The following is a 144179-nucleotide window of genomic DNA, read 5'->3' on the forward strand; positions in this document are numbered from 1 at the left end:
AGAGCTCTGTGAACACATATTGTTCAGAAAAAGGTAAAAAAAAAGAAAAAAAATCACACACACACTCACTCACTCACTCACACACACACACACACACACACACACACCAGTTGACAAACACACCACATTCACTTCAAACTCTGCTTCCATGCATTTACTTCAGTGAATAGAGAGCTTGCCCGTTGTACAAAAGACACATAAGAGGACATAAAAGGTCAGCTTAGCATGTGCCCAAATGTACACATAGATGATTCTTTTAAAGACAGAACATGATGGTACAGTCAATACCATATTGGATCATGAGACAAAACACCTTTTTCTGTTGTGCTCCGATTGAATGCTTGTCCATTAGCCTGCTGGATGGATGACAATGTACAAGGCATTTCAACTTGCTGTACCTTAATTATCCAATTTGTAGAATGGAGCCTGCTGCTGTAAAGCACTGGCAGATCAACTGATAAATAGTCAATGAAAAATGGATGTCACGTAAAAAATATACAGTGTTTCCACACTAAGATTCTCTCAAATGTAGACCTTTTGTTACTATTATAATTCCTTAGCTTTCCTACTCCTGTAGCTACTTAATTGGAACTTACTCAAGATACACGTAAAACATGTTAGGACATATATTATGTTTCTAATGATAGAGAAAGATTCAACAAAGTGCTTTAAGGAATATTTAAAATGCGCCCAAAAGTGCATCTTCAAACTTGGTTTTCATTCTCTTCGTGATTACTGGAATCCTTACACTGATAGAATTAGGTATATAGTAAACACAGTAGTTTTTTGCACTAGCGCTAACTTTTATGCCACTTAAGAAGACATTTGCTGCCATCTTTAGGAGTGTTTGTTTGCCTTATCCTACAATACACTGTTCTTTTCAGTATGGATGGAGTCATTACTGCAGATGGGAAGAATCAAATATATTCCACCACAGGTATAATAAAACAAAGCTAACTATGCCTTTTTCTCCTTGATAATTAGACCTGAGTGAAGCAATTCTGGTACTACAAAAAAGCTGAAATTTCATGTAATTACAGCAATTGGTTTGAAGAAGTCAGAATATTTGTTTTATTCCACATTTTAAAGCCATTTATACAGATTCTATTATTTCCAATACAGTCAAAACGTAAGAGAACATGGACTCCAGGACAGTATTTTCAGTATTGCTTAACCCACCCTGACTTGCAGTTTGTGAACATTTGCAATTATTCTGTAAATGACAGTAGAATTTGACTGTACAAGCTACACAAAGTTTTCTGGACAATTTACTTTGAACATGGGTAAATTCTGACACCTTATGGCTGTTCTCGTAAATGACTTCGTGAATAAACATTCACTAAACATTCATTAGCAGAAGAAAAATGAGCAGTTTAAATACTATTCAGATTCCTCTAAGTTAACTTACACACTCTCACACGCATTACTGACACTCAAACAAAATATCTTAGTGTCCTTCTGGTGAAGACTGAAGTCTTATTATACTCTTTTGTCCCCCTCCCGGATTCACCGGTAGTTTTCACATGCTATTTCTACCAAAACCATTGGCAGTAACGACAAACAGTGCCTTGTATTAGCACCAATCTTATCACAGCCATTGCAGATCAAGTCAGACAGCACGTATGGCAAGTATTTACGCAGTACATGAGAACTGACTACATCTCTTTCTGGGATGTTACATCATACTTCTCCTCATTCTTCCCCTTTAGTGGGGACAAAGAGCTAAAAGTAGGTTTGGTTATAAAGGCAATTACCTGCTCTTTGGATTTTAAGAAAGTAGAGACCTGGAAAAAAAGGCATTAAGAAAGCAGAATATATTCTAAGGAAAAGTTAGGTTAGTATCTAAAAAAAAAACAAGAACAAAAACAAAAAACACTTTTAACACTTTTCACAAGGCACAGTTACTTTAAGCAGGTGTTTTGCGCTCTAAGACTTAATAAAAGGCACAAGCTAATGGGACAGGAAAGTGGGCACCCCAGTAGATGTAACCGTGGAAAAAGAACTGCTGTAGGGATGGGGGAAATACTGCAAAAGTGTTTAACTGGAAGGCCTCATGAATTTATAAAAACACAAATGGAGAAACAGACTGTACAGAGTCAGTTTTGTCATACTGTCTGCAGAAGCACGTTAGTGTAATCAGACACCGTTGCAGAGATGAAGACAATTATTCCAGCCTTTTGGCTTGTCTTTTCAAGAGGTGTATCGAATTGCTGGTGCCAGTTTTTTAGCTAAGCACTGAAAAAGCAGTTGAACAAGTAGAATAGTTTGTGTTACAGATTTGTGGATGCAGATTTGTGGACTTTAAGTCTTGTGAGAACTGCTTTCTTGGTGAAACTGCCTGTTTTCTTGCTTCTGGTCCATGATATCAATTTCCATTTTTTAAATATGCTTTGGTATTAGAATATTTTTGTCCTTAGGTTGTATTAAACTACTAAACTTGGTGAGGAATACAGTAATATTTGCTGTGCAAAGCATGAAACTAGTAAGGCCTAAGCACCTTGCTCAAAATGAGAACGGAAATCTGTGTTATGGTTCCTAGAATAACCTGATCTAATAATCTTATATCAGTAACTAGTATTTTGCTACTGCTGGCTGGATTTTTGAGAAATCAAAAGTTGCCGGCTCTGGATAGCCTATGTCTGACTTCTGAAGACCTCCCTCTACACAACACCTTTTTTCAAAGCATTTTTTCTAATCATTCTAGATAAGGCAAGTCAGACAGCTTGCTAGTTCCAAAGTTAGCTTGCAGACAGCAAAGTTTTCCTGGTGCAGAAACTCCTCCGTATGTGGGGAGGAAAGAGAAAGTGCATGTCCATCTTGTGAAATCTAAGGAAAAGGGACACTAGCAGCATGATCACAGGCAACATGCATGCAAGCCATAGCACAAAGCAGAAGAAACTGTGCATGTCAAGGCTAAGAAACTCCACAGGAGGTAGCTGTACACAATTGGAGTCATTTGTGATTATTTGTGCCATTATTGGTGGAATACAATCCCAGCCTTTGAAAGAAACCCCCTTTTCAAAGAAGATGAAGCGGATAAACTGAAAGCTTCTCTTCCCTGTGGCAGGCTGTCGCTGTTTCACACTAAAACCCTGACCCACTGTCTACCGCATAAAGTATAGCATGCCTTCTGCACATAGAAAGACTGCTCATTTCTTTTAGCATGCCTTCACACATGGAAAGACTGCTCATTTACAAAAGATGGTCTATTTAGCAAAGCTCCTCTGAACATTTGGCAGCTAATGTTTAAAGGTTTAAGCTCTTCCTAGTACCAAACTCTCTTCCTTTAAGCTCTAATGAACATGCGCCAATTTTCATAGAATCACAGAATCATTTGGGTTGAAAAGAGCCTTAGGAGGTCTCCAGACCAAACTCCTGCTCAAAGAAGAGTCACCTGTGAGGCAAAACCAGGTTACTCATAGCTCTATGCAGTCTTGAAAACCTCCCAGAATGGAGACTGTGCAACCTCTCTACACAATCTGCTCCACTGACTGCGAAAAAGTCTCTCCCAATATATCCAGTTGGAACCTCTCATTTCCGTTCATGCCCATCCTTTCTTGTCCTCCCGTCACGCATCACTGTGAAGTGCCTGGCTCCCTCTCCTGACAGCCTCCCCACGAAGGCTGCTATTATGTCTCCTCTAAGCTTTCTCTTCCTCAGCCTAAAGAAGCCTAAAGAAGCCCAGCTCTTCTCCCTCAGGCTCTTCTCAAAGGGCATGCGCTCCAGGCCTCTGCAGCACTTACTCATTTTCTTGGCCTGTCCTTAGAGGAAGATCTATTTTTCAGCTGGCAGTGAGGGGAAAGATGATGACCACGCAGGTGACTAACTTCAAGTGTATCTGTCACTCAACTAGTTGAAGTAGACAGGGAGAGTAGGCTTTTCTCCTTGACTTTCGGTCGTCTAGCTTGTAGATTCTCTAGCATGTTGTTTTAGAACTGATTCGATGGAAATCATTGCTGTTAATATGCAGCAAAGCGTCCTGTGACCTCTTACAGCAGTTGGCTTCCGCCTTCACAGAACGGGGTGACAGCAAAAACACAACTACGTACACGCAGGCATACGCTACTACCCTACCCACCTCTACACTCTCCCTCACGTACATACCCTGTGGGGGCAAACAGCGGCTCAGCAAGGAAGCGCTCTCTGAAGTCAAGCGGCACTATGGCGGGAGCTAGTCGTTATCTTACATCCAGCTGCTCAAAACTCCGCCGGCAGCCTGTTCGCCTCCTGCCGCTTCTCCGAAAGCTTCCCCTTTGCCCTTACCAAGGCCGTGCAGCGCGCAGCGAGCCGCGGCGCTCGCAGGCAAGGCTGAGCCTTGTCCTGAACCTTCCCTGGCACTCTGCCGCGGCACGAACGCGTGCTCAGCTGTCACTCTGCACCTGCCTGGGCAGTGATTAAACTTCTCACTGCTTTCTTGAACCCATGGACCCATTCACTGGCAGGGATCAGGGCAGGCTGCCTCACAGGGCTACTGGCATTTCACTGAGTTCAGGCTCTCGGCGGCAGCGACCTCAAACATCCCTGCTTGCCGCTTTTCCAGCAGCCTTTCCTATCCGATGGCGGCGATGACAAGCACGTCTCCACCCGGCTCCGGCCGCAGGCGCGCTTCGCCAGCGCTTCCAGGACCACCACGAGGCGATCGCTTCGGGGACAGACCGGCATCCAGCCCGCGCGCCACCCCGCCTCGCTCAACCACCTCCCGCGCCGCCGCGATGGCGGCTCCACGACCGTTACTGCCCACGGCCGCCTGCGCGCCCGCCGCGGACACCCGCGAGGCGCCTCTCCACGCTCCACACAGAGAGGCCGCGGCGCGCGCGCCGCCAGCAGCCCGCCCCACCCCGCCCTGCCCTCGCCTTCGCGGCGGAGAGCTGCAGCGCCGCGCCGCCGCCCCGCCCGCGGGAGCGCGCGCGTAGGGGCGCGGCCACCGCCCCGCCCCGCCCCGCCCCGCCCCGCCGGGGGGCGGTGCCGCCACCGCCCGCCCCGCTCTGTGACGTTTGTGCGCGCGCCCCGCCCCCGCCGCGGCGGCTCCGGGCGCTCTGCCTGCCGGGAGATAATTGGGCCCTCGCGCCCAGCCCGCCTACGCGTGCGCGTAGCGCCCTGCCCGGCCCGGCCCGGCCTTGCCTTGCCTTGCCTTCCCAGCGTGCCTCGCGGCCCCGCCGTTGGCGGCGACGCAGACAGGTTTCCGTCGCTCCTCCCCCGGTGGCGGCGGCGGCGGCGGCGCTGTCGCTTCCTCCGCCGCGCGCCTCCTCCGCGCGCGCGCGCTCCGGCCGCGGCCCTGAGAGAGCCCGAGCGGGAGCCGAGGCGGCCCCGCCCTCCCCGAGATGCCCCCCAAGAAGCAGCAGCAGCCGGCGGGGGGCAGCAAGAAGGCGGACCAGAAGAAGAAGGAGAAGATCATCGAGGTGAGGAGAGCAGGGCCGCGCCGCGCCGCGGCCTGCCGCTGCGCCCTGCCCCGGCCGGCCGTGCCGCCATGGTGCGCGGCGGCCCGGCTGCCCGCGGCGGCGGCGGCGGCTCCGCGGGCGCGCACCTGGCGCCGTGCTGCGGCCCCGCCCGGCGCCGCCGCTTCTCGGCCCCAGCGCTGCGCGGCTCTGGCAGATCACTGACAGCCGTGTTGTGCTGGTGCCTGCCGCGCTTCTTGGGCCGGGGAGTAGTTTGCAGCCTGCAGAGTTCGTGGCCAGAGCTGCCTTTGGGCTGCTTCTCGCTTTTTTTTCTGCTCCTTGCTCCTCTCCACTGCCTGCAGTGTTGGTACGTTTTCAGAGTTCAGCTCTCGGGCTCGGCTTGTGTTTCCCACTAGGCTTAACACATACCCGTGCTTTTCAGATACAGTCTGGCCTGTGTGGTTACGCAAACGTTTTGTAGAAGTTTACGGATTAATCTTCAAGTTATTTGTATTAGTGTTTTGTGTTCCATTTAATCATCCGAAGCTAGAGTCCATGGTGAAAATAGAATAAAAAAAAAAGTGAGAAATAAAGGTAACTTCACTTACTTATTTTGGTTAGAGATATGTTATTAGGACATCTTAGTCCTGTAAATCTTCCAGTAAACAGAAAAAATTACATTGGGACTATCAGAGAAGAACAGCTCTAGAAAATTAGTGTTTGCCTGTATCTATTGCCAAGAAAGATAGTTGTTAATGCATATATATATATAATATGCAGAAGATGTGTATAATGCGAATGTTCCTTTAAATCTAGCACTGAGGGATATTGTTTCTGTATTCCTTCAGTTGGAAGCTTTACCTTGCACATGCTGTCTTTCCTCTCTGCTTTTAGTGTTGGCTTCAGTGTTTGCGATGTTCTTGCTGAACCCAGCAATGCAGGAAGTTTTGCTTTTTATTACAAAAAGTCATTTTGCAGCTGAAAGGAGAAAAACTTGCTTTGATTTTTGACTAAAAAAGCCTTGTTACATGATTCAAATAAGTTAATAGAGATTATATATTCTATGTGACACCTAGCACAAATCAAATATACGAATCATTACTTTATACTATTTGAGAAGTTTATAATTTTTCAAAATAATAAAAAAAAAAGACTAGCTGCTCATTTTATTACACGTGGGTAATAAAATGGAAATAAAAATGGGCTGATTCTGAGCAGGACAGGATCTCTACGACTTTTTTTCAAAGATTAAGAAATTATTATTTTATATTTTTTTATTGTTTGGTTTTCTGAAAGTGTGTTTGAATTAAGGTATTATCATTGCATGAACATCTGTTAATAGTTCCAAAAAGGGGGGAGAGGGGAATATCAATATCTAACCAAAAGCATGGATACGTTTTAAATATAGGTATTCAGTTCCAAAGTATTATTTCTGTTCCGGATACTCATGTAAAAGGGGACTATCTTTTCTATTTATTTTGTTTTTATGTGAAAGGGAGTATCTTTATTTTTTATGAAATTTTATTAAGTTTGATATAGAAACTCTGCCTCTCTTACTGAAGACATACACTGCGAATTGGTTCAAACAGTGTAAGTGGAAACTTACCAAAGTGGAGTTTAGGAATTACAAACTCCTTTATGGGTTTGACATAGGGGAAATATTTTCTTCAAGTAAGTAAAAATACTTGAAAATAAAAAGTAATATGTTGCATATGGAAGCATTCATCTGTTCAACATTTATATAGGAATACCTGAAAATAAAAAGTAGTAAGCAATTTCAAGTTGAAAGGGGAAAGAGCAATATTTATGGCTATTCTATCTTCATGTTGTTTCTCAGATATTTCCTGAAATGTAATGATTTAGTTACTTGGGTTGTGACAAAATGAAGGACCTGAAATCATTGTGTGGGTATAGGTACACATATATATGCCTCTATATATTTATTCACATATTAATGTGTATATATATTTCATATATATTTTATATATTTATTTAAAATACATGTTCACACTAATATTTGACTCATGGAATAGTTCACAGGATCACAGAATGATTCAGGTTGGAAGGGACTTCTAGAGATCATCTAGTCCAACCCCCCTGCTCAAGCAGGGTCACCTAGAGCGCACTGCATGAGATTGCATCCAGGCAGGGTTTGAATATCTCCAGAGAAGGAGACTCCATAGTATATCGCTCTCACAATAAAGAATTTTTTCCTACTGTTCAGACAGAACTTCCTGTATTTCAGTTTGCGCCCGCTACCTCTTGTCCTAGTTGAGGTTGGAAAGGACTGCAGGAGATCATCTCATCCACCCCTCCTGTGGAAGCAGGGTCAGGTGGAGCAGGTTGCTTAGGACTGTGCCCAGTTGACTTATAAATGGAGACTCCACGACCTCTGAATAACCTGCACCATCACAGTGGAAAGAGTTTTTCTTACATTCAGATGGAATTTCTTATGTTTCAATTTGTGTCCATTGCTTTTAATGCTGTCATTGAGCACTACTGAGAAGAGTTTGGCTCCATCTTCTTTGTAGCCTCCTGTCAGATATTTACAAGTATTGGTAAGAACTGCCCTGAATCTTCTTTTCCAGGCTGGAAATCCCCAGCCTCTCCTTATGAGAGATGCTCCAGTCCCATCATCGTTGTGGCCCTCTGCTGGATTCACTCCAGTAGCTTTGTGTCAGTCTTGCACCGAGAAGTGTGGAACTGGATGCAGCAGTCCAGATGTAGCCTCACCAGTGCTGAGTCTCTACTCAGACTCAAGAATCTCGTTCCTTGGAAGGAAGGATCACATTCCTTGACCTGATGGCAATGCTCTTTGTAATGCAGCCCAAAATACTATTGGCTAAGTTGCTGAACATGACCCAGTAAAGCACTTTGTGGCTTTTTGTCCACCAGGATCCCCAGGTCTTCCTGTGCAAAGTTGATCTCCTGCTAGTCAGCCACCAGCATATGTTAGCACATGGGGTAATACTTGCTGAACACAAGATCTGGGGATAAAAGTAGTAGCTCACACAAGCAGTATTTACTCAAATTCTTTTGCAAAGCAAACTTTGGAGATTATGCAAGATTTCATGCACTCTTGCAGCATGTCTGAATATTGTCTGTCCTGTTTCTTGGGTTGCTTATTTTGCTAGAGGAGATGGTCTCTGTATAGCTGTAAAACCTGAGTGGAACAGTAAGTCTTTTGCAGTAAGAACTTAAACTTGTTCCAGCTGTTGGAGAGTTTCATAATTAGATTATGTTCATCTCTTGATTTAGGACAAAACATTTGGCCTAAAGAATAAAAAAGGTGCAAAACAACAGAAATTTATCAAGGCTGTGACTCACCAGGTTAAATTTGGTCAGCAAAATCCACGTCAGGTAAGCACTCAATGCATACTGGGTTTTTTCCATCATTTTTCACTATACCTACAGACTGTCATATAACACTGAAGTAGAGAAAAATGGATATGTTATTCACCTGATGTATTGTGACTAGTATAGATGTAACTAGTTGTATTTAAAATACCACCTCTTTGTTGTTGTTTTTGCAGAGCTTGTCAAGCTTAGCATTTACTACCTGTGTGAGAATAGGTTCAGTGCAGGTTTGGGTTTTTTTTTTTTCTTTGTTTTCAAAAAAAAAAAGCTTTTAACTAATGGGGGTATATTTATATATTTACGTAGTATTTCAATAGTAACATAGTTGAATTTAACACCTATCAGGGAATATTTACTACCATAAACAGTTTCATGAGAACCTGAAACTAAACTAGCAAACTGGCTACGAACAGAAGTGCAGCGGTTTTGTAATGCATCACAAAAGAGCAGCTATGTGTTCCTCTGCTGAATTCCTGTTAGAAACTGGCTTGTTTTGTACTAATTTCAGTGTTTCACTTAATTCATAAAGGAGGATTAAAGGTAACAGCATGTCATCTAACGGTACCAGCATTTCACATCTTTGACAAACTGATACTATTAGAAGTATGTCTAGTCCGTTTGAAGTATTGGTTCCACTAGATGGCACTGGCTATTTATGCAAGCGCAACAATTCTGAAAAGTTCAGAAATTGAAGGCCCCCCCATAAACTAATCTATATTTTAATGTACAGTTTATATGAAGTGAATAGTGTCATTCTGATATTTCTATTAATAATTTCAAATTTGGGGTCATTATAGGCTGCTCAGACAGAAAGTGAAAAGAAATTAAAAAAAGAAGACAAGAAAAAAGAATTACAAGAACTAAATGAACTCTTTAAGCCTGTGGTTGCTGCACAGAAAATTAGCAAAGGTATGAAAATTTGAATTTTCTAAGTTATGTTCTTTTATTAATGTATCTATTTCAAGTAAAATAACCTATAAAATGCCTATTCATTAAAAAAAAAATCGTAGTTAGCATTTATCAACATGCTTATTATAATTTTGTTCAGTGTACAACTTTTAATTGAAATAGTTATGTCTGTTTTCTCCTTTATCATTGTAGGAAGTAGCTTGTCTGTATCTGTTTAACAGTTTAAGAACACCTGTGAGGTTACTGGATCGTTAGAGTGCAGAAAGGTACCTTGGTATTGGCAGGACAGCTGCTGATACTTTGCTGTATTCAGGTCCATTTGAAGGTGCTTTTGGATGAGTGGTCCAACTTTCTGATGTGATGACAGTTGACTAAAGCAGCCAATATCCTCAGGGGAACTTAACTGTCACAAGAATATAGTATCTGAATTACCTGTCTTCATGGAAAACTTGCATTCAAATCAAAAGAGTAAAAATTTGCTTGATTATTTCTGTTCCACTTTACAGTTAACAGTAGGACTTGGTTTCAAAAGTGTGGTCTTACTTGAAGTCAGTTACGGCACAAACTAGGATTCTGATGAAAAGTCCAAGAAGTTTTGACCAAATGAGTGTGATAGCCATGTATGTCTTGAAGTGAACCTGGTACTTACTCATTGTGCAGGTGAACAGCAACAAAGACTAGTTTTCCATTTATGAACTAATCAGTTTTCTCCAAATAAAAATATCTTTTGATTTGTAGTTATTTCAGAAGGTTAACATTGTATTAGTACATGTTTTAGATCTATGTTGAGGTTGCCAACAAGATGAGATGTATTATCTGAAGTTTTTAGAGATCTACTGAGTGGTAAAATAAGTTTTAATTTAAAATTTTAAACAGCTGTTGCTGTAGATAATCTAGTCATTAGTGACTTGCACCGAATTTAAAATGAGCAAGTGAGCAATATGAGCTTAAAATCTTCCATTAGCACTTAAAAAATATTTCAAGTAAAGCATTTCTGATTCAGTAATGTCTCATAACTGTATGTTTTCTATCTGCTTTCTTTTTTCTTTCTCTTCCCTTCATTCCTTTGAGTCTCCTAATGGTTAAGTAGTTCTCGCTAAGACACTATTGACTTCAATAATTATAGTTAGAAAGATTGAATAGTTCATATTCTATCAACATTTACTTTTGGTGCTGTGAACAGCCATCTTACTACTTTTATTAAACAAAGAAAATGGTCTGAATGGTTGCAGATTAACACAATTTATTTTAGTGTGTTATTAATATACAAAGGTTAGGTTGATACACAGAAGATGCTTTACTGTGTGTTAGAGACAAAAATATCTTACTCTACAGAGAGGAAATTACAAGAATTAGTACGTAGTATGTATTGTAGTAAAAATAGTTCACTAAGGCACACTGCTGTCCAGATGCCCTTAAACAGTCAAGTGCCAGTTTTGATACTATAATGTAAATACCACGATATATAAAGTGAATGTGACACATTCAGGACATGGAGTCTGAAGAAAAAAGAAGGCACTTTTCTGTCAAGTTGCTTTTCTCTCTTAATAAAAATTGTATTATTTATATATTGAATAACTTCAATTTTCAAAAAAGTTTTTCCATTCTTAACATACTTTAAAGGCTTAAATGTTAAATTGTTTTCATTTTTTAGTATACAGCTATAGCTCCTGTTCAGTGTTCTAACTAAAAAAAAAATGCACTAACTTTTTTCACCAAGGTGCTGACCCCAAATCTGTAGTTTGTGCATTCTTCAAGCAAGGGCAGTGCACTAAAGGAGACAAATGCAAGTTTTCTCATGATTTGTCCTTGGAAAGGAAGTGTGAAAAACGAAGTGTCTACATTGATGCAAGAGATGAAGACCTGGAAAAAGGTATGATATTTCTTAAAAAAAAAAAAAAAAAAAAAAAAAAGTCAAGCGATTCTGATTCTGAAACTGGATTTTTAAGATAGAGTTTTCTTTTGTTGTAGCTGCATAGTCTTGAAGAGCTTGATCCATGACCAAGGCTACCTCTACCACTGTGTTCAAAATTGTCAGTAATAGTGAAACTTGCTTTAAAAAGCCTGCTCACAAGTATTCTTTAGACCTGGTTTTGAAAAACAAGTATCCTCATATGCTGTTGGATAATGGCTTTTAAATTCTGCTATGTAAAAGGTACATCATAGAGGTAGCAAGTTGTTTAGTGTATGCTCTTCTGTGTTTCCAGTTCCTTTTAGGTTCTATAAAATGGAAATACATGAGCAGCAAGCAGCCATACTTGACTTCCAGTACTAGTGTTTATACCTGTATGTGCACAGATTTAGAATTCAAGATGCTTAATAAGTTTTTGCCTGTGGCTTCATGTCTTTCCCAATTCGATCTGTTGGTGAGATACTGTCCTTTACTTTAAGTTAGCAGAGGCTAGAAATCTGTATTAAAATTTCTTTTCTGTTTCCACAATACATCATGTTCCTGTCTTGATTTAAATGTTTAGCTTCTGGCATCCTGGATGAATACAATAGTATCTCATAGTTTCACTACTACATCACTACTGTAACTATTGGTAATCATGCTTCTTTTGATGGCACATTCTTTTAACTTAACACAGAAAATTCTGAATGATCTCTTTTGCTCCTCAAGTTATTTCATCTGTATTTGTGGATGTTGATCTCCAGTCTTCTTTTGTTCAGTCATCACCTTTCTTTTCTTCTTTGCCCTTCTCCACTCCAGGTAACATACAGATGGAATACTAAACTTTAGTCTTCAGAAACAGCCTTTATGCACATCAAAATATAAACTTAAGTTTTTGAGAAAAATCTCTTTTTAAGCAGCGTAGGAGAGTGAAAATTGTATTAGAAAAGCCTGAATTTATTTTATATTCTGTAGGTCAAATGTAATAATTACTTTAAAAAAAAAAAAAAAAAAAAGTCAGGTTGCTTTTCTCTCTTAATAAAAGTCGTATTATTTATCTGGAATGTTTGTGAAACCACTTGTTGTCCTCTAGATACAATGGATAACTGGGATGAGAAGAAGCTGGAAGAAGTGGTGAACAAGAAGCACGGTGAGGCGGAAAAGAAAAAACCCAAAACTCAAATAGTATGTCTTTTTTTTTTTTTAATTGAGCTGTAGTAAATATTTGTTAGAGAATTAAGTGCAAACTGGCATTAAATATGCATGTTTGTTGATATCTGAAGATTGTGAATGGAATACTGTAAAGATAATCTGAATTAAAATTGATCTGACTATTTTTATCTCAGAGAACAAGGCTGAGTGATTATAATGTATTTTTTATGTAAAATACACATGAATGTTAGATGATGTGCTTCTACAATAAAAATGCTAAAGGCATTATTAATGTATCTAATACATTCTACTTGCTTAGATTCAAATATTTTGATTATCTAGGTCAGTCATCTCGTTTGAGTGACTGATGCATTAGCTTTTATTACCACAAAGCATTTAAGTACTGAGTGACATACAAGTACATAAATTTCAGTCTTTTCCTGTAATCTAAAATTTACTGATTGAGAGGTCACTTGTAGTCCCTGGTCTCTAACTTCAAGAATATTCTCTAGCTTTTCGTTCTTCAGAACTGTTTCACCTTGTTTCCCATACCAGATATTCTATTGATACTGCTTAATTTCATGAAAGTTAAGCTCTGATTATGGCTAGGTGTTAATCACTACCTGCTTGTTAAAAATTTCAGACCTTGCAGATCTTTACCTCAAGATCCTAAGGAAGGCTTAACCTCTGGGGTTGATTCTCTCTGTTTTAACTAAGCAATATACCAACATGTGTGAGCAGTAAGACTCATCAGTGTGCTTCCTGCATGTGCTGCTGGGTTTAGAGCAGTACAAAGTTGTCAGTTTTCTGAGTCATCGTGTCCTAAATTTGTGTTACATTAAACAGGAGTACTGTTGAAAACCTGAGTTTATTTAGATAATTAGTTGCCGCTCTTATTTCCTCTTTTAGTAGTAGTGCTTTTTACATGTTTCTTCTTATGCTCTGTTTTGAGCATAACTCTGTATACAATACTTCTGATGTGCTGTGCTAGTGTAAATTGCTGAAGGATTAAAAACAAACAAAAACCCCAGGATGCATTGCTAACAACCACTGTTTTATACAGGTCTGCAAGTATTTTCTTGATGCTATTGAAAACAACAAATATGGATGGTTTTGGGTCTGTCCAGGGGGAGGAGACAACTGCATGTATCGCCATGCTCTTCCTCCAGGTTTTGTGTTAAAAAAAGACAAAAAGAAGGAGGAAAAGCAAGATGAAATTTCTTTAGAAGATCTAATAGAAAAAGAGGTAATGTTGTCAACTGGGTACCTCTTGGTGGTGTTTCTTCTGGAAATAACAAATTTTAAAATAATTCCTAATGAATAATTTAAAAGCATAAAATGTTTTGTATAGCTTTGTGAATTAGGGTGAAAGACATTGTATCATGTCTTTGAATCATGTCTTTGTATAGAAACTATTATCTAGAGAATAACTTTGAAAAAAATTATAACTGAATATTCACTGTTAGTGCAGCTTTTGCTAATTCTATTTCTTCAGAGATATTTTATTTCTTACTACTATTTTTGTTTATTTGTTACCACTGTGTCTGCAGATGTTTCTAATACACAGTTTGCTGCCCCCTTACTTTTTTTGACAACTGTCTCATGAGGAAGCAAAAGGAAGAGAACAGAGCCTTCTGAAGATGCTGCTGCCCTGCTTACGTTTGGCAGCATTGACTGGCAGTGCCAATCAGAGCAGAACTTAAGCTGATATGTGTACTAGAGGCTGTTGATTTCTTTCTTCCTCCATGTTTCATTTTAACTTTCATGTTGACACATCTCACTAAGTGGAAGGTCCTTTGTTGAGTCAAACTTTAAGTTGCTGGCACATGCTTAACAATGGTAAAAGTGCAGAAGGAATGAGGAAGAAGTGTTTTTCAATTAGTGTTTAGAGAAGACAAATTTATAATTTGTTATAGCCTTTGTAAACAATTTCTAACTTTAATCAAGTCTTTTTATCTGACAGCGTGCTGCCTTAGGACCAAATGTTACCAAAATCACTCTAGAGTGTTTTATTGCATGGAAGAGAAGAAAAAGACAAGAAAAAATTGATAAGGCTGAGCAAGATATGGAAAGAAGGAAAGCAGATTTTAAAGCTGGCAAAGCATTGGTGGTATGTTCTACACTCCAATTCTTAATGTAAGAAGAAACAGTATACAAGTTATGCAGTAAGGTAGCTGGTCTGGAATTGTGTGGGTGGGGATATTTTGTTTGTTTTGTTTGTTAACAGCAGTATAAAATCTGTGAAGTGATTAAATTTTATTCCTCTGTCTTCTAATAGATTAGTGGACGTGAAGTGTTTGAATTTCGACCTGAGCTAGTTGATGCAGATGATGAAGAAGCAGATGACACCCATTATACTCAAGGAACAGGAGAAGATGATGAGGTAAAGAACAGTATTAACTCAAATAATATTTCAGGTTACATTCCAAGTTTTGAAACTTTTTTTTCTGATTCTCTACAAAAAAAATTTGAGAGCTCTTATAGTGCAATAGAACCAATGCCTGGTTCTTAATTTAACATTGTTAGAGTATATTTTGTCAAAAAAAATGACTATATTTTCAGGTGGAAGACCCTGTTTGCATAAATGATGTAGATTTGAGCCTGTATGTCCCAAAAGCTGTGGATGAGACTGGTATTACTGTGGCTAGTCCAGAGCGATTCAGCACATACAGTTCAATAGAAAAAGATGGTGAGTTCATTATTTACGTATAAGTAGTAAGAGATTGAATTGTTAAGGACTTCTCAGAAGGCAGATAGAAGTAGATTCTCGAGTTGCCAAAAAGCGACATTTAGGAGGGGTATGTTCTTTTTTGTTCTTTTAATATCATGTTATCTGTAGTCATTATTTCATTCTGCAAACACAGGATGCTTTTAGTCTCCAAGCAGAGGTTTGGTGTGTATTAAAAAACAAAATGTCTAGTAAATGCTGTGTACTGTGCAATACCTTAATTTCAAATTTAAATAAAAAGATACATATAGATATATCTATATCTATATATATCCACTTTATATAATTCCTGAGATACCTGAGATTATTTTAGCATTTTTTTCTTTTTGCATATTTAGTAACCAACTGAAGGAAAACATATCACGAAAAATCCTTTTCTTAACTTCTTAGAGCAAAAGCTTGATTTTGCTGCACCTGTGGAGCAAGGTCTTAACACTAAGTCTTATAAGTACAGATGTTTAGAAGAAATAACTTGTAAATGGTTTGACTGGTTGTGAAAATAGGAGTTTGAGGAGCTGAGCTTATCGGTTATTTTTCTATCTGTTTTAATACTTAATGATACAAACCTGCATATTAATCAGATGTATACAACTTAGCATTTGAAGTCCACGTATAAATTACTTATGTAGTTAAAAAATTTCAGAGCCTCATTAGGAGGAGTGTCATTTAGTGATTGACTAAAACTTGTGACATCTAGAGAGCTGTAAGAACTATTTTTACTTTTCAGATAATAAATTAAGTGAAGCTTCTGGTGGTGAGATAAACAACAGTGAGCAAAATAATTTAGAGGAAGATAATGATGAAGATGGGGAACTGGAAAACGGAGTGATTGATGCAGTTCCAGTTGATGAAAATCTCTTTACTGGCGAGGACTTGGATGAACTAGAAGAAGAATTAAACACTCTTGATTTAGAAGAATGAATGCAGAAGCTCTAATGGGGATTGAAATCCATGTGACAAAGTGAAAACTGACTACTTTCCCCCCCCCCCCCTTTTGAAATAGAATTCTTTAACAGGATGTTTATGGTTACCCAGCTGATTCTGAAGGGCACATCATATACCAGGAATACTTTCCTTCAATCTCATCTACTTCAACCTTGACTATGCTCACAGTAAAATTTACAGAGTAGTTCATAATAATCTGACAGCTGACTTTGCAGAAAAAGAGATAATAACTTTCAACTCAAAGTAGGAAGTATAACTGCTTTGCCAGTATGCAAGTGTAAGTGGCCAAGTTGATACCAGGTACAGTATAAAATCAAAGTGAACATTTTTCACCGGAACTGCATATTTAATAGTGATTATGTTTATTTAGAAACTGTCTAAAGTGGTTTTAGGCAGTCTACTGTAATGGAGCTGATGCAGATTATGCTTCTTTGTGTTGATTAGCTTTATTTGATCAGCTGGATACTGGAGATACAGATTGTGAACCGATTACATCATACAATACGATATGGTGCCCTCTGTTTAAAACGTTTTAAACTTTCCCACCACTTTTGCCAAGAAAATTGTAAATAAAAATTATCAACTTTAAAATACTCGTGTTGACCTTTTTCTCTTAAGTTAGGATATGATAACAAACTTCATTATTTTACATAGCAATAAATTTTCTCTCCAGTCTGTCCTGATACAAAATTGAAGGTGTTGGCTTCCATTAAACTCAGGCTCACTTCAATTTGAATTCTTTTTCTACAGTTCATGCAGAGTGTATGATTTGACTGTGGAACCTGCCTCCTCCCCCATTCTTATCTCCTACCCATCAATTAACGGATTTAATGTGCTATGCATTACTCATGTTTGAGTCTGATTATTTTCCCACTGTGTTTATATATTAGCTAAGACTGCAAGCTCTGCAGAGCAGGGATGTTACACTCATGGTCTAAAAATGCCTACCATATCTTTGGTATTCCATAAATAGCTCTAGATCATGTAGTAGTAACATTTGGCTCTGAAAGAAGATTAGAGCAGTGGGTTTTGTTTCGTACCCTGTAGGGGGCATTAGTGTCAGGTCTAAATATCAGGTATTGCTTTATAAAAAATTGATCAAACAACTGCTATAAAGATTTCTCTAGTGCTTTTTCTAGCGGACTGTAAGATAGAATCTTATTAATCAGTGCTTGTCGTAGTTTTAATAGCATTTTTAACAGTACTGCTGTACTAACTGCAATTTGTGTCAATGGCTTCTGAAGTTTTGTTCAAATTACTACTTAAAGACCACCAAGATACATGGCATTGTTAGTGAGATTGCTCAGACTGCTTTTGAGCAGTGAGGTTAGCTTTAATAAGTTATTCTTGATGTATGCTGTTTCTAAAATAGCTGACAGACACTTAGTACTTTTGGGGATATTTGTGGTAGAATACCGTTTTGTTTTGTTTTCTTTCCCCCCCCCCTCCAGGAACAAGAAATAGCATTTGGGAAAAAGAGGCCTACTGAAATTGACTTCTAAATGTAAGTGTTTAATGAAAAACTACCATAGAAGTCAGGTAATAAATATTTATTTCTGAAGAATTTCCTGCTATGGCCATAAATAAACAGTGCTGATGTTACTACATTGATACTGACCAGCGAACAAATATCTGGAGATCATGACACTGAGAATGCAATTCTTACTTGAATGTATGATGCATCATTTTTCAAAGCTGTATATTTTGAATGGGAATAAAAGTACTTTAATCATTCTAGAGGTTGAAAACAGCTTTCTGTATTTTTCTACCTTGGATGCTGGAATAGTTTATGTAATACTGATTTCTTAAGAATTTTATCTTCTCTGTAATTGTACAGATGTTATTAAGTAATCTACATGTTGCAGTGGAAGGATAGGAGAAGATAACTCATACTAATTTGAACTAATAAAATACTAACATAGATGGTTCAGGCAGGGAGAGAGAGGCTTCAGCACAGCTGATGATGAAAACAAAGGACTTTATCAATCAGAAGAAAATACTAGGACTTGAAAGAAAATGCTGGTATTTAAGCAAATAGAGCAAGCCTCTTTTTAGGTCTGAAGAACTCAGTTGTAGTCCATACCTCTTCTGAGTATGCTTCACCTAAATATTTACAACAGTGGCCCTGTGTACTAGTTAGATATGTCAAGTATCTGTAAGTTGAAGAAAAATGTTCATAGGCAATAAATATTGGTTTGTAACTTTTTATGGTTAGGAAAAAGTTTGCTGCTACTTCTTGCTTTCTGTCTGGTCAACTCATTTTGCGCTTCTCATTGTATTTGTTCTTGGAGGTCTTCTGACCTCTTGGTTGGTTTATCTAGATTTCTGACCATGAAAGCAGAGTGACTGAGCAACTCTAAGAGTGTCATTTAGGAATACTTTTAAGGTTAAGTAGCAATATGCTACTTTTTGTTCCTGTTGCTTGAAGATCAGCTTGAATATAACCTCAGTCCTATAACTTGAAGCCTAAATTTGCATCTGACAGGTAATTTCACTCAAATGCACAGTTAAAAATGAATGCAAAACCTATGTTCAGGTAGATTATTGATTGTGATAACTGAGTCTACCTGAATGTGACTTATCACTGAGTTAATCCTACAGATGCAAACTTCCCATAATTAATCAAATGTAAATAATCTTGCACTATAGAGTAACCTGTGGCAGGATAAGATGATTAGAATCTTAAAATAACAGAATTTTCAGTTCAGTGACTGTCCAGTTTGTGTGGGCCAAAATGTACAGTACTTGCCTGTTAAACCATACAAAGCCAACAGGATCAGTTAGAGCAGAAGTCAGACTATCAAGGGTCAAAGGCAGCTCTTAGATAAAATTTCCCTCTGTTCCTTGACTTTACTTCTTGCACTGTAACTTGGAAAATGAGTAGTATAGAAAAAGTGCAACAATTTAATTTTTTTTTTCTGTGTGAAAGTATGCTAGTGTTGCACTCTGCCTTAACAGCATTTTTGTTGCAGCACACTGGATACCTAACTGGCTGACAAGAATTAGTAAAATGCTGCAAAAAAATGCCTTTCCGTAGCAGTGTCTGCTATTATGGAAATGGAGTATTTGTTAGCTTTAAAGTTTGAAATAGCATTTTAACATATGTCAATCATACCTCAAACATTGGTAAAAAATTACGTGATGACTGACCTACTGTATTGTCTAAGAGCTGTAACAAATAATGCTGTCTGTTAGTGGAGAGTGCTCTTCTGCTGTTTCAAGTGGAGGTTTTTACTACAGATGAATTTTAGACAAAGTGGTACCTTTCTTGGTGTTCAGTGTTGTAACTAGATTATGTTTGTTTCAGAAACATTTTCTATAAAAACTTACACATACAAGCTAGAGAGTATTCTTATGAATATTTCTTTTATAGTTCTCTAGTCAGATGTGTGCAATAGCAGTTGTCAAGAAAGTATGTCTCTTACTCTGAATGCTGATTTTACTACTTATGCCAGAGTACTAAGGTATACGGAGTGTTTATCTTTGTGTCCTTCTTTGAAAATCACTTAAATATAATAAGCAATGCATGTTTACATATTTTAGGTTTTGTTGTTTTTTTTTTTTTTTTTTTTTTTTAATCTTGGAAACTTCATTGTCATTCTTGCTCTGTGTTGTAGTTACGAATACCTTACTGAAACCATAAGAGTGATTAAGTGACTAAACCAGAAGCCGGACAGGTTTAGATGTTTCCTTCCCGCTCAGTAAAATTATTACAGTCCTAAGCTGCGAAAGGGTGAGAGCAGTCTCATAGCTCTCAGACACCTTGTATATGTCTATATTTACCTGAAATATCTCAGAAGAAATACCACTTTAATAACAGTAATAAGTTAATTGGAAAAGTGAGAGCTGGGAAGGCCAGAGGAGTTGCCGAAGACTGTAACAGCGGCCAGCTTACATCAGACCAAAGTTCATTTAGTCCAGTACTTTGTAGCACTGGCCGAAAGCAGGCCCATAGAGAAGAGATCGGAGTTCGTATACTTTACCTGAGTACTGACAGCTTAGTCACTTACAGCCTCCAACTATTTTCAATTCAAAAGTTTTCCTGAACCAGGTAGGTACTTAAAGCCTTGACAGCTTTCTCTTTCAGGTACTTTGCCTCCTTTCTCCCTACTCTCCCCCTTGAGCCCTAGAACATTTTAGGCATCTTTTAGCAACAGTTCCACAGCTCTACTATGTTTTCTTTTGAACCTCACTCCTACTAGCTTGTGTTACTAGCTCTGTAGGGAAGAAAAGGCTTAGAGGAAGCAATGTCCTGTAACTTTCTTAGTTTTGATTTGATGCTAACTAGAGAAAGTGTCTATTAAAAAAAAAGTGTATTCTGCTCTTGAAGAATGCATCAACCTCTAAATGTATTTCAGTGCTACAAATACCAGTTTCTTACAGAGTTAGAAACTTTACCTTTCTCACGATGACTAAGTCTTGGTTGTAAATGGGCCTTAATAACCGATTTTTTTTAATGAAGCAAATGCCTTCTGGTTATGTATTGTGTATATTTTTTGTGGCATATTAAGTGTTTTTTACAGTGATATCTGCAATTTACTTATCCCTTTTCCCTCTCAAAGTGATATTAAGAGAATTAGAGAGTTAGAAATGGCTCAGGGTGTGTGTTTTTTTTTTTTTTTTTTTTTATACTGCAATAGATGCTCTGTCTTTTTACAGAGGGAGGCTTTTGCTGGTGTTAGCATTAAGGCCAAGATGTTTTATTCATTTATGATGTTATAGTCTTAATATGTGAACACAATAGGCTCCTTCATAGCACATTATTGAAATGAATGCCAAAAATAAGCAGTTCTTTGGATTGTAAACAGCAGCATTTCATTTGTGTTTAGTGAAAGACCTCAAAGGTAACTCAAAATTCTTGGAGTACATCTGGACATAAATTTAATCAAGACTTGCTTAAAAGTAAGGAGAGATTTCCAATGTATAACCAATCAGGCCTCAAGAACAATGAGATACTACTAAATTAAAGTAGGATACAGTAGAAAAGAAAATATCCTACTTTCCTTTATTGCTGTGTAAAGTATATGGAAAAAGGCAGAAACGTTCCTGAAGGGAAAAGATGAGCAAATTACTGTAGGATGTTTCACAAAGGATCATAACGTTCCTTGTACAGTAGGTGATAAGAGAAATATGCTCTACAGATATTATCCTTTTGACCTATTCTAGGATGAAACTAGTTAAAGGGAAAAAGTATTGCTCTGCAGCATCAACTTATAATACAGTTTTAGAGCATCTTTTGTGGCTGTTGAAATTCAGCTAAAACTTTCTTAAAGTCCTTAGACCTTTAGGAAAAAAAACTTCCTTAAAACCTCAGACATGAATTGGATAATAGCAAAGTTTCTAGTGAAGAAGTTTTCAATTTTCAAATTCATTGTTCTCCTCTGTTGTCTTCTCTCCCTTCCAAGTATAAACACTAGGTAACATAGGCTGTTTTTCTGGACTGACCTTTCTAGTATCAGCTAGGTTGGTAACTGTTGTATAAACCAGCAGGCTGCACTGTCCCTTTTGGGGACCTCCACAGACACGGAACAAAGCTCGCTGTTACCCACTAGTGTTCTGCAAATGTGGCTCTACACGTTCCAGGTTTTAGTCATACAACCGAGGGAAGGATTAGGAACCCTTATCAGAAAGGGCACAGCAAAAGTAGTATTTTTTTCTTTTTAATGTCTGTAGCATAACAGACTGGAGTCACAATGCGAACAAGGGATAACAAAAGGAGTCTAACTGCTGTCATTTCACTTGTGAACTTGTCCCTGTAATAAAAAGCTAGTGGTTGCTAGAAATAGACTTTGTGTCAGTAATGTCAGCTCTGTACCACTTCCTTTTCAGTTGTCATCTTGACAACAAACACGGGAAGTCTGTTTTCCAGGTGATAACTTCTAAACCTAAATTTATTATAAATAGTGTGTCTTTTTTTTGGGGGGGGGGGGGTGTTTGATGTCCCTTCCACACAGCAATATAAAGTTACAGTTTACTGAATGTTTACTACACATAAATTACATATATTACATGTTGGAGAGAGGAAGAGGAGAACAGGAAGAAGTAGAATAAGATACCTTTCTCAAGACAGTAAAAGAAGAAACTCTTAAATATGCCCTTTATTCACAGCACAGAATTGTCTGCATATTTTGTCACTGATAACCGTTGCCAGTATTAGCTGGACAGACTTCTTTTGACTGCAAAAAAAAGCTTACATTCCAGAAATTCTTTCCTCAGTGACACCCAAGAAACAGCCCACTAGAACGACATCCTGGTAATTGTGAACTAACTTCTTGAAAGCAAATAATTAAAAAAAAATATATATATATATATATAATGTTTAGAGACTGTTCAGAGATGCGAGTCTAGACTGATTTGTTTCTTTTAGCTTTATTCTTAAATACATACTTATTCTTAAAGCCAACAAAGACATGGTCACTAGTATAAGGTTTTATAGGTAATGACATCTTAATTTTTAATGTTAACTCCAGATAAGACAGTCTTCCTTGAGTACAGAAGATTAAAATACAACGGCTTTCAAAGTGAGGGTGAGTTTGAGTTCTCATTTTTTTTTTCTTTAAAGAAAAGGGGGATTTGTATTCTGTGTGTTTGTGGGGAAGGTTGAACTCTGTAGATTTTTTTTTTCATATGCTGAACCAGAGAATTCTTCAGAACTTTTTGAACTTGATTTTGTTTTAAATCCCTTAGTAGAAATGCTGGACTCTTACTAAAGGAACACAAGAGGACAGATAATTCAAGGCAAGATGTGGAATTAAGGTTCTGGAGTAGTTAATATAGAAGCAAAGACAGCTTCTCTTTAAGACAGAGATTCATTAGATTACTTCAAAAATGCATGACCAAATAAATCACAATCAGTTAGAAATTCTCTAAAGCTATAAGTCAGAAAGACAAAGTTGTATGTAAGTTGTCACACACTTACTAAATATAAGATTATTTAAACTGACAAGACTGGCAGTATCTCTATAATAGAAAACAGTAATCTTTGGGTATCTCTGTATAACCAGAGGCAAGTGAGAACATAGGAAAAATAGAAAATGCCTCTTGTCTTCTGGAATATCTCCATAAATGGAAATATACTGGAATGTCACCCCTATTTTGTGTGCATATGTATCATGGGTGCATGGAAGTATTGTTCCTCTTTGCTCATAGCAGAATACTATTTCCGGAGTTTCCAGTTGACATTGTTTCAAAGTGTTTCTGCCAGATCAAGTCACTACCCCTTTCTATATAAAAACTGAGTGTACGTTCTAATAACGTTCTCTATGCTTTTGCTATGGTTAATGGTCTCATCAGAAAGCACAGTATTTAAAATTTTATGAAAACAGTTATGGACAGAAGAGGGGAAAGGTGGTTAGGAAAGAACTGGATGCAACTAAAAATAAGACAAATACTTATTTCCTAACTTTTGGGGAACTGCATAAAAAATCAATATGTTTTAATAGATTTTTAGTGAAAGCAGAAAAAATAGAATTAAATTGATAGTATATAGTGAGTAACTTACCTTCCCTGGAAACCAGGGAGGGGGAAAGACTGGAAAGAAAGTGAGGAAGAGATAGTAGGGGTGACTCTTTATACAAGTGTAATATTAGTACTCTTACATTTAATTTTGCCAGCCACATTTTTACCAGCTCTGCAAGATAAAAACAGAAGCGCAGATCAGGAAGAAGTTCAGTTCTAATCTGATGATGGGAATTGACCTATGAAGGAGCTGTCACTAAAAAATTAGCTAGTATAGAGGGTCAAAAGCTTTTCATTCAGTGGGCTACACTCACAGAGTTCATATCGATACTGTTCATAGTCATTTTTAGGTGCTGTCAACTTGAGCCATTTAAGTTGGGTGGAAGAAGCAGAATATAACAACTTTCTGCACAGAATATGCATATTCCACATGAGATAAAAGAGCAAAGAAAGCCTGTAAATTCAGTAATTCCTTTTATCTGTTTTTTCTACTTCAGAAGCAGAGAACCAACTTCATTAAGGCCTTTAGGTTAACGTATTGTTCCCATCCCTTTCCAAAAATCTCTGCTGCGATCTTTCAAACTTCCAAGCAGTGTGTTTTGACTGATATGTTCTCATCCCCTCTCCCTTACTGGAATGGGGTAGCCTTTAACTTTTTGCTTCTCTATTACATCTTACATATGCATGAGTATTAAAAAAAAAAAAGCATACATACGCAATTTTACAGATTTTTTTTTTCCTGATTGCTTTCTACATTATTATCTTATTTCCTGTTGGCACTTTTCTCTGGAGTTAAAATACTTTCTAAAAGTATCTTTTAAACATTTAAGTCTTTAGGTGTATTAATGAACAACAACTAAGGTAAGTTAGTCAAATCTGCAGAAGGTCTCCTCAGAGCAAATACGAAGAGAGAGATGTGGTTTATAAGGACTAATTTTGTCAGACTAAAGAAATAGGAATCCTTTTGTAAAGTAAGCAGTATTGTCTGAATTTGATGGTGTGAAATCCTAAGGGAAACAAAGCCCTGGGCTGACAGAGGAAAGGTGTTGACTAATACTGAAATAATAGACCTATCAATACTGAACAGATCAAACTGGATAAAATCTTGGCATGACTCATTTCCTTTCTAACAGGAGAATTTCAGACTCTATATCTGAGAGTTTTTCACCAACTAGAAAACAATTTTAAAGGCTTAGTTATTCTTTCATCGTCCTAAAGAAAAACATTGCCTTATGGCCTCTTGCTCACAATAGCTTTTGCATAATAATTGAATGAGGTTTTGCTGATCTAGTGAAATGCTCTCATACTTCAGCCTAGGACAGCAGTTGTGGTTTCTTCATGTTTCTTGCCCAACAATGTTTTCATGGGCTTGTTTTTCAAGAAAATTAACATTAAAGATTAATATTAGATATAATAGAAATAAAAAGTACCAACTGACCAAAGCAAAATAATATGTAAAGTCTGTACTTCTGGCCAAGTTAGGCTTGCTTTCTACTGCCTTGTTAGATACCAAGTTATTCCTTAAACATCTGTTCAAAGCAGTAAGCCACTTCACAAAGCATGAGCAAAATGTGTACTAAACCTCTTAACATCAGTACAGGTTTTTCTAGGACACTGACAGTAGTATCTATTAACAAGTAATCCTATGCTTGCTCCACACACTGATGCTACTGATATAGTAAAGCACTAGTTCCATTAAGAGGCTGAAGCTTATTACAGATATTCATGGAAGATGTACATAAAAGTTTACTTTGCAGGGCCCTTAAGGAAGATCGTTGTGCCTTATGTTTTCATAGTTTTGTAGGACTTTGTCCATTTCTTGCTGAGTGTAATGTTGCAAGTAGGAGAGTGAAAGTCACATAGCATAAATACTATAAAAAACTGTCCGTATTTCAGACTGCGGACTCTGGAATAGCAAAATAAGTAAAGTATGTTTCCTCCAAAAAATGCAGCCCATGTCTTGCATCTTGTTAAGTTTTACTCATTTATGTTAATGACTACTTGATGAGTAAAAACCTACAAGATTAGCAACTTCTAATAGGAAATGAGTTTTATCTGTTGGATAATGGAAGGCAGTTCTCAGAGTCCAAATGATTCCAAAATAAATTTATTCAATTATACCAACAAATTAAAAAAAATCAGTATCTTGTTTAAAAACAAATCCCAGTTCTTCTGCCCACTTCTTTGTGGTTAATTTTCACCACTGAATACCTTAGTCAGTAGCTATAAATCTAACAGTGGACATAACAGTAGAGTAAATATAGAAGCATATAATTAGTTTGCTTACAGTCTGTAACATGATCTTAGTAGCTAGTGTTTATTTTTTGTTAGTCATGCTGAGAATTAAACAAGCTAGTAAAGAAATATAATTTCTACACTGGTAGGGTATTTCTTGCTTGAAACTACTGAGTCTGCTTTAGGCTTTTATTCTTTGTTGTTGTTGTTGTCAGGCATAATAACACAGTGCAAGCAATAAAATCTTTTTCTGCAACAGAAAATGATTTTCTTAACTTATGGTAGGATATGTGTTGATTGTGAATCTCATCCCAAGCATCCACATCTCATTTTTTTTCCCATAACAGGGATGGAAGTAGTAATACCATATACGGAGATGTGGCTACACTCTCAAACTGTCTAGACTGATTGACTCTGATTGTGCTGTGAGTTCAGCCCAGACAGCAGTGACTCCACAACTTCCGTTTACAATTGGTGACTAAAGTTGGAGGGAGAAGAGCAGGACACTCACTGCTGAGTCAGGAAAGTAACACGCTTTATTACCTTACTACACTCCAATAGGAGTGTGAAGGAGATAGGCATGGAATAGCTTTTGAAAAAGAACTTACCTTCCTGAAGAGAGGAAATGGTTTGAAAAAGATAAAATCAGGAGCTATCAGAGATAAAATAGCTATGTGATGTCTGAATTAGTGCTCCAGCCTTTCTTTTAGTAATTCTTTTCATTGATGATAAGTAGCAGCACTGCACAGCCAATCTTTACCACATTATATGAAAAGGATAAATGTATTTTTAAGCTATTAAGAGTTATTTTGGAAAATTATAAATTTTCTAAATGAAGTGGTATGATCAAGTAAAGAAAATAGATCTTCCTTTTTCCTCAACTACTGCCTTACTGATTAAAGTACACATAAAATACTCCTTTCTTAGTTTATTGTGCATTTGCTAGCATTTGGGAACTTATTAACCCATCTCAAGTTTTGCTTTGATCAAGTCAGATAAAACAGTATAACAGAGAACAGCAGTAGGCAGTAAGTAACAGTAAAAGTTAATCTTTATTAATAATCTTTACCTATGAAGAGGCAATATAAAAGATAATAAAATAGCAACAAATGTCAAGGCAGTTACAGAAACTCTCCTAAATTTCACAGAATAATACAATTTTAAGTTGGCTTCCTTATAGAATTACTATTATTATTATTATACTATTACTATTATATTATTATTATTAAATTATTATTACTATTATATTATTATTAATAAGAACAAGTGACTGGAACACAGGAATTGCTGTTGATCACGCTGTGGTATTAAGGTAAGGCATTACTGCAGAAAATAAAGTTGTGAGATGAATGAAGGGGTTCTTTTTTTTCCTTGTAGGGCATGATATTAATGAAAAACATGTATTTTTAAAAAGTAATTTTGTTTGGAAAATATGTATTTACTGTGGAGTAACAGTACAGCAGGTTTACACAAGTAAGTGAACACTTCAACATAGTTTATCAAAGCTACACATGCGTACTCTAGTTGTGAGGAAATGGTCCAGACATAAGTTTTAAATTATTTAAAATTAAACTCTAAATTAAAAAAAACACAACCCATTCTAAATGAAAACAATGTATATTTGAAATACTCTCTCATTGTCTCTGCTTGTTCCCCTCTCCCCTCCCTGTATGGGAATTTTTCCAAATAAACTTATTTTTTTATTAACAGTAGGTGAGCAGCAGCAGACCTCCCAAGAATCTATAGTGTACAATCTTGCTGCTTTATATAGCAAGAATTCTTACAAGTTTCACATCCAGTTTGAAAAGTTTAAGATTCCCTTTTACTCAGCCACCTTCTCTTAGTCTATCATATTTTCTAATGGCTTCAAGATTATTTAGCTTTTATGATAATATAAAATCTGACTGTATTAAGACATAACATTGCTGAAGTTGTTAAGAAACTTTATTAATTTAGTAAGAAATTAATATGATCGCCCAATATCACCATTCAGTTCTTCCCTTGTAGATTCTTTAAGCACTGGACTGCTTTTTGTGTTTTTTTTTTTTTTTTTTTTTCACTTGTATGCCTACATATCATGGTATTAGTGAATGTAGGCTGGCTGGATGTTACTAAGTAAGAAAAAGAGGAAATGTAAATTCTGAAATGTGATTCATTAAGTGGCTGCTGATGAAGAAAGCACACTTCCCTTTCTTGTGAAAAGTCCTTGGGTTGCTTGTGAGGAATAACTTTTTCAGGTAGAACAGAGAAAAGCAATGGTAAATGGACTTTTTTTTTCAACATTTTCATTTATTACTTGAATTAAATCACTTCTATTAAAAAAAACAGGAATATGAAATCTATTTTCAGTAGGTTTATTAGCAGTTGTATGCAGAGGTGATAACACACGTTTATTTAGCAAGCTGCCTACCACTACTCCTAATTAAAAAAAAAAAAAAAAAAAAAAAAAAAAAAAAAAAAAAAGCCGTTTTCCCCTGAAAACTAACCTTTCTTAGACGTGGCTTCCGCCTCTGGCGGCTCCCCGGGGCACCCGACGGCCCGCGCGGCCGAGCGAGCCCCCGCCCGCTCGCAGGCCGCTCAACGGTCGGGCAGGCCGCTCAACGGTCGGGCAGGCCGCTCAACGGTCGGGCAGGCCCTGCGGTCGCACGAGCCTGGCGCAGCGGGGGAAGGCGGGAGCTCCGCAGCGGCACCTGCAGGGGCTGAGCGCGCCGCGGGCAGCGCTGACCCCCAGCCGAAGCCGAGGGGCTGCGGACGTGAGAATTACCTTGGAGCCGCCTCCCTCGGCGCGCCAGGCGGCGCTTCTGGGGTGCGGCAGGCCGCGCTGGCGGCTCCTTCCCCCGGCTCTCGTCCTGCAGTTCGCCGTCTGCCGCGGACCCCTCCGTGGCGGAGGCTTCGCGCGCCCCAAGCGTCAGACCGCGGCTGTGTCGAGCAGCGCTCGGGTTCGCCCCCACCCGGAGCCGCCGGCCCGCACCTGCCGCCCAAGCGCACCTCGCCGCCGCCGCCGCCGCGCGGGCCCCGCGCCCCCCTCCGCGCCGCGGCCGGGGAGGCGCTGGCGGCGGGCGCGGCCCGGGCTGCCGCCTCACGGCGCCGCCGCTGCCCCCGCCCCGGCGGGGGCGGGAACTGGGCGCGCGGCGCGGAGGAAGCGGCAGCGGCGGCGCGGCCCGGCGCTGCGCTGCTGCTCGGGCGGACGCGGACACGGGCGCGGGGCCGGGCCGGGCCATGGCGCGGCTGTGGCTGTGGCTGCTGGCGCTGCTGGGCCGCTGGCTGGCGCCGGGCAGCTCCTTCAACCTGGACGCGGAGCAGCCGGCCGTGTACTCGGGCTCCGAGGGCAGCTACTTCGGCTTCGCCGTGGACTTCTTCGCCCCGGACCCCTCCTCGTAAGTGCGCCGACCCGGGCGAGCTCCCCGGAGCTGGGCAAGGCTCCTGGGCTTTGTCGTGCGGAGGCGGCTTTCCAGCTCGCTTCTGGGCTTTGTTGTTTTCTTTCTTTTAAGCTTGCAAACTTTTCAACCAATTCTCTAGCTGTTAAGCAAGACTTTTCGCAGTGCATCATCCAGCCCTGGTCGTGTTTGTTTTTTTCCTTTTTGCCTACGATGTTAGAGATCATCCTGCCTTAGCTTGTATGTGTTGCAACATCTTCCTCTGCCAGCTCAATCCTGTAAATCTTGTTGCTTAAAAAAAAAAAAAAAAAAAAAAAAAAAAAAAAAAAAAGTTTTTTCTTCTTGCTTTATTTTCAATTCAGTACATGTGCCTGCAGAGTTACAGGAGACTGGTAAATGCAGTAAATTTTCTTCCTTGATTTCTTTAGGGAAGTGTGTGACCTAGCTGTCATTGAAATCGCTGACTGGAATCTTTCCGCTATTTTACTTAAAGCTATTGATCTCGGAGAGCATGTTTGTAAAAGTAAAACGGGACTTTTTGTAACTTTGAACGCCACCTTTTTTCAGACTGCCTGAGACAGAAGTTTTCACCGGTGTTTTCAAGGGCGTTTCGTCTTAAAGTAGCTGTGCAGCTTTTACAGGAGCTGGCTCTTGGTGGTAAATACTAAGTTTGTGCATATAGCGATTGATCTTTTGCCTACTAAAGTAAACAGAAATACCTGTATGAACCAACCTCCAGGCACAGGCCCGTGATTCTGCCCGAATTACGGAAAAGACAACGGGTACAAAATGCACAGCCTGGGACACCTGAAACTTTCCTAAGCTCTGTTGAATTGAAAGAGGTAGTGGTGAACGGCAAGCTAAGTGAGGTCTACAGTTAAAAATTTTGCAGAAGCCTTGAGTGAACTGCTTTGCAGCATGGTTACAAAAGGTGTTTAATAAATTCAGTCTTGTTACATGGCTTCTGACAAACCTAAAATGTGAGTTACTTAATTCCCACACCTTTGCTGTTGCTTTGAAGAATGTTGGTTTATCTCCTGTTCTTTTCTTGACATAGTTAAAGAACAGTAGCGATAAAGTTTAGTCCAGCTACAGCTATCTGCATTGATTAGCCTTACAACAAATGAGTGTTAATAGTGCATGGAAGCTCAGGCTTCTGTTGCAACCTGCTGGATACCAAAATAAAGGGTATTTAGAAGTCCAATATGAAGGAACTTTTCTGGGAGTCAAGATGGTAGGATTGCATCAGTAGCATAGTGTCTGGCAGAAGACACAGCTGTGAAACTACATGATTGAGCATGACTTTATAAAAGCTAAAAAACATCTTTCATGTGTGCTATGGTTTAAAAGAATTGCATTTGACAATCTGTCTTTCTAGTACAGCAGGATATGTAAATACCTGATTTTCTTCATTGGCACACAGTGAAGTACTGGTGAATGATTCTTCCTGTAAGCGCACCCATATAGCTAAAACTGCCGAGGATGCAAATATGTTCCTGGCCTTGGGCGCAGTGTATTGGGCAGCTCGCTATATTTTGTAGGGGGTAAACAGTATCAAAACGTAATTTCCATAGTCCCCTGATTTTCCCTCTGTTCCCCTTCCCCAAAGTGCCCAGACCAGACACTTCTTTGTCTATAATGAGTGTCTTTGTCTAATATTTCTGGTAATATACAAACCCCATGCCAAAATCTACATACGTCATTTTTTTCTCTCTCCTCCCTCTAACTTGGGAAAGAAGTGACTAAGTCTTTGTGGAGTCCCATAATGATTCTTTTTATTGTCTTAATCTTCACAAAGATTATCTTAAGATACATTTAAAATACATGATTAGGAATGATTTCTTTTTTGTTTGGGGGATTTTTTTTTTAATATACAATGATACAAATATTCAGTAATATAAGGTAAACTGGAAGGCAAGTCACCACTGGTTTGATAGGTTTTACTTGCAGCAATTAATGTGTTTCTTTCCTTGGCATTATGTATATATATTTAAATATTTCTGTTATAACCAGAGAGAACATTTTAACTAAGTTGATAATGACGTTTCAGATTCTTGTTTTTGGAATCTAGATAGTTTATGAATGGCAACTTAGAGGAGCAAATTATTACCAAGTAGCTGAAACTTTCTACCATGATCTAGAAAATTTTTAAGATTCTGCACGTTCAAAAGAACTGAAAATTATTAAGCTATATAGGTTTTCATACCAGTTGTGCTTTGGTGAGGTACTCCTTTTTTGTATCGGATATTTACATACTAGGAAGTAAAACTGTAGCTCTATCGAAATCAAGTCTGGGTGGCAGCTATTAAAACATAGAGGAAGTCTGATGAGTCTGGATCTGTCTAACTGTAACCATTTCCTCCAACCAGTTTTGCAGCTCCTTCACCTAAGCCAGTTTCAAAATTAGGTGACCATAGTATCTGATACAGGATGGTAAGAGTTACTTTCACAAGCTGAGGTCACTCTTCTCTCAGTCTAAGTGGAAACAATAGAGCAGATTCTGATAAATGTTTGGTTTTACGTCTCTACTGTATTTCTAATCAGCTTCTTAAGGAAAATGCTGAGTGGCCAAGTGCCTCTGTTAGAGGCGTCAGAGTTCCTGGAAGTTGTTGTTAATCTTGTTCTGTTTTTTATTCAGCCTCTTTCTTCTTTTGTAACTTCTGAATTCTGCAATCTGCAGAAGCATAATCTCGGAGCCATTCTTGTTCAGAGGCACTTAAGAACGTACTTGCATAAACAGAAATTTATAGAAGTGTAACAGGTTTTAATAAGGAAATGATTGCTATGTAAGGAAATTCTAAAAAGACTGATTAATGCACAAACCACCGGTTGACAGGAACTTGGGTTCTTGGAGATCTTTTTAAAAATAATATTTACTAGTACTAGGCTGACTCACCGTTTCTTAATATCTTCTGAGCTCAAAAGCACTGCTATTTTGTGTTTCATGAATTGTTCTCACTTACAAAATTAACCAGAAATGATGGCAGGCAATAACTTTCTTTAATCATAGAGGTACCTGATTTCCTGTTTTGCCACAAACATATATATCTTTCAGAGGAAAAAAGAAAATAAAAGGTGTTTGTTTATTTTTAAATATCTTTTGAAGAATGTCAGAATAATTTTAATTAAATCTCTGTTTATCTTCTTTTCTCGTTCCCTTATTTCTGGTCAATATTTTATTTTGCCTTCTTTTGCTTAAAGAGAGGAGTGACCCAAAATGTAAAATCTAATATGAATTTTTCTGAAATTCAGAGTAATTTTAATTAAATTTGTGTTTCATGAGTAAGAGCTTTGCTTTCTTTACTGTACAAATGCATAAAATAGTAATGTCTGTGTGTTAGATTTTGACACTTTTGTTTTCTCTTTTTACTGCAGGGTATTTCTTCTTGTGGGAGCTCCAAAAGCAAACACTACCCAGCACAACATTGTAGAAGGAGGCCAAGTGCTCAAATGTAACTGGAATTCAAACAGAAACTGCCAGCCAGTTGTGTTTGACTCCACAGGTAATGTGTAGTTCCTCAAATGGGGAAAGGAGGGTTTCTCTGCTGTATAGCTGGTGTGACAGTGCAGAAGGGATGGAGGTTCACAGGGGGTTTGTTCGTTGCTGATTTGAACACAGTAGCCTCTTTTGCACTGGCAGCTAGTCAAGGCTTGGCGGTATTTTTTGTATTTGTTTTTCTTATTTTTCCCCCCTCCTCTTTTAGAGTTTCATTGTCCTTGGTAGATGCTGAAAGCCTAAGTGAGAAATGTAACCTGAAACTCTCACAATATAAACCTCAAACTGGGACTTTTTTTTCACATGTAGTTTTTATAATATTTGTGGCATTTATGACAGGAGCACTCAGGATGCTTTAAGTCAGAGACTAACAATTTCTAAAGTACTATAAAGCTAAGCAAAAATGATGCTGATGTTAATCATTTCACTCAGTCTTCATGTTCTGGTACACAGAGTGATTTTCACAAGCTGTAGCAGGTCATATGAGTACTCTGCATGTGCTTTTCTACTTGAGCCATTCAGTGGTGAATCCTGTTTTCCACAGCTTGTTTTGGGCCAGTGGAAAAACCTTTGCATGTCATGGGAGTGGATTAGCAAGACCCATATGGTGTGGTAGAGGAAACACCTGTGCTCTAAGGTCTAGTTGGTTACAATCCATTCCTGCCTTTGCTGGTATTTTGACTTGGCAGCCTAAAGACTGTCATGTTTATTCAGCCTTTGCAAATCATAGTAAAATACAGTGGAGAAGCTCCTCTTCCATTTCTGTTGTCAAGGTAGACCACAAAATATTGCTGATACTCAGATTTTTCAAGTCTGCAGGTTTTTCTGAAAATTGTTCAGTTATCAGTTCTCTTGCCAAAAAAAAAAAAAGTGAGGTACATAATAATACATATAAAGCCTATGATGCATATAAAACTTGTTTCTTTATTTCAGTCCATGGGAATTTTCTGACAGATAAAGATCTCTAGTAAGCTGTAAAAGTGTGACATTTTGTCTGCATGAGTGTTAGACAGCAAATTTTTTTTCTTTTTCTTTCTCTTTTTTTTTCTTCTTGGGCTTAATGTTTATTGGAATACAAATGTGTGAAAAAAGGAACAAACAAGATGTTCTCTAATTAATGTCAACCATCAATGTAACAGCCAAAAAACTTCTGCCCGAGAAGAAGAGCCTCCTGGGTACCAGATAAAAGGAGGTATACAACTTCAAATGAGAATTACAAAGCATTTATGTATTTGTGCTGTGAGTGTTTGCAATAGGTTTTTCCATGTACTAGGCAGAGTAAATAGAAGCAAAGGCCACGCTGCTGAGCTTAAGGTATATGCTACAAGCAGTATTTGGCTTATAATATTATCTTGAAGTAATGGGCACGTGAACTGCTTGAAATTTAGCGGTAGTAAAAATAGCAGGTCATAATGGCTTAAGATTTCTTCCAGGCATACTTTAACTAATTGCAGCTCTGTTGCAATGAATTGGGAAATAATTATTTGTCTATTGTTCTGTGGGTGAAAAGGGGCATTGTATTCCAGCATAATAAAATAATCAATGCACTGAACAAAGTAAAGTCTCTTTTTCTGTTTGTGTAATACAATGGCTGATTCCCTACATTACGATGACAATGCTTTCCTGCCAATGCAGTTTAACCTCCCCTTGCACCTTAATGTAGCAGGGAACTAGGAAATACTTGTGATTCCCTTCATAGGGAATAACTATCAGATGATTGAGTAGGGGAGAGGCTTTGATGCTGTGCGGTGAATGCTGCAAGGGAGCAGAAGAAAGAGTGTATCTTGTTCTAGCTGCGTAAGTTTTTGTGGTTATGTCACAAATACATATGAGACTAGGGTATTAGAGAGGTCAAACAAGGGCCCCTTCTTAGGCCTGGGGTTAGCAAAGGCTCCTGATCACAGACGTAGCTGGCTCGGTTTGGCAGTCGGTTGTTCAAGAACTCTTTCCTGCTATTCGTATCTGGTTGGCAAAGCAAGACATAAACCCCTGTGCAAGGGAAGACAGGCCAAACGTGCTGTCCTGTGAGTCTCAGCCCCCAGAACTGATCTCACTGGCTATGCAGTGCTAGGAGATAAAGATTAAACTGAAATGAATACTTCCTCTAAAGAGAAGAAGAATAGATGCTTTACTGAACAGTAGACATAGTTATGTATGCTAACGACTTCCTAGTGCTACTGGGATGCAGACCAGTATGTGGTTATGCTTTCCCATTTTAGAGGCAGTCTTTTAAGTATGGCAATGAATATAAAGAAATATTTAAAATAAACACTTTTTTTTTAATTACCATTGGTTTTGAAAACCCAGAACCAGTTTCTCAAAAGCAATTAGTCTTTTCCAAAAGGGGATTCAATCATTGTTCCTACCACAGAAGTAAACCCCCCCCTTATTTATTTATTTATTTTTTAGTTAGATGGTTGGGATTTTCTTTGATCTTCTGTAACTACTTCTTTTAAGCCTTCTACTTCTCAAGCTTTTATTTTATTATTTTCCTTCTGTTTTTCTTTTGTTTTCTTCTTAAACATATTTGTGGTTTTAGTTAATTTTTTCTCTAACCTCCTGGATCCTTTTCTCTTCCATTAAAAAGGCCACACAGAGCTCAGCTGCTCCTCAGTGGCTGTATAGAATTGGATTTTGTTTTCTGACGCTTGCTGCTGGCTTGGGTACCTTACTTGCACAAGAGCTTGGCTGTTGACGTGAGAGAAATGCAACAGCTATTAGGTAGCCAAAGAGAGAAGGTGCGTGCTGCTTCATGTTAATTTTTGGAGGAGGGTTTTTTGAAGTACTCACTCCCGTTGATATTCCCCAGTTCCTGCTGAAGAAAGCAGTAAATTACAAAGCTGATAATCCCTGCTCGTACGAAATTTACTACTTTGTTTCCTCCTTTCTGCCCATAGCAGTTCAGTTCAATCAGGAAAGGAGCTCGGCACCTCACAAATAAGAGTCTGTTCGCGGACCTCTTGCACCTCTCAAGGTGGTTGGTTTTGTAAAGCAAGTTAATGTTTTCTTGCCAATTTGCAGCACTCCAAGCCACACTACATATACTTCCTTGATACAATTGTTGGTATTTAGCTTCTTAGTGAAGGCAGCATGTCAGCAAACCTCCTTTTTGGCTTTGTCAGAGAAGCCAGAGAATTCCTCTAGAATTCCTTTAACACACAGCTATAACAATCTATGTATATATTTTTTCCCTTAGCCTGTTTAAAAAGAAAAAAAAAAAAGCCCCATAACCTCATTGAAGTGTATGTTATAACTGTCAAACTTCTATCCAGAAAAAAATACTTGTTCACTGTTCCTACACAGGTCACTTTCTCATTTGAAATGCCAATATATTTGTGAATGGGAGGGAGGATCTCCCCTTTTCCTAGGACTCCTTCATTCCCCAGCAAAATGGTTACTTCATGTAAAATATTAGACATTAGAGAACATCCTGTGTGTGCATCTGTGTGCATGTGTTTCTGTTTATTATACTAATTGCTCTTGACATTCTGGTATACATGGTGGCTTTGGAAGGCAAAATGTTTATATCACACATTAACACTTCCCAAATGTAAAGATGCTTCTCTGTGGGGCTTCTGAGCATTTTAGCATTGACATCAGTTGGCTTTGATTTGACATAGTTATGACTATGTGAAAATTGCATAACAAACATGTGGTAGAAAATGCCCTAAAGTTCAGGGGTGCATATAGCTGTGCTGGTCGTGCCTGTGCATACAACGTTTCAGGGAATTTTGGGGAAAAAAAATGCCAAGCATTTTAGACTGATTTTTTTTTCCTGTTAGGAGCACATAAAGGTTAAAGCTGCAAAGAAGCCAACCACCCAAGCAGCATTTCCTCCCATGCACAATTTTGTTGATCCTGTGTTAAGATTGCAAAATTAAAAGACAATGTAGTGCTTGTTTCTGTAACTCTAAATGGTTTTGCTGCAAAGCTAGTGATAGAAATAGAGCTGACTTCTTTTTTAAAAAAGTGCTTTATAAGTGCTAAACATTTTTCCCCTTATTTCTGTTTGTTATTTCTTTCTGTTTGTTTTATTTCTGTTAAGTCAGTAGCTAAATCTGCTACATCATGAAATTGAAGTTCCTAGTATTCATATTTTTTATATACTCTGGTTTCTTACTACATTTGCCAAACACTAGCACAATTTCAATTGAATTGGCATTTAAAATATTTGGGAATTTTTTCCTATGTCCCTGTTAAAGTTAAGAGTTTAAGAATGTGTAGGTGTGTGTACTTCTTCAGGACGAGCACCAGGGGAATATTTACATTCAAGATAGAATATTCTTCAGAATTTTCATAAACATATGACAATGGCATAAACAATATTATGATTATATTATTTTATGTCGTAAACACATTAGTAAATCTGTTCCTTTGCAAGGTGTTCTAAATTTCCCATTCAAAAAAAGCAAAGCTGAGAGATAAAGCTGGGTAAATCTTGGCCTGTTCTTATCCCTTCTCCATGCAAGATAGTTTTGTGGCTGAAACTGTAGAGGTTTGTTTATTTATTTTAACCCATAGTGATAAGGGAACTCTGAATTTTAAACAAAAAAAAAAAAAAATTTTAAAAAACAACACTTTTTAAGGCAAACTGTAAGAACAATTTTCCCCATCTGCTCTCCCAGATTCTTTATTTTTTTCTATCTCCATTACACTCTGCTAAGGTGCTAAAAAGTGCCATCATTTGAATATGTTTTGCAGGATCTCCTCCAGTCAGTTTTGTAGGAAGGCCAGATTAGTACTAGGGCTCACAGGGATGATTCCTCCCTTGAAAAACTTACAGTAGGAGGTTGGCTTCAGTTGCTTTTTTTGCTTAGCAGCTTCTTCCAGGAAAAATGTATTTCTTATGAGCAAGCTATAAAACAAATGAACTTAATATAAAAGCCTATTTTCTGTTCCCAATCATTTGGGACCAGTAATACTTATTTTAACAACAGCTGTTCTCCCTCCCCTTTTCTCCCTCCATGGTCTTCAAGGATTAGTACAGCAAAGCTTGCTTCCACCCATTACTGAGAAGGTATTTCCATAGTCTTGCTCAGGGAATAGATTCTTGAAAAGTTAAAGGGTTTTCTATGAGATGTATTTATTTTCTACAGTTATCCTTTCCTGTGTATAAAATTGAATGTGGCTTTTCTTTGCAAGAAGAGGATCGAAAGCATATTGAACTAGACAACAACAGAAACAGTGGTGAGCAGAAAGGTAGTTTGTATGTGTTCTATAGCAAAATCAGCAAGTCACCTTTGCTTTACTTATTTTACAATTTGATATACATAGAGAAGCAGATGCAGTGAGCTGAGCTAACTGTCACATCTAGATAAATACCTCTGTCATTTGGCTGTGGAGTTTGAGTGGGAGTACTCTGAATTTTCATTCTGACAAGCATACAGAAATTCTTCAGGGACCCATGTAACCACTTGGAGTTAATAAGGCTGGACATGTTTGAACAATATGTAGTAAATTAATGTAAATCAAATGACTTTCCTATGTGCTTGTTTTCCAAAAGGAAAGAATCTTCTTCATAATACTGTTTCGCTTTTCTTCTCTGGTGCCCAACTCTTCATCAGTCAAGAATACGGGGAGGTGGGTGGCGAGAAGCGGTGTTCTTCATGCTCGCGTAGCTTTTCATAAAAGCGTAACAAAGTGGTTTGTGACGATAACATTCCTCTTGCACGTTGCAGCTTTTCTTGTAAAAAGCTGCTAGTTTTTGAATTAAAGCTTGAATTGGGAAATATGCCTGCTGCACTGCAGAATGCTTGAAAGACAGCTCTTTGTGGCCGTGTCCACCAGTGCAGTTTTGAGACACTGTTTACAGAGCTTCTGCATTTAGAATAATCTGACAGAGTGCAGGCAGTTCTATGAACTGTTACAAAATATGCTCATAAAACAACTTTGAACTTGTATGCTAATGAATTGCAGATTTCTTGAGAAGATTCTGCTTTTTAGCACAGAAAGATCTGGTTGCTCAAACAACGTGTTGTTCAGCTCTTCCGTTATACGTAGCGCCACACATGGGCGCGCTGCTAAGTTTTCATTCCTTCTTTTGGTGAAAGACTTTCCCTACTGCTTTTATTTTCTATATCTTACCTCAAAATTGAAGATTGGATACTCCTTACAGAAACTGTTGAATTCTAAAAATTAAGAGCATTTCAGATATTGAAGTCCTTTTCAGCTGTGTGTGTGTGTGTTTTCATTGCCTCAGAAAAAGAATTTAATATAGCCTCTGACTGGATAAAGTTTTATCACTTTAACAGTTAGTTTTACTGTCCCCTCTCCCTACATCTTCCCTTGTGTTTTGCCACAGCAGAGTCATTTTAAACAAGTTATTCTTAATTATTTTTGGCTGAAAGTCCTTTGAGGCTGATTATTTTGATCTGTGCTAAGAGCAGGGGGAGGTAATGATAAGGAAAATACTACTAAAAATTCCTGTTTCCCTGCTGTGAATTCTTCTTCATATTTCCCGGATTTCTTCTGTTCCCAAGTGGGTGACTGTAGACAATAGGAGGCTTTGTTTGGAAGCCTGAACCACCAGTCTGGCATGGCTCTATCTATCTGTGACCCATTTAGTCTGAAGCGGGTATTTTAACCGCTTTGTGGAGCTTTATTCTGTGGCGTATCCCAGTTTAAGATCTGTGTATGTTGGGAAGTCATGGCTGCAGTGAGTGTCAGGAACCTCAGTTTACATTTTGATCATTTGTACAAACAAGTCAGTTCACAACTCCATCTTTTCCACCTATGGAATAGGGAGACAGAGAAGTCTCGGGTAGGTTGATAGTTTGTGAGCATAATTTGCTGTTACAAAGTACTGCTTTATTTTTACCTGATTACTTTATTGGTATTGCAGATGGTTAGGAGATTTTGATCTCAAAGACTGTTGATTTCATCAGCAACAGAGCAATAACTCTTATGAAGACTATTCATTCATTAGTAGTTGGAGGAAGCAATTTTTATCTCACTAAATCTAGTGTTACATCAGTGCAGTTACACCAGCACAACATTGGTGGTTACCATGTTGTGCTGGTATAAGTGAAATCTGTGTTGGGCTCTGGCTACTGCTCTGAATCCAGAAGAGGGAGGCATGAAGTCTAAAACTTCCTTCACATGTTGTTATAGCTGACAGTGGAAAAATCCTCATGCTTTTGTGATTAGGTAGGCTCCTGAATGAGTACTGTTGGCTGTGCGTGCAGCTGGATCTCAATGGTGTGACTAGCTGGAACAGAAGGTCCTTTGCTTACATTAGGCAAAGGGAGAGGACGCAGTTGCTCCCACACAGTGCGGAGGATGTTGCAGGAGTCCTGCCCCGGAAGGAGGAAGGGGAGTAGGCGGGGAGCTCTGTAGTCCTGTTTATCTCGGGGTCCTTATCTGAACGCTGTTGCTAAACCAATATGAGGCATCGGCTGCCTCACAGCATGGGGACTTTCAAGTAAAGATAAATTTGTACTCATTCTTGGCTCATTAGCTAAGGTTGAAATCTCTGATTTTAAATGGAGAACAAATAGCTTTATACCATGTAAAATTCTGGTTGATGAAAATAGCGTTCTTACGTATTTTATACGGTGGTCTTTCTTTTGGTTAGCTGCATTGAATTTCCATTTACTTAGGACTGGGATCATCATTTTAATCAAACTGGCATAGTTACAAAGAAGTTTATTTTGCTGGGGGCTTTGTGCATTAGGTGAGTATTTAAATTTTACAGCTTCTCAAGTGTTCCTAGTACAATGACACTGGACCAGGCTGCATCAGTTCACTTGTGATTATCTCAGTTCAGTCCAGATCAGGGCAGGTGTTTATAGTCCTATCTCCTCATTACCATACAAACAGCAAGGATTTTGCTTCCCAGCAGGCTGCGCATTACAGGCGCCAACTTGCCTCACTTACCCAGCTGCAGTCACTTAATAATAACACCGTTATTATATAACTGATAACATTTACATAGGGCAAAGGACCAAAGGTGAGCCAGAAGAAATTCAGAAATGTGCCTTCCCTCCCTGAAAATATTTTTGATCTTTTTATTAGTATTTGGAAGATGACTTACACTTTTTTCTCTGATTCTTCAGATTCGATATATAAATTGAAATCCTATTTAATACAATAAAATGGCCGTATTCCATTGGTCCAGGAGTAACAATGCACCTATATAATAGGATTTTTTTATTTTTTAATAAAACAGTTCTGCTTTTTACTTCAGAACCCCATCACCCCACCTGGAGAGTATGCTGCAAGGCTCAGCAGTGTTGAGTTGGCATGTCAGCCCTTTTTCCCTAAAGGAAGAGTCATGTGAAATAATCATGTGATTTCTAGTACAATGAGAAGGAGCGAAGGAAAAACCACAGCATAAGCTTTCTTTACAGATATAAATAATACCCTATGGTCAAATGACACAATCCTGGAACTAATGACCCATCAACTAGAAGTCCCGATAGTGGCTGCATTTTAATCTGACAAATAGCTTTGTAGAAGAACTTGGAATATTTTCTTTAATAAAGCTAGTCAGAACCTAATTTGTATTATCTAAATATATTTGATTGCCTGTTTAAAGTGTAGAGCATTGGTTTGAAGACATTTATTAGGTTTTCTTGAGATGTTTCATGGATTCAGAAATCCATGAAAAATAGCAGTAGCTGTAAGAGCTGTTATAGCAATGAGATTGGCTGTATTATATCAAAACGTTGGGTTTGATTTATAAAGCCTTGTATCTTTTAATCTTGCCTGTATTAGTTTCCTTCATTTAGTTTAGATACTGTTTTTAGAAGGTATTGGGGGGTGAGGAGGGTTTACTGCTACTGAAAAGTTAAACCATGATAAAATAATAATAAAGACAGATTCTTTATTTTTACTGTAACACAGAAGTGCTGATATCAGTCCTGTAACCTCCCTTGGCAAACTAACTTCACAGTAAAGCTGCAAGACCTTATCTTAACTCTGATTTGATTCAGGGAGGGCTCACAAGTAGATGTTTTTAATGTTTGTTTTCCCCAATCAGGAACAGAAACTCAAATGTTTTCTCATCTAATGCAAAGGGGTTTTTGATGGCAGGGTGATTTCCAGATTTCCTCAGAGAATTGGTTTTTTGAGCTGAGGGGAAAGCCTTATAATATATTTACACGGTGTTTTGTTGGGAGAGGGGAGATTTTTAAGGAGAAGAGGTAAATAAATAAAGGTTACTTTTTCCTCTTTAAGGGAAATTTGGTCAGCATTTTCTTTTTATGTGAAAAGTCCGTGTTTCCAAAGCTTAAAAAAAAAAAAAAAAAAAAAAAATTTAGTGTAGGTTTTCATGTATTTTAACACATTTTCCTGCGTTCCAGTTAGTCTTAAGCAGAATAGCAACCCACTGCCTGCTTTAGAAAAGCCAGCGAAGCTCTGAGTACAGGATAAACCAATTTAAGACATTTTAAGCTTGCAATGAATATTGTTTTGTGTGATGTGTGGGCACATAGACAATTTGGCTAACTAAAAAGCAACTTGTAAAATGTTTCTGAAATAGTTGTGTATTCTAAATAAATGAAATTTAGTTAGCCAAGACAGACCATATAGGGCAACAGAATGTGTTTTACTGTGTTCTGTTTGTAAGCCTAAGAATCCCCAGTTGGTTATTTATGTCTTCAGAAATTAATGATGCTGGCTTCTAAAGTCATTGCCTTTTGAATATAAGTAACTAGGGGTCGTCGTTATTTGCTTTGTGGTTTGGAGGCTTTTACTTTTGTATATGCCAGCTTCTGACTATATCTGAAAGCCTAGATATTTATCTACTAAAATAAAATAAAAGATAGATTTCTAATTTTATCCTCAGTTTAGAGCTGATTTTCAGTACTGTAGGAAGAATGGTTTTGTCCTCTAAAGGTTGAGGAGAAATAAGTCTTTGTTGGTGCCTTTCTCGGATGTTGTCTCTTCCTGGGGCTGGGGCAGTGCCCGGAGCTTCGGCAGCTCGGGAACTCCCAGGGGAAGGCATCACAGCTTTGGCAGCGTGTGCTGCTTAAACTGGTTCCTCCTTTCTCCAGTGCAATCCACACAGACCACAGAAGGCACCAGTAAGCACTGATGTGTTGGGGGGTTTGGATGTGTGGGTGTTTCGTTTTTGTTAGTTTTTGTTTTTTATTGCCTCATGCTGCTTTAGCTGATGCATTCAGCTGAAACTTTAAGGAAATAATTTCCTTAGTATCTGTGATAAAATCAGATTGCTGATGAGGCTGAATAGCTGCTTACCTGCCATTCCAGCCAGACCATCACTTATACTTGTTGTCTGTTGTCTTAAATCGGAAGTCTCTGGTCTGTGAGCTATATGCTTTTACAGCACTTAATACAATGTAACTCTGCTTTCCACTGTAATACTGCTGCACTACCTTTCATTTTAGTAATAGCTATATGCAGTGATAAACAAATACTGAGTAGCAGTAAGAGGTAAAATGCCATGCCGCAATGCTTTTCGACAAGTATTAAATTGTTTAAAGCATACTGCTTTGTTTGGCAAGTAAAGTTGAGAGGTTTCTTTGTATATGAGAATAGCTGGAGGGTGGAGGCCAGATCTGGCTTTCGAGGCTTGATAATCTTGGGTGTGGTGTCACAATCAGAATAAACCAATTTTAAATCCATGATGCTGCCAAAAAGGAGATAGTTTTAGCAGCATTCATCTTCAGCTTGTCCATGTTCCCACTGCATGGCCAGGAACATCCGGTGGCCGGTAAACAGGCAATGCTACCCCTTCTGCTGGCAGCCTCGTTGGGATGAACCCAGTCATGCAGCTTGCGTCCTTTTGAGCATCTGTGGGTGGGTTTTTTATGAGTAAAGGCAAGGAAGAGGAAAGATGACAAAACAGGGAGTATAGAAGTTCAAGACATTCCTTGTTTGAATATATCTAACTCTGGATATCTTTTCTGTGAGAAGGTGACATGCAGGACTCTGTTTCTGCAAGCAATGGCAGTATAGATGTTCAGGGGCACTTAAATCTAACAAGCAAAAAAAAAAAAAAAAACCCAAAACCAAAAAACAAAACAAACAGAAAAAACCCAACTCACTTAACATCACAGAGTACTACTATTTTTGGTTTTGTGCTCTTGCCTAGATTTCTGCATAGCTCCAATCTAAAAGCAACATAAAGGTAGTCCAGATGCTTGCTCGTTTTGGCTTAATGTGCAGATTAGAATCAGTTTTATTGTCCTTTCTACAGGACTTTCCTAATGGATTAATAAAGTGTCTGGAGACAGAACATTCTTTACAAGGTGTAAAGCATGCAAGGAAGTTTTGATTCAAGTGGTCACAGGTCTTGAGGAATGGAAGTGCTGATTCATAGCAGGGTTGGGTTGTGGGATTCCCCCCGGCAGCCTGGATCTGAGGTATGGCTGCTGACCTCATTGACTCCTTTAGCTGTAGGCACAGCAAACCAGCAATTTAGGTGGCTTTTTCTAAGCTATCTTTTCAGAGTGCTACATCCATTTTCTCATTAGGCTAGCAAAGTTTTCATTGTTTCAGTGTGCATCAGGAACATTAAATGATTTAAAGACTTGTAATATTCACACTTGTACAAAATAGCATCAAGTTAACTTGTTTTTACGAAACATTACTGTTACTGAATAGTTAACATAAAGTGCAGATTTTCCTTTATTCAACACATTCTTCTGCATGGGCAGACTCTCGCTAACATTTTTATTATGGAATACCCTTTAACTTTACTTTTACTTTGTACTAATGCCCTGTGTGTATTTAAAAAATAGCTACATTTGGCCCTAGGTATAAAATTGAATAGAAAATCCGCTTTTTAAGACTATATAGAAGAGTGATATTCTCCAATGTTACTGTTTTCTGCCTGTCTCTGTGTGCATCAAAACCAATGGCTTTGGTTTTTTTATTCATAATATACAGTTTCTTGTGAAATTATGCTCATTTTCATTTTCTTTTTAGGCAACAGAGATTTTGCTCCTGATGATCCTTTGGAATTTAAATCTCATCAGTGGTTTGGAGCCTCTGTGAGATCCAAAAATGATAAAATTCTGGTAAGCCTTTGATGCCTTTCAGATGCTTCAGTGCTGGAATATTGTAGTAGAAAAAAGAAGACTGTGAAAAGATCCTGATAATTCATAATTTAAACAAAACCTCACAACTTTGCTTGATTTCTCTTTTTCAGAATTTATTAGCTAGCCCTTTTTTAACTCTTTATAAACAAAGATTGTAACATTTTTATCTGTTTTTGAGTAGAATTAACTTACTGAAGTTAATATTTTTGTTATAGATTACTCTTGAAAAATATTTCTGTGAAAATATTATTTTGAAGATTCCTGCAAAAAATCAGCTCTTAGAAAATTAAATCTTCTAAAATACAAACTGCTGATATTTACCTCCCCCCCCCCGCCTCATTTCTATTTGTCATGTCCTCCTTAGGCTTGTGCCCCTTTGTATCATTGGAGGACTGAAACAAAGCAAGAGAGAGAGCCTGTAGGAACCTGTTACCTGCTTGCTGGATCTAAAGCTGTAGAGTATGCACCCTGCAGGTCAAGTAAGTGTAGAGTGCTTGCTGGTTTTTTGTTTGGAATTTCTCTTGTGTTATAATATATTTTATGTACATTTGAAGAGAGAATTTTTTTTCACAGGTGTTTCCTCCTTTCATACGTAGCCCCATGGCAATTAGAAAAAGCCCTATGCTAGATCCAAACACCTAAATTCTCGTCCAGTTGGTGTTCAACATCCAGACCTTGCTTTCTCCGCTGCAGGCAAGAGCAAAATCTTAGATTCAAATATCCTTGGAACTTTAGGACTCCAAATTTTAAATTGACCATTTCAGTAGTAGTCACTCTATCACAAACTAAGCCCTCCACTTTTTTTTTTTCTTATTGAGCTGTGAATGTTTTTCTGTAGCATGTGCAGTGAACAGAAATTATTACAATATTTCAGTTGACGCATTTCACAGCTATCTGAATTGTGCAACATTAGAACAACATATCTGGGACCTGAGGAGAAAAACTATTCAGAAAGTGCTTTTTTAAAGAGTAACTCTAGAATTTCTGAGGCTTAATTATTCAAGTAACTTAAAAGAGCAATCCTTTTAGAGAAGATGATTTTACACGAGTCAATTCTGGGTATGCACTGTGTGCATATGTGTGTGCATGTGTGTTGATCCATTGTTTTAACTCTATTCAGTGTTGAACACTGAGTCTTATTTTCCAAGTACTTTGCATCCATACAATGTAGTGAAGCTGGTAGAATGTTCAGATGCTCCTAACCTTTAAATAAATACATCAGTCAAAAAAAAAAAAAAAAAAACTTAAAACTTAAAAAAAAAAAAAAAAAAAAAAAACTTAGCTTGAATGTTCAACTTTTAAATTGCTACTTAGGCTTCTAGATAAGGATCTGTTAACGCTTCTACACTGACGCTATGTAATTATAAGGTTACATACATAAGAAATAAAAATTCTTGCTGGGGTGAATCTTGGTAGGTGTATTTTTTTCAGCCAGGAATGCTTTCTTTCTTCTGTTTTAAAACAATACTTGAAATAATTTATATTCCGTTCAGATTTATTCTGTCCAAAGAGAAAAAATCATTCCTTATCTCCCAAATATTTTATTTCCTAATTGAAAATTACAATTGCTTTTCCCCAAGACTTTTGAAGATAAACCAAAAGGAATTTGGAGTTGCTCTTTGCTTTTACACTGTTAGACTAGAACATTTGTTAGACCAGCCCTAAGATTGCTACGGCATTTGGTTGCAAACTGTTGATAAAGAGAAATTACTGCTTTAGGAGGTGGAGAAACTCCTTTAGAAATTTGAAAGGAGAAAAAATTTCCAAGATTCAAGTTTAGCAGCACAAGGTTACTTAGAAAATTTCATTTCTATAGACTTCCATAGATCTCACTCTAAATAATTGTTTTATTTATTTATTTTCTCTCTCTCTTCTCTTTTTTTTGTAGCCATTATTGATGCGGATGGACAGGGATTTTGTCAAGGTGGATTTAGTATTGATTTTACAAAGGTAGGTGATTCTTGCTTAATTCTTATGAGTCAGCAGATGGCTGCAAATTAACAACAAACCTGATACAGACCAAATAAAAGCACATCTATTATGAAATAAATATAAGCCATTATTCTTGAGAAAAACCCTGCTAAATAACCCAAAATAACTTTGAAAGAGTCCAGTATTATAAAGCTGTTTCTCCCTTAGTCTTCACCGCAGTACACTTTTACCTCTTGTAGGAATCATGTCCTAAACAAATAATCAACTTTTCCAACCTCATGGCACAGATCTTCACTGCAGCTAGACCTGAAGTTTAATCAGCTGTAGTATTCAGGTTTTTGAGACACTTACTTTTAAAGGATTGGTACATGATTCATGCTGCTACTTGAGGGAAAAATAACTAACTCTTAATGGAAACTAGTAAGTACTTAATTTTCTCTTGAATTAAGTTTTGGTTCTCAGACCAGCTTGCAGAATTATTTATGTGTATTTTCACTTTTTTGCTGTCTGATGTTGCTTCTATTTTGTTTCATCTCCCTTTTATTGTTTTTTTAATTCATAACTGCTTTTTAAATCCAAGCACAATAAAAAAGATGTACAAATATAAGAACTAACTATAGGTCTTCTGCATTGTACAGTTAAATTGTTTAACATCGTCTAGACATGCTAAAACCACCCAAACCCTATTTGTGGCTTAGCTTTCTTTTGAATTCTTCACACCTTGTAACTAGGTCAGATCCCCAGATCCCTTCATCCTTTGCCTAAGGACACCCTTGTTTTGCCTCCAGAGGAAGGTGCAGGAAGGGTTCTAAGCATTTGAGCAGACTCTAGCCCTGGTTAAAACAAACCTTGTGCTCTAATCCAATCCACTAGCTGAGTGGGGAAGCCTGGGTCCGAGGTACCTTCAAATCTCTGACCTAGATTTTTTGGAGGGAAGAATATGGGAGTTTTTAGATTAAAACCAGGATAAGTGATTCAGTTATGCAGCAGAGCTTATGCTCTGAATCAGCAAAGTACTTCTGTAGCAAATTCCCAGCACATGGATAGCTAATGTGGTTGAAGTTTTATAAAATGGTCTGTGGATTGCAGTTGTACCAAGGAACACAGAGTGGGGGGATTAAATTACAACCTTTCTGAATTAAAGTTTTCTATGGGTGAATTAAAAATAAAAAAAAAAAAAAGTGGCAGAGGCAGATGATGATGATAGTTTTGTGTACTGATGTAAAAATATGCTATGATTGCCTTGTAGCCAAATAATCTCTTAAAAAAAATCCCCAATTGTATTTCTGTTATCTTAGATTTGTTAGTAGAACAGTCTATTAAAATGAAATTATAATTCTGCTGAGGATTTTAAATGAGTGAAATAGGAAGGAAGGTCATCAAAGGATACTGTTTATCTCAGTTTTTTACACGATGTGTTTTATGAATCATTTCTTTGAAAAATAAAACATACTAGGGTCAGTGAAGCTACAGTGATTTATGTGCATGGGATTCCTAGGTTGCCATATATATATATATATAGATAGATAGATAGATATAGATAGATAGATATATATATATACACACACACATATATATGTATGTATATGTATATATATGGTATGTTCTCTTGTTCTTTAGATGCACTTAACACAAAGATTTCTCCCCCCCCCCCCTTTTTTTCCCTAGGGAGACAGGGTGCTGCTCGGAGGACCTGGAAGTTTTTACTGGCAAGGTGAGATATGTCATTTAAATCACACAAGAGCTGGACCTCTTTGATTTCCTAGTCGTACTCTCCTTTGTGTCCACACTCCTCCAGTCACTGTGAAAATCTTTGCCTGTAAGAAAACTACCAGAAGTAATTTTTCTTAATCCTTCAAAATATTTCTTGAATAATCAAGGCAATCCTAGATTAAAGCTGAATTGTACAGAGATGCCTTTTGTCTTTTAAATAACTATGGACATTTTAAAGGCATTTCTTTGAAATGTGAAACTTGTGTTTCCACTGGCTGGATAAGTTTTATTTAGGATATTTTGCATGTTCTTTCAAAACCCATGGATTTTGTATTTTCTGACACACATATTAAACACACACTGTCAATGAGAAATGCAAACCTGCAAAAAGAACTATCATTTTCCTTTAAAGGCAAAATTGTATTGCATTTTGTATGTTGATCTGTTTGTGCTGTGGTACAAGTGTTATCTCTAACTGTATTGTTTCCACAAAAATCTTTTTTAATATTTTGCTAATATGTGCTTCAATGAGTATTTGTTTGTAGGCTCATTCAGTGTTCCTACTATGGTCAAGTCAGGTCAGAAGATGCTACTGCTACAATCAGGACATAGCTGCAAACTCCTTTGCCTGTTTTTGTCTAAATAAATAATATTTATTAAAGGTTTTCTATATTGTATCTGCCTTCCCAGTGGACTCAGTAACACAGGAGGTTTGTTTCTAGTCCTGTTTTGGACTATGAAAAAAATAAAATGAGTGAAAATCATCTGCAGATTTAGTATAATACAGATTATGTTTGTGTGTATTCATTTTGTTGTTTTCTGACAAAAGTGACAGCTCATCTGCTGAAAAAAACTTATTCTCCTCTACTACCAAAAAAATCTCAACTCTGAATAGAAGATAATAATAGAAACTGCAATTTCACCCCAAATTTTGATTCCACATTCTGAAATGCTGGAAGAGTAGTTCTCCCTAAACTTTGTATATGCCTAGGGAATATGTATGTGAAGTAAGTGCTCTTCTGAAAAATTTTATGGAAAAAAAGGTTTAAATTAAAGAAGAGAATGTAATCAAGTCACCATCTAGTGGCAAGTGAAATGAAAACAGAGAAAAGATAGTATTATACTATTCTCATCTTATTAGCTTGTTGTCTGCCATATTAAGCTGTAGTGTTAGGATACTTAGTACAGTGATGACCTAATTCTGCAATGCCATAAGCATATATATATTGTTACCTAACTGAGCAGTTTCGTGTAAGTCCTTTTATATGTGTAAGAGTGGCTTCTATTTTCAGTTAGAACTTCTAATGTGCTTTTAGTTAATCTTTGAAGCACAATCCAAATTTTCACTTAAATGCTTTTAGTGATGCTTCTGCTTGCTCTTTTCTGCCAATATTGTTGAAGAGTTGTTGCTTTAGAAGCAAACATTCCATGAATCAGTGCTGTTTATTGAATGGTTGCATGCACACTTTTTCTCTGTTTTTTAAGCTGTTTTCTTTCCCTTTAGGCCAACTTATTTCTGATCGAGTGACAGAGATTGTGGCTAAATATGACTCGAAAATCTACAGCACAAAGTACGATGACCAGTTAGCAACCCGACCAGCCAGTGCTGCTTTTGATGACAGCTACTTGGGTGCGTAGTTTGAGAAGGAAGAAAACTTTTCCGTACTTGAAAAACTACCCCTTACACTACTCGTATTTAAGTATAAATCACGCTGCTGCTAAATATCTGGTATCTAAAGAGCTACATATCTCAAAATATAACTTGTTAGCGTGACAGATGCAGTTAGTTATCTTGATATCCCAGGCAGGATTTCTGTCCTTTATACTATTCCAAGCTGCTGCCAGCTTTTATTCTTTCTAAAGCACAGGAGAATAATCTGCAGAGTCCCGTGTTGTAATTCCTGCATTTTGCAAATGAACATCTGACAAGATTACTAGAAAATAGTTGCTTGACTTCACTGACTACTAGGTAGCCTTGTTACAAATTTTGGGGGGATTTCAATTTGAAGGAGACTTTAATTAAAATGGAATATAATTTTTCTTGGAAACTTTCCAACTCAATTACCTTTGTTCAGAGTCACCTATGAATCAGTCTGCAGCCTGCTTCTGATCCCCAAAACGTGATGTACCAAGTTAAAACGAATCTGCTCAGTGAACTTGTCAGTTTTCACTGTGCATTGCATAGATGCTGATGATTTGCAGTCTATTAATGTAAATTGTTAAAGCTGCTCAGAAGCAGTACTCACTGCGTTATGTCTTAAGGTGAAGCAAGATGGCAGAGCACAGAGTCTGATGAAGAATGTAAAGAGAGATGAAAGATTTAATGAGCTTCTCAAAGAGATTCACTACTTTTGTCTGTTGATCAGGTTATTCAGTGGCTGTTGGAGACTTCAGTGGTGATGGCATAGAAGGTAAGACATTGGTTTCAGTGAAAAATTGTGCTATTGTATTGGACAGGTCTTTCAAATAAAAGAGATAGGAAAAATGGTACAGTGCATTAAAAGTATATAAAGCGCTAGACAATGATCTGCTTTGTTCAAGCAAGTCACTGTGCTTTGGAACATAAATTTTATTCGGGTGTCTTACTTTATATTTCAGACTTTGTATCAGGAGTCCCAAGAGCAGCAAGAACGCTTGGCATGGTAGGAAATATCAAGCTTTACAATAAATAAAAAGATAAATATTTTTGATGTGCCATAATGTGTATTTTCTAATATGCAGGTGTCTATTTACAATGGGAAAAACATGTCTTCTATGTACAACTTCACTGGGGAGCAGGTATGTTTCTGGAACATTTATTGAATGGGATAGATGAGAGGGAGGCTATTCCTATAGGAGGACTATATGTTGAGAGAATATTAGGGTCCTGAAACATAACTATATTCTCTATATTATTAACTTAGGTGCCAAAGATAAATTGTATAAAGTATATAGGAATCCTAAGAATATATATTCTGAGAGTTCCTGTTTTATGATACTGCTTAGAAGAGTTATTTGAATGGAGCAAATGCTGTTTACTTTGAGAATTAGGAAATAGGGCTGAATAATGAAAGGGGCAATGGAGAAGGTAACTGATCAGTTTGCTGTCTAACAGAGTAAACAAAAAAGTGAAAATGTGAGGAGAAGGGATACAAAAGTTTTTGCAGTATATGTCATCTCCCTAAAATCTTTTCTGTACAACTATGTATACATTTGTTTGTATGTTTATATCAACACAGCTCACAGATTTGTTCTAATCTTGCTTTCCAGATGGCTGCCTATTTTGGGTATTCGGTGGCTGCCACAGATATCAATGGGGATAAGTAAGTGGGTTCCCCTCTTCCTTCCTCCCCCACCCCCAACTTCTTTTTGGAAGGAAAAAGATAAAAAGTTTCTACTGAAAGAAATAGCACCCTTCTTCCCTGACACTCAACATTTGTTTTAAGGAGTATGGATTTGTTCTGATACGTGTTCTGTGTTGGCCAGTGTGTATTCACGTATTTTAAATTCCAGTATATTTGTGCTTACTTTGTCAGTAAATGTTTGCTGTCAGTTGCAGTTTAAAGATCGGAATTTTTTCTCTTAATATTTAGTTCAGAATTGCGTTAGTCCTGTTAATGGATGCTTGAGGAGATGAAACTGGATTTTCCTGCTGTTACTGAAGAACCTTATCCTTCTTTGGTCCAGTTATACAGATTTGTTTATTGGAGCTCCTCTCTTTATGGATCGAGGTTCTGATGGGAAACTTCAAGAGGTCGGCCAAGTTTCCATTTGCCTTCAGCGAGCCTCTGGAGGGTTTCAGATCACAAAGCTGAATGGTTTTGAGATATTTGCAAGATTCAGCAGTTCTATTGCACCTCTAGGTGATCTAGATCAGGATGGCTTCAATGGTAGGACATCATTTCTTGAACAATATATTTGGTTTATAGACTAAATCTAGACAACACGATGAATGTGGATTGTGCACGCAAACATTAAGTATTCTAACCATGAGTGAATGTTGGACACGAAGGTCTAGACTCCTTTCGATGCTTATATGCTACTCCCAAGAATGCTAACAGGAGTTACATGTATGCATCGAGCAGAGACTATACCATTTAAACTACAGCATGGATTGTTTTAGCTGTTACGTTGATCAGTATATTTCTAAGTGATAAGTTCAGTAGAAACTTTCATTAAATAACTGACTCCTTAGTGTGACTTATTAGGATATCTTCAGTATAATTTTCCTGTTTTCATTGTTTATAGCCAATCTTCCTCTCTAGAAATGCAAAGATGCCTAAAAAAAACGTTTTTTTTTTTCAGAGAACTGGTAAAATGCTCTAATAGAAGAGATTTCCTGAGAAAAGTCTAGATTTTTTTTTATTTCAAAATAGAAGAATCTGACTAAAGTATCTTGTAAGAACTACAGCTGAATATACCAAAAGCTGAGTATCTTGAACAAGTATTTGCATGAGAAGTTTTGAGTCTGATACAACCAAAGCTGTGGACTTTCAAACCCTTGGCCGGTGCTTCTTGCTGCTTTCCCATAGCAGTGAAATGGATGAGAATCATGTAATTTTGGGATAGACACTTCTAGTAATCCTAGTGGGAATACTGTGTTTTGGAAGTTACACTTCAGTGTTTCTTGGAGTGATAGACAGATTAGTTCCACAAAAAAAATACTCACATTTTTGTTTTTTCATTCTGATTGCAAGTTTTTTCTGAAAGATCAAAAATTGTAATAGGCTAATATTTTTAAATCTCAGGTAACTCTAATTTATATTTTTTTATGGAATCATTGGCATTTTATTTAGTCTTCAGCTTTCTTTCATTGTCTTGGAAATACCTCATTATTCTATCTTGAGATAAACTGTCATATAGTTACATTAGTCATATTTTAACATGTTTTAAAGTAGTCATATTTTAAAACCCTGGAAGAAATGGAGCTGAGATCCATAAAACAGTACAGTTGTCTCGGCAACTTACCCATTAGGTGACTCCAGGAGGATTAAGCGGGTAAGTGACTTACCCATTAAAAGATAAAATTTGATTTTAGGCCAGCTATAAGTGTGTTAACTTCATAATTGCTCTTATAATGTACCAGTTTGAACAAGATGTATATTTTGTACCTCAAAATATTTTATGCCATTGGTTTCGATAAAGCTTAGGTTTTTAGCTGTTAACAGTATGGAATTAGTGTGAAGAAGCAACATCAATTATTTAGGGAAGACATTGGAAAAGTTAGAGCTGATAGCTGAAAACCTAATCAGTTGATCATACTATCCAAATGATGCTTTGATTCTCTCATATTTCAGCCTGAAATATATCTTGAGAAAAATCTTAGTGCAATATTTCTCATTTTAAGATCAATTCCTTTGCCATTATTTAGTCTTTTTTTTCCTGATCTGTTCCGTTTGGGCATGTTAATTAAAATGCTTTCCATCACAGTCTGGTGCAAGATTGAAAGGTTTTCATCAAATTTGTAAAGATCAATTGTAATACAAAATGGTAATTTTTGAGTGCTTTTTTTTTTAATGAAACTTTTTGCAAATTTAAGGTGAAAAGGAGGAATACTATAATAACTCCAATTGTCTTATGTAGCATTTTATTTAAATACTTTCTTAGTTGATGGAGTCTTTGAATATACTCGGGAAATGCTGAATTCAGATCTTATGTATGCTTCTAAAGCTTTCTTTACAGATAGTGTTTCCTTTAGAGAGTCCAATTAGCATTTCATTTATCATTGGTTTTTGTTCACTGATAATGAGTGCTCTAGAACTTATTAAGCTTTAAGAGATGCAGCATAATTGTACTAATTGGAAGTTTTCCATGAAACATATTGCCAAGCAATGATCCAGATAGGCTGGAATTTGATATTTAACATTTCTTTAGGCTGATTTAAGTCTTCCAGAACTATTCAAATGTCACACCCTTTGGATGTACTTAATGTGTTAATGAAATAGTCCCAGTTAGTTTTATGATTTTTCTCCAACAGTGACTAATTCTGGGTGTTTAATGCTCTTCTTTAAAACATCCCAAATCCATATGATTTGGCTGTGACTCAGTTATGGAAGTGCAAAGGTTTTTGCAGGACTATTTTTTTTTTTGCAGCTGCAAGTCTATGATGCATGTTCTTGTTAAGCGTTCCTAATTTCTAGGAAATCCCAGTATCCCACAGACTATATTTATAAATAAATAAATAAAAGAGGTTGATGAACATATTACTGTCTGGTCACATTTCCTCCCTGCTGGCACATACTGAAACTGTAGTATTAGAAATTACTGACCAGTGTCAGCACAAATATGTTCCCCTTGTCTGTGTTTGGAGTTTGGAGATGCTGAAGATTTCTGTTTTGGTTTACAGATATTGCAGTTGCTGCACCATATGGTGGAGAGGACAAGAGGGGGCTTGTTTATATCTACAATGGAAGAGCAACTGGCTTGAATGCAGTCCCATCTCAAATACTTGAAGGGCAATGGGCAGCTCGCACTATGCCACCCAGCTTTGGGTACTCGCTGAAAGGAGCCACAGATGTAGACAGAAATGGATATCCAGGTCTTTTACTCTAAATCTCACTTCAGAATAACTTAGTAGTATCCCTAACTCTGATGAAGAACATATTTTTAAAAATAAATTGTAATGTGCAGTATTTCTGTGTTCTTTCTAGATCTGATTGTTGGAGCATTTGGTGTTGACACAGCTGTTTTGTATAGGTAAGTATCCCTCTTTCCATAAGTGCAATCAGCAGCAAGGATCAGTGGCAGTCATCAGTTAAAAAACAAAAGCAGACTATCGGAGCTCAGAAAGGTTACATTGCTGTTTTCAGTGGATAAATTTACAGTCTGTCATCTGTTATTTGTTCTTTTCAGTATATTCTTAGCTAAGAGAAAATCTAAGTAAGCTGTCCTCAGAGCTTTCTGAGTGACAGTTGTCTAGATCTCAACATATACAGAGTGCTTCCAGCTACTAAGTAGTCCAATCCTAATATCCTCCTCAGCACTTACTCATTTTGGACCTCACTTATCTGTGCTGGAAATAGACAGGACTTCGCCTCAACACAGTTGTCTGCATTAGGACTCTGATGATAGTAAATGAGCACAGACTGCTTCCTGCCTTTCTATAGTCAACTCTGTGACTAATTGCTATTCTTACATTTCCACTAAATGTTGTCTAAGAGGTTTATTTCGGGTTGATGGGAGGGGATTTGTTTACTGTGATGTTGAATGTTGTTCAAAAGGATGTTTTCTTTGTAGGGCTAGACCGGTCATCAGGGTAAATGCTGCCCTGGAAGTTAATCCAACTATTTTAAACCCAGAAAACAAAGCCTGTTCACTGTCAGATGTGAAAGTTTCTTGGTAAGCAGGATATGTTTTGTTTTCCTTTGAGGGGAGGGACCTTTTTTTTATTATTATTATTTTCATAAGCTTTTGATTTTGAAAGCGTTCATAAAGTCTAATCAACCAATTAAAAAAAAGACAACCAAACATAGATTTTTCTGGAAGAATGAACAAAACAAAATTGGCACACCTAGATAGCAATGGAAGGACATTGTTTTCAAAGATAATCTTATGCTACAGTTTACCCATGTAGATTATCAATTGTTTCTATTGAGTAGAGTAAAATGGGTCATGGGGCTTTCTTTTTTGTTTTGTTTTTTTGTTTTTAACCAAATGACTTATTTTTTAGGATAAAAGTGGAGTGGGCATATAGAAGATATTTGGGAATGATCTACTCCGCAGACTGGTTTTGGTTTTGTTGTAACATTTTGTACCTGGACTATAAACCAATCCTACTTTTCTTTTTTAGTACTAACTTCCTTTTAAGATCAGCATGCCAGTTGCCTTTTAGCCTTAATAATAAGGGACAGACATTTGTTTTCAGGAATAAACACTGCTTCACAGGTGACTATTTCTACATGAATCAAGACTCCAAAACTGCATTACTTACATTACTATCTACTTATTACCAGGTTCTGATTTTTCTCCTATCTATGGAAAATAGGTTTTTGGAGTGAACTAGAGTCTCAGAAGAAAATACCTTTGACCGGAGAAAACCAGCAAAGAATTTTAGAAGAAAAGGAGAGGGAAGAAGTTTGTAAAGTGGATTTTTAATTAATTCTTTCTTTTCCTCCAAAACAGCTTTAAGGTGAAGTTCTGTTTAAAAGCAGATGGCAAGGGAAAACTCCCTAACTCACTCAGTAAGTTCCACTAGTTTAAAAATTTTGAAGTCTTTTGATATTGCTTGCAAATATGAGTTTGGTCAGCATTCTTTTGAATTACTGAAAAAATGATTATCATTTACAGCACAATTTTTCCAACTCAGTAAACATTTTGATCTGTAGGACCCTCTTCAGCAAGTTTTTGCTGAAGTTGTGTTGAAGTCAGTGGAATTTGAGCATACTTGGCACTTGAAGTGTATGTTTAACAACTTTGAGGAGCTTGACTTGGAAAGTTCTTTATGTCTTAGAGAATTAAGGTCAGCCCTTGGTGACAGGGAAATTTTTTATAAGAATATTCAAGTATATACATTATTGGGCCTTTAAAACATAGATAAGCCACAGAGAATCAAGACTTCTCAAATTTCTGTTGAAATTGATAGCTTCTGATTGATTTCACTGTTTTTGGATCAATCTCTGGGTCAGAATAAGAAAAATATTGTTTCAAACAGGCTTTTAAGTTATCTCTAAGAGATTTTGTAGTGTAGCAGACAGCCTGCTACAATCAACTGTTGTCTATTGATTAAAAAAACATTTCCCTATTTTCTGTATGGCATGTGTAAAGGAGCTTTGATCTGGCAACATGCATTTAAACATCTATTATGTATTTTAAATTTCATTATCTATATCAAGTACTTGAAGTAAGTAGATTAGTGATGAAGTTCAATAATGTATATTATGTTTGTGAAACTGCATTAACTTTTTTTGAAAAAAAGTCTTATGTTTTTGCAGTTCCAAAGTAATTATAAATGTATTGCTTTGTGCTTCTAATTTTTAGGAAAAGAAGAATCTAATTTTAGGACAATGGTAGTGCTTTTTAGTTACTGTATTGGGAAGTAATGTAGTAACAGACTTTATATTGGAAGAACTGGAGGTTTTAAAAATTGCAAGTGTTAGGTTTTCATTAAAGCTGAAATAAGCTTTAAATTACATTTCGCATAGGAATCTGCTTTGTGTTCAAGTGGCCAAAATACCCTAACCCAAATGCTTTGAATTTGACAGATTTCCAAGTGGAGCTGCTGTTGGATAAACTTAAACAGAAAGGGGCTATAAGGAGGGCTCTGTTTCTCCACAGCAGACAGCCTAGCCACTCTAAGAACATGACTATTACGAAGGGAGGCAAAATGAATTGTGAAGAACTAGATGCCTTTTTGAGGGTAAGTGGCCACTTATGTTTTAGGGAAATCATTTTTGGTGTAGTATCTGTTACAATTTTTTTGTTAAAGTGACTAAAAACCATAGAACAATAAATACTAGAGAAACTCATGTCCAGTGGATAAAACCGGAATTTTTAGATTTTTAATATGTCTATGCCGAATTTTCAGTGCTGGCAGAGGGTAAAGGATGGATGGTATTGTGATTAAGATCCTATTCAGTAAGTGGATTGGAAATCCTTTGTTAGGGACTTCTTGGGCAAGTCATCCAGGCACCAAAATTTATTAAAATTTGAAAGGAATATAAAAGTCGATAAACAGAGGTGCTTTGGAGGTAAGAGAAAGACGAAGAAAGATACAGATATGCTACTAAAAAATAAAGGTCAGCACATAACAGAGGACAAAGAGAAAGCTGAAATAGTTTGCTTGCTTGCAGCCTTTTGGTTCAGTCATGCTAACAGAATTAAAATGTATGACCCAGCAGAAGAAACACTGACTGACATAAAGAAAGACAGGTTAAAGAGCAGCTGTGTGAGTCTGATCCAGCTCAGATTTACCTTTGAGTACTTATAAATCATTCATAAATGTAATATCCTCCTTTTGACTATCCTAGCAAATAGGAGATATATGGGGTAGACATCCCAGATTTCAGTGGGAGTAAACCCAACATTCTTACAAGGAATGACCTTAAATGGGATGCAAAAGAAGTCGAAAGTTGTCGTGAAAGAGTTACCTTTCTGTCCATGGAAGATAGGTTCTGAAGTACAGTCTTATAAGGATCTGTTCTAGGTTTAGTAATACTCAGTGTTCAGAAATGAGAATGATGAAGCAGAGTTTACGCTGATAAAATCTGTGGCTAACATAAAGTTAAGAGATGGTTTGTAAGCACTTTGGAGGACAGGATCAAAATTTGATAAATGGAATACTCTGAAATTACCAATATAAAGGTCAATGAATTCAAGTGTAAAGTAATATTTTTAGGAAGGAAGAAATCTCAAGTCAAAAGATAAACGTCAATGAGGGATGTTAGAAGCATACTGAATTTTGAAGTTTATCTGACAGGAAAGAATAGAGTTACCGAGGCTCTTAGACTCCTGGCTGTTACAGTTTCGTGATTTAATTTTTCTGTATGCTCCAGTTTCGCGTCTGTGAAAGAGGTGTATCAATACTCAAATTGTCCATCTTCAGAGTTTTCATTGAAGGTTTTCTCAGAAGAAATTTCCTAGTTTGAAAAAAGCTCAGATGTTCTAATGTTGTTTTTACTTCCTCATTACTACAATATGAACAATAAACTAAAATACTGCCCTGTATTGATGTTGGTATGGCTGTTAGTTGAATATAGAGACTTTCTAAGGCTGTTTTTTGTTTTCTTACACATCTTTATTGCAATTGAATTTTTTGGTTCTCTCAGGATGAATCTGAATTTAGAGACAAACTAACTCCCATTACTATTTTTATGGAATACCGTCTGGATTACAGAACAGCTGCCGATGCAACAGGATTGACTCCTATCCTCAACCAGTTCACTCCTGCTAATATGAGCAGACAGGTATATATCTTGGAAGATCTGTGATGATCAACTCAAGACACATTTTCAGCTTTCAATACTCATGTTCATATTAGCATTTTTGAAAAAATTAAGAAATTAAGGTACCAAAATATATGCCTAGGCTTTAGTCCTTGAATTATGGGAATACTAATTGGCTTGTATGTTTGTCTTCTCTTTCTTTCTTTCTTTCTTTCTTCTATCTCTGTTAAATTTATTCTTTGACACATATTCCTTAGTGCTAGACTTCGTTTTCAACCATACCACTTAACTTCTTTTCTCCAGAAAACTGTTAAATTAATATCAAAGGTGTTACTCTTGAAGGTTGAGAGTGTTTCATCCATTCCTTACGCTGCGCTGCTCTGTACATTTTACTTATTTATTGCTGTATTTCTCTTAAGATTATTATAAACACTTTTTTTTTAATTTCGTCCCTTTATACAATGTTTTTTACACTTGTTTGTAAAGAGGATAATGGAGATGCAACCCAAAGTGAATGGATTATTGAAAGTATGGAAATAGGTTTAAGAGATGGAGACACCTGGGCTGTTGCAGGATTAGGAAGGGTGCTCCCCATATATAAAAACCCACTTGTTTTCTTCTGTTTTAGGTCTGATGAGATGAAGATATCTCATAAGCAGCTATTCTGAAAACTTCTGATTTAGTGATGAAACGATATTGTTAGAAATGTATGCTAGAACTGGTGCAGAAATTACTAAAACCATATGCATTCGATTTTTTGCATAGGCACATATTCTGCTAGATTGTGGTGATGATAATATCTGCAAACCAAAGCTGGAGGTTTCAGTAGACAGGTAAATAGATATTTTCCTCCTTTAAAGAAAAATCCATGTTCTGATTTGTAACCAAATGTCAGCAGCATGTCATAAAGGCAGAACAAGCCCCCTCTATCTCCCAAATACTGTGAGTACCTGGGTGCACGCATATTATTTTGTTAATACACTTACAAAGATGGACAAACATAGCAAGCATAAAACAATGTTAGTTGCAATTGCACCACTGCTTCATTTCTTAATACTAAGTAGAGGCATGAAGAGGTGAACGGGTGTCACACACCCAAGCATGGGTGGAAAAGGGTTCTGTTATTACATGTATGACAAAGTATGTTGGTAGGGATAATATCTTTTATTAAACCTAATAGTGTATTTGGGAAAGGAGACAAGTTTTTCACTTAAAATCCCTTCCTGAGGCTGGATGTTTTCTGCCTGAAGCCTTTCTTCATATAGTACCTTTACTCACAAACATCAGCTGTTTTTTATGCCTTTAGCTATAGCATATGAATATATGTCTGTGTAGTAGAGTTCATAAGCATATGCATTCATGCAAATGCTTCAAAAACTTCTAACATCAGTGTGTGTACAATTAGATTTCCTTATAGTTGATAAAAGGAAAGCATGTTGTTTGGGAAGATACTCTGTATCTGGAACAAATCTATTACAGAGGTCTTGGCTGCATTCTGTAGTTGAGACTTTCATCAAATTTTGTTATAAAATGTATGCATATACCTCTGTAAGTAGACATGTAATTCCTAACATTCACAGGGATTTAGCTGCTAAAAAGTGTTTAGTCTTTGTTCAAATATGTGTTTGTGGTTTTGTAATTTATTGTAATTTTTTTTCAAAAATTTCTTATAAAACAGCCTTTAATACTTGCCCCATTTTTGTCAGTAATTTTAGTCACATTTTTGCTTTAAATATAATGCAGTGGTCTCTTGATCTGCATGGTATTCTTGAAACATAGGTACTGCCTTGAGATTTTTTAATGTCTTTGTGCAGTTTCACAATGCCTCTTGCTTCTGGTTTCTGTAAGTTCCACCTGTTAAATGTAATATATTTAGAAACCAGAATGCAGAACTCATTTTTGCTTTTTTTTTTTTTTTTTTTTTTAATATAGTGATCAGAAGCAGATCTATATCGGTGATGACAATCCTTTAACACTAATTGTCAGTGCTCAGAATCAAGGTGAAGGAGCCTATGAAGCAGAACTCTTTGTCATCGTTCCACCCCAAGCAGACTTCATTGGTGTTGTCCGTAACAGTGAGGTAGAAGTCCAACTATCTTTCCTCTTTGAAGAGTCATATTTCAGTTGCTGCCATAGAGGTCTGCAGAATGGGGCCCCTTAGTGGTGCCCCATTTGGTGCCCAATCTTAAAGCACCAAAAAAGGGAAGGTTCTCCCAAGCCTCCTGGATATATGACACCTGCCTGAATGGTTCCAGTTTAAGAGCTTGCTGGTAACAACAAAGCAGAATCTGTGTGATGGAGTTTGACACAGTTTCTATTGCAAATCTTTATTTGAGCGGTGACCTTGTTTATTTAAACTTAGCATGTCATGTGCTAGCTAGAGAACTGAGCACACTTGAGGCAACAAGTAATGTTGGGTATGACTGTTCTCTTCCACCAAAGTATACAGAAAGCCTTGGATGTCAGTTAATCCTGATTGCAGAGAATTAAATATTGATTTCCTGACTTTTCCTTGTTGTACTTTAAGGTGTCTGTATAATTTTTATTTCTTTGAAGATACAAAGGTAAAGTCTGAATTTTTTAGTACATTATAGCTACAAGTATATGTAAGTAATACAGATGCTTGCAGTTTTTCCTTGTCCTTGGTTTCCTCCAGTGTAATCTGTGATCATTCAATACATCTGAAAAGTTTCAAAATATTAAGGGGAAAACTAGTAAGCATCTTTAAGATATGGACTGGCAACACTGCTCTGTCTGCTAGCTTGTACTTTGGGGCTTGTGAGTCGTCGATCTCCTCAAGCCTCCTTCCCCAAAAGCTCAGTTGCACAGCAGCTCTGAATAGCGAAAAACTTAGATCTGGTTAAGACACTAAAACAAATCTTACTTGGGATGATATAACTTATCTTCCATTATTAAAACACCAATTGATGCTTTAAAAAGAAAAAGGGAAAGAAAAAAATGTCTTTGAAAGCCTTTTTAATCACCTCTGATACCACGTCCTTTATATATGTTGGACCATGCCTCAGCTTGATTGATTGACCAAAGTTTGCCTTTGCTGCTCTAGATCTCATAGAGCTCTAAGCTGATGTGGCTTCTTAGTCCCTAGATGACTCTTGCCCTGTGGTTTTATCCAAAATCTGGAAGATACCTCTTTTTGAGTAAGCTAGTGACTTACTATTTTACCTTCCAATGAAGAGTTTTAACCCTTGCTTAGTTGCCAGAATGTCTTCACATAGGTTTTAAAGAGTCAAACAGAGAAATGCTTTAGGCCACAGAAATCCTCAGAACTACCCAGTATAAGAATATTGAATATCTCTTTGTGTAACCTTGGAAAGAACATCTGTCTTGCGTCAAAATTATGTCTTTATGGAGATTTTCATCTTTTGATTTTGTTGAATCTGTTCAGTACTTGATTATATTGGGACGGAGAAATTTTATTAAAATTAATGCAGAACTTTTTCCCAGACTTTCATACAGGTGCCAAGAGGTAAAGAATGATATTTCTTAATATTTCTTCCTGCTTCATTGCAGGCTTTAGCAAGACTGTCGTGTGCATTTAAAACTGAGAATCAAACTCGCGTGGTAGTTTGTGACCTGGGAAATCCCATGAAAGCAGGAACTAAGGTAAGGTTTGTTCGAACAGGTGTTCGGTAGTTCTAGCAGGAATGCAGGTCGTGCTTCTCTTAAGCACATGGGTGTTTGGGCATGTTGTTTACTCATACAAGTATAAGATAAGGTCTAGCTGACATTTAGCCACCCACGTTTGGCTAGTTCTTAAAAACATGGATAACTGACCTCAACTTTTCAACTGAATTAAAGTCGGAAAGAGAAATTCATCAGTTTTATGCTGCCACTTGAAAAATGAATAGTTAAATGAACAGTGGAATTACTGAGCTTTAGTCCCTCATAAGTTTGTATCTTTAGATCCATCTAATGTTCTCTTTTTTTTAAAAAAAAAAAAAAAAATAGGTATAGAGTAAGGGCAGGCACATAATGCATCTTTCTCACTGTGGAACTGTGGAAACTCTCTTCTGCCTGTTTCTGTGAAGTTTGAAAGGCAGTTTTTTCTAGTTAAGACCTTTGCACTTCCATCAAATGTAACTGAATTTAGAAGAATTGAACTCTCTTAAAAGTGAGTCACTGATGCATAGTATGACCTAATAGGTCTAACTTTCTGAGGAAATAAAGCGAAAACTGGTACAATTTAAAATGCTTTGACAGTGGTTTTCTTCCAAGGAACACTTTGTAAAGATGAATAAATACAATTTCCAACCTTTTTTTTGGAGTATGTCAAGCTGAACTGCACAGAAATTAAAGCACTCTTGTGCTCCACATTAGAACAAACCTCATGAACTGTAAATTTTTGAACTGTTGAGCCATGCTGTTCTTCAGACTGCTGTACTTTGTGTTGATATGTGGGGGAAGGTTCAGTTATATGTAAAAATGGTTAAAGCCAAGGCAATGAGGATGATGTAAACTGTATCTATCTTGTGACAGCAATATATTAGCTAAAACCTATAGATACAGGTGAGAAAGGTACACTTCTAGCCTTGGTGAACTGGATGAGTTTTATTTGTGAATTCAGTGTTGTCTTTTTATGGCCACGTGTCTTGAGCAATTTCTTGTTGTCTGATAGTACCTGAGAAATTTTTACAGTGTATTTTATTGCACTTCCACTGAACCACAGTGATTTTTTTCTAAAGCTATTAGCTGGCCTGCGTTTCAGTGTGCACCAGCAGTCTGAAATGGATACCTACGTGAAGTTTGACTTGCAAATCCGAAGGTAGGTAAATCTGTGACTATATACCTCTCCTGGTAGATAACATGCTAAATCAATAGACTATGAACTCCAGTTGCAGTTTCATTCTAGACTAATTCTCTTTTTTTTTGCCTGGAAATGTTTTAAAAAATAAACTCATTTTAATGAATTGTGTTTTCTAAAATATAGAAAAAATAGGAAAATCCAATTTTCAGTTTGAATGGGATGTGACTAAGGAGGTTCCAGCTTCTCAACAAGTGGAGCAGGAGTGTTCTTTATAATTCTGATTCTCTGCTTATAAAATAAGTCCAAAAGAATTTATGTGCAAATGTTTCTACACACTTTAATATCTGTCACATCGCTTGATAGATCTAAAGTGTGGGAATCAGACCTTCACAATATTAATTTACTGTTTTGAGAAATTATGAAGAAGAGTAGGCAAAAATAGCCTTAGCAGACTTTTCTGCCTTGGGAAAACTTGGAGGCCACTTAAGGCCCTGGGTAAAACAGGTGCTCTGAAGTGGACTGTAAGGCTAGCTATAGAGCTGATGTTAACCCACAGCACTGGAATTTGGATTTCCTTATAGGCTAGAGCAGAGTCAGCAGCCACTCTGTCATTATCAATTCCTTTCTGCTTAGGGAACTCCAAATTGCACTGAGTAGGATTGTCACACGTTTAAATGAGAAAGTGTTGGAACAGAGTATGTACAGTTGCTCATGAGTCATTCTATGATGTTACATACTATTAAATATATATAAATATATATATACACACACACACACACACACACATACATGTATATCTACATATACGTATATTTGCTACATTAAACAATTTATTTTCTCTGCAGTTCCAATCTGTATGACAATCTAAGTCCAGTAACATCCTATCAGGTTGACCTTGCCATTTTAGCAGCTGTTGAAATTAGAGGGTAAGCATTAATAATTATTTTAAATGTCTTTTTCTCAAGTGAGCTTTGCATAGGATTGGTTTGCTTGTTTGTTTTCCTTTATAATTCAAACTTTCAGGTCTACCTGTGTAAGCTTTCAGGAAGCCTTAGGGAATTTTTAATCATAGAGAAAATGTGGTTATTGCTAGTCAGCTTGTGGACTTTCAAATCTTAATTATGAAATGGTTCCAAAAATGAGTGTTTTGACTCTTTCATTAGAGCTTTTTCTAGAAGAAAAAAAAGACCCATCATTTTTGCAATATCACACACATTTCTCCAGATTGTTTTCCTCCTCCACAAACTGTCTGGATTTTCATCCAAAAATTTCCAAACATTTTCTAAAACCAAAGTTGAAAATCCTGCTAAAGATAAGTATAGACAAGCAGTGGTTTCACCTTCTTCAGGCTTAGGCACAGTATTAATAGTGTAATGACTCTATTACCTTCATTACTACAACCTATTAGAAATCTGCACTTCATACCTAAGAACTATATATTTGTCTTGGTTAACCAGTTAACTCATATTCCTGTCATCCTTTTCTTATATTTCTACTGCATTCATTATCTGTTCTGTGTGATATTATTTGGTTAATATTTTTGAGGGTTGTGAGAGGGGAGCTACTGAAACTTCATAGTTTTCAGCACATATTTAATTCTTGTGATTGTACTGATCAAATCGTTACATCACTGTTTCTCACTATTGAAATATTTCATGCTGAAAGTTTTCTTGGTGACATTTAATTATCTCAAATTTCTATTGATGTTTTACTAGATATTGTAACATGGATTCCAAGTCTAAGAAAGGAATAAAAAAAATTTAAACAAATATGAGGTTGATCATTTCATAGAGGAAAGAAAATTAAACCATTTAATATACAAGCTATTCACTTCTGTTCTTTTGGTTTTTAAATACAGTGGATGAAGAATTGGAGATCCTATTTTAGGCATGTTTAATTTTTTGAGATGTTCTAAAGAATTGTATCTAATGTTTCATACTTGATATTAACAACTTGTTCACTCCATGATTTAGTGTGTCGTCTCCTGATCACATATTCCTTCCTATTGCAAATTGGCAGCCCAAGGAAAATCCAGAAACAGAAGATGATATAGGGCCTCTAGTTCAGCATATCTATGAGGTATGCAATCACTAGTAATGTCAATGTCAGTTTCGTAACAAATACAAGAAAAATATCTCTTGGCATAGCTTTTCTATGGAGTCTGTTGTCATTTTTTTCTCTATTTTGTTCTTGCATACAAACACAGACTTTTTATACTGGGTCAGTCACTAGTATCCCCAGGAAGGGTGAGAATGCCCATAATTAGCATACAAGAGCAGCCAAATACAAGACACTGATTATTTTACATCATTGTGCAGGTTCTATTGTCTGTAATTCTAGCCCTTTGAAATCTAGATAAAATATCTGAAATAACTTGAACTGAGAAAACGACTTATGGCCATAAAATATTCAGGATCCTCATTTACATTCCCACTATTCTGAATAATCACAAAAGTCTTTTGTCTTGAAAATTATTAGGTGTTTAACATTTCTTTAAAAGAATGATCACAGCTTTAATCTCAATTGTTCAATTAAGCAAAACTTATTGAGAGCGCTGTGTGAATAATAAGAGTTAAAGTTGTTCTAAAACTTGTAAGATACAATTTATCTAAAGATAATTATCTACATATGTAGGTATGCTCAGAGTATCTTGGCTGAGACACACAGCAGTTGTGATTTCATGCAGTATGCTGTAAAACAAGAATTACATTTCTTCAAAGCAAAAAGTTGTTCCCATACCTTTCCTTGAAAGTAATTTTTATCAAGTTAGAGAAGTAATTTTATTTTTTTCTTGTTGGGGGACTTAAAGTTTAGTTTTCCATTTTAAGTAGGAGTGTTGATGTTATCCTGATAAGCGGTCTTACCTTCAGTGCCATTTAGGGCTCAAGTATAAACTAACCACAGTAAGTGCATTAACAAAGAAGGTGGCATTGATTTTTGTGTCCATTAATTTTATTTTCATCATCAGCTGAGAAACAATGGGCCAAGTGCTTTCAGTAAGGTGATGATGACGCTACAGTGGCCTTACAAATATAAAAACTACACACTGTTGTATATCGTTCAGTATGAAATTGATGGTCCCATGAACTGCACTTCTGATATGGAGATCAACCCATTGAAAATAAAGGTAAACAAGAATTTTGTTTTTGTTTGAGTGCAGTGATGTGTGTTGGTTTGCTTGGAAAGACATCGAAAATACCCAAATCCTTGAGAGAATATTTAACACTGTCCAAGTTAGGTTTTCATCCGTTGCTAAGGAGAGTGACTGCATTGACAGTTCTTGTCAGTGTTTATGGTAGATGAAATAAAAGGTAAACAACAGACTGTCCACCCAAAGACAGATTTATGTCTCATTTCCTTTTGTTTCCTTCTTGAAGACTATACTGTAGGAGTTTTAAATTGGAAGCAATAGAATTACCTGGTCTTGAACTAAAGCATTCCAAACACTTCTAGGTTGCTTCTGTAAATTTTCTTGGATTTATTTCCTAGAAGGAAATCATTATTTTATATTATACATTTTTGATAATCAGAAAACATAGCGTAGATACAAATACAAATTTCCTGTACTTTTGCTATATGATTGTAATAATACATTTTTACAACTCTTACATGTTTTCTCTTATAAATTTCTTGTGTAGAGGAAAATTACTTTGGCTTTGCATAGTCTCATATGTAAATTTGCAAATTGACATTGGAAATTTTTAAGGAATTACTGAAATTATTTATGAAACCTACTGTATTCTGTTTCAAGGCCCTCCTGAAAGAATTTGTATGTTTGTATGTGTCTGTACATGGGCACATATGTATATCAGTACATGGTACATCAGTATCGTACTAGTGCTATTTTTTTCAGAGTTAAAAATTTTGAAATGTTGAGGAAAAATGTTTAATAGAAGATTGTAAAATTCAAGTTTTTACCATGGTTTAAGACTATTTTGATGTTCTTTCTATGCCTGAAAATGAAAAACACTTTACTAATTGAGTTGGTTTATGGGCTATAAACAAGTGAAAAAATTTTGATTGGATGGAGAATTATGATAATTAAGACTCTGCATTAGGTCTTATTAGAAATCTGCATCAATGATCTAGAAACGGCAACAAATAACAACATTTTAATTACAACTGTAGATGAAGCTAGGTTCTGAAGATTGCAAATATTAGCTAAGAGAAACAGAGAAAGCTGGTCAGGTATATATTTTCTTGACTTAGTAGTTTAACTTTGAAGTTTACAGGTACCTAAATAGAAGAATTATCAGTTATTTGGGTTGCTTTTTGTATACTAGATTTCTGCTTCTAAAGATGAGGACAAGAATGAAACACTTAATAGGGAAGATAATCGCAATCATCGTATCAGTCGAAGGGATGTAACTGCCATTGAGGGAGACGTGCATACTTTGGTAAGCTTTGAGCATTAATACATTGATTACAAGTTGCTTTTTTAACAAAGAGATGAGAGCTCCATGAGAGGCAGCATCATTTCTGAAAATAAGGTTTCGAATTTTTTCTGTATTTGAAAGAATAACAGACAAAAAGTCATATGCTCTGGATCTGGTCCACCCCTCTCCCCACCCCCCCTCCCCCCCCCCCCCGCATGCATCAGTTTTCCTCAGGGTAGTCGGAGTAGGCACTATGCAGCCTGCTAGTGCATATGCCTTGAGTTTTGTGCTGTTACTAGTTTTATGTCCTTCAAAAAAAGAAGACCAAACTGAGCACTTTATTCAGTGTCAGTCTTGTATATTGTGCTATTCTCTAAGTTGGATAAGTGATATTTTGTTAGGGGAAGTGTGACAAAAGAGGATAACTAGGATGAAATAGGTAAGTATTACAATTGTCTTAGCTACAAATTACAGCTGATTTCAGGAATGCACTTCCTTGCTGATGAGTGGATATTCTGCCCTTAGGTACATGGAGAACCTGTCCCTCCTCTTTCCACACAAGACTGGAAATAACTGTACTATGAAGTAAATACATTACTGTATCACTATCTTTTGTAACCATACTTGCAAAAATGAGCTCCCTTGCTTTGGGCAGGACAAGATGGGCAGGCAGCTGAGAGAAATGCTGTGGGAGTTTAGATGGAGCATTGGGACTAAAGCCCAAACACTGATCCCAGAAATATTTAGGATTTGGAGAGAAGAAAACAGGGCGCGGAGGAAAGAAAATGAAAATAGTGATGGAAGTCCAATTTTGAAGGGTGGGTTGATATGTTTGTTTGGTTTTTATACAAGAGTGAGCTTGGCTTTTGCCTGATCATCCTAATGACTCAGCAGGACCTCACCTCAGAGGTTGAGTTGCATTATACTGGCAGTTGCACTTACACTGTACAGTGCTTTTATTTATAGTATAACTAAAACCACAATTAGAAAACAAAGCCTTGTTTTGCTCTACATTCTTCCTCAGGTATTGACAGTTTAGCATCCATGTTATCAGAAGTACTTTAATAGAAGTGTGATTGAGAAATGCTACTCAGACTACCCAAGTCTTAAGTATTGCTTATAGATTAGGTCAATCATCTTGTTTGAAGTCTTTTGCTGCATGGAGCAGAGCATGTGATGGATGGCAGGTGGTACAGTCAATTGCCATTAGTTTTCATCTGAAAAAACCCACCTGTGTTGTTTTTATATGGAGGGATGGCAATAGATCAGAACTCACCCCCACCATGCTGCAGAAATCTTTTCCTAAATATGTAAATAAAATACATACCATAAAACTGCTGTCAGATGTTTCAGCTTTGGGATCCAAAAAGTCTAAAATTGGCTCCCATAATACTTTTCTGAATGCATACTTATGGACTACTACAAATAATTGTAGTATTACAATTATTAGGCTAGTCCTGCCTAGAAAATAGTTAATGAAATATGTTTATGAAAAAGTAATGTTATTGATGACTCTCTGAAGATATTTATCATTGAAATGTTCTTCCTATTTTTATAAACAGGGCTGTGGAACTGCTGATTGTTTAAAGATAGTCTGTCAAGTTGGCCACCTGGAAAGGGGAAAGAGTGCAATATTATATTTAAAATCTCGCCTCTGGACCCAAACTTTCATGAATGTGAGTGCTTATGTGTAGTCTGTCCCTGCTTCAGAAATACAAGTAATTTTACATCCATATGCAATACTAATCTTGTTTTTCTCAAACAGAAAGAAAATCAGAATCACTCTTACTCTCTCAAATCATCTGCTTCATTCAATGTTATCGAGTTTCCTTATAAGAACCTTTCCTTTGAAGATATCCACAATTCTACAATAGTAAGTTATTTATGTCTAGCTTGAGTTAGCGTACAGTATTACTTTGAAATTAATACAGCAATAAAGAATAATAAAAAATGCTTAGATTTATTTTCTTATTCAGTGGGATAGATCTGTTGCTGCATAGCTGCATGTGGCTTGGTTTAGTGCCAATTCTATGAACTATTTGATTCATATATTAGTTTCAGTTATAAACATAAATTGAGGGCAAAATAAATACTTTGTTTCAAAACTAGAGTTCAGCCATGGACTATTTGGAACTTTAAAGACATAAGTGATCCAACAGAAAAAGAAGTGATGGAAAACAGTACTAATTATCTTGTTAATGCCCTTTGTAGATAAATATTTGACTTGAAATTTTTATTCTGTTGTAGTAGTACATAGAGCTTGCATGATGGACTATGTTCATGTTATGTTATGCACTATATGAATGTGGAACAAAAAAACAATCTGTGCCCTAAGAATTCCTAAGAGAAAGGAGACTGGGTGCACACACAAGGAGAGAAATGGGTTACTCTATGGGGCTGTCAAATTAGATGTTTTTAGTAGGCACTGTATTATAAAAGATCTTAAGAAAAGGATTGAAAAAAGGATAGAGAGTGTTTATTTTTGAATATGGTTTCTAACACACATTATTTCTTACCTCCTAAGCCTTGTGGAGTTGATTTTTGTTTTGAGGAATACTGCCTTTTAAGAAAGAAGGAAAAAGTCCTAAATTATTTTTATTTATTTTTTCAAACATTTCCAGAATTCTATGCATACACTGAAAATCATCAAACATTACAGAATACGTGCTGCCAAGCTATCACTGACTTGAAAAAAAAAACTCCCATAATTTTAATCAATTTGAAATTTGTAATAATATGGGTCAATAAAGCCTACATGCCATCATGCATTTTCTGTTAGCCTATAGCTGTACACTGACATTGCAGAGAAAAAATAACTGATGCTGGATTAGGGTTATATTAACCATTATAGCATGTACTTTTTAAATATGTACTTAAACTGCATGAATGAACTCACTCTGTCATGGCTGTGCAAAATATGATTTATTGCATTTTTCTACTAGGTTACTACAAATATTACATGGGGCATTCAACCACAGCCTATGCCTGTGCCAGTGTGGGTTATAATTTTGGCTGTCCTAGCAGGATTACTGCTCTTGGCTGTTCTAGTGCTTGTTATGTACAGGGTAAGTACTGTAATGTTGGTTTTATGTTGTTTTTCTCTTCTCCTACTTGTGATGTATTGCTTCCAATAGTGCAAGCCACTTGCAGAAATAACTTAATTTCCTAATCATCTGAATCTGACTTTCTGGATAAATTTTTAAAAATTTTCAGCTTTGTTCAGAAGTGGAATAAAAGATGGTGTCTGTGATCGTGCTGAAGTACTCAGTTTAATTTTTCCAGATGGTATTTATTGATTTTGGAGGACTAAAACCTGGAAAAAGAAAAATATTCAAATAACAAGATCTGATGAAGAAGCAATGAGAAAGATAAAGGATGAGCCTATATTTTGAAAAGCAGGGTCACAGAATTTTTTTGTTGTTCTTCAAATTACAGATGGGCTTCTTCAAACGTGTGAGACCACCTCAAGAAGAACAAGAAAGAGAACAACTGCAACCTCATGAGAATGGGGAAGGAACGTCAGACGCTTAAGCAGAGTTTTATCTGTAAGACGTTCTGAAACTTTTAAAAGCCCACGTCATTGTTACAAATACTGGTTTCCCTTTTAAGGAGCAAACACTCATGACTGTGCTGTTGCTGATTTCAAAAGGTATCAGCACCTGCAAAATAAGAGCAATATATATAAATCTTCTCTTTTGTATTAATCACGTTGACACATGTGACTAATGCATATGCACTGATATGTGTGTAAGAAATTTAAGTAATATGTAGTGCTATGATTTTGCTTATTGGGATGTAGGAGACCACACGTTTTCTCAATTCACAGACTGGCTTTACATGTATTCTACATAGATTCCATTTATACTCTTTAAGACAGCAGCTTCCATAGATACTTGCTGGATTACATGTTTTGATGGATTTTTGTTGTAGTACACTACACTTAATTTCCTAGCTGATGAAAGCTAGTTGCACAAAAACAAGCATAACTTGCTTTACAAAGCTGGAGGGTATTCTTTGACCCATTAATTCTGCTGATGATTTTTTTTCCTCCTGCTCAAAAAATATGAAAGATTGTTCAGTGGAATCATTAACGTGATCTTCTGTGCATCCCAGTTCCCCGTTCTGCCCAGTCATCTGTCCCCTGGGATCTTACTATTCTGCAGTCTCCTGTTTCCCCTCTGGACTTCACAGATACTACTCTCCCAATCCTAGGTCTCTTACCTTAAATATTGAGGCTATAGAAACAGAAGTGAGAGGTAGAAAACTGGGGATGTTGTACTCATTAGGGGATGCAGTGGAAAGATGCAGGGTAAGATCCAAAGACTGTGCTATTTCCATGGAGCAGGATAGATGTGTCACACACAATTCTTGGCAGTATGGATCAATTCAGGTACTGCCAGGGACAAGATGTTGGACTCCAGCTGCCAAAAGACATGTCTGATATGAAAACCGGTAGCCTTCATGCCCACAGATCAAACCTGCACAGAGCTTAAAGTTGTGTTTTCTTGGGCTGAACTTCCATCTCTGGCAAAACAGTAGAGGGAATTTTTGTGACAGATTACCTGATGCACCTTGGGGAAGCTGCTAATAGTTTGCACATTCTGTAGTTTACCTTTTCAAAGTGCAGCATTGAGTGCTACAGAGACTGTTTAAGCTACGGTATCTGCCAGCCAAATGTATCTAGATTACATCAGTACTTTAGCAGTGCTCGCCCCTGCCCTGCCACCTGCCCTGAAAGAACAGCTAGCTTGTCAGTGAAGCAGTGTAGCCAGCAATATGAAAGGGGTTGATTAACAAAGGCTGATTTAGCTTGTTTAATATTTATCTTGCACAAAAGGCATTCATTACCAGAGAAGACACTAAGTATTTTCTGTTTCACTGTTGGCTTTTAAATATACTAAACTTCAGTGAGTTAAAGCCAAGAATTTAAATCTTTCTTAGCTTACTTCCCTCAGTATTGGTCCAGTAAAATAGCATCTTACACTTATGAAAGAACACAAGAAGGTGGCCTGTATGTATTCTGGTAACCATGTAACTGCTAGTTAGGAAGTTAGTTGGCTTGGAACCACCTGTAGCTGTCCTGCAGAAATCTTAAGAGTAGGCATACTTTACTTGAGATTTCTTTATTCTCCATTCAAAAAAGAGAATAAACTACCATATGAACTCCTTACATGCAGCGACATACAAAAAGGAAGACTTCTACTATAATTATACCAGTGTGGTTTCTATGTTAACAAACTCTTAGAGGGACAAAAACTCTTTTTGTTTTTTGTTTTTTGTTTTTTTTTATTATTATTATTATTTTATTTTCCAAAGGTGCAGCTGTCCCATAAATACTGCAAAGCCCAGTAAACCCCAAATTATCTGAAATGAACAGTTCTATTCAACTTTCATTTCTGCATACTTTCTGAGATTTAATATCCACAAATGACTTTCACTGTTAAGTCTACTCTTTTTCACTAAACTGTGATGGCACTTGAGTCATTAAGGGAGACAGCACAAAGTTAATGTTGGGGCCAGTTTGTACTTCAGATATAGGCTTGCATATTTATCCATTTAAATGTTTTTGTTTTAGAGAATTTCTTTAAATTTAGTTTATATGAGAGGGTATAGGGCAAAATTCTAGTTCCACTGACTTTTCAAGATCTTCATTGCAGTCAAGGTTTCATTCTTGCCTTTACTTCTAGTATTGTAACTACTAATAGAGACGAGACTCAGGAGTCAGGCTTTGATCCTTGCCTCAAAATGTGATTTTTATAAAACATACGTTCATTTCACAGACTTCTAGGCTTTTAGTTCATATACATTGCCAACTGATTATCTATATGCAAGAGGATTGTTTTTACTCTGTCTTAATTTTAGTAAGTTAAGAGGTTTAAGACACTGTTGGTAGACAGGTAAGAGCTCTAATTCCTGCATGTGTGTTTTTGTTACACATACACACTGTGTTGACTTGAAATTCAGTAGACTACTTGCACATCTAGACATTATAAGGAGATAGGGGTGGGGGAAAGCATGGTCAAAATCCCTTCTGCTCACATGTGGACAGAGTACCACAGCCTTGTTAATGTTAGTGCTAACCACATCTTAATTTTATTGTGGCAACTGGAAAATTTTTGCTGTGTTTCAGGATAAAAAGGTACTTTTTTGGTACAACTGCTGTAGCTATGGAAAGTTCCTTCTGTGTATTGAAATTATGATAAGTAAGACTTAAATGATTTTATATTGTTACATTCTACTAGAAAATAATTGCTTCTCTTTGTCCACTAATTTCCAGATTAATTATTAAAAAAAAATTCAGTAGCATAGGCAATTGCAGTATACAGATTACTTAATGAACACAGATATAACACTCCAGATTCAATTTAAAATTACATTTGAGTTTAGGAAAGATTCAGAACAGAGTGCTTTCCTAAATGGAGATGAAGTTGAAGAGAAATCTTTGGTTTCATATGCTATATACAACAATAAGATTACAGTGTGTATATATATGCTCTTGTGTTACTATAGATTTCCCAGTGACTTACAGGCATTGATACATTCTTATAGCAAATACTTTAGTGATGTGGAAACTTCTAAAGAAACCTTTAAAATGTATTTTGGAGTGAAATGAATGCCCCTAAGTCAAAACTGATGTGCATAAGATACATACTGCAAGTATAATAAAATACAAGTATGGTAGTAGGTAATTGACTTAATCTTCTTTTGAGAGAGTTATCTTACATAAACATAGCTTTATGTATATAAAATCAGCAAATATGTAATTTTACTCTATAGTAACATTTTAAAGAGCTAGATCTTTTGTAAACAAATTACAAAATTCTACAACTAGTCCAGTTTGCAATTATTGCAGCATCTCATGATGCATATTAAAAGGTGATTTATACTGCAAAATATGTATTATCTGGTACTATATTTGACAATATTTAGAAAATGTAAAGAGAGGAACGGAATTTATATGTTTACATTTCTTTCAAGAAACACTACCAAAATCTGAATTCACTCTTAAGTGTGACTGCAAAGTCAAACATGGGATACATTTATCAATGTAAGTTGAAATATTTGAGAAACATTCACAGATGTTAGTATCAAGCTTATGGATCATATATGCCCCACTTTGATTCATAATGCTTATGAAACATTAAGAAAGTTTGTAATATTTGTCCTTTCTTTATAAATTTCAAGCAAACATTTCTAATACTCAATACTTTCTAAAATTGTTTCCATGCTTAAATAGTCTTCATGGTAAACTTCCACGGGTATATTTTGAAAATATTTCGGCAGTGTTCAGCATGTTCTTTGTGCTTTGAAAGATTCATGTTGCATTTTCAAAGCAATATAGCAATAGATTTGTGTTCAGAAAAATGCAAAGAACTGTGCAAGTGTTCCTGAAGAATGAGAGAAGACTTCCAGCATGGCTGTCTTTTGAGGGAATGAGAGATTAGATTTTTTTGCAATATTCTGGTCTGCTGCTGGTTATCTTGGCATAGGTGCTGCAGTATTTTTTCACACCCTTACAAATAGTCACAGGGTAGCATTAGCCCAGTGAAAATCTAATCGGCTTCTGCCTTCAGTCCAGGCTGAGGCTAGTCTATAGTTTAATGAAGCCGTGGAAAACTTGACATTAATTTCAGCTGGCTTTGAATTAGGCTCTTGTGTTCAATGCTGTTTTCTGTTAATGAGAAAAAAAAATTTTTTAAGGAAAGTGGAAATTCAAAATTAAAAAGAAGGAGGCAGCCTGCAGATTTGTTGAGCCTTCTGGAAAGAAGGGTTTTTTCATTTATCTATTTCTGAGGTAGCAGGAACTCATTAGTTTGGTGGTTGGGGGCAACCTATCACAAAGAAATGCCACACTTGGGAGCATGATCACAGGCTGAGCTCCAGTAATTCTCATTGACTTCAGAAGGACCTGAACTCTTTGGTACTGAATCGCTAGCTTCTAATTCGCAAGTGCAATATAACATTATGATCAAATCTAGTTCATTGCCAAGTTGTTTGTTATTTGTCTAATAAGGGATGTAGCATTTGTTGACTGGCAGTGGTTGATATTTTTAAGGACATTAACAAAACCAGTGTATTAAATTGAGGATGATAAATGAATGCTGTAGAAAGTTTTTGATCACCCACATTGGGTGAGACATGATGTATATTCTGAAGCTTATCTATTACTAACTCTTGAGTTATTGAGAATTGGTACAATGTTCTTCAAGTCCACTGTAGAAAATTTGACTACAGACTCTATAATAATGGTTTTGAGTCTGTAGTGCTACTACTGTTTCACATGATTATGGTATCTAGAATTTCAGCACATTTTTTCCCATTAAAAATTGTAACAAAATTTATGCTTACATGCATTGACCTTCAATTTTTTTGCATTAATAATGACTAATTTGACTCTTGGCTTTTGCAAAGTACATGAAGATTTAATGTAGCATTTCAGACTGCAGAAAACATTTTCAGGTTTAAGTGGCCCTTTCTAGTCCATGAAGGAAACATGTTCGTTATAATACAAATACTTTGAAAATGTAACAGTTTATTTCTTCACAGTAGAATTTTTTTGCATGGATTTTTGCTTGTGCATTAAATTAGTATAGCATTGTTTGCATAAGCAGAAAATTAACTTACAAGGCTGCTGCATTTGGGGTTTCTTAGTAATGTAATAAATATGTTAATAAAACATGGAAATATTTTCAGCAACTATGAACTTGTTTCAAAGGCCTATGGTACGTTCAAAGAGAGCAATTTACATTTGAAGTCACCTTGTTATTAGATCAAATCTTGCAAAGAAATATGTGGATATAGTAGTAAAGTAATTTTGTATTGATATCAAATACAGCTATTAAGCTATGGTTTTCTTTTCAACTCATGCTTTCCATCTTAAATCAAATTTAAAATGATTTTATTAGGTTATATTTTTTTATATATATATTCAATTTTAAAATGTGATTGGATAAACAGTTTATGAAATGTTATTGTAAGTATTACATTGATTCTGGTGATAAGAATTTTTGAATAAAACACCTCTGAATTAACATGTTTTCTCTGAATCTTTTCCAGGAATAAATACATATATATATTTTTAACCATACACTTAATTCAGCTGAATATATTTCATAGTATATATCCGTAATCCACAGTAATCTACTAAATATGAGAAGATCGCATATAACTTTTACCTTCTCAGCTAAGACTGCATGTATTAGTCTCATGCCAAAAGGATTTGTAACCACACCAAGCAAGGGATGTTAGAAATTTTCTCTCATCATTAGAAGACAAGTTCCTACAAGAATTTCTTTATAGAAAAATAATTTGTTCGGATTTCATAATTGTTACGTCACTGTGGAAGATGTTTTTTGCCTGTTTGCTATGAAAATTCCGAAAGAGATAGTATTTCTTGTTGTATCTTCAGATTAATTTCTTAGTTTTGAATTCTTTCTGGTTAGCAACTGTATTCATCTTTGTGTGGGGGGCAACTAAATATTTTGCTGGTCAAAATAAAGGGGTACACTTTCATTTTCTATTGACTGAATATTAATGTTGTAATACTTAACTGATACATTAGTTGAAGTATTAAATAGCTCTACATAATTTTGTTAATTTTTAGTAAGTACAGAGTACTACAGTTTCAAAATACAAAGGTCAACTTAGACCAAATTTATTGAAATATTTGTATTAACATCTATATATATTTTCTCATATACATAAAAATTAGGATTTATCTTGGATGCTGTCTAAAACCAATCTTCATACAAGATATTTCAGAAATATTTACCACAAACACAGTTTTACCATATCTTACTGATAAATCTTCTAAAAGTGTAGTGCTGAACCGTTACCTTTCTTGGCAGACATATATAACATACCATGACTAAACTTTCAGCACAGAGATGCGTAACTTAAACATTTCAAATTTTGGGAAGCACAAACAGACAGTAAAACACCACCTTACTAGTCCTTACGACTTCACTCGCAGATCATGTCTACTTGTTACCATTTTCAGGGAAAGCTTTGCAGAATCCTGTATGTTTACATTTCAGTTTCATTTGTGCAGGGACACTACACTCCCTGACAAAATAGATGTTATATGACATCCTTTCGATGCAGGATGATGTATACAGATCTTGTAGAGTAGTTTGACGCTTGAAAAGTATGTATAATTTTTTGGGTTTTAGGTCTGTTAGATACTGAATAAATTTCAAATACTGTTTGCACTGTTCATTCAGAGTTGCATGACTTAGTTAAAGTGTAAAGTAGACATGTCAAGGACGCCATAAAGCTTTAAGGACATGAAAAAAGATTGAGAATTATTTTTTCCCTAATGTTTCCTTAGGAATTCTTACTGAATATGATTTATTGGGCCCTGCTTTCAGAAAAAATAGACTAGAGTAATACATGTCTTAAATTTAATGCTTATCCTACGGAATTGGAACATTGAACACCGTTTTTGCCTATTTTTTTATTTATTTGAGTTGGAAAACTTCTTAAAAGTTAGGAGAGCTCTGAACTACCTTTAAAGACTGTAGGAGTTACTACTGGTCATATTACCTCAAGTAAATATTTAGGAAGGTGAAATAGATTTCTTTGTATTGGCTTTCTTTATTTCAAAGATAATTTGGTTAAGAAAACATAAGCCTGATCTATGTTTTTTTTCCCCTGAAGTGGGTTTTACTGTATACTCTCTAGATGTAGTCTTTTCTCAGTAATTTATCTAAATATAACACAAACACTTAATTTCCATATATTATTCCCATTTGGAAACCATTTTCCATAATATCATCTTTCATCATGCATTTAAGAGATTTAGTTCGTAAGTTTATAAATGAATAATTGTGATATTCACATCAACATTAATTTAACAAGTTGCAACTGCAAGTAGGTTCAACTGCTCTTCCCCAAATAAACTTTATGTATTTCTAAAAGTGTGAATCTGAGCATTTGGAAATGAACGTGTACACGATCCACACTTTCGCAGTATCACATTACTCATTCATCATATGAAGTCACTACATTAATAGAGGAAGCAAATGGCCAAAAGTACTTGGATAGCTTTCTGCTAGCCCCCTTTCCTGCATGGGAACACATGGTTGCAGGAATTCCAAAATGACTCCAAGTGTAACACTGCCTCTGAGGGTGGAGATGCAGCCCATTTTTCTTTGCAATGCACAGATAAGAGGACCTGGTCGACAGGATGCTAACTAGGCAAGTAAGTACTGAATAAATATTTTCTAAACCAAAAGGGCAATCAATCTCTCCCTTCTCCTGAACTGTCTCAGGCAAGTCCCAAAACAGGCAGGATTGTTTTCATTTCTTTTTGTTAAACTCTTTTGTTTGCTTAAAGGTCATTCAAAAGAATTTCCACAAAGTTTTCAGGGCAGGGGTTTGGGGAGTGTTTTGGTGTTGCTAAAGTATAGGGAACCCAACCTAACAACTGTTTTACAGGAAAGTATTGAACACTACCCGCGAAGGAGGGCGCAGCAGTATTCCACAGGCAGTGGCCGGCCATAAGGCACGAGTGGGGGGAAGTTGAGCAGTCCGGTTTTCAGCGATCCTAAAACACGCCAACAAACCATCAGCAACTGTGACAGAAAGTAAATTGTACTTCCATAGCTTCAACGTTAATCCTGACTCTGTATGAAGTAATTGCTAATGACAATGAATCATCGTATTTTAGAGAAAGACATTAAATTACAACGAAAAGTAAGTTAGATTTTCTTTGATTCTAAATTCTAGGACTGCGACAGTTGACGCCACGCTCCTCGGGTGAAGCAGGGCCGCAGTGATGCTCGCCGGCGCCTCAGCCAAGCTGCTCCGCGAGCTCCCGCGGGCTCCCAAGCGCCGGCCCGGAACGGGGGCTGCCAAATGGCGCTCCCACGCCCTCGGCCGCGAGCGCCGCAGCCGCTTCACGGGCGGCGATCTAACGGCCGCGCCGCCGCGCGCGCGCCAACGGCTCCCGCCGCCCCGCCTGAGAGGGCGCCGGGCGCAGCGCTCCGCGCCACCCTCACGGGGGAGGGGAGGGGAGGGGAGGGGAGGACCGGACCGGACCGGACCGGACCGGACCGGACCGGACCGGACCGCCCCACCTCCCCGCCGGCAGCCCGGGCCATCACCGGCGCGGCGCCCCGCCCCGCCCCGCCCCGCCCCGCCAGTGTCAACGGCCCTCGGCGGCGCCGCCCCGTCACGTGCGGGGGAGGCGAGGCGAAGGGGGGTGGGGGCGCGGGCCGCCGCCGGCCGCTGCCGCGCGTGGGGGCGGCCGCTGCCCGCCGCAGTCTTGCCGCCGCGGGAGCCGCCGGCCGCAGCCTGCCGCCCGCAATATGCCTCCGCTGCCCGCCGGCTGCTCGCCATGCCGGGGACCCGCGGGCGTCTCTCCTCGCCGCTCCTGGCGCTGGCGGCCGCGCTGCTGCTGCTACTGCAGCCGCCGCCGCTGAGGGGGCGGCTGCTCCCCGCCGCCGCCGCCGCGGCCTCGCTCAGCCGCCCCGAGCCGGAGCCGCAGCGGGCGGCGCTGCCGGGAGGCGCCGCCGCCGCCGCAGGTACGGGCTGGGGTGGGGGGAGGCGGCGGCGGCCGCCGGGCAGGTGCGGCGGGGCGGCGGCCTCCCCGCTGTGGCTGGGGCCGCTCGGCCTCGCCGAGGCGCGGTGGCGGCGTCGCCGTCGGGGTGAGGGGCGGCGGCGGTGCCGCCCCCGGGCTCATCCGCCCGCGCGTCGCCCCCGCGGGCGGAGCGGAGGAGGCGTTTTACCGCGCAGCGCTGAGCTGAAGAGAGCGGGCGGCTTCCAGCGGCAGGCGCGGGTGCTATGGGGGCTCGCTTCCGTCACCTACCTTAAAAAAAAAGAAGAAAAAGAAAAAAATCTCCTGAGCTAGTAAGGGCTCAGATTAGGATAAAAACATTCTTTTTCTCATCATGCTGCCTTTCACAGAAGAATTTCAAAATGGTTTCAAGCATTAATTATTTAAGACCTCCTAGCACCAAGGCTCCATATGGGCAAATCACTTAAGCATATGTTTAAACTGTGATTTTTTTTCCCTAACAAGCATATATGTATATTTCTGTTTTTAATTGATTTCAGGAAGATGCAAAATGATACAGTTTTAGGCTTATGTGTAATATTTTGGTGGAGTGAATCTCCTTTACAAAACACCAAAGCATCTATGTTAATTAGGAAACATAAGCGAAGAGCCTGAATTATGGCCTCTGCTTGCAGCTTCTTAAAGATGCAGAGAAAGAAAATAGCTTCTGTAAAATACGAATGCAACTAACAGTCATTTTATATTTTTATATATGTATATGTGTGTGTGTTAGAAAAGTTAATGATAAACCCTTAGGAAAACGGAAACTAAATCAAGGTATTTTAATTTTTGTTTTGCAGAACCTTAAATGATAGGAATTTTAGAAAGGTATTGAGTGGAATGTTTGGCTTTTGTTTTTCCTTCTCAACTGATGATTTTTCATTGTTTCGTACCTTACTCTGCTTTTCAGAGGAGTATACCATTAATCACCAAACAACCCCTATTAAAATACGTTGTCAGCATTTCTAACGTGCAGTTGCACATTTTAGTTATTAAGAACTGAATGATCTTGCAAAAAAAAAAAAAAAAAAAAGACATATTTTGTAGCTCACTGATCCTGTTTGGTGTCAGGTACCGATTTTATTTCAGGAAGCTTTATTACCTTATTGCCTTCAGTGCTAGCAAAAATCTTTGGCACTAAATTTGACGCCAGTGCTATTGCTACACTGCTGCAGTTACATAACTGTGCATTTAGATGCTGTTGCTTTCCTTTATTCGCTTATTATGCTTTATAGATTTTGATGTATTTGAGTCCTGGAAGTGTTCAGTAGTACACAGCTTTCATGATTAATCCTTGTTCGTGAATGTTGAAGGTGATGATTTGTACTGATCCTCAGTTACGTTTAAATGCAGTTACAGCTTTATTTTGTTGTTGGATACTGTATCTCGTTGGATACTCCATCTTTCAGCTTTTTAAATGATCTTGGTATTTTTTTCTTTTTTATAAAATTCAATAGTCCTCAACAGGACTGTTCTGAAGAGCCTGAAGCGCGTTCCTGTAGCAGCCTCAGGCCCTGTGCTGGGAACTCCCAGGGCAGGCAGCAGCCTGGCTCCTGGAAGTAAGCAGAAGGAATCTGCCTGAATTTGAGTTTACTCTATATGTTTGTGACTCCAGTGTTGCAGATGGGAAGGAACATTAACATCCTAAGAGAGGGAATGTGGAGAGCTACGGTTTTGATTTGCAGCCTTTTCTCTTGTTTGACATTCCTCTTTTGATACCTCTGTTATGTCCAAGCTAATTATACAGCTTTACAGATCAGTTATCTCCTGGATTAACAGACTTCTGCCAGTGTAATGTTACACTGTCTCAGAAAAGATGCTGAAGTCTGAGCAGCAGCGTGTAAAGGTTTGGAGAGCAGACTCTGCTGCTGACACACAAATGCAGTAGTGAGAAGGTACAGTTGCACATAATTGAATGGTTTCTTTTTCATCTCCTTTCTTCTCCCTTAAAAACAACAGGAAAGCTGCCACTGCCAGAAGAAATAACTAAATTTTGAAGACTAGGCAAAGAAGACATGCACAAGAAGGACTCAGTTCATGGAGTTACTCTGACTTGTGTTATGTCATGAATATAGCTATTCTTTCAAACTTTAGAAGAAATATCCAGGAAGAGGGAGCCAGGCCTCTGTGGCAACTGTGGCAATTGCCAACGTGTCTCTGTCTTAGATTCAGGTTATGTACCTACGCAGAGAGTTTTTTGTTTTCTGTGCAGCAGTTTTAGAAATCTGGACTCTGATATGCGGAAGTGATTAAGAGAAGTCTGTGGGAGCTTTGAATACTCAGAAGCTGGTAAATTATAATTCTGTCCTTGATTCAAAGCAAAACTGTTTTGGTTTTCCTTACATTTATCCTTATCAAGATGTCTTCTTTACAGTAAATATGGAGATACATTCCTTAATGTTTGAGATCCACAGGATATTCTGGATGTGGTGCGTTGTTATTCTTTTTATAATGCAGGTATTGTGCAATAAGCAGAGACCACTAATTGAATAAGTGATACTTAACTGCATCAGTTCTGTAGCAAATCTATTATGTATATTGCATGGACAGGATTATTCTAGAAAAAACGGTCGTTATGTAAATAGGTGCGATCACATTATGTATAGACAACACATAGATTGGCATACACTGTTTCAGTGCTGGAATTATTTTCATTTTGCAACCTTAATTATAGTTGAAATATGTTTTAAAATAGTTATTATTTCTCTAAGTTTTTGTCATAAAACTGTGTGAAGTTCAGTGCTTTGAGTACCCTTCCATATCTTTTGAAATGACAGTATACTCAAGACCTGCCATCATATTCATTATAGACCATTCCAAATTCACTTCTTATTCTAGAATTCAGTGAAAAGACCTTTTGGGGGGGGGGGGGCGAAGGGGGAGAGGAAGGATTGGCAGATGGTTTTGAATATAACAGGAAGATCAGCTTGATTTTTGGATGGGGTGAAATTGAAAATAGTAGCAGGATGTAATTAAAAAGTGGTAACAGCTAGTAGTAGTTCTGAACAAAGGAGGAAGGAGAACTGGAATGGCTGTGAATGTTTATGCAGTTTGTTCCATTCATTGAGGCTAGTAAGACAAATACGTGCTTGCTTGCAATACCTGAAAAAAATGGGATTCCTTGACTGCCCCTTGGAGGCAAATTCCCAGAGGGGATGCTGCCTTTGGAGTTTGAGTCTGTGCCCATTTCTCAGTAGCATTGATTTGTGTCTCGTGATGTTGCTATCTAATGTTCTAGACAAGAGAATTCTAGTTAAGATTTTTATAAAGTCTTTGGTATATTGCCATATTCTTTCTGATCATTCAAGGTGATAAAAGGAAATGCAAAAAAAGTTATCTGAGATACTGGAGTAGAAGTATTTCTCTGACATATGTATAACTTAAACTTTTTTAATCTTTGTTTGCAGTATTAGTTTCTAGTTAGGAGATCTTTTTCCCTGTGATTTATATTGGTGTCTAGGTAGTGCTTAGGTATTTAGAGCAACTTTTGGTTTTGATTGCTTGTTCTGTTTAGGTGGATTTGAATTTAAGGAGTGCAATACTACGTAGTGATGCACCTCTTAAAATACTACGTAGTGATGCACCTCTTAAAATACTACGTAGTGATGCACCTCTTAAAATACTACGTAGTGATGCACCTCTTAAAATACTACGTAGTGATGCACCTCTTAAAATACTACGTAGTGATGCACCTCTTAAAATACTACGTAGTGATGCACCTCTTAAAATACTACGTAGTGATGCACCTCTTAAAATACTACGTAGTGATGCACCTCTTAAAATACTACGTAGTGATGCACCTCTTAAAATACTACGTAGTGATGCACCTCTTAAAATACTACGTAGTGATGCACCTCTTAAAATACTACGTAGTGATGCACCTCTTAAAATACTACGTAGTGATGCACCTCTTAAAATACTACGTAGTGATGCACCTCTTAAAATACTACGTAGTGATGCACCTCTTAAAATACTACGTAGTGATGCACCTCTTAAAATACTACGTAGTGATGCACCTCTTAAAATACTACGTAGTGATGCACCTCTTAAAATACTACGTAGTGATGCACCTCTTAAAATACTACGTAGTGATGCACCTCTTAAAATACTACGTAGTGATGCACCTCTTAAAATACATATACTGTGGAATTTAAAATGCACTGCTGTGGGAATGGTTTGTTTGCTTAGTGGAGTAACATTAAAGTTTTCTTTCTCTGCCATTACTGGACAGGGGATTAGAAAGGCAGTAATAAATGAGTGAGGAGTTAAAAGATGTATAGGAGGTTCTGTAGAATAGTTGTAGAATTCTGTAGAATAATTTCCTTCTATAAGGAAATTATTAATTTTCTTAACTGTGTAAATTACGTGGGATGTGGTTCCTTCTCATGGAGTTAGGGATGCCTAATCAGAGACTTGTCATTTGCTCTAGGGTTGAATTTTTCTGCAAGCAGCAGCACGGCATTCTCAGCCAAGAGGTGTTAGAATATAATCAGTGTCATGGAAAAGATGTATTTTGTCACAGCTTACAGATTGTTTTCTATTGGGAGGTGGTGAAAATGGTTTGCAGTTCTTAAAATAAAAGACTTTTGTTTTTAGAAGTATTGGATGTAGACATTCAGTCAGAATCAGTATGTATTTGTTATATAAAAGAACACTTAAAATTTGAGGAGGCTAATTTTTAGTCAAGTGAAAAATTATTCTTTAATTATCAAATAGAACTCAAAAGTATTGCCTACCTACTCCAGCAAAACGGTATTATGCAAGCAACAAGAGCAATGCAAGCAAGAAACTTCAGCGCCTCTGGAAATGCATTCAGAAAGCTCGTCCTTTGATTTTTGCTGCCTGATTTGTTCAGCTTTATTTACAGCTGAGATTTGTAGTGATGATTTCTCAGCTAAGTAAAAAATATGTAAGATTCAAGACTAGTCTTGAGTTATTGAAGACATGGTCTTAAGTGACTTAGCTTTCTGTGCCACTGCAGGATATCTAGAAACAAATAATAACAAAGTAAAGCTTAGTAAAAACTGTAGAGCAACAAAAAAACAGACAGGGCATTAGGAAATGGAAGGGTGATTGAAACATCTGCAGTTTGGGTCAGAAATGCGTGATGAAAAGGAAATATGCATAGATAATCTAATCTTGTGTCCTCGTGAACCATGATGGGTCACTCAGTTGCTAGTAAGAGAGGATTTTTTCCTTCCCAGAGCACAAATTAAAAAAATGTGTACATTTTTCTAAATTTCAGGGAGAAGTTTGAGATATAAGCAAAAGGGTAGTGAGGATTCTGAAGAGGTAAGCAGCTCTCATATACTGAATGCTTGCTTTTTAATGAAACTTGTTATATATTGTACAGCATCATGTTCTGTAATTCAAGAAACTTAATTTCAAGAAACTTGCATTGATAGTTGTTTTCCTAATAAAGAGCTGAGAGAAACAAGGGCAGAAATGTATGTTAGTTGTCACAGAAATAGGACTTACAATTACACCCTGATGAGAAGTGGCAGGATGCAAGAGTACTTAGTGATGGCAGGAAGCTACGTGTTGCAAGGTGGTAGTTTTTGCAGTTCTTGTTTTGTTAAAGTTTCATTACTTCTCTCTAGTCTGTTGGCAGATGATGCATCATCAAAGACCGACCAATATGTGAAAAAATTTATGGAATTGCTGTCAGGCTGAAAAAAAGCAGTTTCAGGATTTGGACTAGAACAGCTGATCTGTGTTATTGGAGATCTGTAGCATGCATTATCTGTAAATTGGGTGATAGTAGAGGAAGTCTTTGCAATCTAAGGCAAAGATCTGAGGGGAAGGCTTATTCAAAATAAGTTTAATTCTTGGCATGATCTGTCAAGCTTAGAAAAATAGTGCAGCTTGCCTTAGCGTCATGAATACTGAATATTTTTATATTCACTATATTCTGCTGTTATGAATGGGGAATTGAGGCGCAAAGGACGCATCTGTTTTGTCATGCTGTAGTACTCCAATTCCTTGTTTAACTTCTGAATTCCTTCATGAAACTACCAGATCTACCCCCTCCTACCTACTCCTAGTTTCCCAGACGTATTCCAGCATATCAGGTGTGCTCTTGCAAGGCTGTAGCACCTGAGTAGTCGTCATCTACATACCTACAAGAAGCTGTATCTAGTAAGCTGCAAAGCAGCTGTTGCATTTATTGCTTTGCTTTTCTTGGCGCTGTAGTTGTTGTAGGAAGTACATGAGATTTGAAAGCAATTTTCCTGCTAGCACATGTTTGTAGGGAGGATGTGAATGTATGCAGCTTTACAAGCTGCTGAAATGGCCTCTGCTGGGAAACTTGATTTCTCTTCAATTTCTAAAGTTTCTTCAGGAGTGGGTTAAAGCTACTGTCCATAAGCCAAGTATTTGGTAAGGAAGGCATCACTCAGCCTGTACCTTGTCTTTCCAGCGGGAATAGGCACTCCAGATTCTAGGTCTCTGTAGCTGCCTGAAAAGCGGTAGGTGTCTGGGAAAGGGCCATCCTTCTAAGCATCGTCTGAGGCTGTGGCACAAATAGAGCATATGCCTACCCAGCCCTAACCACACTGTCTTCATTCTGCATAGGTGGAAGAAAGTCAGGACATCATCACTCTGATGAATGTATTGCCCTGTTGTTTTGGGAGAGAAGGATCAGGAGGGTGTCTTGCTTAGACCTTCCATGAGGGGGGTGTACTGTAGCTGTAGTGTGAGCAGGCTCTCACATTAACCAGGTGATAAGCATCAGCAAAGCACAATGCCATCCTGCGCAGAGGATGTTTCCAAAGCACCTGTTATCTTAAATGCTGCCTCGCGTACACAGGAGTTAGGTGTGGCAACTAGCAGTTCTGTCAAGCAGCAAACTGTATGATACGCTACGAACTGCATGAGCGGTTATCAGGTATCTATAGATAATGTGAATAAAATCTGTTTTCCTATCTGAGTTGGGCCAGCTGCAGGAACCAGTAGTTTCCAAATGATGCTTCTTGCCCTCTGAACGCAAGCATGTTATGCATTCTTGTAAACAAAATACTGACAGGACTGCAGTTTATTGTACTTGCATGGCATGATCCTGATGATGTAAGTGTATTTTTGTCTGATCTATCTCCTGGGAACTATCTTGTATGACCTGCTAGGATTGGCAGGACTAGGGAGTGATGTTCTTTCCAGTCTGTGTGCATAAGCCCCCAAAGGCTCACCAAGTGGAGACATGAATGCTGTCTGATTCCCTTGCTGTCCTTATTCCTTCCCCCTCAGTTTCTTCTTTCTTTCTCTTCCCCTAGATTGTGATTAAGCTTTACTATACAAGCTTGAAAAGTCTACGCTGACTAAAAGCTGGTAGCGTTCAGGCTTCAGGGAGCAGTAGTTACACACTTTGATGTGAGGATGAGCTATTTGAAGATGATAGGCTACAGGGTCAGACTCTCCTGCTGGGCTTTCCATATAGCCCTCCTCATTTAAACATTCTGCATCTGCTGTTGGTGGCCCCAGGTGCCTAAGACAGTGGACTCCTACCAGTGAAAGAGGTAAGAGGTGGTCTGTCACTGCGATTACATGGAAGGAAATTGTAGCTCTAGATAGGGTAGAGACAAACAAATTTCTTAAGACTTCTGCCTTCTGGTTTTCCTTGTCCCATTTTGAAAGATTTGGATGTTTTAAGCTGCAAATAGTGGCTGAAGAGCTGTGGTAGGGAGTGGCTTTTTGTATTTAACAGGGGTTGTGGGATGTGAGTGGGGGACAGATGCTGAGAGCCATAAGCACTGGGAGGTCATGAATTGCCCCCCGCCCCCCCCCCCCCCCCCCCCCAAAAAAAAAAAGCATCTTAAATATTTTAACACGTGTCTGTGTGTTCTCATTGAAGTATGGTGTTGGCATGACCACTGCACCCCGAAAGGGCTCTCAGGCCTGTAGAGAGTGGTTAGATAAGTGTATGCTTTAGTTATACATCTAAACGTTTGCTTGAGTGTTCCTACAGAAAGCAGTGTTGTCATGGCCAGATAAATTGTATGACTGACCTGTTACTGCAGTGCCTATGTTGGAGAAAACAATTAAATGTAGCTCTTTCAGTGTCTAGCCAGTCATTAATAGTTCAGCTGCCTCTTTTGAAATGTTTTCCTCTGGGTGACATATTGCCTTTATTTCTTTTATTTCCCATCTATCTTTTACCTGTATTGAACTACTGAGGTTTCCTGCTTGGAGGTTCATGTAATTCCTGGGTTTTGTGTGATAGGTTGTTCTATTTGCAATTGGCTTGTAAAGGTGCAGCTCATAGCAGCATTTTCATTAGTCAAACTGAAAGCTTTTCCCTTCAGAATCATTGGTGTCTCTGCTTCCACTGATTGCAAGAATTGCAGTAAAATCATGCATACTTCATCTTTTCATCCCATTTCTGTAATAAAGTACAGAAGCTACATCAAGCTCTGAGCCCCAAATTATCATATGACACTGCCACTAAATCACTGGGGCAGATTTGCCAAGTAGATTTAGATTAACAGTCAGAAAAACCCACAATCAAGTGAAGACAGCGTTTGTACTTTGAGACTTGAGGGTTTTTTTGTTGTTGTTTTTCCCCTCCAGTATTTCCTCTGATTTTAGGGTAACTAAGAGGACTTAGAATTACAGAAGCATTCAGTCTGGAAGGGATTCAGGAGCTCTTTAGTCCAACCTCCTGCTCAAAGCAAGATCAACACTGAGTATAGACCATGGTGCTCAGGGCTTTGCCCTGTCAGGTCTTGAAAACCTCTGAGAACAGAGATTTTCTAGGCAACCTGTTCCAATGATTATTTATCCTCAAGAAGAAAAAAAAAATCCTCATATCCCTCAGAGCCTACCCTGCCTCGGTTTGACTGTTGTCTATCGTTGTTCTGTCATGCATCTCAGTAGAAAGCTTGGCTCTGTCTTTTCAGTAACCTTCTTGTAGGTATTAGACAGCTGTGTGTTACTGAACAGGAGAAACTAGTAGTTTTATGTTGAGTAGGTGCAGAACATCAGTAGAGTGTGTGCTTGGGAGAATAAAAGCTGTTAACACAAATTATGCTTTGTGATGAATATCAGGGCATTATTTCATTATTTGTGGAAGTGAGGGAGAAAAACTTCTACTCTCGCAGAGCAGGAGAGATTTTCTTTGGATTATGGACCACTAGTGCTGAGAAAGTCTTGTAATTAAGCTGACTGAAATAGTGACCAAAAATGTGCCAGATAGAGAATCTTCTGCTCAACACTGCATAAAAACCGTGCTATCACAACTATTTGCCTCTAAATTAATTGCAAAGCTCTTCTGACTGTCTTTCCCTTATCCTTATACAAGTCTGTCTCCGTCAGTAGTTCATGAACAGATAATCTCAGAAATATTTATGTGCCTTTGTTTCCCTCGGTCCAGTTGGAGCTTTGTCAACCTTTCAAAAGCTTCCACAGTATCATAGATGCTGAATGAATCTGATTATTCTAGAGGGAAGGCAGCACTTAATGTCTCATTTTTAATTTTAATGGCAACAAAAATATTTCCATCATCTTAGCATAGTTTCTGTGGTGCTAAGTTGTTTTCCAATTGCTCTCTACAGGAATTTGGCCACCTGCTGCAACAGGAGAACTTGTGTGGCTTTGCTGATGGTGTGTGTATTGGAGGCACAGTTGGTAGGCTGATAATTGCATGTTCATCTCTAGCAACCATCCTTAGACTGGATCCTGGAGCACTTTATCCTATGCTGAGCTGTGAGGAGGCAATAATGATTCAAAGTGGCAGTGGTTAAACCATTAATATATTTAGTATTGTCACTACCTAGATAGCATCCATATGTGTGGAAGTGGTGTATTTTTGTGGGACCAAGCTTGATTTAATTGCTTTGCCTTATAGTTTGATGTAATTTGACCTGAATTTCTGTGTTTTAAGATCTTGTGACATTTGTGGAATTCTACTTGAAATTAATAGAAATCTGCAATATTTTTTCTAAGAACAAATGTATATTTTTACAGTTTTTTTTTTTGATTTTGATGATTTACGTTGTACAACTTGACTTTAATAAAAGGTTATATATGCTAGAGTATCTTGCTGGGTGCTTTTTTTTGTTGTTGCTGCTGCTGCAATATGGATTTCCTGTCTAGCGTGCTAAAACAAACAGCTTCCCACCATGTGCTTATGTACAACACCATGATGGCAGCATCTCCAGTAGAGGGGGGAAGAATGGCCCAAAAGGGAATCTAGAGACACATTGGGAAAGGAGCATATATGAAAGTAGCAAGTGTGCTACAGTAAGGAAATGAAGTCTTATTGCTTTATACTGACTTTCAGAAGCCATTTGGAGCCCCCGCAAATGAACTGAATGTTGAGGAAATACAGATTTGAGGAAATACAGAGCAGTAATATTTATAGGGAACATAACAAATATATATATTTTTTAAAACTCTGTTATCAGTTGTGGCATGGTTTGGAAACACCAACCTGCAAACTTCCTAATTTTATTTTCTGCATGCTTGTCAGTACATACTGGACTTCTCCAAGGGGATGGAGAATCTTTTCCTGTAAGTGAAAGATAGATAAATATTTATATAATAGTACAAGTGTCTTTCTTCAAGCAGTGTTTTCGCAGAGGGTTTTGCAGCTTTTGAGAAAGGAAAGTATTTTCAGAAAAGAATAGTGACCGTCATATCATTGAATGTATCAGTAGTTTTCCTTCATAATTAGTAACAGGCAGTGACATTTGAATTACTAGTTTGTAGGTTATATTATTCTACTGTGAGCTTATACAGGAGTATCTGTCTTGAAGTTAAAATCTTTAGGGCATTAAATGTCTTATTTGATGAGGGCACTGTTTTGTCTTCCTGTGACTTTCCTCCTGATCTGCCAAATTAAAGGGATGTTTTTAGAACTTGCAGAGAATTTTTTCAGGTAATTCTCCCTAACCACCCCCAAAGAATTCTGTGGAACAAATCTCATCTCATTCCAAAAACCTACTTCATTATGCTATAATAAGATGATTTGTGCTGCATGGTTACTGGCATACTCTTCCTCCATCTGAGTGTACTGAACATTAAGAGGTTGGGTTGGCAAATTATTAGAAAATCTCTCTATTAAAAAAAAAAAAAAAAAAACCAAAACTTTTGTCAGAATGGTGACACTGGGTTTTTAGTTTTGTTTACAAAATGAGATTGATTCATTACAAATTGAGAATCAATGAAGTTAATGGATGGGAAATGCATGTTTGTTTACTAATCATATGATAGGCACTTGGTCATTCTTCTGGAAAGTATATAATATAGGGTGGATATTTAAGATAGCAGATCTAAAATAGTATATTACAGTTTTGATGTTTCTCTCCTCTAGGTTCTTCCTCGTGTTCTAAAGCAGAATGAGAATTTTTATTTCTTTTTATTCCTTCAACTCTGATGCAAGGTAGAATGGTATAGGCAGTCATTTAAAAAATGAAATAAGAACATCACAGGGTTAGCATTAGCCAGTGAGTAACCTGAGATGAAAAAAGGAATCTTAAAATGGCCTCTGAAATACAGGTACAAAGGTGTTCTGGCTTGTAGGTCTCAGGAATTCTATTATTAGATTTTTCTTGCTAAGTTATATCTCTTTTCCTACTAGCAAATTTATTTGATGTGTGGTCATTTTATTACAATTTCAAAAATGCATAATCAAATATTAATCCTTTATCTCAATCAGACTACAGAAGAAGGTATCTTCAATGAAGAAATGAATTCTAAATAAGTGAAGCTCTGTAGACTACAGCACTTTGTCTTGTCTGTTGCATATCTCCTTTGCCACAGGAAGGCAAATTTCTCAGCTTCCATAGTGACTAAAGTTTGAATGATTATGTTAAATGTCTAACTATTACAATAAAGTAGCAGCAAATAAAAATGCAAGATTGCTAGGGTAATTGTAATTGCCGTGTATAGCTTCACTATCATATCAGTTCTGAATTTTACTGAATTTCTTATTCTTTATACCAATATGCTAGCACAGCAAAATATGTGAGAGAGAAATCAGAATTTTCATTACAGAATTATCACATCCTGTGAGTTCACATGCTCCACATCGGGTGGTGAAACAGTCTGGTTTTAATATGCAAGTTGAATGAAGAAGGCAGCTAGTGGAGGGAAAAAACAGCATTCAACTGTTTACCATGCGAGTATCTTGCAAGAGTTTGTGGTATACATGTAAAGATATTCCAATAGAATTCTTTTAATGAGCTCTGTGTATAAAGCAATGTTAAGAGAACACAGAAATAAACATTTTTCACATCTAAATTTCATAGCTGTTGTTCAAGAAGCACATAAAAATATTTTTAAGGGGATTTTTTTTCTGTTTATTTTATGTATCTTACTAGATGCACTTCAGAGTATTTGGGAATATATTCCTGAGCATGTGAGTGAGAGTTTGCAGCAGTATTGATTGGTCTGAAGATAATCTTGCGTGGTTATCACAAGCATGATCATTCTAGGAAGGTATTTACTGATTAGACAGCGGTAATCATGAAGGATACAGCCTGTAAAGAAAAATATTTTTTTTAATTTATTTAATAAATTTCATTAATATTTGACTGTAATCAGCATTTGCAGAATGAATATCTTACTATTTCAGTTTTGTTATGCACATGGTCTGAGATCTTGGTTGGAAGTGTAACAACTTACAGTGGTATTACTCAGCTGTTGGTTACAGGAAAGGTTTAAAAATAGTCATTCTTATATACAATGAATCTTAAAACTTGAAGAAGGTGAAATATTAATTTCTCTATGCAGTAATACAGATACTAACTCTAACATTGGCCAGATCATGATTATGAAGCAGCTTAACCTCTAGTAATGCTTAGAGTTGGACTGTATATGCTATGATGCTCCCTTTTAATCTTCTTGTTTGCTTGAGATATATGTACACACACTCACACTTAAAATGTAAGTTGTAGAAATACATAGATATGAAAGGAAAATAAGCCATTCTGTTTCTAATTGAAATAAAATTATTGTTGCTAAATACATCTAATTGCACAGCTTTTTGTAAAAGCTTCAGCTTTTCTTATAAAAAAAATTGGTTTTAATTCTATGAGAAAGTATGCTGTGAAGTCTATAAATATTTCTCCTGGAAAAAAAATTATAATGTATGATTGTGAGAAAGCAGACAGCTTATCCCTAATGTAATGTGCTTGGTTTTTTTACTACTATTTTTACTACTAAAAACTCTTGTAAGTCAAAATAGATTCTGTCCTTATCTTTTTTTTTTTTTTTTTTTCCCCCCCCAAAGTTTCACTAGGTAGTCATCTTTACCATACTGCCTGATGTGGATATATTATAACATGAAACTGGTTTAGGTTAAATTTTGAAACAGATGAATAAATAATAGTCTTTGTGACTTGCTGATTTATTATGGACCCTGAATTTCATTCAGGATCATGTGCTGATTTGCCATGAGTAGTTTTTCAATTTACTAGATTTGTAGTCTCCATTTAAAACGCACATCCTGAGCGATTCAATACATCCATATTTATTTAATGCATTTGTCACTTTTTAATTTTCTAAGCTTTCAAAAACTTTAGGAAAACAATGATCTTTCTTCACAGTCAGTGCTTTCACAGGCATAAAATACTATGCTGTTAGCACAGAGATTATCTCAGGCTGGAGTAAGGACAGTATAAAAGATGCAGAGAAATAGAAACTGGGATAGATTGTTTTTCAAAGAATATTAAATGAGCATAAAAAGATGTGGACAAGGAAGAGATGTCTCTACCTGAGATAACAGTAAATTGTTACATCTTTGCTCCACTGCTGTTTGAATCTCTTGAAACAACAGGGTATGTTTGCTTTTAAAAGCTGAACAACCTGGTCTTGATCAGAAACTTAGAAAGCAGGACAGTGAGTGAAATGTTTTCTAAACACTATTTTGGGAGTTTTTTAGTTGAATATTTTTCTAATTTGTAATCTCTGTTTTTCTTGAATATGAAGCATGCAGTAGACATCTAGATTTGATTAGATTAGGTTAGCCTGTGTCTGTTGTACAGAACATAAAGCCTTTCTCTGTGCAGAAGGCACTGCTGTCCCCCTTAGGATCCAGCCCTAGGTCCTTCAAAACTGTGAATTTGTCAATGGCTTCTGTGGATATTAGTTGACTAGAAATAGGGCAATGTGAATACTATGTTGTCCTACTTACCCAGTTTTGTTGCTTTGTCCCTGGAAGTCAGTAAAGTATTCTGCATCACTGCAGAAATTTTTGCTGAAGATGCTCTTTTAAATATACATCTTAGTGTTCATTCTTGCATTAAAATATTTCCTTAGGCAAGCACTAGGCTACTGAACTGTACTGAAAAGATTATATGGTGTTATCTCTACTGAATGGGTCATCCATGTTCAAATGGAGCAGATGTTGATTAGCTCTGAGATCTATGCTCCAGTTTATTTGCTATTTTATTTTTTACAAGATCTTTGCACTACCTAGAAGGACATTTCTCATAATCTCATGTCTTTATTTTTAGTTGAACACTACCAAACAGCACCGTTGACATACAGAAGTGAAATGTCAGGAACAACTTTTTCAAGCAGTAATCCGTACTTGCTTTAAAATTATCAAAGTAAATGTGCTTATCATGCATTGTTTTGCTTAAAGATCAAATTAACTATAGGGAAGCTTTAGCTATTGCTGTAACTCAAGACTGTTCTTCTGCACTCGTATTCTTTACCCAGTCACCTCCAGGTTAAAATTTCTTACATGGCTATTTGCTAACTAAATGGAAGTTTCAATTTCCGGAGTGATTCTGCAGAGAGGCGGTACAACTTTTAGTCTTGTACTGGATGCATAAAGTTGTGTAAACATATTTTCAGCTTTTAAGTATTTTTCTTTTCAGTCAGGTAGAATGATTATACTTGTTTTCATACGAGGTACGTTGTTAGTATCTAAATCCAAGATTCTCCGATCTGGAGAAATTGATTTTCATTGCTTGCTAGAAAGACATGAGTTTGTGGAATTTCTGCAAACGTTTTTGAAGAGTGTGAGTTCAGTTATAATGCACTGGAAAATTACATAGTTAGCTATTGAATGAGATATTCTGTTATCAGTTGGGAATATACGGAAATATTTGTGTACATTTAGAAATGACTCTATGTATGTCCATTCACATCTATAGAGAAGCTATATGTGACTGTGTGGAGTAAGACAGCATAAAAGCTAACAAAACAAAACTGTTTTAGGTTATGGGGGGAGGGTAATTCAGATTTGCAAGTAATTTGATAGCTGTGAGAAGCATAATAATTGAAAATGGTCAAAGAGAGCTTATCCTAGTATCTGATAATAACTGCCAAAGTATAACCACAAAATAGTTTCATTAGTGTTTAGGGGTCATGTAGTGTATCACTGTAATGCACTGTGCAAGGCAGTAAAGTCTGTAGTGATCGATGCGTTGTACCTTAACGATGAGCCAAGGATAGCGGCACACTGGTGCGCTGTGGTGAGGAAGGCTTACTTCAGCGTGAATCACTCCCCCGTCAGCTAGCTGCTTTCATAACTCACCTTCATGTACATGGATTTTTTTTTTTTGAGCTTTAAAGGTATATTAGGTTTTTACTACTTATAGATATGCTTTTGTAGTTTGTCATTATCATTACTGTATATTTAAGGAAATGCTAAGTAATTGTTATTTTGTGGAGTTGTTTTTTATGCAAACTTCTTTAAACGTAGATGTATGTTGTCTGTGTAGATAAAATATTCTATTAATTGTTTTGAGTGTTGTTGCACCTGCATTGTTGTACATGCTGATATACATGCTGATATTCTTAGAATATGTGACTTCTCTACAGGCCAGTGCACCTTTCATATCCCTAATTAGATTAGGCCAAAAAATACAGTGTTCTACAAAGACAAAAGATGGGAAAATCTGATTGTTCAGTCAGCTAAGACCAAGCAAATTGCATAGCACTATTTTTCATCTGGTTAACTGATAGAATGGTAATATATTGCAGGCAGTCTCCGTAAAACACATGTAACTATATGCCATTTTAGGACAACTTTTCTGACATTGATATAAACAATTCTTGTGGCAAGAATGAGAAAAGTCTCTTCCTAAGGAAGGACCTACTGAATACTTTAATTCTAGTTCCTGCTTCCTTAAGAGAATTGCTTAATTGGATAGTTGTTTGTGTGCTTGAGATAACTGCCTCGCTTAAGGTGTGAAACTTCTTTTGCTGTAGTAAGTTAGCAGTGAACAGGAAAGGGGACGGTTGACTGGGTCTCAAAGTATCTAGGAAGACTTTGTGGGCTGCGCTCTCTCCCGAGGTGGCAAAAAGGCTGTTTTGCAGCCCTTGTTTCCCTTTTAAGTAAGTGCTGCATTTCTATGAACGTGTATTGGCAGATGTTTCGATATCTCATAAGCTGATATTTCCAGTGGATTTGCCAAAAGACAAATCTCTCTTCTGCTGAGGCAGCACAAATCTAATTAGCTAAGACTGAGTTCTTTTTTCTAATTGTGGAAGCTCTGTCAAATGTATTTAATGTTGAGGTATAGCCAACCCACTTACATATGGCAAGTTCTAGTGACCAGAAAACAGCGCAATTCCAGTATCGTTGTCTAGAAAAAGTAGTTTGAAGATATGTCTGGTTCCGCCTCTGCATGTTTTGCCAGCCCATTACGTTAGCGTTGTGATGGGAAAATCAGCACTTTCTGAACTCGTATGAGTAGATCAGCAAAACCTTTAGATCAGACTCAATTTCTCCCTGTAAATTCTATGTCTTCCAGGAGATTTTGCAGTTTTATTAGTGTAGTTATGCTGGACAGGTACAAACATGTGCCATAAGGTATATTGTAAGTCTCCTAAGATGGAGAATGGGCTAGTTCCGGTCTGTGCAATCATCATGATATTTGGGAGCTGGCGCTTTTGGAAACACAAAGTGGTTTGTTAATTAGAAGTCCTTTTCCCCTTCCTACTGTAGAAGTACAGCTCTGAGGAAATGTTACCATCTTCTATACATAGCCGACTTTGTAAGATGACAGGAAAAAAAAGTTGTAGAAATAAAAAGCTGTATTTTGGGAAAGCATTCAATAGACATCTGATCAGCATAATTTTTGCTTTGCAGTAATTACCTTACTGACTATTTTGGGGGATAATCGCAGTAGTGTGAATGCATTTTGAATGTTAAAATATGAAGATGTGGAAAAGGTTTTTATGAAAATGAGTAAATAACCATAACATTATTTTTGCCTAGAAAACAGCCTTATTTTAAATGAAGGTATGTAATGTTCCTTTGTAGTGTGATGTATTATAACCCTCTCTTTTCCTTTTTTATAGGATCTGTGTTTACACTAAAAGTTCAAGTAAATGATATCATTAGTCATCAGTACCTGCGACAAGCAATTGTAGAAGTGTTTGTTAATTATACGAAGACAAATTCTACTCTTACTGGAAACAATGGAGCAGTATTATTAAAAGTTCCTTATAAATTAGGCTTAAGTTTAACTATTGCATCATACAAGGATGGCTACCTGTTAACACCTTTGCCTTGGAAGACTGGGAAAATGCCAAGTGCGTAAGCCTATTACACTCCTAGTATTAAACTTTATCTCTGGGTAATTGAAATTTCTTTCTTCAGTCTGTCTAGCTGATGTCAGCTGAAAATGATTGAATGAAGTCAGTTAAAGAAGATTTTGCCTGCCAATGCAGATAAAAGGGTGACAAACCTGTTAGATTTGTCAGAATTTGTTTTTATTGTAAAAGCTGAAAATATACCTTTCCAAGTCTAAATAGATTGTACTGCAATACTGTGAGAGTATTCCGAGAAATTGTTTTTCCAGACTTAACAAAGGGCTGGTTTTGTGTTCTGCTTTTGACAAAAATCATGTTTTCTCTAATGATTCCTGGAGTGTCTTAGCTCTGCCATTGCTCTGAGTACTTTTGCCTGTTGTTAGTTTCATTTCAGCAGTTTTTCCTCACAAATTTTTCTGTATACAACTATTGCATTTTCATTTTTATTTTTAAAAATAGTTTTGCAGTTCTGAAAACAGAAGTGAGGTGGGTTATGTTAAGAATTCTAGCCTATTTATCTAGTTATTTATCAATAGAAAACACAGAATAGTGGCATACAGATCTCCCTGTCTAATCAGTTTAATTCATGCTCTGGACTATAGAAGTCACATATTTATCCAGTCTTTATACACTTTCATCTTTGTCTGCTTTCTTCATCATTCCTTCAGAATCATGCATCCTACTAGAAAATTTTGAGATACTTGCACAGTGTAACAAATAATATTATCATTTTCCACAGTATACTCGTCTGTGACACTTTCATTATTCCCACAAAGTCAAGCTAATATATGGCTGTTTGAAGATACTGTTTTAATTACTGGAAAATTGTCTGGTAAGTTCAGTGTATGCAGACTGTAAACTAAAAACTTTATATGCGTACAGATGTTTTCTTAAAAATAAATTATTGAAACATATTGATATTCTCTATCAAAGGTTACTTTGTCAACCTGTGTAATCTTGTGTGGAAAGGAGAGGTTACTTATCCAGTGGCTACTTGAGCACTATTTTTCATAAGGAAAAAATAGCTATTACTTACCTAGTCAAAGCTGTGTTTTCAGTTAATTGTATAGCTGTATGTGTGGTAATGATAGATCCCAGACGAGAAATTCACAGAGCCTGGAGAAAGTGTGTTAAACAGATTCTTGTACTGAATGTATTTCTGAGCAGTAATAAAAACATTGGTTGCCTTTTTACCATCATTGAGACAAAGTATTACTCTTTTGCAGATGCTAAATCTCAACCAAGTGTTCAGTTTGCGAAATTTTTAATGAAACTTCCAACAGATCAACATATCACAAACGTTACAGCCTATCTGACAGTGCCAGAGCAATTTTTAAAAGTGGACAGCTTTCTCTACACAACAGGAATTCTTCTAAATAAATCAGGTATAGTATACATGTTTTTAAAGTTTTTTTTATATTTATATTTTTGTAAGATTTTATGTTAAGATAATACAATGCAGCTAAGTGTACAGTGTTTAGAAAAACCTATGCCTATGCCAGTTAAAAGAGCCTGAGCTGCTCCCATAGTGTTAAATCACAAAGCTTTGTTCCATAGGAATAAGAGGAAGATATAAACATGTCAAGTGAGTAACTGATGTCACTCTTTATCATATTCCATGTAGTATAAGTCTGCTTTATATATGAGGTAGTTCTGCCTAATGCTGAAGTACAAGTCCTAACTCAGTAAGTGTGCACTTAAATCACTTCCATTTGTAGAGGATTTGAAGACATTCAGGATTTCATCAGACTTGGTTTACTGAAATGGTTTACTGAACACCTTTAAGATATAGTTATGGCTAGTGTGTAAATTGAGGGAACTTAAAGAAGGTAGTGGAACTGTAACAGTTCCCTTCAGATATGTTTTTTTTCTGTGTTTTCGCTAGAATTCCTTCAGTTAGCTTTAGGAGTTTTACACATAGCATAAGTATTGTACAAAGGCTATAATTTGGCTCACAGACAGTTCATCTGTGTAAGCTTGTTTAAGCATAGTAGTGTTTTCTGAACATCTATTTCACTGAAGAAGCTATGAGGGTTTCATGAGTCATTATAACTCTGCTCTTATGCAGCTGAACCTTTTCATATACTTCCAATGATAGAATCACAAATATTTACTCACAGTTGTTTTTGATTTAAATATAAGGTATTTAAAATACAATAATCTCTGGGAGAGCATACTGTATGGTTCCAGCTCTCTTTTGTTATTTTCTTTCTTGTCTCAAAGGACCCAAAGTTGTGAGGTTCTTAGGTTTATTTCAACATGTGATGAGGCTACTAATTAGTTCATTTGAACTCTGCATGTTCTCTCCTTTAATTTTCACTGAGTTAAAATCATCACACGTATTGATATCTCCACTTACATACATACTCTGAGTACCTTCAGCATCCATATTTCACCTCTTTAAAGCATGACAGAATAAGCAGTGTTTTTTCCCCTACCAGTTTTCCTTTCACATCTGTCTGGCATGTGTTTTAAATTATTCATATACTCCTAAAGGAATAGGCTTCCTTCTAGGGCAGGTAGAAGCTAATTGGTATCTGATGCTCCAACAGTTTTCTCACAACCAGCTTCCAACAGCTTGCATAGATTTAACATTATTCTGGTACTTAATAATTCTGTTTCAGCTTCTCTTCACCATCCTGTCACACTGTGGCTTCTGAAGTGTTTGCAAATTAGTGTAAAGAAAACAAAAGAAATAAACTTTCATGCTGAACTGTAAATCCTGTATATGCAGAGTTTCCTTTGAGTGCTTTGACAAGCCTTGTGATTTACTATTCAGTTAGTTTTAACTGCCAAATTAGAAAGTTAATCCTTACAGGAAAATTTATTAAGAGAATTTTTTGACTAAGAGGAGAAATGTAGCATTATATATATTTGCAGCATATCTTCAGTTATGAAGTGTTATGTATACTGGAAGCTGCAATTATACAAAAAAATCTTATATCATCTATATTCCACAGTTATTTTGAAAGTGTTTTAAGTTGTCTGAGGAGAAAATCCTTTCTTCCCTCTCCTCCCCACCCTCTGTGAAATTTTGCTTACTCTTTGATTCAGCAGTATTGAACCTATTTGTCAAAAGTCTGTTTCTTTTTTACAGATTTGGAAATAGCTAATTGTATTTTTATCATAAAATTTAAGAAGTCCAAAGAGAAGAAAACTTGATTCAGAAGTTGGAGAAAAATTGTTTTATCAAGTTAAAGTGATGTTTGTGTAACTGGGTTCTAATGAGGGCTTGCCTTTAGTTATAATGAGGATTGATTCTTAATATTTTTTTTAAAGAGCAACACTATGAATGGAGTACTACAGACAAGATATTTCTTACATTTAGGTTTCAAAAGTATTGAACTGACTCCTCTTGCTGCAATATGTGTAAATGTTCTTTTGGCTGGGAAAGAACTGAAAGTGAATGGTCCTATTCATATTACACTCCCTCTTCCTACAAGTACTGTAAAATCAGGAGATGCTATTCCTTCGTGGACATTTGATATGAAAACTGGTAAGTGGGCTAAGCTATTTGTTGTTCCATGTTGCACCACATGTGTATAGTTTGGAGCATAACACAGTATGTTACAGAATGCTAATATACCAATATTTGGAGAGGAGTGGTAAATAGTCACAAATTTTATCAGGGTTTCTGTGTAGTTTTTTGATTGAATAACTTGACTTGTTCAAAGGGATTTCCTTCCTTTCATTAGTTCAACAAAGAGTTTTGTTAAAATTCATTAGCATTCATATTAAACAAAATTTTAGTGTAATTATGGGTTTTTTTTATTTTCATGAAATGCCAAGTATTCAGAGAACATATGTTTTAGATGATGATAAAATTTAAATATAATAATCTTGTGGAAGCCTTATTAAAGGGAAGTAAATCAGAAACAAAGATTAGGATGCTTTGTCTTTTAGAGTAGTATAGAGCTAAAGATCCTTTGACATTAAAACTGGCATAGATTTAAATGTAATATTTCTTGTAGTCAACAATTCAGAAAATCAAATAAAGGGGAAATAAGTTATCAAAGGGAAACTTACTGTAACGACAGTGTTTCAGGAATATGTATGTAGGAGAAGGAGGCTGAGGATTAGTCATTTGAAACCTTTTGTCATTCCTTCATGTCTAATTTCAATCAAGAGTGAGTAATGAGCGCACACACTTATCCCATTTAGATGTCCTGTATTAGGTCTGTGTGCATTAGTGTGCTGATTGTCTTACATTGCACCTTGTATTTTCCATCACACCTTACCTTGAAACACGCAAGCGAGTGCAGAGGTAAGAAAGAGTCTTACTGCTGATTAACGCAAAAAGCTCTTAATGAACAACTTAAGTGCAGGAAGGGACACTAACTCTGACAAAGCATAACAACTCAGTCAAGGAAATTGCACAGTCAAGGAAACTGCTTACCTTAGTTAAAAACGCTCAAAGAACACTAACCTGAATTAAGAATATTCTAATAAAATATTGGTGCCATTGTCTCTTGCAAAAATGAACGGATAGAATAAGTTCTGGCCTAAAAGATTATGTATACACAGTCTGTATACCTAGAAGAATTCAAAAGGGAAACCGGTGACAAAAGTTGGCATTCCTCATTGAAATAAGACTCTTAATCTGTGATGGTAAAGCAGTATAAGGCAATTTAATTTCCTGATGTCACTAGTTGTCTTTTTCTAGCCTCCTTTGCCAGCCCCAGTGTTCACCTGTACCTGTGCTGAGCTGTTTTAATTCACTAAACTAACAGAAAACTATCCCCATAATGTTATTTAGGAAGGAGAAAAAAAAAAAAAAAAAAGACAGCACAGGAGCTGATTAGAATATAGGCCAGTGTATGCTGTGTATGTGGGTGTTGAGGGGAAGTAGGAATGTGGGCACTGGAACTAGGTAAGAGCAAGAGCCTGGTGTACTAACCCACCACCACCAAAACCAGTGTTCTTCTCTCAGCTGGAGGACGTTCTCTGATGGAGGCTTTGTAAAGGCGACTTGCTTCTGGCAGGCATGCACTGAGGTGTAGCACATGCACAGAGCCTGGACCCTTGCAAGGAGGGAACAAGGAGTCCTATAGATAAGGAGAGAGACATTTCTGGTATAACCTGAACTAACTTCCACGCTTTCTTCCACTTCCTCACCTTTTCTCTCTAGGGAACCTTTGCAACTGCAGTCTCTGTTTTGGATGCTTATTCTTTAATGCTCTTACTTTTATTTTACCTTTGAGCAGAAACAGATAGTGTGGGTTTTTTTATTCTTTTTTTTCCCAAGGTAACTGAGCAGTTGCAAGTTATTCCTTCATCACAGTTCTGGTGACCAAGGAGAGCTGAGTATGTGAGCTCCTCAGCACATGCTTCAGACTAGTAAGAGTAGCAGCTGGCCCCTGTCTAAGCTGAAGGGAGAGCAGCCAGCCCACTGCATGACGGGGCTCTGGCATGCAGCAAGGTGTTGACAGGCACTTTTGAACTCTGAAGTCTTTGAGTGATAAGTCATAATGGTAATCAGAGCTTCCGTGTCAGTACTGATAGGGAACCTGGGCTGTTTGATGTTGTCCTGCAGACAGGTTGACATGCAGAATAAAGATGGAAACTGCTTTCACACATCTACCTGTGCAGTGTTCCACAGTGCTCTTACTGAAAGTGTCCTGGCAGTGAGACCGTTTCTGCCAAGTGAGTGTCTGACTGTACTTTGGCTACTGTAAATGCAGAATTTGTTCATAAATGCTGAATGATTGTTGAATTGATTCTTACTAAGCAATTTGCCTTGTTAGTACCAGAAGTACTCTGGCTTTGAATAGATTGGGGGGAAAAAAAGTTTGCATTCCAACATTAAGTTTAGAATGATATCTCTCTGTTTAAAAGGCAGTAAAGCATACAGAATATATGCTTACTAATCATACCTTTAATATTTTTCTTAAATGTGTGCTATTTTCTATCAAGTATATGGGGGAAGATACAGTTTACTAAAGAAGACCACAAAGTTTATACAACTTCTTATACATTTCTTTTTTTTCTACTCAAGACAGAGCTTCTGAAGACTTAAATTTTTAAATATGATGTTTTGTGTTTTTTATCTGCCTGTAAAATATTTACCTCTATACTTGTAAATTTGTAGTTTAAGTTATATTGACATCTGGTCTTAGAGTTGACAAGACATAAAATTTGTGCATCAGCTGTTGTTGCTTCCATCTGAGAGAGAGAGAGATGGAATACACTTGTAGTTGTTACTCCTGAACTTGGACAAGAGGTTCTGCAGGTAACTGAGAAACCAGCTCTTTCAGGGCTCTAGGCTGCTGTTGCTGGTCTCCTCTGTCAGCCACCACAGGTAGCAAGAGAAGACTGGGAGTTTTAGTGAAGAGAGACATGGAGGAGCAAATATTTTGTTTGTTTATTTATTATATGTGTGGCTTTTGCCACGCTCTCATTTTAATCTGCTATCTGATGAATATTTCCCTTTGCTAAAAGAAGGATCTTGAAGGCAAGTCAGATAGAGCCTTGCATAAATTTTACTTTTTGCATGCTTTGATTATTGTTTTTCTTGTTTGTTAGAAAAAGTTGATTCATTTTTTTTTTTCATCTTCAGTATTTGCAGTTTGAAAATAAGAGGTTGTTTCCAAGAATGGAGAACAACCTCATGTAATTTCACTGATGGTACGCAATAAATATGTTCTAGTGTGTTAAGTATAGTTTTATCTCTTCCACTGCATGCTTTATTAACTGCAGAAGCTGGCCTGCCATAAAGCCTCTCCTTTGCACTGCCAAGCAGATGGTGTGAAATCCGTGGCCTAACAATAGCCTTTCCCTGCTCTGATTGAACTAGCACTGTCTTGGAGGCGGGGGGGAGGCGTTCAGGGCAAGCCTTGTTTATCCTACTATAGTTTATTAGATTATATTACTTACCCACTAAGTGCTGCTAGCTAATGGTAAACTTCTATTCATATGCTTAAATTACCTGTTCCTGTATTGAGGCTTGGCCTTCATGCATGCTTAAGCTCATATAATAGGATTTTTTTCCCCAAATGATTTGCGTGCGTATTTGTGAAAGATATTTGTTAATAGAGAATGAGTTATATGAAATTAGTTAAAGTAATTAGTGATGGTACTTAGTTTTTTTTCAAAATAAATGTTGACACACATTTTCAATTAAATTGTCAAGAGACAAAATTGCTTTTTTAACTAACATTTTGTAATATATAGCATATAGGAGAAGTTTGCTGCTTATGACCTCATGTATTTCTGATTAGTTAAATTAAGTTGCTGATGGTTTTAGCTATAGAAGAATGCTGCACCGTATATGTAATACTGTCTTTTTTCAGGTGCTTGGGTAAACCGTGGGCTGGGAATGGTAAAGGAAGTAAATGATCAATTAGTATGGACCTATGTTGCTCCACACTTAGGCTACTGGATAGCAGCTCCACTGCCTGGAACAAGAGGTATTGCAAACAGCTAGAAAAGAAACTGCTGAATAACCCAAATAATGATGTATTATTAGGCTGTCAGTTAATTGTTCCCTTTAACAATAGAAGGCAAAAAATGAGATACAATTTCAACAGTTGGGTAACTTTGAATTCTGATAGTGTATCCTTGTGCATCTATTTTCTACAACTTAATTTTAATGCTGTTGAGGAAAAAGTCCAGACCTTATTTAAAGTTATGTATGTTTACAGTATTGCATCTTTTTGAAGAAACCTATAAGGGAATAGTGACTATAAAGATTTAAAAATCAGCTGGGCTATGTATCCCTTATTCCTGAGGATCATATATGACATGAGGAAATGCAACAAAGAAATTAGGCTTGGGTAGAGTGAGTCCCAGTGGATGCTATATTGTTTAGATCTGTGTGTTTGGATTTTGCTAATTCATGTGCAGACATTCTTGCAGGAGATGTATCAAAATGTAAAATAGATAGCTCTTCTGAACAGAAGCACTGAACAGAAAATATAGACCATGTTTTTAAATAAGTTTGGACATCTACTTCCACTACAACTTGACTGAAATTGAGTAGATGTCATGGCAGCGCTTCAGTGTTTGACGTGGACCCTTGAAGATCTGTTGTATGTAACCGTAGTTCACATATTTTCAAGTTTGCTGAAACAGCAAAGTGAAAAGGGAGGAAATTAAATAGCGCTATAGGAGCACAAAATCACTAGAAAAGTGCAGGTTAGTTTATCAGAGACAGCTTTACACATTAAGAAAATTCTTTGGTTTTTGAATGCTAATTCTTACCTGTTTTTGTTTGAAAATCTAGAATCCATTATTAGTGCGGTTTCCAAGGACATAACAGCCTATCACACAGTGTTTCTTACAGCCATTTTGGGAGGTACTGTTGTCATTATCGTTGGATTTTTTGCTGTTCTTCTCTGTTACTGCAGGTAAGTAAAAACAAAGTTGTAATAAGCTCAGCATGAACGGAATTTAAGGATAGTAAGTAGTCTTTTTAACTTGAGACTTGTTTCCCTAGCAGTATTCAAAAAGGTGTTTGCTCCTTCAGACATTTTATTCGCTTAATACACTAAACTCTAATATAGCATAGGCTGTATTTCTTTAATAATTTCACTGATTACAGAACTTCATTTTAAGTTTGTGACATCATATTTCACTAGTAACTTTTTAAGCCAAATTTAATGTTCAGATACTGTAGTCAACGGTCCAGTATTTCCTAGTGTGTTCTACAGTTATCTTGCATTTCTTTTGCATAGGGACAATTTTGGTTGCACACAAAAGAAGGAAAAAAATACAACTAGGCTGGAGGTCATAAAAAAAGACCAGACAACATCAACAACTCACATAAATCACACCAGTGTTGTCAAGGGGTCTTTAAAGCTAGAAGATAAGTCACAGTTATATGCACCGAAGATTTCTTCATACAGCCCGCAAACACAGGCATCTGCAGAAACAGAAGATGGAAAATCAAGGGACAATTTTAACATCTACACAGAGGATGCTTCTTATCAGTCATCCTGTCAAACTAGTCAGTCCAGAAATGCAACCCATGCCTTGGAGCCTAATGCTGGAGTTAGACACTTACAGCAGCCAAAGCATATCAACAGTATTTCCCGGGCTGCAAAGGACATTCAAGACCAAAACAGATACCTTCCACTGAAAGAGGAAATGTATGGCATTTCCCATATTCCAGAACATCTAATGCATATTTACAATCACCCGATTGCTGTTCTTCAAACCTCTGACCTTTTCCACTCACCAGAACAAATGCATGCTGCTAAATCAGCAACTTTGCCAAGAAAAGGGCAGTTAGTATACAGCCCCATGATGGAACCCATGAATCGAGACAGCTACATGCAAACGCTACCCAAAATGCCAGGACATTCTCACCCACAGCCTTCTGTCTGCAGAGATGAAAAAAGCACATTAGATGGTCAACAGTGCTTATCCTCTCAAACATCAAACTGGAGCCGGTACACTAATAGCTTACTGGAATCTGTCTCTGTTCCTGGGACACTGAATGAAGCAGTTGTAATGACTCCATTTTCGTCTGAACTTCAAGGTATTTCAGAACAAACATTACTGGAACTCTCTAAAGGAAAACCATCTCCACACCCTCGAGCATGGTTTGTGTCCCTAGATGGAAAACCAATAGCTCAGGTGAGACATTCCTTTATAGATCTGAAAAAGGGCAGAAAAACAGAGAGTAATGACACTAGTCTGGACTCTGGTGTGGACATGAATGAGCATCATCCTGGTAGGAAACTGGAGAGAGAGAAAACTTTCATTAAAAATATGCCTCATTCTAAGATCCTGTACTTGGAAGATCTGGATTTGAGTAGCAGTGAAAGTGGAACCACTGTTTGCACTCCAGAGGACCAAGCTGTAAGACACATTCTGGATGGAGGGAATGGGCCTGACACAGAACAGCATGATGAAGAAGGTCTAAGAAGAAAAGCTGTAACAGGAAATCGTGAGTCTAGCATCCCTCTAGCTAAAAAAAGGGATAGACCACCTATCACAAAAAGAGATAGCAAAACCAATATTTGGAAGAAGAGAGAGGAAAGACCGCTTATTCCGATAAATTAAAACACAATGTGCTTTGTGTTGTTGCTCTCCCTGCTGGTTAATGCCCTCTGGGTTTCATGTGTAATTCTGCAGTGTTGGGTTTACAATAGAAACATTGTTTTCTAGTGTCAAGAAAAGTTACATTTTTTTTTAATATGCAGACTGAGTTACTATAAATTCAACTGAGCAGTTGATATTTAGTGTTATTTGTTAACAGAGAAATGCTATGGTTAAATTTTTTCAGTTCCGACTTTTGCTGACAGTATAGGGAAGGGCCACGTTTTAATTAGCCTGTCGTTCTTGGATGCATCCCTTGGAATGCACAGTGAGAAATGTAGGCACATCTTAAGTTTTTTATACTTCTTGCGAATGTGTTGGTAGAGTGGTTAATGCCATTTCCCAGCCTTGTTCCTAATAAACGTGACCATCTGTACAGTATTTTATATGTGATCTTTTGTAAGGATATGTCACTACCACTTTATACAAAGTTTCATAAATTAGTCTCAAGACACCAGCAGATGAGCTCTGTTGGATTTATCAGCAAGCTCTACAGGAGTACTGCCCTCTGTGTGCCCCCCAACGTGCGAAAGGTTGCTGCTGTTCCCTACAGTGGTGGCAGAAGAAGTGTACAAGTTCTGTGGCCACTGCTGTTCACAGTCCCTGCTGTCTTAACTTAAAATGTTACCCTTTCAGTTTAACCTGCTTTGTTGCGAACTGCGGATGTCGAAGATCAGCATCTGCTATGATGTGTCTGCCTCCAGCAGAAGAGGACTGCTGCTACTTCTGCTTCCAGTGGGCTTGTTTTGGCTTCATTACCAGTATCTTCTGTTTTGCATGCTGTTGAGCCAGTTGTGCTCTGAATCATAGTCTTCGACTCCTGCAGATTTATAAGTTAAGGTAGAGTGTGGCCCATAATGAAAAAGTACGCAAGTTTAGACAAATTACGCTTTTGAAATAGATTTCTGTAATGGGAAAGATCATCGTTGTTGCTTTTTATTTTATGTTTAAAAAAATGGAAGATCATCAGAGGTTTATGTGCCTACATTTTGCCAGCCTGAGCTACTTTTGTCCTAGGCTGTGCATCACAGAGGGGTTAAACAGACTTTTATGGAATTTTTAAAATGAGCATGAGGAAGCGGATCTCGAAACGTGGTCTGTAACACAAAATAAATACTGCTTATAACTCATCTTGGAGTTAAATGATACCAAAAGTCATGAATGCATGATATGTAACTAAGATATGTACAGAGGAAGGAAAAGGCCATCAGAATAATCTTTATTTTTAATGTTCATCTTGTCAAAGTGATAGATTCAAATTTGGCTAACAGAAAAGTAAACATGCTCCTTAATGTGCTTTGTATAGTAGTATAGTCTTTCTGTGGCTTTTAGGCTACTTTCCTGATGAAATAAGTCCCAGCATTTTGGCTTTGGCAGTTTGATTATAAATATTTCCTGAATAATCTATAGTGCTTAAGGTTCTATACTAAGACCCAAACATCCTATGCCTGTTCCTAAATTCAGGGGTCAGGTGCACTCCATGGTCTGCCCTGCAGTACTGATGCACCTGCCCCATTATTTGCCATTAATTAACACACTGTGGCTCTCTCTGTGCCCATACTTCAGGATTTCTTTCCACAGAAAAGCTGGGCATGCAAGGAGAAGAAAACGCGTATCTAGATCCAGCCCGAACTTGCAGTCAGGATGTGGCAAAAGGTGGCACTCAAGAGTGGGGAAATACCCTGTGCAGCTGGGCTTCTGGGAGCATTCACTCAGGAGACACTGCTGTTAAACAGGCCTGTTCTTCTGGGGTTGTCTGGAACTGTTTCTAGAGTATGCGAAGTAACCTGGATGGTAATAGCAGCACATTTGAATGTCTGACTTTCTCTAGTACCCAGTTGCTTCGTGATGATATTTCTGTTGAGTTCACAAATGTGAAAGTGCAAAGTAAGTTAGAGGTGTGTGCAACTAAATCTGTAATTTTGTTTTGCCAAAAGAATTGGGTTTAATTATACAATTCATCTTCTTTAGAGATAAGGATGGCTTGCCAGATTAGCATACCTTAGGTACTAATTTTTAGTTAACTAATTCATTATTCCTCTACAGAATGTGTTTTTACAATAGATATTTATTCAGTGCCATCGGGTTTTGTCTTACTTTAGCACCCCATACAGTGCTGTTTTTATCCTTTGCTTTGTTACATATATTAGGAGTCTGTTAAATTTTGAATATAGGCACACATTTAGGCTGAAAGATTATTTGACTTTAATGTTTAGAATTCCCTTCTCTTAGAGTTGCTTCACTTCTGATGAGTCCCTTTTCCAAAAGCCAAAAAAGAATACTATATATTCTGTGAAACAAACAGAAAATCCCTGCCAAGCTAAATGGTTTTGAGATATCAATCAATATTAAATTGATATGTCTCTACATACCATTTTGTTTACCTACAGTAATTTAAATATATTGCAGATCCTTTGTGTTTTTAAGGCATTGTTTCATAATACATACCAAAAGGAAGTAATTCCTCAAACTTGTATCATTAAAAAATTAAAACACTTTATATATGCAATTTCAAAGGAATGAAATCTTGCACTCCAGCGTACCTATTCTGCATCAGAATAGGTATTTTTTCACCAAAGAAGGATTAGAAATGTTGAGAAGCTCAGCTGTAAGTTTAGGATTTCAGAAGAACTATGCCTGAAGATGTACTGATTTAGTGCAGATTTTTGCCTGCTACGCTTGCTGACTCGGACTACGGTGGAATTCAGTTTTGTACCATCATTCTTAGATCATACTTAGCTCTAACACTGAAAGTCGGAAGGGAATAGACCTTGCAAGAGCTGCGTGCTGCTAGGCTTCTCAGGAGCAGGAAGAAAAATAGAATAAAGCTTTCTGGAAAATATGCATCTCATTACATATATAGAAATGACCTATCTGTATATAAAGCACATGTCCTTATAGGTTCTGAAACAGCTGTAGCATGTCTCTGGCCGTACACCTCACTTCAGGATCTTTGTGGCCTGGTACGCTACTAGAACTTTGCTCCCGCCTTGTCTAATGTGGGTGTGGGCATTTTTTTTAGTGAAGTAGTTAAATTGTTCAGGGATTAAATTGCTAGTACTTAATTTCTGGGGAGTGTACGCTGGCGGTCCTGATAATACCATTTTCAAGACTGCCTGGTTGCCTACTGTTGCTTTTATCCAGGCCAGTCAAGCAACGGCTGTATTTGCCTTCTTTGTAGATCCCATACGCTAACTTTTCTGTGTGTAACTTGCCAGCATTTGCCACATAATGTCTTATGCTGCTGGTAATGCTTCAAAAGGTTTTGCTTAAGTCTAGCTTTAGATTAAAAGCAAATACATAACCTGTTTCCCGTGTCAGAATACAGGAAACTAGTCTGCAGAGTGGAATTGTTGGCTACAGTTTTATCTGGCAAGTCAAATGCTGTGTGAAAAAGTTGAAGTGGCTAAGCACACAATGACAGGGAATTCTTCCTTGACCCTATCATGAGCATTAAATCTTTGATTTTAAAAATCTATATATAATTGTACAATAATTAAAATTATACTTCATATTTACATTCAGTATTTATAAAGTGTGTTGCCTAAGTCTTCACGTTCCAGCTGTATGTTAAAATTTATGCACTGGAAACCCATGTTACCTCTTAGCGACTGGAATTCTTTTTGTATTTACAACCATTAAAAAATGGAGTTTAGGACAACACTGCGTTCTAAAAACTTTTATTCCAGAGATACTGTACATGATGTGTACATAGGTACAAAGGTAGAAAGATAAAACATTATCCTGAAATTTCTCTGTGATCACACTAGTGCTTGTATTTCTACATATAGAATCTATATTATTTTTATATAAGAATCTGTATGAATCAAAGACGATGCTGGCTTAATATTTCAACTCTAATGCAGGGCTAAAATGCCAGCACTAAAATTATGTCTATACAAGAAATAATAGTATAGATTCATGACAAACTGCTCCCAGAGAGCCCATGGAAACATTCAGAGGTTTTGATTTCTTTGAATCTGGAGGCTGATTGCCTTGAGAATAAGAGAAGTGGCCTGTGACTGAGGCAACATAAACCCCTGTCAGGGAGACGTTGTGGGGGTGAATGGAAGGGTACAGCTTCTTTCTGATGCTTATTTTCAGTCTGGTACTTGGGCTTCTGTGGAATTGGTTCTTTTTAAAGAACACAAAAGTTTGTGAGCATTATGTTTTAATTCTTCACAAGATGCTTTTTGCACCACCATCTCTTGAAAAAATGTCACTTGGAACCATGTGTACATGTATAAAGTATTTACAGACTCAAGACCAAACTATGTCTCACGTTTACGATGAAAGGTGGTTAATAAACTTGAATATGCTTTCTCCCCTGTGGTTACAATACAAAATGTTGAGATTCTTCTTTTCTTGCCCAAGTGCATTACTGGCTCCAGATCTTACCTGGTTTTGATGAAGTAGCAGACAGATTTAGCCTAGGCCTGTTTATGCAAAATTAGCTATGTGGCTCAGATTACTTTGGTGTATCATAAATCAAGGGAAGTGATCAAATCAAATAACATATAGCTTCATGCACGGTAATCCTATGTTCCCTAGAATAAGCTATTTGGAAGTAGCTTACTGATTGCTATCAAATACCAGGTACTACAGAATTCAAAAGAGGGAATAATTTCAAAGAAAAAAAAATCTATTTGATTTGAAAATAAAAATCTATATAGTACTACCAGAAAATAATGGAGAACCCTATGTTTGGTATCATACAAACCTGAAAGCACAAATGGATTTGATGGTTTACCAATGCAGATCCAGAAAAGATGACGCACAAAATAATTTGGGATGAAAGCATTTAGTTGTTCACTTTGCTTTTGTCCAGTAATTTGTACCAAAGAGGATGAAATGAATGGACACTAGTCTAAACTGTTCTCATTAGTTAAAAGCAAAGTACGTTAATAGTATTACTAATGTAGCAATGTGCAAATTAAAATGCAGTGCGCTACATCCACTGTCTGCTGCTGCATATGAAATATTGCATATATGGAAAATATGACAATAAATTAGCCTGCTGAAGTGCCTTTCTCCTTCATCAGACTTATTTTACCAGTGGGACACCTGACTATCTGAAAAGCACACGTGTATATTTTTTTGTTAGCCAAAGCCACCAATTCATACTTAAAATTATGTAACTTTTATAATATTTTTAAAAGCAGATCTAGTGTTTTTATGTTGGAATACTGACTCCCCCATGTTGTAATCCCATCTTTTTGTATTTTATGTTTGAAAAAGGGGAAAAAGTATATCTGTAGTAATCTGAAGAGCTGTATCTTTTAAAAATGTACATGCAGGATTTGATTCAATTTAAGCTAAAAGTAAGCATTTTGAAATCACTCGATTTATAGGTATGATTTTAACTTCAAAAACAAAATTAATATACTATTTATATATGCAAGTTACTAGTTTAATAAAAACCCTTTTTCAGCTCCTAACCTTCCTGGCCAGTAGAAGCAGAAAGTTTATGGAGTTAGATACTCAATTCTTCTTACAGTCCTAGAACCAAACTGTATCTCATCTGGGAGTCTAACCTGCATTGTTTACCTAACCCAAGCATCGACAGGTTTGCTTTTTTTTTTTTTTTTTTTTTTTTTTTTTTTTTTTTTTTTTTTTTTTTTTTTTTTTTTTTAATAGTAGTTCATACTATTTTGTGCCATGCTTCTAACACTAGGCCTGCATATTTTTGTTACAGAATTAAATTGAAAAATGTGAGGGTTTCTTAATGACTTTAATCTGAGCTTTGTTTTCTTTTAAAAGCAATATTCCATGTTTTTTGTTTAAAAAAAATTTTTTTTGAAGCTATATATTTTGTAAGCCTGGCAGAAGAAACTGTCATAATGCTTAAAACTAGCACTCTCAGCTTAAAATTATTTTACCAAATGAATTTTTTTTTTCAGTTAAGATTCTTTGAAAATTTGTATACTCTCCCTTCCCAAATATACTGGTATGTTGTTCCTCATTTTAACTGATGTAATTCATTTGAAGCACTTGTTGCTCTTCAGTCTGTATTATAACAATAAGTAAATATTTTCACAGCATCCTGGTATTGTGTAGAAAGGCACTTTTTAGTGCTCGTTAGAGTATGAAGCCTCATTAAAACCCATCTTGGAAGTGCTGAAGCGTAGATGAGCTGATGGCACTGGGCTGTGGTCACCACCTTGCATTTTTGAGCTGTACATTCAAACAAGCACTTCATTTTTTTGGTAATAATTTTCAGAAACACACGAACACTGTAATACTATATTGTTCATTTGAAAGATGCTTAATATTCACCATTTTTAAAAAGTATTTCTATCTTTTTATATTTTGTCAGAGGTGTCTTCATTTCTCAGTGTATTTCCTACAGTATTAATGTATTTGTTGCTGAAAACGTAACTAAGATTTGTAAAATGTTATAGCTTATGCAATATAATAAATAGTTTTTAAAAGTTATCAATGTTTTAATTTTTATTTAAATGCCCCTGAAGTCATAAACTGTCCAGGAATATACCTGTCTCACTACACACTTTATTTGATAAATACCACTAAAAACATATATTTCTTTGATTGCCATCATTCCAGTTATAAGACTGTTACTGTCCTCATTCTCAAAAATTTATCAGTTCTTAATTTAGTCAGTGCCTGTTCCATTTCTACTGAAGACAGACATTTATATCCACTTTAAATCTGATTCCTGTTTCTTGGGTAGGGCAGCCAGACATGGGAGCTGGGATTATTACTTTAATGATGGGCTTAAATATTTATTATACTTTTTGGGAATAAGTATAATATGATGAAATGACATGGCTGAATTTAGTATATTGCCATTTAAGAAATAATTTTTAGGCTCAGTAATTCTTTGGCTTGGCTATATATATGCAACTGAAAATGCCAGAGTTTTCTGTTTACCATTTGGAAGCTTAGCTCCTCCTCTGAGCACTAGATATCATTAAACTATAGTATATAGTTTAGTATATATCTTTCAATACTTATTGAGATAATAAGCAGCAGCTTTTCTGTGTTAGACTTTTTTGTTATTACTCACTGAAAACAGATTTGATACCGTTATTTTGGCAATGTTAATATTGGTTTGGCTTTGTTTATTACAGCTCTGAGTAAGATACTTTAACTGATCTTTCAAGAATATAAAAGCTTTTTGCATTTTACTCTATAAAGAAATGTAAGTCTTTTGATTGAAGGTTAAAATGAGAAATAGTGTCAATTTTACAGGTGTATGACTTTTTTTCCTACAATACATTACACCAGCCATATCAGTTCCTGTGTTTATTTTAGCAGATTTAGTCTGAACGTTTCGCACAGCACCGAGTTGAATTTTGTAGTAGCAATAGTTGATGACATTTGATTATTCATTTATTAACTTGTTTTGTGTTCTCTAAGAACTCTTATGTATGGAGTAAGAAAGCAACATACAGCTATATTATCTAAACCAAGATAATCGTGAGCTGGTATGTAGTGGAATTCCCTCCAATAGTAGATCAATGTTTGCTGCTTTAATGTTCAGATGATTATGCTTAGGTGGTCGTCTTGTTAAAAGCCTGCTTTGATGGTTGGCATTTCTCACATCCTTATCGTCCCTTTTTGAGGAATGGCTTGCTGCACCCAGATTGATTTCAAAATTCAACTCCCTGGGATATCTTAGAATTGTGGAATTATCACAGTCCGTATCTTTTTTAAAAGGAGCTACTTTGTTCGCGTTGCTACAGTCAAAATGGTATGGGCCTCTCTCAGCGTTACGAGTGTCATCCTTTCTAGATCTAATGGTATCTGAATTCCTGGAAAATGATGTCTCAAAAGAGCTTAGAGAGTCTGGTACATCTTTGTTATAAAGTTTCTTGAACCTACTTTCAGAACTTTCTGATGTATGTTCAGATAGTGATTGCTTGAGAAATAATCCATTTCCAGATACAAAAATTTCTGGTTCCGCTTGCTTTGCAAGTTTGCTAACATTTCTATGAGAACCTGTTGGGCGAATTTCATGTTTGGCTGGTGTATCCTTCCAAATCAGAGGATTGTATACAACATACTCATCAATAGGACATGTATTTCTTTGGTGCAGTAGCCAGCTGTCAATACATTCCCTATGAAACTTAAAAAAAAAAATAAATAAATAAAAGTCAGCTGTTGCATGATAATACTTTTCAGCTAAGTATGGGCCAATCAATTGATTGCTCTTGCATATAACAGTAATTCAAAAAAGCCTTTTCTCCGAGTTGATGTGTGCAAACCCAGACTAACTTTGTTGATCACCAGGGGGCTATGTTGCTGATCTATATGATTAGTAGATTCTAAACTTTGGATACAGATAGACTGAATAAAGTTAGCTAAGTTTTACTAAGTGCTGTAAACTGACATATAAATCACTTCTTCAGGTGGTTCAATAATCAAGTGACTTCAACAAAATTTTGCAGAAATATAATTACATACATGTTCACTAATCAAAGAATCGGTGCTGATTCTGCTAAACTTCCCTTTCAGCCCAATTCTGTTTTTTTATCCATATCAATTGTGGATCTAAAGGGCATTAACTACTGAGATTGTAAAAGACCCTGCAAGTGAACAAATCAAGGGGTTGGATTTATTTTGCTGCTATCATGTCATCAGTGAAGAAATACTTCTAGCCAGGTAAGCTAGCTTTATTTAAATAAATCTGAAAAGGGGTATCTTCTGTGGACTTGTTTACAGGTGCTGGTACAAACTAACAAAGATGAACCTGACAGGTCAGTTGGGTAATATGTAATTCTACATTTTGAAATTCACTGCGACTTGCACAAGGCTCTCTATACTCAAGACAAACTCATCTCCTGCAAAAAGCACTGAGACAAATCGAGGCTGCGCGGCTAAATATTTGAAATTAGGAATTTCTCAGCAGACTTCTCAGCAGATGTAAATATGTTTCTCAAAGGCTGGCAGGGTGCTAACTCAGTATGATACTAGCTCAGGATCACAGAAAGCAGCTGCTTAATTTGGCTTCAGCCCATCAAATAGCAAACTTGGACAGACGATATTTCAGCGTTTCAATACCCTAGAGAGATTAAATCTTTGTAAAATAACAGTATCTAGTCTAAATTTTTAAATGTTTAAATTTTGCTCTAGAGGCTACTGAGTTCTTGCTGAATGCATTGGGAATTGGAGGAAAACGAATAGTGAACCGAACTCAACCCCTAAACAAAAGTGCAATGAAGTGAAATACGTGCAGCCACTGCTTCCCATGTTATTCACAATTTGTTCTGTAGAGAAGTAAATATCAGTAACAAGGAACTGTGAAGAGCATGTGAATTGTCATTAATACTCATACAGTATACGTATCTTTGACACAATACTTGTTCTGAATATTTTTCACATTGTCTGAGCTCCAAGGATAAGAAAGCAGAGTGAATTAGTTGAGTCTGGCTCATCACTAAGAGAGAATCGCATATCAAACCATTTCAATATGCTGTTCCCTGCCATCAGTTTGTACAAACTGCTTTTAGATGCCACTTCCGACCAGTATGCTTCCTGTGTCTTAAAGCAGATACTAAGACTTTGGCATACAATTAAACCAGCATGCAAATTTCCAAAATAGCCACCTGAACACCCTTATCTATGGTGCCTTGAGGGTTCGGTTAAATTATGTACTGGAAGGTATCAGTGTGAATTGTGGAAAAACTGATGTGCTACAAGCTAACAGGTTAAGATTTGGTTCTTTAACATTTAGAGGAATTTGTTTTCTCTTACCTTATGATTGCATGGTAGGAGTCTTACATGCTGACCAAGGTGAAAGGGCTTCAAGCAGCGTCTACACTGAATACCTGCAGCAAGTAAATGACTATGTTTTCCAACTAAAATGTTGGGTAAAGATTTTACAATGCTCTTTGGGGTACAACTAGTCCTAAAACAAAACAAACAAAAAGCAGTTGAGTGAACTAGGAGAAACAGCAAATAAAACTGAATACTTAAGAATGGTAAGTTGACTTTTGATAGAAATTTCTCTTTAATAGCACCTTTAATTGTTGAATAGGATAAACAAGCCTCTAAACCACAGCCACTCCAGTGATGTTGATCTTATTATGACAGACATGAGTGGACACACCTCCCAAAAAACTAATATGCTTATTTAGCCTGAACAGCTGCATATTGGCCATTAAATTTTACCCAGTAATTTCTACATCAATTTCTCTGAACAGGAAGTACAAAACTTTCCATGACTCAAGCTCAGAATTTGTAACAGGGTCAAGAAATTAACCCAAATACTCTAATCGCTTGCAAAACTACCTTTGTTTTGAAATTATGTGGGATCACATCTTGCTTTCATTTGGATCCAGATTCTTAATTACAGCCCTTAAACCTAATCCTGTAGTCTGCTTTAGTAGTAAGTAGCATTCTTCTAGTTTCTAATTACAAGCGAACAATGTTTGCGTTAATATCTCTGTAAATCATTCTTTTTAGTAGGCTTTTAAAATAGTTTTGACAAAGGAGTAAGGCAGAGATAAAAGTCTGATCAACTTTAAAATGGTGGTGAAGGTTTTTATATTGTATAAAAGAATGACTACCCAGAAGAGATGTTCATAATACAAATGTGCAGAAATATCTGTGGGCTTTAATTTGGATAGTACCAGTTCATTTCTGAGATGATTCTGGAATGTGACTTTCTGAGGTTTTCTGTATGTTGATCTTTTATGCATGCAGCAACTACGTCAGGTAGTACTGTCTTCCTGGTGAGAAGCCTTGTATATTGATGTGGCAGATACAGGGAAGAGCAAAAGCTTTTGTTTCTCTGTATGATGTGTTTCACTGCTATACAATAAAGCTATCAGTTCTCATCAGCATTTGTTATGCCAATTTTTTAGGAATGAAAAATTGATGGCTTTTTTTTAAATACTGTTAACCAGGGATATTTTGAATCTGAAAACTTTAAGTATTTTTCAGTATTTGTAGTGTAAGTTTCTAAATTATATTAAAATAATTAGTTTGCAAAGTACAATTAATTATAACTATTTTATGATGATTTGTTGCTTTATTAGAAGTATTAATTACTACGTACTGTTTTAAAATTATTGTTCAATAGTAATTATTTTTTCAGATACTGCTGAAGTAAAGAAACTGTTTAGAGAATTCTTCTAATAAAAAACAGTATGGAAAAAGACTAACTCTTACTTCTCCTGAAGATTTAATACTGCTTCGTTAGAATTATTTCCTGGATTAAAGCTTTTAAATTTTCCTCCTTGGGCTGATAATTCTGAAAGCTGTTCTAGAGATCTCCATCTCTTATTTCTCTTCTGTAAGATGCAAAAGTAATTGAGACAAGCTGAACACAAGATACAAACTCTCTTGTAAATGATGGAAAGAAGAGCTAAGAACAATTCAACAAATTTGTTTCCCAACTATTTTTACTGAGGCAAATACAACTAACAGGCATCTTAAGTGAAATCTCTTGTTCAAACTATTGCAAAACCTGAAACAAAAGGCATCTGAAGTCTTAAACTAAGACTTGAAGAAATTAAACAACTCGTGAAGCAAACTTGAAGAGTTAATATTTCTAGAAATCTAGAGACAAAGTGGTAGCAAAATTAAATTCAAAGACAAGTTTAAATGTATCCATTTACAGTTGTTATGGTAACCTGAATTCACTGATTTTCACAGCTCTGACTGTGAAACCTAATGGTAAAAAAGAACCGGCTATCTGTAGAATAGTACAAACTCACAGTGAAACACCTGAGCTCCTTAATTTTGTGGCTTCCTTGCTCTAGTTCTAGGCCTTGTCATTTACTTTGGGTTACTGTGACCCTTTTTTTGCATCACCTTGCCAACTACAAGGCTTTATCCACATAAAGAAACTAGAAAGGTAGGTTAAATAAACTAAGATGTATTTGCATCTGCTGTCCACATGAGTGCCACAATTATAATTTACGCAGGCAGAGGATAACTAACTCTTTTAGTTTAAGGTGTTAAATTTTCATATCTCAGTATCCTTCTACATATTGCTTTTAGATAAGTCTAATTCAATGCAGGTTCTGCATGATTTGTTTAAGGAAAATGAGATCAATTAGTACTGTATAGGTCAGGGTAGGATACAAAAAAGAAAACCTGTCTGGTACCTGTCTGAAGACAACAACATGTGGAGGGTGGCAAAAGCTAATGAAACATTCATGACATAGGTGATACTCAGTACACTCAGTGCACCTAAAAGGAAAAACAAAAACACAGAGTAAGGAGTTAGGATAACAAATAGTTAGCATTTCCCGATACAGGAATAGTTAAATTTACTAGTTGGAAAAGGACAATCCCAAATACATACTACAGAACTGTTTTGAAGATGTACTGCACAGAAAGTGAGTTTGAAAAATTTTATGCTTCAATGCTTTTTATGCTTTTAATGCTGTCTTTACTGGTGATATTTGTTTACAAATATGGCACACATTGTGTATGCCTGAGGGGGAAAACTCTTGGTTTTGCTGAACAACTATTATTTCTTTCATAAAGAAGTTTCTGTGGACAAGCTCTTCAGGAAAGTATAATTTAAAGTAGAACAGAGTTTTTGCTATAAGGCTCTGTAATTTACACATGAGAATTTTTATTATTTTAAATTATTTGAGAGCTATTACAGTTTTACAGGGAAAAATCATCTTAACCTGAAATGACCAGACATATTCTTGATATTTGATGTGAACTTGATTCAAAGCAAACACGAAGAAAAACACTGTTAGTCATGTTAGACATGACAACCTTGACAGACAATTATAGGAGTGCCACTGCTTATCTTTTCCAAGGTACTGTTTAGGCAGGAAGCTAATTAAATTGCCCATGGTCTCCAATAAGTCCAGTCAGAGGAGTCCAAGCCTTCTAATACGTAGTGGTGATTTAAGAAGCACTTCAGGTCTTCCTCAAATTGAAGACTGTTAAACCAGTAAAGAATTGTAGAATGATGAGTCATTTCACACCCCACTAGCAATTATGCCTATTATGTAGATAATTTTATAACATGTATTTTCCAGAAGTTAATTGCAGTTGAATGAGAATAATATTGTCCACTCAGTGGATGAAATTGTTATGTTGCTTGTAATAAAGACAGAGGAATAAGCAAAAAGCTGTAAGATATATTCAAAAACATAATACTTCCAAAATCTTGATTTAAAAATACCTACTTGTAGCACCTTCCCACAATTGGAAATACTCTGCAATTATTACAAGGAATTCCAAGGTGCCTGTCCAGTCTTGCTCTCTCTGCTGCAGTCACAAGTTGACTAGAGTTTCTAAATTCTTCTAGAATGAGCTTTAAAGGTGCAAATTCTTCCCTGCAGAGTGGACACTTTACTACAGAGTCAGTCCCCAGTTCATCTTGGTAGTCAGCCCAAATTTTCATACACTTTATGTGTACATTGTTACCACAGCTGTATCTGCAGAAAACAAATGACAGTTTCCACAATCTTTCTGTAAGCATAAAGAATTGAAGCTGCCTACACTAAGAGATCCTTGTAACATTCTGTAATTAGAAATACAGCAAAACAAAGAACGAATGTATACTTAACCTGCAGTAAGTGATGGGAAGCATCATCTTTAGTAACTCCTCCTGACAAATGGGACAGACATCCTCTACACTGATTTCTTTTTGATGAATGAATCTATCATTCTCCTCATTTAATGCTTGTGAGAAGAGGGCTTGCTCAGGATTTAGTGTCTGTTCCTGTTGTAATCGCTGAAGCACATCTTCGATTTCTCTTTCCAAAAGACCCAACTTAAAAGCATCTACCAAAAGTAAGTATAAAAATTAAAGCTTTTTGGCAGAACTCTGCACTCACCTGGAATAGCTCTCCATCCATAAATTGCAGTAGGAAACATTTCTGTCAAATATATTTGGTATGTTTCAGCCCCAAAAATGTTGTACATCACTTTATATAGCTTGTACACAAATTCTTAACAACACTGCTTATGCATGTTCTCATCTAAAATGGTGTCCAAATCAAAAATGAGTCCAAGGTGTTTCTAAAGAATGAAATTTTCAAGAATAGCTTACATTTGGTTCACTAAATACATGCATTAGTCAAACAGTGTTTCAGTCCAAAAGGCCTTTATGGAACTGTTTAAGCCCGAGTAAAAAAGTTTTCTTAATTCTAAGCATTGGAAATGAACAGCTGTGGAAGTATTTCTAGAAATATTTATTGGAAAAATGAAGAGCAAATATTTTTATTTCTCTAGTGGACTTTTGTACGAAAAGCTAAAATACTTTTCGAAAGCCGAAGAATTAAGCCTTGCACCCTTATTTCTGACATCACACACCATTATATACCATAGCAAAAAAATAAAGAAAGCTTCTGTTTGTGAGTTAAGATGAAATCCTGCTCACTTCTCACTGAAGTTATTTTGTCTGTAAAACAGTTCAGAAAGTAAAATGTTCTAAAATCCAGTTCTGTTAGAAAAATACAACCTAGGTTCTGACCACTTACAAGATGCTTGGTTTTGCATCTATACATGTCTTTTGCAGCAACTTTTTGGATGCTAGCCATTCTTTAAGGTTGATTTGTCTTTACTTGCTTTTGTTATGGCTACTACCCAGAAAAAGATACTTAGACTTATTATTTGTGGGATATTTAAGTTATTTGTTTCCTTTTTCCATGTAAGTTCTATGAAAGGAACTATAACAAACCAGTTGAGAATCTGGCTCTTAACAGCCTAAGCTGCAAGATTTTTTAAGGAAATTATCCTGACTCAGGTCAGAAAGCTAACTTGGGTATACAGATTACACCCTCTGTGTTAAAAAGCTTTTGTTTTGGTGATACAAGGTCACAGATATCAAAATGTAAAGGATTACATTTTGTACAGCTTTCCTTCCCTGGAAGTCTGAGGAGGAATTTCCAAGACACTAGCAGTATTCATGAAATACTCCAGTCCAGATGCTGCCAAAGTAGAAATGTTGCCCTAAGTTAGAAAAGCCATAGCAATTATTTTAAACTAGGCTGAAGGACTCTCTACAAAAAAAGTAATCAAAGATGAACTATACTTCTACAGCTAATTTCTTATAAAGTGAAGCACCAAATTTGTCTGTGACTACACTTGGTAAACTGCTAAAGTGAGCATCTTGAGAGCATTCTGGATTAACTTCAGTATAAGGTGCTTTTATAAATTAACAGCCTTTACTTTATATATATACATATATATGAAATTGTTACACTCTTTGGCTTTTTCCATGTTTACATTTTTCTTGAAACTACAGTTGTAATTAGTGACATAATACAGAGTTTCATATCATAAAAATGAAATGAATTGGAAAATGCCTAAGAACTATTTTTTTTTGAGGTGGAGGAGGGAGAGGAAGAGAGGATAGACAATGATCTATAAACAAATTATATCCAAACTCCAGAGGATATTGCTTTGGGCATTTATAGTTGGTAAGCTCTACATGCAAGCCATAAAAGAGTCTAATACTTACATTCATGATCTCTTGGTAATCGGTACTTTTTCAGCAATATCCTACAATGTATAATCGAAATACCTAGTATGTGAAAACATCCATCTAAAGTTAGTTAGTTAGTTAGTAAAGTTAATTACTCATTATTTCGGTTTTATAATCTAAGTGGAACAGTTAAGACTTGCTCTGACTTATGTTATCTTAAATGTAAATTGTTCAGTTTAAAAAATTTAAATGAAAACCACCATCAGAGGGATAGTCCCACTCCAGGCTCATATTCCTGTCACTTTCTGAGCTTTTTGATTCCTTCAGTGACCTGGTTATTCTCAATGGACCATCAAAAAACTAACTTAGACAAAAAAGTGAGTAATTTGCTGTCAGTTTAATGAGTTTTGATTCAGCCTATCAAATTCTGAGATAAATAATACATCCATAACAGGGAAAAGAAAAGCGGACAACTACTGCTGGCAGCAGCAAATCAGTTCTGCTTGTCAGATAGGAAAAAAAAATTACAAAAGTAAGTTGGTACTATTTAGATTGCAGACTTCAGCTTGTAAACTATTTTCTAGTACAGAAGAGTAATCCTTAATCACAGTTGTGCTAGCTTATTCTTGCCACTTCATACTAATGGCTGTGATTCATAATTGAATTCTGATGATATCAGGCAGTTTATCCGACCCTGAAGAATTCCTGGGTTCATTCTAAATTCTTCCCTCAGATTTATGCAGTTGTGGTTGAAGCTGCATAGGTTTCTTTATAAGTCCATAATTATATGTGTGTGTGTGTGTGTGTGTGTGTGTGTGTGTGTGTGTGTGTGTGTGTGTGTATATATATACACACACACATATATACATATATATATTATAGCCAAAAGGTAACGATCTGGATCTCATGTGACTATCTTTGATACCACATTTATTTTTGTTCCAACTCAAGCACACCTGCTCTGATATGTATTTCCTTTTTCTTTTTTCCGGCATTAAAAACAAAACAAAACAAAAAGGCACACGTTGGTAATTCCAGCATGTTACGTAGAAGCCACATATATTTTGCTCCAGTGACTGTCTCAGTTTCCTTGGCAGAAATAAATGTGACCATACAGATAGGCTCTGAGGTATTCAGCCTGTACAAAGAATCACCACACCCACACCACTCAAATTTGATGTTAAAATTTAACATCCGAGCTTGCCAGGTAACGTTTTATGGCCTTCAAGAGTTCCTAAACTGCTGCCAGCCCTCTTCCCAGCGCTGCTAGCCCTACTGCCGTGCTGCTTGGCGCCGCGGAGCACCGACTCACCAGCAGATGTGCTTGCAGAGGGCCCCCTCCTTCAGAAAGGTGGCGCAGGTGCACGAGTGAGGCTCTCCCAGGAACACCTGACAAAGAGAACAAGAAGCAGAAGACCCTAGTTATGGCCGCCGCAAGGCAGGGGAGTCGCCAGCACCGAAGCAGCAGAGTCTGGAAGAAGTGCCTGGCTCTCCCAGCCGGGGAAAGGGCGGCCGGCCGCACCCGCAGCGGCGCGCCCTCCTGGCCGTCCTCCTGCAGCAGGAAGGCGGTGGGCCCCAGCTCCCGCACGACGCGCATGGTGCTGCTCAGAGCCCGGTCCTGCTGCCGCCGCAGCGCGGCGCTCCCGCCCCCCCGCCGCCGCGGCATCGCTGCGCGGCGCCCACCGGCGCGGGGGCCAACGGCTGTACCGGCCGCTACCGCCCCGCGCGCGCTCGCGCGAGTGCGTTCCCATGGCGACGGCAGGGCTGCCGCGCCCCGCCCACCAACCCGCGCGCCCCTCTGCCTGGCCCCGCGCGCCGCCGGTTGGGCGGCGGTTAACGGACACGAGCAGAAGGGGGGCGCGGGCGGCGGCGGAGGCGAAGCTCTGCCGGTGGCCGCCGTCGAGCCTCGATGCCTCGGGCTGCGGCCGGTCTCCCCGGGAGGCGCCCGGCTGCTGCCGGTTGCCTGCAGTGTCGCAAGGTTGATGTTGTAAAGCTGTGAGCGCTTGCAGTAAATTGTTAGTATTGTTTTTGCTCTCGGCTGAGCTTTTTCGGAAAACTAAGGATGGCCTTCTCGTCTAACTTTCTTCTCTATCGCTTGACAGTCCTTGATTCTTTTCTAACCTAGTTAGACGTGGTTTGTGATGTGCTTTTTTCTATAGGTGATAGGCGTTTTTTTTTTTGTTTGTTTGTTTTTTTGTTTTTTTGTTTTGTTTTCTTTTGCAGTCACTAGGGGGAACTGTTGTACTTCCTATAGGTTTTTGGACAAATAGCTGTTTATTTTCACTTTCTGTTAAATATTTTTGTCGGTTCTTCAAACAATTGATAGTCTCAGTGCTTAAATCAGTTCCGTAGTTTTTTTCCTGGAATATAATGCAGTAACAGGGATCCAACACCCCTTTATTTATTATATGTTTAAAGGCACAAAAGAGCTGCCTTTTCATCTGGTCTTCTCTGAAGTGTCTCTAGTTTAGAAGCAGCCCAGCTGTGCTGGGAAGTGGCAGAGCTGGAGCAGAGCTCCAGGAGGGGCCGGAAGAGTGGATGCTAGGGTCCTAAGGGGTACAGAGGAGATGAGTGAGGTTATGGGCGGGCAGCCAGAGGCTGGGGTCTGGCCTTGTGCCATGTCAGCATGTAGCTGTGTCTTGGGTGGGGGAGGAAGAGCATAGATGAAGAAAAGCTGGTCTAGCTGCAGGACCCTGATCTAGATGGATGTGGAGGTGGGAGCAAGTGGGCAAGTCAGCCTGGAAGGACTGAAGTGACAAGTATGAAATAAAGTCTGAAAATGAGTGTAGTAAAGAGAGAATGCACTGAGAGACGTCTTCGCTTGTCTTCTTAACTGAATAGTGTGTCAAATAATCTTGTGAGTTTATTCTTTCAACAAATTCATAAAAGCACTGCCAGCAGGGCAGTCTTAAAGCATAGAGAGCTGGTAAAGTAGAAATGAACCAAACTTCTGGGTGCAAGCATTTTTAAGCAAGTCCTCAGAGCATAATATTTTAGCTGGATGCAAGACTCTGTAAAGTATCTTGGATGAGCTCCTTGGTCACGTCCTTTTCTTTGTCCTCATTGCTTCATCCCCGTCATTTCTCTTGGTGATGTTTTAGGAAATGGAAAATTATTCTTCACACACACAAAAAAAAAATCTTTTTCTGTTCCCCACTAGACCTAAGATCTGTTACTGTTCACAGCCATGCAGCAATGAACCAACAACAAGTCTTTTCTTCCTTGGTTTTAACAGTAGCTAAGCACAATGTGTTGTCTTGTGGGTCATGTCTTAGTTCCTGTTAAAGTTCCTACTAGTCTTTTGACTGAATGTGGTATACTGATGTTTTCAGTAATTTTATCACTGCAACTTACAGTCTTTCTGAAAATGAAGTGTGTTGTACAACTGATGCCTTGTTTTCTTACTTTATTAGTCAGCCTAGGAAAAAGCTTTAAGTTCATTTGCTACTACTTTCATACTTGGATCTGAGGGCTGCAGACTCTGGGTAGCAGAGAGCTCATTTTAAGTCTTTTTCAGAGTGAACCCTGAAAAAGGTTCAAGGCCTGGACCTTAGTTTAAGCAGTATGTGGTGCTTTAATCAAGTAGTTAGAGGATTTTCAAGAAAATTATACATATAAATTAAGGAAATAGTATAGATGTTTAAGTCTTGGGAATTCTATATAGGGAAATAGATAATGATTTTTATTTGCTTTGAGTGATGTGATTTTATTACTTGAATTATAAGTAGCCACATCCTTAGCATATTTAAGGAATGAATTTAGATAGACCACCAAGAAGTACTGGAAAGATTCAGGTTTGAGGACTGGGCCTAGCAATGTACATGCCCTTGCATTGCTTGTACATATGGAAGATAGAATTATAAAGGTAAACACATGCATTCCTATGGATAAATATAATCCTATTCTTCAAATAGATTTAAATTCCCAGTGGAAGGGGATGACAAATATTAAATCTTGGATGAAGAGAGGGCTTCATGACATAGCAACAGTATTTCTGGCAGGAGGGACAGATGTCAATGTCCGTATGAAATGCCACGTGCTTTACTGTATTGTAAGTGTAATAGATTAACAGCTACATTGTGGATATTTTAGGCGTATGTTTTTTACAGGTCATAGTATAGGAAGTTCTTCTACAGAGCAAGTGGGAAATACTGTTCTAATTTAGTTGCATGTGTTTATATACATATATGACATGACTGATTGTTTGCAGGCATGAATTGTTCTCTGATATAATGCTAGATGTGACATTTTGCTTGTACAAGGTGATGGCTGCCTTTTGAACCATTGTTGTTCTAGAATCAGTCTGGTTATTTCTTCCCCTTTCGGTCTGTGGGGCTTATTAGACTTGGAGTACAGGTGTTTCAAATCCTCATTCTCTTGAAATATGACAAAGAGCAAAGTGACACTATTTTCTTCATCTTCAAAGCAGAACAGCCAGTATGTATCTTTGCCAGCAGACCTAGCAGCTTAAATGTTCCAGCTCTCTTAATGACCTTTAGAAATAACTGCTGTGTAGTAGCGCAAGTTTTTTATTTTTGTAATGTTCTTTGAAACAGTGGGTGTCTCTTTGTTGTTGTTTTTTATTTTAAGGCAATGAGGTCTTCATCTTTTATTTAAATGCGTAAAAGCTTCTTAAGCTACCAAGTCTGGCTGAGTTTATAAGAGGCATATATGTAGCATCATCTGTCTGTCTTCATCTTTCTAAACTGTTACCATCAAGTGTCTGGACAGTGGACACATTTTGTTTCCTAAGTTTGTTTCATAGTCTCTTTATCCCAGGAACCTCTTAAGTACTGTGAAACAGGACAGGAGGAAATTGCATTTAAATGCGGGACTTCTTAACTGAATAATAGGATCAAAAATGTTGGGAATAAAGAGAATGATTAGTTCTCTGCAATAGTTGTCCTGAAGATAGAAGCTGTCTGTCAAAGGTACTGAATTAGTGATAAAAAAGAACTGTAAGTATTTTAAGGTTGAAAGGTAGGATAGCTTTCTGGGTTAATGTTAGACCAGGACTGAAGAGAGTCTAACCTGTTATTTTAATAACAGGTTATTATTAATCTAATAATATTGATTATTATTAATCTAGTCTGTTATTTTACAAACTTCCTAAATGGCCTTGAGCCAAATTACTCTGTGCCCCAGTTTCTTTATCAGTAGTGTTTCCTTTCTCTTCTTTCCTGCCTTGTCTGTTCAGGCTGTAACATCTTAAGAAGAGCCAATTCCTCTCAGTATTTGTTGACAGTGACACAATGGAGTCCTGATCCATTGGATAAGCTAAGTGCTACTTTGCTACTACTATTATATAATAATAATCATTAGGAAATCGCCATAGATTTTGGATTTGAGTTTCTTGAAAAGAGCACTGATTTCTGTGAGCTCCTAGAACTGAACAGTAAATTCTGAATAAAGCCAAACAGATACCAGTCTGACAGACATCAGCTAGCTGCATTCTTTTCAAGCACTTTTAGAATTTAAAAATAAAGAATGAAACTTATAAATAAGTAAGGAAAAAAACAGCAAAGACCCCAAATTCTTCCTCTCCACCAAAAGTATGAAGCTCAGGTTTGACAGACATCTGAAAGAGAACCCAGCAGAAATAACAGACCACTGTACGGTGGAATTTTGCATGTTCGTTCTAGCTAGTAAGCTTGTGAGGACATTACTTCTAAATAATATTGTGTAATAAGTGTCTGGGGAATAGAAGAATATTTACTTTTGCTAACATTCTTATATTTGAAATCATCAGTATGACCTCTAGTCTGATTTCCTGCCTCTCAATTTTTTTTTTTTTTTTTAATTTTTGTATTGATTCTGTATTGATTTGATCTTGTAACAATATAGTGCAAGGTAGATCAGAGAGATGTTTTACCAATTTAAAATAGGCTTTTTTTCTTTTTATTTAAAGCTTAGCGTACTAATGCTGTCTAGAATATTTGTCAGGGCAGTAAGAGTGTTACCCTAACGCTACCTACAAATACATTTTTCATTAGGTTTTTGATGGGGAGTGTCAGCCCAGAGTTGTACTTAATCTCATTTTGTCCAGAAGGTCTTGTAGGTTTGGGAAAAAAAATGTTTGGTGGGAAAAGTCATATATTGTAAAAACATTATACATAAAGATCTACTTCAAAAATGGACAAGAGAAATAATGACTAAGAAAAATTTATTCTGGCATCATAAAATGAAGCATTTTTGGTATTACTGACTGAGTCATTTAAAGTGATATAAACCTATGTTTAATGTGTGCTAGATAATGCTTTTTCTCCTTTTTTACTTCAATTCCGTTTGTACTAATGACATTGTCTAGAAGGGCTCAGATTTGCAAAAGTAGTTTTCAATGGTGTTACAAAAAGATTAGCAGTGACAGGTTTTTTTTATATGTATTTCCTATGTGGGGCCAACTTTTCCAGCCCATTTCCTTCAGTCATATCTGGAGAGGATCTGATAAGCTTTATACTGCTTTTCACAGGTCAAAGGGCATTGTCTTCCCCTCCACTCCAGCTGCCAGCAACAAAGTCAGACATATGTTATCACCATCACACAGGAGGCTGTGAGCCTGCATGTGTTCAGCAAAGTACAAATACAGGAAGAGTGTCAGATTAGTTGAAAGCTGGTGGAGCTCTACTAAGGTAATATTTAGCTGCTAATACTATAACCCAATAATACAATACTATGCACTGTATATATTTCAATATCAGGGAAAGACAGTTACCTATTGTTAATTGGTTTAATATTACAATAGCCAAAATATAGGCATCCATTTAAACCCTTCTGCACTGTTCTTCTCCCTAAGATGAGTCAACATAAAGTTAAAAAATGATTAGTTATTCAGTAAAGATGACAACTACAATGGGATTAAGTGCTAATGAATTTAATATAAAGTTCCTTTGAACAGATACAAATTTCACATTGTAGTATACAATATATTAGCAAACTTGGGTCATGAAATGCTGTCAGCCACGGCATCTTAGTGTTGGTGCAAGTGGGTTTTCTGTTTCTCCATCTCTGAATAGGAAATCAGTTTAACAGCTTTATGTTTTCAGTACTAATAACCAGTTTTCTGGAACTATGCTCATTAGTGCTAAATTTGGATCCATTTATAGCTTGTCTTCTGCTTCCGGTACATTGTTTACTGCTTCAGGAAAATCTTCCTAGTACATTACACTATTTTGTATCCTCTGGCTTTCACTCAACATTGAACAAGTCAGAAAAGGCACACTGAGTTCCAGCTCCTGTCTCTAAGGTCCAGATGAGTCTCTGCTGCAATGTAGAGCTGTTACCGGGAAGTTCTAGACTACACTATAAATAACATATACAGAAATCTATGTGAACAGAGGGCTACTGAAATAGAGCTAAACTCACTACTGTGAACATAACTATAGCAAAGAAGTGAGTTCTATTTCCAGTGAGTGCAGCACTGCATCAGTGAGTTGTCTTGCTGCAGAGCAAGAAGCTGTAATTTGTCTACAGATCCTGTCTCATTAGAATCATAGAATCAGTAAGGTTGGAAGGGACCTCTGGAGATCATCTAATCCAACCTCCCTGCTCAGCAGGGTCACCTAGAGCATGTTAGACAGGGTTGCATCCAGGCAGGCCCTGAATATCTCCAGAGAAGGAGACTCCACAACCTCTCTGGGCAACCTGTTCCAGTGCTCCATCACATTACTTGTTGTATCTTTGTTTTCACACCTTCAGTGCCTATGCCTAAAGCTTAATCTAATCTCAGGACTTCCTTCCTCTAGAGATTTCTAGATTACTTTGAACGTGAACCAAGCACTGGAGCATTGGCTATCTAGAGCTGTAGATCCAGCATCCACTGCCAGGGTTCTGGCACAATGCAGGGCTATGTGGATGCAAAGAATAATGAGATATAAAAGTCTTATGAGCAGATGCAATGGTCCAGCGAATAGGACCATGTCATGACCGATTTGTACATAAAAGTTGGAAATCCTGGTTTCACAGCAACTGAATTTCGAAGACCATCTGAACTAACCCGAGGAACACAACCAGTTAGGGGAGAAGGCTGGCTAAGGACCTAAAGACAGCTTTAGGTCACTGCCCTATGGTGGATAGTAGGGGTAGGAAGTGATGTTTGCTTGATCTTCCAATCACCATTTATGAAAAATAGTCTATAATGGCAAATAGCTACTGCTGTTTTAAGTATATAAGCAGCCAGCCCCTCTTCTGTTTTATTCCAGAGTGAGGGAAAGTGCTTCCCAGCAGAACTATCTCACAGGAATTTACATTTTGGTTTGTAACAGTACCAGACTTTTTTTTTTTTTTCCTTCCTAAGGGCTTGTTAATTTTAAAATATTTTTGTATATATAAGTATCTGTTTTTAAAAGATCTCAGAAAACTCTGTCAGCATTTTGCTGGGGAGGAGAGGAAGTGGATTGTTAATACTGAAATACTGTCTTAGTAGGTGGATAGGAGATGTATGACTACATTACTTGACAGAGCTCGTGTCTGTGCAGACTGAATGAGGGGGTATGTACCTGTAATAGTGAGAAGCAAGGCCGAAGGTGTAAGATAGGGAATAGTATGGAAGATAGGAAATTGAATGAACAATGAAAGGAGAGTTACGGTTTTAGCCACTAGTATGACCATATCGTAGATCTACTTTAAACTCGACTAAAAGCAATACAATTTTCTGTAATTTCAAGCTGAGATACACATCACTGATACAATCTGTAATTAATACTTGTCATCTTTTCCTGTTAGCTAAGATCTAAATTCAGAAAAGGCTGCACTCACTGGCAAAATAAAAGGTAAAAGAAAGGCATCAGTGAGGAAATACTAGAGAGATGGTAAAATTAGAGGAAGAAGACACAAGGCTGAGAGAGATTTTTATATTCTTTAGCATTTAAACTGTTCCTTAAGAGCAGATGGCCTACTCGAGAGGTACTTGGAGTGAGTGTGCTTGTGTTTGTGCAGGAAATGTAGCAACTATTATTTTTTTCTATTCCGCAACATTGAAATTTTTTTGAGCATTCAATCCTTTGAGCAAAGACAGTCAGTGGACTAATTGGGATGGAACTGCTGAGATCCAATAATTTGGTTTAGAAAGAGTGTAACTAGTTGGGCTGGTTGAATGTGCAGTTCTCCATCTTATCTTGGGTTCTCTGAACCTTTTGCTTTTTGTCTATCAGTAGTTCATAGAAATAACACAAAACTTTTTTGGTTCTGATATTCTACAAGGTTGTTTCTTAAGAATACTTCTCAAGGCTTTACACTGCTTCATACAAATGACTATTATCTCCAGTGAAACTCTGAAATGTATATACTTCCAAACTGAAGATATTGGAGGAAAAAGGTTTCCAGATACATCTGATGGCTCTGTGCTTTCCTAACTAGGAAAGTGATTCCAGTGATTTAAGTTTTTTTTTTTTTTTTTTTTTTTTTCTTAATAGTGTAAAAGGAATAAAGCCATCATTAAAATAGGTATACTTGACCACTATGGATAAGTATCTTCAAAGTATTTGGTAAATCATGCAGTACATAAGACAGGGTATTTTTGATTTTTCATGAAATGATTGAGGTTTGAAGGGACCTCTGATGCTTGTCTTTTCCAACCCCCTTGTTTAAAGCAGTGTCAACCGTAGTAGGTTGTCCGGGGCCTTATCCAGTCAGTTTTGAGCATCTGTAAGGATGGTGGCTCTACAAGCTCTCTGGGTAACCTGTTCTAGTTTCAGCTACTCTCATACTAAAAGAACTTCTGTTTGTTTGTTTTCTTATGTTTAAATGGACTTTCTTATATTTCAATTTGTGTCTATTGCCTTTTGTCCTTTCACTAGGCACCCTTGAGAAGAATCTGGTTCATTCTTTTGTATTTTCTCTGATCAGATGTTTATATGCATTGATAAGATCCTTCCTGAGCCTTTTTTTCTCTAGGATAAAAGTCCCAGCTGTCTCACCCTCTTCTTGTATGAGATGCTCCAATCCCTTAATCATCTTTGTGACCCTTTGGTGGACTTATTCATATACGTCCATATCTCTCCTGTACTGGAGAGCCCAGAATTGGACACAGCACTCCAGGTGTGTCTGACCAAAGCTGAATAGAGGGGATGGATCACCTCCTCTAACCTGCTGGCTACACTCTGCCTAAGGCAGCCCATGATGCTGTTGGTTGTCTTGGCCATACGGGCATGCTTCTGGCTTCTGGTCAACTTGTGGTCCACTCGGACCCCCCAGGGACTTTTCTGTAAAGCTGCTTTTCAACTAGTTGCCACCCAGCCTGTTCTGGTGCATGGGATTATTCCTCTGTGGGTAAAGGACTTTGCATTTCCCTTTGTTGAACTTAAAGAGATTCCTGTTCACCCATTTCTCCAGTCTGTTGAGGTTGCTCTGAATGGCAGCACAGCCCTCTCGTTTGTCAGCCACTCGGCTTTGTACAATCTGCGAACGTGCTGAGGATGTGCTCAGTCCCATCATGGTAGTATTTGGAATATTTTTTCTTATTTCTGACTAATACATATTTTTTTCTTCCCACAGTTTATGCATAATATTATGATGTGAAGTGTATGTTTTTTAAATTTAAGGTCATTATTTCTGTTCCAGGGTTACTGTTTTTTCTCTTGAATATGTTGGCATTATTAGACTGAATCTTCTTGATTATTTATGACTTCACTTGGAAATGTATGAGAGTTGTATTTTATGTATATGAAGGGAATCAAGTTAGAAATTAGGATTAGACTGAAGTGATTAAAATCTTTTTATTGAAATAACCATGTAATAGAAGTCATTCTCTTATGCTAACTTTCTTTGTAATTATACAGCAGGTGTTTCAGTAAACTAAAAGACAGATTAGTTCCAAAGGGCTTCTTAATCCCGTTAGTCACCATAAGGATTTTCACAATCTGCTTATAAACAACTCACGGGCGCCTCATGTTGCTCCTTTGACTGCTGTGCTGAAGCTTCAAAGTAGTAATTTAACTTCTGTGTAGTCTCTGTGTGCGTGTTACCATGATTAGATTAACTGTCTGTACTATGCAGACTGTTGTTGTTGAGAAGAGCCAGTCCAGTAATTCACACATCCGTGGTAGGGCTGTCTTCCATCACTTCTGAGTCAGCATGGTAATAACATGCGTGGAAATTCCATCAATTAATAAAAAATATTATATTGATAATTATAGAAACAAGATCTTCTGCTTCATTTCAGAACATGCTGAGTTGACATGCTGGTTTCATGAAGACCCAGTGATTTGAAGAAATTCTTCCTTGACTCGTAATCTTGTATTTGCTTGTACTTACCATTCTTTAAGGGCATACTCTTAGCAGGTCTAAGTAGCCCTTTTTATGTTGTTGCTACTAGAGTCTCTTAAGAATAATCAAGACTTTCATCAAATATCTCCCATTTGCTAGAGCCTAAATTGTAGGTCTGCAGTCCACCTTGTAAGTCTTGATGTAGATTTATTGATTTAAAGATAGCTAAGGAGCTCTAATATTGGAAGTCTTACAAAGCTACACTTTGCTGATAAGATGCTCTCATCTTCAGTATGTATAGAAGTGGACTGTAGCAAAAGTGAGCTCCTCTAAGATAATCTTTCCAGGTGGCTTGGCTGTTTATATAGTGTGATAGAATATGCATTAATGGGTGCTTCCTCTTCTGCCCCCCTCTATCGCTCCCTCCCCCCTCAAAAAAAAAAAAAAAAAAAAAAAAAAAAAGGATGGTTGGATTCTTCTAAATGATAATTCCCAGAGAAAAAACACTGACTTAGATATAAGAAATCAAAATGAATAAAACTTCTTCCCATTGGATGCCTTTTAGTCCTCTGTAGAACTAGATAATTCATTTCTCAATCCTTACTTGAAATTTATCAACATGTCACTTGTATGGAAGTATTGATGATATAAAAATAAATGAATAAATATTTTATAGTGGTACAAATGATGGTGGTAGATGTTATAAATTAATCTCTGCTTATTCCACATGCAAACATCCATACCAAATGGTTACTTTTCTGGGAATGGGAATGCCTTATGGATTTTATTTGTGTTTGTGCCCATCTTCTTTACTATGCTGAATCATGGGGGATTGCAAGATAAAACTTATGATGATGACTACCAGCATTTGCCTTTCTATCTAAATGACCTTATCTACATGAAAAGTTAGGCAGATGAGTTTGGAATGCCGTCAGTATGTGGGTGGATAGTTCAGAGCATTTGCAGCCTCAGAAACTTTATTTGGGAAGGCACTTTTTAACTTTTGCAGTCCATATCAGAAGATACAGGTTCTCTCCCAGATGTGCTCAGTAGGAATCTTGTTAGCTTGGACCGGTCTGTCTGTACAGATTTGCCAGGCAGTCAGAGCTCTGAAGTCTCTTTATGTTCTGGACCCCAAATGGTTCTCCAGAATGCATGGCAGAAACAAACTGCTTTCAAGATTTCTTCTAAAATTGTGACACTTGCTGAGAAAAGGATGAGTTTACTGCTAGGGCTATCAGCTGAAGAAGGGACACCATGCCAAAGAGAAACTCACAATGCTAATGAGCTGAGAAGAGATGCTCTCTCCAACTCAGAGCTAAAAGTCAAGGGATGGGAAGCAGGCTGTAAGTTATTTGGGCTTGCAATTATGTCATACTGTGCTGGATTTCAAAATCAAGAGGGGAGGAAGGAATGATATGCAGGATGAATCTGCATTGTACATTGATTTGGTTATGCAACTCCTCTACAATATATTTTAACTGCCAGTGGGTAAAATCCTGGATTAGGAGTTACATTGTTATAGGAAGGGAGACTTTTTTTTCCTTTCCTCGAGGATAAATGCTGGAATTTCCTCTGTAATACTAATTTACCCTCTACTTAGGATCTTGTTTTAGTTCTGACAGTCATGAACTTTCTCACACCCTATGCAAGTTCTCTGAAGAATTCTCATTAACAGGCATGAGAACTGGTGCTAGTGATTTTCTGTTACACAGATATGGAAACTCAGTATTACATAGGCACTGATTTTTATCTGTTTATAGAATTAGGAAATCAGTATAGTACAAGCTTTAATTTTGTTCACTGTTAAAATATAATTTCCGAAATACATGTATGAAGCTACTCACAGACTTTCTAGCTAGATAGATGCGGATATACAAGTGTGTCAGGCCACATCAGATTTTAACAGGCATTTTGCACATATGTTCCTCATTTTTAGTCATTTGTCCTTCTGGAAGAAATTATGCTGAAAGTGCTCTGATTAAACAAAAGTTGTTACTATTATGGTGGTCCTGAAAACTGCTTATGTTGTTATGCAGGACTGGAACAGCAACAAGTGATACTAAAGTTGCTTTACATATCCATGAGTCGTGTGGCCTGTACCTGAGGATTTCCATGGCATGGAAAAGTTACTAGATGGCATAAAGCTAGTAGAGCTTCTTTTATTGCTTATACCTGAGGTGGAACAGCAGGCATACAAATATTATATATGTGATGGAGACTGAAGGAATTTGGACTGAGTGTTAAACATTTCTGTTATCTTATACAATTTCATCTGATGGATGCCTTCCTAAGTAAATTAAGCTAGAGAGAATCATGACTAAAGGAAGTAAATTAACTCTTAGAGGTAATCAGCCAGAGAGCCAGCAGAAACAGAATACTGTGACTGATGTATGATGCTTCTCTTCATGTGACATTTTCTCTAATGTTAGGAAGAAATGCACAATAAATAATTCAATAAACTCAATAAATAAAGTTATTTCAATCTACTCTCATCTTTCTAAAGGAATCTTATTTGAATATGATGCTACATGATTTAAAGCAGATTCCTTTGAAACTGTCTGTTTTCTGAGCCTTTGTCACAAGAGGGGGGCAGAGTTCTTTACAATTTATAAAAGCTGATGTTCCATTTTAACTAGAAGAGTTTTTTTGGTAAGGGTAAAATAAATCCACCTCATTATGGGTTTATGAAATTGTTGAAATGCCCAAGTCTAAACAACGGACAGATAGTAAGAAAACACTTTTTTTCATGATATTTTTATTTACACTTTGGCAAATATATGATTACGAAAATAATAATGTAAAAAGCAAGTTGATAGATCTTGGGGCATGGTCATATGGCTAAGCAGTGAAATTCATGAGCCAGAGATCTCCTCTGTTAAGCTTTATTTTTTTCAGAGAACTTTCACTGGGTACATCTGAATCATCAAATCAGGCTGAAGTTGATGAAATAATGATGTTTGTGCTGGGATTTGTAGGAAGTCAGCATCCTTCATAAATGTCTGCTTTCCTCCTGTTTTGTGATAGTTTGACAGATATGCCCTATTTCAGAATCCTCACTGTGAACAGGTTTTAGAAAAAGCAATAATACAGCTCAAGGCCCATCTTTTTCAGGTAATTTCCAAAGACTGTCAGAGGCTAGGAGATTTTATGCATCCCTGGCTTATTCATTAACTTCTAATCCTGTAGGTCTAAGGGTAGGTAGGAGTGCCTTCTTGGAAAAGCTTTAGAAAAAGCATGGTTACTGATAAGATAATGACTACACTTCCACTTTTCATAGTGGAATAGGATGATGTGACTGATCAGATGATGTCTTTCACAGGTAGCTTTGGCGAGGAAAAAGAGAAGTCTCAACTGATAAATGATTGCAAAGACCTTGTCTCAATCAATAGTGAATTATCATAATACAAGAGAAAGAATACAGAAATCCTGTTTCTGTTTGTGGGGAAAATCTAAACTTTATTCTTTCTCTTTCTGGGAAGTATGTAAGCATTTCTCTTTGAAGTTTTTGTTTATAAGCCCTTAGTTCTTTCAAAAACTCTTTCACTGAGATCTACCCTAGCCACATTCTGTGTTTCTGTTGTATTTTATAGTCTATACTGACTCTCTCTGAGTATTGTGTGGGTCTGACTTTTCTCTGGTAAAAGTCACAATGCAGCAATAAATTGATTTCAGATCTAGCACATACCTGGCAGCAATTCAAGATTTTTAAAACATCAGAAGAGCTTCTGAAAGATCTTATTACACCACTGAATGGCTTTGTAGGATGTTCTCTAGGTTTTTCTTGTATACCTTGACATTTCCAGTCTTTAAGAATATTTATCATATGAGTTTTCCTAGATGTAGAATAATGAAATACATATTTTAAAAAAATGCAATACTTCTAGGAAAGAAACAGCTTTCAAGGCAACAGCAGATATATTTGAGAAGTGCTACTCTGTTGAATACAAAGTGAGGAAAAGTAATTTTGACAGGTTTGTAATACACTATACAAAAGCTTTAGAAGACTGCGTGCATCTCTTGTGAAGGGCAGCATTATGAAGGCCTGTTTTTTATTTCCAAAAAGGAACACAAATTTTTTTGTCTCAGCTCTGTTGAATTTATTTTGATACTCTGTTGAAAATCTAAACCAAAAAAGGAAAAGGAGAGGAAAAAAAAAGTCCTTTGGACATTACAGTGGTAGTAAGAAATAGCTTACACTTAACTGGGTTTTGTTTTAGAATTGCAAAAGTATTAAAGAGGGATTATATTCTCTTTTATAGTGTTGTTACTGAGTACAGCAGAGTTCACAAATCAAATGTACAGAATCATAAAAAAGTTGCCATAATGTGAGCTCTAATTTGTTTTTTATTTACTCTTGGCAGCTCTGAACAAAAGTCGGCACAAGTTTTATTACCCCTCCTGCTTTGTTTTTTCCCACACTCTTGTTTTTCCCACACTTGAATAAATCTATATATTACTTGCTTATTATAATACGACCACTTCATTATTACAATATGACCATTATGGTGTTTTATATTTAAAATGTAGCATGAATTTTTGAAACCAAAAATGATGCAGACCTGCCTCTGGAGTTCTATGAGACATCGTCGTTAATTCTGTCCTGTTTCTGTCAATGAACTGAGAACTCTTTCTTTCTCTTGTTTTCAAGTCAGAAATACTCTTCGTTACATTTGTAATTGATTCCACAGCAATGAATTTTTCAAATTCTTCTCTTCTCCCCTCTCCCCCAGCAATGGTATTTCTTTAGAATACAGCCTAAACTTTCACATTTTCTTTACCACTGTCGTCTTGTGAACTACGGTTCAAAATATGAGGATAGGCACAGACTGTGCCGCGTGACTTGTAGACTGCAAATCCATTTACCTCTTTCTGGCTTGGTATTAGTTCTGAACTTGATTCCCAGATTAAAGATATAAAGAAGAACAAAACTTTATTATTTTGGCAGCATTTTCTATCTCCAAGAATGGATGTCTAGAGGCAAAAGAAAATACTTCTGTTTTAAATTTCTATTTGAAACATCAGGGAGAGGATTTGCCCTTTTTGCTTTATTAAGTAGAAAATTCCTGGTTCTTTGTTATATGTAATAAAGGGCTTCAAATTACTCTTCAAATTTATACAAGTTTTAAAAACAGCTGGCAACATGCAAAGTTCCTGTAGGTCACAGTCTTCCCATCATAAACTCTTTGCACTGTTCTTCAGCTGTTCAAATAACATACTTTTGTTTCTTGTTTTCCTGCTGAGAAATTAGTTCATGAGCTCAAAGAAACAGGTGTCATACTACACTACCAAGCTGAGCAGAATAGAATTTTGTTTGGAAGACTTTCCTACTGAAATTGTTAGTGTTACTTATTGTTTTTAATGTTAAGCATGTCAAGGTTTAAAGAATTTTAAAGGGTGAGAGTTAACAGACTTATATTTGTATATCTTTTGAGACAAATATATTTTTGACAAGTATAGTTATTTCTCTGACCTTGCTTTCAGCAAGGTATTTGTCTAGATGATCTCCTAAAGTTCCTTCCAGCCTGAAAGAATTTATGATTTTATGCTTGAGATTGTTTTTCTATGACATGAGTTGTCCCATTTATTCTAGATAGTCAAGTCTGATAAAAGATCAGACGGACCTGTCAGGTATTTCTCCTATTATGTTTTTTTTTTTTCCAAGTTGCCTATTAGTGGTCTGCATATAGGCAGTTTCTCTTGCATCATGGAATCCCATTGATCTCAAGAGGTGGAATTTGTGTGCGTTACAGTCTGAGCAGTGAACCAAACAGATCTGGTAGCAGTACAATGAAATGTTTAGCTCTGGAATACCGAAATCCTACAGTTCTGCACAGGGGCCAAAGCCATGTTATCTCATCATCTTAATTATCCTGTAGTTAGAACAAACAAAACTGTTTTGGAATATAATGTGAAAGACACAAGTATTCTGCACAGATGAAAGGTATGAAATTAAAACAGAATATTTTAAAAAATTGAGGAATAAGTGATACTTCTACTGCTGTTGCAATCTTAACAGGTCTGAGGGATTTGTTGTTGTTGTTCTTTTTAAAGAACATCACTGTGTTAAATAAGTCAAACTCTCCCTACGTTTTAGCCACTACTGTAATTGAAGAGTTTTATCTCAGTTTATTAACTGAAACAGCTCAATTTTTTTGGTCATTTATTTAGAATGTATGTTGGAAACTAACTGGGTGTCACTCAGTGGATATTTGTAGATATTTGTTGTTGTGGATTCTCGGGAGCTTTTGTTATTCAGATCAGGATCTCTTTCTTTTAAGGGTTTAGACCTAACCTTCCAACCTGCTTTTAAGAGTGCCTTTGTAAGAGGTAGAACCTGCTGGCCTGTCATAGCTTCAAGTAATAGCTGATCAGATTTGCACCAGAACATTAATACCCCGTTTGCCAGACTAATACGAATTTTTAGTGGTAGTCTTTAGGAGGCATTTTATACTTGGAAACACAGTTTCTGAATACACTTACATTTTTCTCTTGAAAGATAAATCACAAAGGAATTAGAAAGCAAAAGGTTTTCTTTTCAAGACAGGTTTCCTTTCCCTTCGAAGTTCCAAGGGAGGCTATATTTGTCGCTAGGGCTCTTTTTGCTCCTAGCCTTTTAAGCATATTTCAGAACCATTCTTCATCTTCAACACACTGGAGTATTACTCTGGCTAGGAAATAAATTGCTTTTCCATGACAACTTTTTCAGTCTAGCTTGTCTTTCTGAACCATGACTTGCTCTCTATATAATATCCCTTAACTTAGTATTCTTTGCAACTAAGATAAGCACAATTGCTTCTCCAGTAGTTTTCTAGTATCTCCATTAATCTTATCTCTGTAAGACCTTTATACTTCACCTTTGAAAACTTTGCCTAGATAGTATTTTTTCATGTTTGTTATTTCTTTCCTTCTGTTCTTGTTCTGAGGATTTCCTCTTAGTTTCAGCAAATGATTAGTTCCAAAATATGTTTAAAAAATAGTCATAAAGATCTAAAAACCCTGCCGGTCTTTGCTTACAGCAGGCATGATTCAATTTTGCCAATATATGATGGGTTCCTGTAGACAGGGGTACTCACAGATGTGATTTGCTTGATGAAAATGTTCTACTAACCAAATCTGGTGTGGTATACAGGTTTCTCAAGTGATAGCATTCAATAAAGCAGAGTTCAGCATGCCAGTGAATGCAGAAGACTTCAAATTCTTTATATTACTAAATAATTTGTATATAGTTGAATAAGTTGGATTCAGAACACAGTATTCTGAATTTACTGAGAGATTAGTCTGAGCTGAGGGACTACTGATTTGAACCCTCCTCGAGTATTAACATATTATTTTACAGTGTGCCTTTTTTATTTTTATTTTTTTTTTAAAAAAAAAAGACATTTGGTTGTACATACAAGAAATCCCCTTCTAACAGGAGATATTTGCAAGAAAGCCAGTGCTGGAAAAATCAACCACTGCTGATGGTTATTTGAAGTCATAAGTTTCACAGCAAAAATTGAAAGTTAAAACTGAGGAAAAAGCCCCACCCTGTACTATGCATTTGAAAAACCCTATTTAAAGCCTGTGCAGAGAAAGATATGTTTTTCTCAGAATGTGCATAGCTAACAGCTAACTTGGTTTATAGCTGAACTCATGGTTGACTCATTGTCAATGATCAGTATTTTCTCATGTGCAAGACATGAGGCATAACAAAGTAAGCTTTATTTATCCTGGTCAGCTCTGTTAACTTTTTTCCTTCACTTCCAGCATAGCTAGAATGCCATTATAATGGCTATGGTATGATTTTATTTCGAAGTAAAAATAAGATCATGGCAAAAAACGTTTGCAAAATATTTTAGTTTTAAAATGAAAAAAGAAAAAGCTTACTGTTGTTAGCCCAAAGCTTTTTTATTATTATCTTTCTGGTACCTAAAGTTAAATACAAAATGTGTTTATTTTTTTGGTGAAAAATGTCATAGAACTAGACACTTCAGGAAGATAGTGCAGGGAGAGAAGAAATCAGTCAAGCCTTTTCTGCCAGAACTTTAGTATTCTAGTTAATACAAATTAATACTTTCTGAAGCAAAACACTTTGTAAAAATTTGCTGATAGGATTTACTTCTAATTGTTAACTTTGATAATACTTGTATTACTGTGAAAAGATTAATTTGATAAAGAACAGGACATTCAGGAGCATTTTGTCTATTCTCATGTATCAGCTGTGGGAAAGTCACATTTATACAAGTACAATTCCAGTAGTATAAGGGATGTAAATACCATTGTTTCTATAATTAAGGGTACCTTCACTTGCTCTTTTTGGGGAATTGGTTATATTTTTCTATTACAAGGCAGTATTCTGTTCCCAAGGAAAATTTTATTTATCAGCCTCATCAGATTGCTTTATGAAAACATATACCTAACTCTTTGCTAAGTTAGCTGATTGTTTTGTATCAAATATCACCATCTGTTCTTATTATCTGACAAAAATACAGATGATCAGGCTAGAGCTGCCTTAACGGCAGTGTAAGTTTAAAGTTCAGATGTTAGATACACTGGCATAAGCTCTATCTTCCTTCCTACCATAGAATTTGAGTGAGAAGGGGATTAGAGGTGCTGTTTCTGTGGTTTGTTCCTGTTTCACTGCAAGGGCACACCCTCAAAATGTGGGAAGCAAATATCTTTCTTCCGAATGGAGACTTGAGTGCTGTGATTATCTTTATTTGATCTGTAGTCCGATTTGCTTTCTTCAAACACTTGCTTTATGGAAACTAGGCAACAGTGAGAATGGAGATAAAACTCGGGAGATGAGCCTTAACGTTTCTGAGATTCATTTGAAGTTAGCAGCTGGGTTTTGAATGGCACAATAAATCAGGTAGCCAGAAAAAGAAAAGTCATTTTGCAATTCAGAAGGAAGTGAAATATGATAAACGCTTGTTTACAGCCTGAGTGACTTCCTTTCAAGCCC

At 37.1% G+C, this 144179-nt stretch overlaps 4 protein-coding genes across 5 annotated transcripts; 3 read left to right on the forward strand and 1 right to left on the reverse strand.

Annotated features, from left to right (window-relative positions):
• Nucleotides 1-5208: 5208 nt before the first annotated feature.
• On the forward strand, nt 5209-16948 carry ZC3H15 (zinc finger CCCH-type containing 15). Its single transcript, XM_062579350.1, has 10 exons — nt 5209-5399; nt 8634-8735; nt 9530-9641; nt 11362-11514; nt 12626-12717; nt 13748-13930; nt 14648-14794; nt 14963-15067; nt 15247-15373; nt 16140-16948. The coding sequence occupies exons 1-10, from the start codon at nt 5322-5324 to the stop codon at nt 16331-16333; spliced, it is 1293 nt and encodes a 430-aa protein (XP_062435334.1). The 5' UTR covers nt 5209-5321; the 3' UTR covers nt 16334-16948.
• Nucleotides 16949-17020: 72 nt separating this feature from the next.
• Nucleotides 17021-77605, forward strand: ITGAV (integrin subunit alpha V). 2 transcript variants are annotated; one of them, XM_062579348.1, is made up of 30 exons: nt 17021-17861; nt 32803-32930; nt 44816-44907; nt 45293-45407; nt 46817-46878; nt 48529-48574; nt 50078-50203; nt 50940-50984; nt 51172-51215; nt 51295-51351; nt 51823-51875; nt 52240-52442; nt 54899-55090; nt 55203-55248; nt 55789-55890; nt 56674-56732; nt 57753-57907; nt 59316-59453; nt 60198-60265; nt 61365-61512; nt 62964-63056; nt 64136-64215; nt 65043-65123; nt 66171-66276; nt 67166-67324; nt 68481-68594; nt 70136-70249; nt 70339-70446; nt 71516-71638; nt 72009-77605. In XM_062579348.1, coding segments are annotated over exons 1-30 (2955 nt in total). In that variant the 5' UTR covers nt 17021-17859; the 3' UTR covers nt 72105-77605. The 2 variants fall into 2 exon arrangements, with proteins under 2 accessions (XP_062435332.1, XP_062435331.1); XM_062579347.1 differs by lacking the exon at nt 17021-17861 and adding an exon at nt 29228-29427.
• Nucleotides 77606-80913: 3308 nt separating this feature from the next.
• On the forward strand, nt 80914-110991 carry FAM171B (family with sequence similarity 171 member B). Its single transcript, XM_062578932.1, has 9 exons — nt 80914-81082; nt 82590-82691; nt 98386-98619; nt 99359-99451; nt 99846-100004; nt 101948-102115; nt 105909-106025; nt 106841-106964; nt 107292-110991. The coding sequence occupies exons 1-9, from the start codon at nt 80914-80916 to the stop codon at nt 108622-108624; spliced, it is 2499 nt and encodes an 832-aa protein (XP_062434916.1). The 3' UTR covers nt 108625-110991.
• A 3236-nt stretch (nt 110992-114227) lies between these two features.
• ZSWIM2 (zinc finger SWIM-type containing 2) lies at nt 114228-125696 on the reverse strand. The gene is made up of 9 exons (XM_062578933.1): nt 125553-125696; nt 125343-125419; nt 124067-124107; nt 122169-122385; nt 121785-122036; nt 120738-120822; nt 119797-119918; nt 118378-118531; nt 114228-116749 (listed from the first exon to the last, which is right to left on the reverse strand). The coding sequence occupies exons 1-9, from the start codon at nt 125694-125696 to the stop codon at nt 116081-116083; spliced, it is 1761 nt and encodes a 586-aa protein (XP_062434917.1). The 3' UTR covers nt 114228-116080.
• Between the last annotated feature and the right edge of the window lie 18483 nt (nt 125697-144179).

This window comes from Rhea pennata, chromosome 6 (genome assembly GCF_028389875.1).
Source record: "Rhea pennata isolate bPtePen1 chromosome 6, bPtePen1.pri, whole genome shotgun sequence".
In the NCBI taxonomy this organism is placed as follows: domain Eukaryota; kingdom Metazoa; phylum Chordata; class Aves; order Rheiformes; family Rheidae; genus Rhea; species Rhea pennata.

Excerpts from the sequence above, each read along its gene's own strand:
- FAM171B (XM_062578932.1), top strand. The coding sequence starts at position 80,914 with ATGCCGGGGACCCGCGGGCGTCTCTCCTCGCCGCTCCTGGCGCTGGCG. Across the intron at positions 98,620-99,358 it reads GAAGACTGGGAAAATGCCAA|TATACTCGTCTGTGACACTT; the intron begins GTGCGTAAGCCT and ends CATTTTCCACAG. Across the intron at positions 106,026-106,840 it reads TCCACTGCCTGGAACAAGAG|AATCCATTATTAGTGCGGTT; the intron begins GTATTGCAAACA and ends TTGAAAATCTAG.
- ITGAV (XM_062579347.1), top strand. The coding sequence starts at position 29,270 with ATGGCGCGGCTGTGGCTGTGGCTGCTGGCGCTGCTGGGCCGCTGGCTG. Across the intron at positions 55,891-56,673 it reads TCAGATGTGAAAGTTTCTTG|CTTTAAGGTGAAGTTCTGTT; the intron begins GTAAGCAGGATA and ends CCTCCAAAACAG. Across the intron at positions 63,057-64,135 it reads CCATGAAAGCAGGAACTAAG|CTATTAGCTGGCCTGCGTTT; the intron begins GTAAGGTTTGTT and ends TTTTTTCTAAAG.
- ZC3H15 (XM_062579350.1), top strand. The coding sequence starts at position 5,322 with ATGCCCCCCAAGAAGCAGCAGCAGCCGGCGGGGGGCAGCAAGAAGGCG. Across the intron at positions 5,400-8,633 it reads AGAAGGAGAAGATCATCGAG|GACAAAACATTTGGCCTAAA; the intron begins GTGAGGAGAGCA and ends CTCTTGATTTAG. Across the intron at positions 8,736-9,529 it reads GTCAGCAAAATCCACGTCAG|GCTGCTCAGACAGAAAGTGA; the intron begins GTAAGCACTCAA and ends GGGTCATTATAG.
- ZSWIM2 (XM_062578933.1), bottom strand. The coding sequence starts at position 125,696 with ATGCCGCGGCGGCGGGGGGGCGGGAGCGCCGCGCTGCGGCGGCAGCAG. Across the intron at positions 124,108-125,342 it reads CTCTGCAAGCACATCTGCTG|GATATTGCTGAAAAAGTACC; the intron begins GTGAGTCGGTGC and ends TATACATTGTAG. Across the intron at positions 120,823-121,784 it reads ATTGTGGGAAGGTGCTACAA|GTGCACTGAGTGTACTGAGT; the intron begins GTAGGTATTTTT and ends TTTTCCTTTTAG.